Source organism: Lepisosteus oculatus, chromosome 20 (assembly GCF_040954835.1).
Source record: "Lepisosteus oculatus isolate fLepOcu1 chromosome 20, fLepOcu1.hap2, whole genome shotgun sequence".
In the NCBI taxonomy this organism is placed as follows: Eukaryota; Metazoa; Chordata; class Actinopteri; order Semionotiformes; family Lepisosteidae; genus Lepisosteus; species Lepisosteus oculatus.
In genome coordinates, this window is record NC_090715.1 from 14,061,443 (window position 1) to 14,204,277 (window position 142,835).

Genomic DNA, 142,835 nt, shown 5'->3' on the forward strand with positions numbered 1-142,835 from the left:
TTTTCACGACACTCACGTTCTAAGCAATGTAGCTATTTTACACATTTTGTTTGAAAATTAACATCACCGACGCTTCTCCTGTTAGTTTATTATGTGAACAAGTTATTTTGATTATGATTGCTGGCTGCCCTAATTTTGGCGATAACGTTAGTTAAGAATAAAAACTAAACAAAAGCCATTGTAATACTGGCAATCATATAAAGCATATCCAGATTTGATCTTCGGCGAATAACAAAGTACCGCCTGGCACCCTTAACGTCCTAGTCCTCTGCGCCGTCTGACGCCGTCTTGCCTTGATGACGTAACGGCAATGGCCGCTCTCACTGTGTAGAGCAGGGTTTATGAATCTCTCCGATAGAAGAAAAAGCAATCCGAATATTTATTACTGTGTACAGCTTTACACTTGGACGGGGAGAGACGGGGTAGTAGTTACGATCACACTCCTGTCTCAAAAGACGTACAGGTTGGCAACGGTAACAGTCAGATATCTGCTATTTTTTTGTGATTATTTTTTTGAAGGGGGGAGGTCTGTATTGTTGATGAACAGGGAAGCATGGCTGCTTAGCAGATTAGGAAGGGGGCTAAAACCAAGAAGGTATTTTAAGGGGGGAAAGTAGTTGTTGTCCCGGAAAGGTAAGTTAAATCTGTTTTATAGGGATTTTAGGCGCTCTCATGATGCATCTGCAGAGACGGTGTTCTGCCTGGTTCACTGAAGGCAGTCGTGGGGCCTGCTGTCTTCCAAGCCGCTATATTCTTCATTGATTCACTAATTTATTTGGTGGCATAATAGCCCAGCGAGTGAAGTTGTAGGCAGGGGGGTAAATTCATAGGAGTGCGATTTGATGGTTTTAAACGAGACAATGATACCTGATCCTGCACTGTATAGAAAGACAATTTAAGGAAAACGAAACCCTTGCTATCAGGTTATAGACTAGAGTATTTATCACCTAAACCTATTTATGCAGGCCAATTTGTTTTAGTTCTTTATCGAGGTGTTTTGTTTGGATTTATGTGCAAATTCTAAATTGTACATAAAATTGTACTTTTCGTTTTAGTCCTACTCAACGGACGATCGTATTTTTTACACAGGTCACGTAGTTTTCGCTTGCTAGATTACTTGTAGATCGTGGCTAGACACTAGAATGTCTCGTTCTTGTACTAATAAAATGAGCTATTAGCATTATTCTGCAAATCTCAACAAATGGGAATGCAGTAGGGTAGCAATTTTTTAGACAACATCCTATTCTCTTTTTATATGTGCGTTTTTTTAAGTTTTTCACAGTAATCTAAATGAAAAAATAATAGATTAACAATTTAGAAACTAAACAGCTATTCTCTATTGGTCATATATATATATAATAATTTACTTTTAAGCTTTGTTGTTAAGCTCACTTTCCTCAATGGGCAGGGCTACAGAGGAAGACATAATGTGATAAATAATAAGAAAAGTTGACACCTTCCTGAAAGTGTTTTTGAATCCCAAGTAAAGACTATTAAAAGAGCAAATAAATTCACTTCATTCTTTAAAAGAAATTAACCAACTCCCACCTCTTACCAGGCTCTATACTACTTGAGTCTGATCCTGGAGTAGTAAAATTAGATGCTGCATTAAATAGTATACTAGTGACAAATGTCAAAAATTTGGTAACCGGATTTAATTTTCTGATATATCTGACAGGGGGCTAGAAAGTATATCTGATCTGTGGAGAACTAATCCTCAGTCAAAGGCTAGGCTTTAAAATCAGTGTTCAAATTAATTTGCTTTCCTTCTGATCTGTGTGTTTACAGTGTGACTTATAGGGTCTTTATTCTGCTCGTGTCTTCTCTGTAGAGCAGCCTCCAATGGATGCAACTGAAAGCCCCAGTCATGACAGACAGTCCCTGGAAGAGAAAGAGACCTCGGACAGCGAGATGCTGAAAGAGGACAGTCAGGAGGGTGGGGCGGAGTCGGACCTGGAGGATCTAGAGGACGAGGGTGGGGAGAGAGTGTCGGACCAGGAGGAGGAGGAGGAGGATGGGTATGGAGGGGAGCTGTGCCACGAGGTCCCGTCAGGTGCAGCATTGACGAGGGGGCGAGGGGTGAATTGCTCGGACGATGAAGAGGAGGAGGATCGAGTCAGCCAAGAGGCGAAGTCCCCCGACTCGGAGCCTGATCTGGGCCGGGAGAAGCTTTTGTCTTCCCCGCTAGCGGAGGAGGAAGAGGAGGAGGACGACGAGGGGGTGAAGGCAGCAGCTGCGGACAGCCGGGTAAGCGACCTCAAGGACGAGTCCTCGTCAGTGACGCGGGAGCTGGACGAGCACGAGCTGGACTACGACGAGGAAGTGCCCGACGAGCCGAGCGGCGCCGCCCCCGAGGATGAGGACGGGGACAGGGTGCCTGGGGAAGAAGGAGAGGAGGAAGAGGCAGACCCTGAGGATGAGGAAAAGAAGGAAAAGAGGAAGGACTCCCAGCAGCCAGAAAAGGTCACTGAGCCCAAAAGGGCAGAGGAGCCCAAGGCTCCTGAGAGGGGTCGGAGAGATTCCTTACGAGATAAAAAGAAAGATGACGACGATGGAGAGATCGATGAGGGAGAAATAGATGTAAGTGGAGAATCTCTTTTGTTTTAAGATCATCTTTTGTTCTGAACGTTGACAGCTCAGTGTTCTAAAGAGCAGGTGTTCATTTTATTTCCTAAATGCATTATTTTTCACCAAGTTTTGCTTTAAACGTGAACCTTCGGAGCAGATGAAGCTTCTGTACCCAAACTACTCTTTACCATGCTCAAGTAAAGAGCTTGTTTTCACACTGCAGATCTGGAGCAGCAACATGTCAGCCAGACTGCACTCTCCGGTCATTTTTATCCCTCGGCGTTTCTGTGTGGTGTTCCAGGGACCCCCAGATGATGTTCCCCAAAGCGAACTGGAGTCTTCCAGTGTTCTCCTTCATTGAATCAGTTCACTTAGAATGAAATTAAAATTTATATTTCCTGTAGAACAGGGGTTGACAAGGAGTGTTTTAATGCAGTTATTTTTAAGGGTCACCCTAAATCACCTGTTATTTCAAGATTAGGCACAATTAAGCAATTGGTCAATGAAGCAAGTCATCGATGAATTCAACAGTGGTAGATGAGGGCAGGTGGATATTCTTTTCCAAATGATCTCTAAATTGCTTAATTGAGTACACCACCTATTTAAAATAATTAAGATGTTCCTGCCCTTCAGAAATGTATGGTTAAAGTCTGTTGGACTGTTGATTACCCCTGGTACAGAGTGATAACGTTTGCATTTATTTCCCATTTTCTTAATATGGTATTGAAGTGTTGGGTTGTTTCTTAGGTCTCAACCCCAGTTTTGTATAAGGATCCCTTTGTGTCTAAGGGTAGAATGCCCTAGACAGTGTGTATTTTATACGAACTCTTAACCCCTTGGAACCAGATTCTGTGTAGCATGGGAATATTTCATCTCAAGCCAGTGACACTCACAGTTTTTGGCAGCTCCAGTTGATTTGCACAGTGATGATTAGAACCTGTGATCTCCAGGCAGTTGAGTTTATATTCTGCTCATTAGGTATGTGAGTATGAGCAGCACTTGAGCTACTCTGTCTCAGCTGTTTCTTTCTACCTCATTTCATCTCCTGACACTGTATCCTAACTGTGCTTAAATTCACATGTGGATATATAGGTAGTGCTCGATTTACACACTCTTTATGTTTTTGATTTGAAGTGCCTCATGAAGATATCACTTCTTTAAGTAGTTTACTCTAACACTCTCTGGGGGCTACAGGCAAATTGATGGAGGGTTCCAGATAATATACACTGTTCCTATCCAGCCTGTAGTGGCGCAGTGTGGAGGTCAGTAGTTTAGTATATAGCTACATTGAAACCAGCACATTTTCCAACGTGATGGGATTTGAAGATTTTCCTTCGAGGGAAAGAAATGAGGGCGGCACAGTGACGCAGTGCTGGGCTCCTGAGTTCATTTTTTGCTATCCGTGTGGGGTTTCTATGTTTTTCCTGTGTGCGCATGGGTTTCCTCCAGGCGCTCGGGTTCCCTGCCACAGTCCAAAGGCAGAGAAACCAGGAGGTTGATTGGCTTCTGAGAAAACTAGCCCCGGTGTGCGCGTGTCTGTGTCTGCCCTGTGACGCACTGGTGTCCCCTTCGGGGTGTACTCCACCTTGCACCTGTCACCTGTGGGTTAGGCTCCAGCATCCCTGCGACCCTGAATAGAGTAGAGAAGAAGTTAGAAAATGGATGGGTGGAAAGAAATGGAAATATTAATTATTAACACAACTGCTTTATTACTGTGTGCCACAAACATTCATGTTTGCAATTGCTAAATAACTAAGAACCTATTAATCTCAGGGTTTACAGATCTGATACAGAGGCTAATTGAGATGTTTTATGGGGTTTTCTATGTTATTTTAATTAATACATGTGTTATTAATCAACAGTTTGTAAATAGTGACTTTAATTTGTATTTAATGAAATAATCTTTAAAATCCAACCCTGTTTTACGGTCTCGGTCACCAAAATGTTCACCCTGTATGTTCACATGTATGCTGCCTGTTCTCAGGTTTTCTGCTTTTTAATAAGTGATTGCTTAAATGCATTAATCAAAAAAGAGTTTAAGTAATCAGCACTCTAACAAGCTAATGATATTGTTGATTTTCTGTGATGAGCTTGGCTGAAATGTTTCACTTATTAAAGCACTAGCTAAGCTAAGCTAAATGTAGCATTTGTTTAAACATACTTTACATAACCCAGGAGCTGATGAGACGTATACAGCTGCACACCTGACTGTTTACAAGGCACTTGAGTTATTGACAGCTCAAAAAAGCTTCACACTTGAAACCTTTTTTTTAAAGCTTTTTTTAAAAGCTGGTTTCCTAGGAGCTCATACACTGACGCACCTGCACACTCATGTCTTTTCTGACTGTGACTAACGTGATGTTTAGTTGAGGATCTAAATTGGAATTGCTGTGATGGCATTATTGTGGCTGTTGAAATGGTGAAAGTAGTGAAGAAAGTTTTTTTTTTGTTGAAACTCTTCTCTGGATCCATCAAACAGTTCAGATGGCTGGTTTCATTCACAATGGAAAGGTTTGGGTTAGTTTTACAAACTCCGGCCGAGTTGTTTAATTTGAACTACTCATTCTCCCAGTACAAGAGAGAAGCACATCATTTCATTTCGGTCGGTTTTGCCAAACCTATGCCAGAATAAATGTCCATGCCATTGTTTTATGAATGCAACTTTCTTATTGAGGCTTTGTCTGCTTCACATTAATATAAAATCTAATGTCAATTTGACAGATCAAGTAATTTCAATGGGAATCATTGGAATTATGGCACGCTCTTAGTATCCTTTTAGAACTGCCTTCCATTCTGGGACTCAGCTTGGCTTGTTGTAGTTGGAACAGATCTGGGGAGTTTGCTTATTTCAATATGCAAAGATAAGATGAGATCACTTTATTGACCATATACAAATTCTTGCATTAGGAATTTGTCTTTTCACAGACCCCAGCTTGCTCCCCTTGAGACACACAGGAGAGAAGCTTGGGGTCAGAGCGCAGGGTCAGCCATTTATATGGCGCCCCTGGAGCAGTTGGGGTTAAGGGCCTTGCTCAGGGGCCCAATGGAGTAGGATTCCTCTGCCGGCTGCGGGATACGAACTGGCAACCTTCCAGCCACAGGCGCAGATCCTTAGCCACAGTGCCACCACACTGCCCAAGGCAGGGACAGTTTAACTGTTCCTTTCTGACAGTCTGGTACAGTTGAGCGTTTTCTGAAGAGCTGTCAAGTGTGGGAGACTGACAGTATTCCCCGTTCTTCCCAGGATGATGACTTGGAAGAAGGCGAGGTGAAGGACCCCATGGATCGGAAGATAAGGCCCCGTCCCATCTGCAGGTTTTTCATGAAAGGTATCTTGTTCCTCTGCATTTCTTAGGTCAGTGTCTTTCCAAGGGCACTGGATGGATGGATGTTTGTTATCTCGCAGTTACAACCCTTACGCCAGTGTTGTACATGCCTGAAGGCTTGCCAAGCCATGTATCCTCAGAAGAGTTCAGTCTTATCTTTCTTGCACACAAAGTCACAGCACAGGCGGCAAAGTGAGGTTTTCACTAATTCAGTAGCACTGCAGAATCTTGGGCACCTGGCTGACCACGAGGGTTGGTGATGTCCAGCAAGCTGGGTAAATCCTGGTCAATTTCAAACCCCAGTAGCCCCTCAGATAAGCGTATACTGGCGCATAGGAAATCTTGCTCAAAAGGGGCACTAGTGGTATAGCTTGGATTCAAACAAGCACTCTTTGGAAACAGAAAGGCCCAAGCTGTGCACTGAAGAAGACTTTTTGCAGGTACCCTCAAGCTTTGGTTAGATGTGCTCCACGACAGGATTGTCAATTTAGCCCTTTTCATACGTGTCAGGTCCATCATTTCCTTGATTATCATACGTGGAATACAAGCAGGGAAAGTTGAGATACTGTTTTATAAAATCACCCTTTTGTTTGGGATGTGCTTAGGACTAACTTTGGATTTTGTTTGTCCTCTAGGAGTTAATAAGGCAATTTCTTATATCCATCTCCAGAGTGATTGATTACGTTTTAACCCTTTCCAGGTAACTGCACATGGGGAATGAATTGCAGATTTATCCATCCGGGGGTGAACGACAAAGGAAATTATTCTCTCATAGTCAAGCCCGACCCCTTCTCACCCAACGGAGGGCCCCCAGTTGGACCTCATCCTCTCATGCCTTCAAATCCATGGGTATGCCTTGTTTCTACCTTCACAGCAATAACCGCTTCCATTGCAAAAAGTGCTGAATCTTTTCAACCGGCTAATGTAACCTAGATGAGTCTCTCAGTTGCCAGTCTGTAAAACCCTAATGAATGTAAACTGAGCAGAATTTCACAAAATCCCACTGATCATGCATAGTACACTTACTCTCTGGTCTGTTGGCACTGGAAAGTACATGTGAATTCAGAAATCCTCCTCTTTCTCTGTCAGACTGCAGACACAAAATGACCATGTTGTATTGTGTTAGTTTCATTTTTAACCTGTCAGATCTGAACTGGTCGCGCTGCAGATTCCCACATTTTGAGTTTTGGCGCTTGCATGCAACGACCTGTAAAGCGAGTCAATACACTGGCTACTTCTATTTGTCTTCCATATGTCAGTCAATTCTTGATAGTCTCTCAGGAATTGATAGCTCTGCCAGTAGAAAAAGTAGGCAAATAAACTCAGGCCATGAAGGGTTAAGGCAAAGTTAAAGATTGGTTAAAACTAGGATATTTCTTCACGGTCAGTTGTTTGCTTGGTAGTTTATGCTTAAACATTATCGCAGAATGGAATATACTGATTGCCTTCAGGATTTTATAATAATAATATAATATCACTTTATTAACCCTTTACAGTTTCTTGCATTAGGAATTATCTTTTCGCATACCCCAGCTTGTTCTCCATGAGAGACACAGATAGGGAGAGAGTCTGGGGTCAGAGCGCAGGGTCTGCCATTGTGTATCTGTAAAAGATTGGTTAAAATTGTGATATCGCTAGACTTATTTTATCTTGTGTGTTGATAGGAATGCTGTAATACTTAGATATTACTGTAAACTATACTACATGTTTACTACATACTACACAGTAAATCGGAGAAATAAGGGCTTTAAATGTCAGTATAAAAAGTGCAAAAGAAAACATCTTCCCTCGAATCAGGCTACCACTAGGTGGCAGCAGTGGAATTCAAGACCTTTTCATTTTACTGAGGTTCGATGTTAAAGCACCTGGTGGTGGCCTTTTAAGGTGACTTAACTGGAATTAAGTTCAAAAAGCAACATCAAGCATAAACAAGCTGATGATAGCTTACTGGTTTTGAAATGTTCCAGTGAAGGCACTGTCAGAAGTGGGAAAATACGTATGCACAGTAAAACAGAATTTCATTTCACTTTAAGATGCTTTTTTAATCCTCAGGGGGCAATTTAAACAGCAGTCGGTTTTCTGTCATAGAGCACTTTATGTACAGTTCTCCTGTACATAAATAAATAATTGTAGCATAAAAACAGACAACAAATAAAATTACATTACTAAGAAACATAATATATTTAAGTAAAAACAGCAAATGGACCATAGAAACGCTTGAAAGTAACTGTGTAATATTGAAGGAGGTACTAAAGTACATGCATATTTGTAGAGGGGGGGATTTACCATAGCAGCTTCTAGGAATTACAATATTGTGGGGCAGACTGTGCTCTATAATGGCAGTGTTCTAGGAAGAACACTAAAGGCATTGAAAATATGTTTAGCATTAGTAAGATTGCATCGTGCATTAACAATGTCACATTAGTTCCTTTGAATTTCTTAATAGGTTTGATTAGAAATCTGCGTCAGCGTCTGAAGACAGCTGAAACTGTTCTCCCTGCTATCTTCTTTTCAGCGTGATCTCGGCCTCCGTAATGCTAATTTTTTGGATGTACTTAATGTTCTTAATTACTTAAGTTATAAGTTCTTTTAGATAATACAGTTAATCCCAACCAAAATGTTTTCATATGAAAGATGAGGTTATTTGTGAAAGTGTTTTTTTTTCCAACTGAAAGCAGGCTATGTAAAATTCACAGGTACTGCAATATGTGAGAAGTAGTTGGACAGAGAATAGACAAGAATGTGCTATATGTAGTTAGCTACTGGTAAAAAAAATTATAAATGTGTTGTTTTTACATGTTTGCTGGCTCTTAATAATGGAGATTGTTTAATGTAAATCTTTTTTAGATGGTTGATTTTATATGGCTCTTCTAATTAATTTGAAAATCCTAGAAAGCATTTTGCCATTTTGTTGGAATTCTATCAATGTGGGAAAAAAAAATCTCTGCAACGATTCGAATGATTTTGAAAATGAAAGTCACTTGATCATTTGTCAACAAAAGTTTTTTTTTTTGCCAAAGCATTCTGGTCGAACCAAAGCCCTTTCCTCGTCAGGACACAGGGTGTGTGTGCACCCATGTTTTTATTTTATTTTTCCGCATGCCATGGCCACATTAACATCCCTGAATAGCATTTTTTATGCCAGAATTCATAAAAAAGGGAGCAGGGGCATACCTTCATCCCACAAACAAAGGCTGTAACTTCGGTGATAACTAGTTAAATCGCACACTCCCTGTTCTCCGCGTCGGGCTGGTTCAAAGACGTGCCTGCCGCCCATTGTGCTGGGCAGGATTCCCCCTACTGTGGTCCGTGACGTAGAAGGTACATGAGATGTTGGGGTGCTCTTGGCCCCCATGCCTTGTGTGCAGGAGCTGAAGCTGGTCTTTTCTGTCTTTCAGGGAGGGCCAGCAGTGGAAGAACTGCCACCTCCCCCGCCTGTGGAGCCCCCGGTGGAGAGCGCCTGGGAGAGAGGGCTCCGGCACGCCAAAGAGGTACTCTCGCCGTGCCCGCTAGTAATCCGCTCTGCGCGCGGGTGTGTGTGCGCACTAACTCACTGGCTCCTCATGCGCCGGTTTGTGTAGTGTTGAGTGAAACAAGAGGCCCCAGATAACATGCTGGTTCATTACAATGAAGCTTCCCATTTATACTGCTAGGCAGACTGGAGCACTGGTGATATAGCATCTTTCTTAACAGTACAGGAACAGAGACTGTACTGGGGGTTTGGAGCACATGACCATCACTCGGCCCTTCCCACTAACTCTTCCTTCCCTATTTCAGGTTGTCGCCTCCCACTAGCAGAGTTCCTTAATTAAAGGGTTCCGGTCAAGAGCTTTATTGGAAATGTCATGAGTTAGTGAGTTATACTCACCCCAAACACCAATAAAACAACACACAATTTGATAGAACAGAGCTCGAGTTTTCTGTCATAGAGCACTTCATGTACTGTTCCCCTGTACATCAATAACTATATAATCATAAATGAATCTCTCTTGCCAAGCCCCGCTTTACATTTCTTTCCACACGCCTCCCTCCACCTTCATCTTCAATCTTTCAGCAGCTCCCTGGCTCATTCCTTGCCATTCCCTCAGCCAGGCGAGTCATGCTAAATACACTTGAATACGTTTCAAACAGTCAGTACATTTCATTTCTCAAGTAGGAATTAACTACTGATGTTTGTGCAGAAACGTGAGTTTGCCATTTTATCCTGTTACCTTTTGGTAGTTTGCCGTGTGCCTACTAAGCACTTAGTCAGGAAGCATCACTCTAGCTGCAGTGTTGTGAAGAGATCTGGTGGCAATGGGTGATTGTAAATGTATTTGTTTAGGGTATGTACAAGGGAGAACTGCTTAGCTCACGTAAGAAAAAGTGGGAAGACAAGCTATCCTCATGCTGGGTTTCTTCCTTACGTTAAATTCATTGTCAACAGCGGGAAGTTCTCCGTGTCACTGCTTGTCTGTTAGTTTAAGTATACTTTTCTAGAGCCGGAAACTAAAATCTGCTGCTGGAATCTTGACCACTTGTGTGATCAGGTGCCAATATCTGCTTCTTTTCATGCATTGTGAGTAAAGGTCAAATTTAGTGCTTGTACAAGTTTATTTTTTTTGTTTGTAAATCCAGCAGATAAAATAGATTGGTTCCTGATAAGTTTTTTTTTTTTTGTAGGTAGTACATTTAGATAACATTCATTTGTGCTGAAAGCAAAGGTTTCAAAATTGTGTAGGATAAAATCCTTAATTTTTTAATGTTTTTTTCACCATTTGTGTAATCTGTAAAGAGACCAACAAATAAAGATTTATCTCATCTTGTTCCTTGTTTGTTCCACTTCCTCAATGGTCCTTCACATATGTAATCAGTTTTGCGCACCAGGTATTGCCCTCTCTGGCCACCTTATTTATTGACCTTTCTTAATCTGGAAAATCCCACAAAACTCCTATTCCAGTGCCTCCTGATGTGTCCTCAAGCCCTTTACGTACATGCTCTAGATGGTGATTTGACCTTGCAGTTTATGCCAGTGAAACCCTTTCACTTACCGCTTGCTGTGAGGGATTATTGTAAAAAGTCAGCTGGACATCTTTAGTTTACACATTCAGTATTTCTACAGCAGAAGAAAATACAGATGCCTTGCATGAAATTGTTCATTCATCTTCTAGACTTAGAAGCTTATATTCATTTTCATTTGATGATCCCTAGGTTCCGTCTGCCCTAATACAGAAATAGCACTTGAATTAAAAAGGTAGAAAATCGCGGTGGATCATACATATCTGAATAATTACTCTGTTTCACAGTGTAGTTTTAACTAGGGGGGATGTCTGACAGGTGGAGTCCCAGAGGTGCTGTTATTTATCTGAAATAAAAAGACTGAAGCCCCGATAAAGAAATTTTGGCAGGAATCTTTAGGCAAGGATGGGAAGGACAGTGCAATCTGGTAATAAGTTTTTAAAATGCTGGATTTGCATGTGCTGATTTGTCAAGGGAAATATCTCAAGTAGTGGCTGTTATGACATGCTGCCCTGAACAGGTTAAGAAGTGTGCATTAACTTCTCTGCATGTTGAATCTGGGCTCTGTAGGTCTTAAAGAAAGCTACAATACGGAAGGAGCAAGAGCCCGACTTCGAGGAGAAGAGATTCAATGTGACGATTGGAGAGGACGAGCGGGATTTCGATAAAGAGAATGACTTCTTCAGGGAGAGGACGTACCGTATCACGAGAGAGATCCGAGACCCTGGGTTAGTACAGACTGCTAGCAGAGAAATGCTGACCAGATCAAAAGTATTTCATTAAGTCATAGCTGGGCTAATGTTTTATAGGGAAAAAAACTAAAATGGCCCCCTAAAAGGTACATTTTTATCGCTTGGGTAATGACCATGTTAATATGATTATAACCATTTAACCCTTGTTATTGTGTATATAAACAGGCATTTTTTAGTTTTTTATTCATTATGTGCCATACACATGCCTGTGCAGACACATTTAAAGAGAAGGGTTTAGACACGCATATTCGAAATTTAAGAAGTAAATCTAAGGGATTTGAATAAACTTTGTGTGCAAGAGTAACTATTTGAATAGAACATGATTTACAGTATATGAATATGGTTCTGGACAAAAGAAAAGATCAAGCATGTGGTTCATGTGGGTCAGTAAAATTGAAGAAGCTAAATTTAATTTACACATTTTTAAAATGTGTAATACCACATTTTTTGGATGTATGCATTTTTTATCATTCTTGCTGAACACATTTGTAGTTACATTTGTTTTAATTCATGTTGCAGTCTTCTGCCTCTAGTCTTAATGGTCTGTCTGTTTCCTTTTCAATGCATCAGAGATATGGAGTACAGGGATACAAGCTATGGGTAAGAATGGCTGAGTCCTGCTCTTAAAATCAGTGGAGTAGAAGCCTGTGCTTTACTTAAAAGCACTTTTCTGTCTTGAACATTTTAACCCTTCATTTCTACTGTGTGCATGTTTTTTTTCTCAAGGTTTCAGGCTTATTATTGTACTCTGCCATAGAAGGTCAATCCAAAACTTTAAAAGTGTTGCATCCATATAAGAACTTTTGTTATAAAGAAAATTAAACACAAAAAGAAGACTTTTGTCTCAAGTTTGACATTTTGAGATTAAAAATGTGCTGTTCAGCGTATTCTCTTTATATTGCAAATTACACATTTGCTATTGGTGATTATAAAGCAGTACCTGAACATTACATACAGACAGAAACCTAAACTTCTAAGATTTTAGATGTTTCCCTAATGTTGGCCTTATGCTCTGTCTTATGGTCTGGTCTGGCATACAGATGCAGTAATCTAGCCTTAATTCCTTAATTTATTAATGTTTTCCTTTTCCTGTTAGGTTGTAGATTATTGATTTCACCACCAAGATCCGTGTTTTATGCCCACTTTAAATCCTGGCTTGATTGTCTGCTCTGTAGAACTATAGTTGCCTTATACGTTGGAGTCGCCTGCATGTTCTTGATTGATCATCTCTTAAGGTGGAGATCACCACCAGATGTGTTTTTGATCTTCTTGCAGGAATGACCCCTATGCAGACTCCTACTACGATTACGAAATGGAGTGCCTCTGGCGAGGGGGGCAGTACGAGAATTTCAGGGTTCAGTACACGGAAGCAGTGCCGTACCATTACAACGTAAGCTGTGCTGATGTCCGAAAGGTGGCAAGAGCTTGTGTCCTGCAGGATTCGGTTTAGCAGATGTTTGTTCTTTAAAGCCAAGAGTAATGTTTAATGTCACTACGGCAATTATTTGTATTATTATATAGCTGTTTCAAAGTGCTGGGAGGCACTGTGGCACAGTGGTTAGCATTGCTGCCTGGCAACACTGGGGTGTTGGGTTAATTTCGGGGTTACTAACTATGTGTAGTTTGTACATTCTTCTTGTGTGGATTTCCTCCCACAAAACCAACTAGTAGGTTAATTGGCTTCTGGAAAATTAGCCCTGTGTAAGCGTGTGCATGTTAGTTCTTTGTGTGCATGCGTCCTATCCAGAGCATTGTGCCCATTGCTTGCCGGGATAGGCTCTGGCTAAAAAATTATGGGTTATCAAGTCACAATTCAAATGAAAATATCTAGAATATACCCATGCCAATTTCTAGTTTTTACATGCGCTTTTTGTTTGCATTTTATGTATCCGGAATGCCTTGACCTTGTTTGTTGTTTGCTGTTCTATTCCTCCCGTACAGTAAAACAGAGTGGTGTTGTGCCAATATTCTGCTTTCTATCTTAAAAAAACACAAGAATGGTTGCAGACTAGGGAAGGAATTAGGCCCTATTTAACCAGTTTGGCTGCTAAAATAATTCCTTACTTTTACATAACACTTTCCATTCAAAATGCTTCTTCCACCACTGAAGTACAGAGCCCACCTGTGTAACAGGCACCCTCACTGCACAGGAGATAAGGTGCAGAACTGAGAAAATGATTAACCAAGTCGAATAAAGGGAGAACTTTAGACTTAGGCCTTCCTAGAGACCAATTCTAACTTGGTCTGTAACCTGCCGGCCTTTTTGTTTTCCCTGACTTCTGAAACCTAGTCTTACTGGCTGGTTCTGTGTGTCCAAAAATGTGTCTCAAATCAGCAATACTAGTGCCCCTGACACAGCACAAGTCCATTAATTTTAGATCCTTAACCTCGTTGCGTGTCTTCTTGCCAGGGGCCTGCGCTGGGCTAATCTGATACCAGAGCGGCCAGTGCTTGTCGAGTGTTAAAACGTTTTATAAAGGAGCCAAATTGCAGACAGCTGGAGTCGATTCCTTTAATAATCTTGCGCAAATGTGGAAACCCGCTCAGCCCTTTCTAAGTCGTGGGGGTTAGTGGCCAAGCCCAGCGTCGGCGCACCAGATCCCGCTGCTCCAGTACACCCCCAGCTCTTCAGAACAGCAGTGGGATCTTTAATGACCAAGTAGCGAGGACGTGAGTTTCATTTCTCTTGTGAGGGGGCAGCACCTTCCACGGCACCAAGTCCTTGGTCGCCACGCTGCTGCTGCATTCGTTGTTGGAAACTCTTCTCCAGGGGGAAGAGTGCCGCCTAATTACTCGCAAGTTTTTTGGAACGATCCGTTTCCTTAAGGGAGCGAGGCGCTGGCTTCAGCCGCAGGGCGTTCCCGTAGGACCCAGGTCCTTTCTGGATGAACGCGCAGCCAGGCGAAGCAGGCGGGGCCTGGCTCCCGCCGTGTCGCGCCCCGCCCCCCCCACGAACGAGCGTTTCGCCGCTGCGGTTTCCCCAGGAGCGGGAGCGCGACACCAGGGACCGCCAGCGGGACCGGGAGCGGGAGCGGGAGCGCGAGCGCGAGCGGGAGCGGGAGCGCCGGCAGCGGGAGAGGGAGCGGGAGCGCGAGCGGGAGCGGGAGAAGGAGAGGCAGCGCAGGAAGGAGGAGTGGGAGAGGGACCGGCTGAAGCGGGATGAGAAGGAGCGGCCCAGGGAGCGCACGCGGGAGCGCGAGAAGGAGAAGGAGAAGGAGAAGGAGAAGCCCAAGCCGAGGACGCCACCTCCGCCCCGGTGAGTGCTGCATGCTGGGATTGAGCCGGTGTTGGCGTGACTGTGCGTACGTCGTGATCGCGCCCTTATCTGGAGCTTATCGGGACAAGTATCAGGAGGCAGCGGCAGGCTCAGGCGCCGCGAAGGAGCTCGTTTAAATGTAAGGGCCTTCGGCATAAAGCAAAGGCTTCTGGATTTGAAGTGACATTGGCGGTTGGTGTCTCTGTGACGTCAGGTTAGGTCAAGCGTGCAGCTGAGGGTCCTGTTTCCCCTTGGCCTTGTGTAGCTCCCTCATTTGGCGCGCTTGTCACTGTGGCCAATTTATACTTTATCCCTTGTGTACTAGCCAGGGTGTACAGTTAAGTTTATATTCCTGACAGTCTGACAGATCGAGGTATTTTCAGTTCTCTTGCACTGCACAAAAGTGGGGACTGGTTTCGCTTATAGGCTTGTTTAAAAACCTGGATTCAAGACATTTCTCCTGGCCCACGACGACGTTAGAATCCCACCCATGTCTCTTCCGTGCTGATGTCAGTTTCACACTTACTCTTCACTTTCTGTTCATTTTTGCTGTGGTTATTAAGGCATTTTATTGACCATTCCTGAAAAGCGACCCTGTTTTTATTCTGCTTGTTCCTTGTCTTTACTGGTTTGTAATGTACTGTCTACATTGTGAGGTTTTATCTGTTGTACTGTGCATGTCCTGAGAGAACAGCGCAATTAGAACCCCATTGTACATATGACAAATCAACTCCTCTGTCACTATTTGCTTATATAAAACCTCAGATATTATGTCTTAAAGCATACATCAAGCATTCTTTGCGTTGAATATATTCATTAGTATAGATAAGAATTAAGAACAAAATATTGTTTTTTTGTGTGTGGTAGTACGTTTTAAGGGATTCTCTGATTACTTTTGCATTATGGGAGTAATAAAGGAAGCTTTTTTACACCTACAGGTTTAAAATCAAAGGCTGGTATTGTATGTAAGAATTACGTAACAAGAGACATACAAAATTCAGTCTACCAGACTTGACTACAATGCATTTTCGAAGTATCTGAGTAAAAATGGGACTGGCTGAATGACCCATGTTTTTTTGTATATATCATCTAAGCCATTTCTACTTGCATTACAGCTGTAATGTGAATTAAATGCCCTGCCTTGCCTTTAGGACATCGGAACACAAGGGAGAGTTCTTTTTGTGCTTATGACCTAGAAACCTAACAAAACCCAAAACCCTTCCTTACAGAAACCAGACAATGAATCCTTAATATTCCCCCCTTCATTTCATTCGCTGGAGACTTGTTTTGTGTTCTTTGCAGTAAAAGAGTAATATGGGTCATTGACAGAACTGGAAAGTCTTTTCTTGTGTAACATTGCTGTTTACTGAGATCTGAGGTTCAGGTGTGGCAGCACGAATAAAAGCCTCTGATTTAAATTGAATCAAAATAGAATACCAGTCCTGAGACATTTTGTGCGTTTCTGTCCGCTAGGATTTGGCAATTTATTTGGCAGAAACTCCAGTATTGTTTATATGTATAAAAGTAGTTCAGGTGGGTAGCTGCGTCAGCATGCGTAGGCTGCAAAGAGTAAAACTATTAATGTTCCCATGTATTAAAGTATACAAAATAGGATGCTTGTTTCCCATCTTTTTAATTAATACATGTTAAAGTGTGGTTTAGAATTGCATTGATTGATGGTGAAAGTTTAATAATCAGTGTTGTTTTACCTTTCCTCTTGTAAATGAGGTGGATATAGTCTTGTTTTACTTAATCTGTTTAAATTTGGCTTCATATTATTCATTATAAAAGTTTTGTTTGATTTTTAAAATTTGAATGTGAGTGTCCTTCGCATCAAGCTGTCTGTAGGTTAGGTTTGCACTTAAGCACATGTAAGCTTTTGATGTCCAAGGTTCATTGACTCTAAATATATGTTGCATCATCTTGCATAAGCAAACAAAATGAGCTTATGACGTAGAGAGGAAACTGTGCAAGAATGAAGAATAGCTTTGAAGAATGAGTTGGCTGATTTGGTCATTGCTGTGTGTTTTCCACCTTGAATGTCAATATGTTGTTGCTTGTCTAGTGTCACACATTTGTGAATCAGCAGGAAGAGTGCACTTTCTTTTGTTACTGGTGCTGACACAATTTATTTTCTTGATTATCCAGTTCACATGCTTTCTGTGTGCTGTCAAACTTTCCTTTGGCAACCTGAGGTCTTCTGTGCCGAGACATTTATTGTTGCGGTTGATTTTATTTTGAGCCTGAAAGTTATTTTGATATTTCAAAAGGAAAAAGAGCTGATCTAAGGCTCCAGCCCAACTTCAAGCACTTTAACACATATACCAATACCTGAAACATGACATGAAACATTCTTACTCGATTTACCCGAAGCAGTCATTTTTATCTGCATTACTAAGGCATGCTTTGAGACATAATATAGTGATACATCCCTCCTTCATTTGTACCATAAATACCAGACTAGCAGATTAAGTTCACAAACATTCGCAGAAGTGATATAATAATGAGCATCTATCTATACAGACACCTGAATCTTAAAGCTGCTTATGCTTCTTGCCATAGGAGAATCCTCACTACACATTGCCGACATAAAATGCTGTATAAAATTTCTGTTTGTGTGTGACCAGGACCAATAAATATAACTGGCAAAGGTATCTATGTGAAAAACTCTTCCGGTCATGTATCTGAATTATGTCATGTATTTTGGTAATTGACAATAATATATATATGTCGACATTGTGCTGTCGACAGATTGAACTGCCTTGTTTTTTTATTATTCATTAAAAAAGTTCTAAAGTGTAATACAGAAAGAAATGACCTCTGCATGTGAGGTGGATCCATGCTTTTTGGTTCCTCATCTAAATTCCAGGTCTGTTCTGGGGCACAGTCAGTTTTTAAGAGCCAGACAAGTCTTCCAGAGCATTGAAAAAACACTGAAAGGGTGGCCTTTCCTACTTCTGTGTTTGAAGGGGAACTGACAAACAAAAAACTCATACAGCTGGGCAATCTTCAGCCTTTGTTTGCATTTGCTCTGGAGGAGGGTTTATGATGCAGGAGAGGAGGATGGACTGGAATATCCTCAGGTCATCTGGGCCCTGGGAAGATTTCTAGTGGATATTCCTATGATGCTGTCCTGCCCCACGCTCTCCTTGTATACAAACATGGCTGACAGCTCTGGACATTAAAACAGTGGCCTCTTTTTTACAGATTTTGCAACAGCCAAATATCCAAGCTGACAGATTTTTGTGAGCAAACAGAACATCAAAGGTAGCTTGTAGCAGAACAAATTTGATTGCTGTCTTGTGCTAATTAATCAACAGTGTCTGTTTATCAAATTATTAATGCTTAACTTGCCTGTTATTGTGTTTCAGTTGAGTGACTGAAAGTGTCCACTTGATATTTGCCCCCTTGATTTTTCTGATTAGTTAACTTAGAGGATCTGATCTTTGAAACACATTTTTCAAACATGCTTTTTCTATAAAATGGTAAAACAAAACAAGTAAGAGGAACACAAATACTTGGAACTCAAAGAATACTTCTCTTGATTCTCCTTTGGCTTGTCCCCATCTTTCTTTATGTTACATATGCTTCTTCATTTAGGGTCAGGCTTGACCTTACCCTCATGAAGAGTGCACTGTGTCAGGTCTCAACTACGCACAATCAGGTCGTGTGCACCTCTGTCACAGTTTCCATCAAGTCAACTGCTTCTATAATGCTGTGAAAGACGAGAACTGATAAAATACCTTTCATTAACACATTTTAAGAAAACAATGTGGAGAGAGCACAGATGCAGCAGTATATGATCCCATTTTTTTTTTTGATTGTAATACATAGAGCGCATTATGACTTGAAATTCCAGAACCTATCCAGGGTGATTTTCAGTTTCAGTGTGTAAGTGTGCCTTACAGAATGGTTTTCTAACTCATTTCTTGGAGAAATTGGAAAATACAGCGCATTGTGATGTACTTCTCTTATATGTAGTACTTCCTGCGTTAATTTACTCTCACGTCAGATTTTTTTTTATCAGGTTCGTTGTTCTTGGTGGATTTCCATTTTTTCCTGCATTAAATAATTAGACTGGATTAAGTAGATTTTTATGTCATTTATTGCTCTTCACTTGTCCCTTCGCCACATCTTCACTTCAGTTACTAGAGAATTTGGTATGAGATTTCATTTAGTCTTCTGGTTTTATTTTAGCTTGCATTTCTGTGAAGTGCTTCAGTGTGTAGTCATTGTGCTCTACACATGCTGGTAAAATGTTCATTAGTATTGCTGACTAGGATTTGAAATCTTGGATAACTTGGATAAAAATAAACCCCAGTGTCTTCACTGAAGTCGTGGATTCTGTACTGAGAGGGCTCTGGGATTTAAGCTGTGGTTACACATTTACTCTTCACCCATTCTCTAGAGATTCAAACTCTCCCTGCCTGAACCTCTGTAGAACAACTAGTAATGTGCCTTGTCTGGGTTAGTGTCCTACAAGGGCAACGTGCCATTTATGCACAGTTGTTTGGAAAGATCATTCCTGAATTTAAAAAATAGGCTGTTTCAGTAGATGGCCCACTGTAGTAAGTACAGGAAAACACATACATTGTGTGTTTTGTAAGACTGCATTTTGTCAAAGAAAACCTGAAACTTAATTTCAGAAGAATTATATTTATCATATACCAGCAGTGAAATTGTCTGGAAGAAATTTTAGGCAGTGTTCAGAAAGTTCTGATACAATATAGAAAAAATGTATTTTAAAGAAATGTGGGAATTATGTGGTTAGTCTACATTAACAGTAATTATTGTGCAATCTGAGCTGCAGTTGAAGGATGTTATGATTTATTATAATTATATTCATATGGCATTTTCCTTTCCACTGAAATGAGAAATACTGTTTATTTGTTTTTTAGTGAATTGCAAATAAATGGTTTAAGTCCAGGTTTGGTTAGCTACACCAAAACTAAAAACTTATAGAAAACACTGTGCATTATAAAAAAATATTTTTTGGACTGATCTGTCCAAAAGGTGGTGGTTATTCTCCAAATTTAAGTGCTGTCACCTTTGATTATAATGCAGTTTACAAATGAGGATTTAGTAACCTACTGTAATGTTATCTGTAATTAGCGCTCTTGAAAGGCTTAGAACAAAGCAGTTTCCTGACAGAAATGGCAACCTCTTATAAATGAAAATTAAGATGAAAAGGTCAAAAGTGCAATTATGATGGTTTGGTCATGTAGTGGGAAGACAATACTAACCTTTTGTTTTGTCTGGTTGTCTGAGCTGGCTTTTCTAGGACTAGGTGAAAGAATGATTAGAAAAATGTTTGGATCTTGATATGTACAGTATTACATGTCGGATTATTTCAATTATACACTTATTTCAGTCTTACTGCAGTATTTTTAATTAGAAACAGTTAACATTTGGCCCAGCAAGTTACACCTGAAAAATGATCAGGATAGTTTCCTCAGACTCTTAACCTTTTTTAGAGCTGATGTAGTGCAAACCAGTTTCTCAGCATTTCTCCAAGGTGTTTGAGAGTGGAATTTTGAGCTTATCTGCTGAAGACGTCTCGACAAGCATTATTTCAAGATTAATAGTGATCCCAAAAGATGCAAAAAATACTGTTGGAGTACCGTGCTTATTGGACAATTGTTTGAATCGCTTTAGCAAATTACATGTTGCAAATAGAGCAGTTTGTTAAGGGTTAAGATTAATTCTGTGTGAGAAAAGAAATTCAGTTAAGAATTTACATTAAGAAAAATGTAGTTCAGCATGTCAGGAATGTATTTAATACTTTGGTTAGATTTCTGGATAGTAAAATGTTTCCAGGATGAGTACTGTAGTTGTAGACTAGGGAATTGAAGGTTTCAATTCTAGACAGAATAAACAAAGTTGTAGCTTTGTTACCCTCGGTTACCTTTTATTTGAGTGTAAGGCATTGAGTTAATAAATGCTCATGATTTGTTATTGATCAGCAAATCATATCTTTCTAAATAAGCAAATAATGTGCACTGCAAAATTGTTTTTAGTGATATATACAACTGAGAATTCACATTAATTAGCATGAATTCTACAGAAATTGGAACCATTTCCAGCATAATCCTCAACTCTTATTCCTCACGTTTTTCAGTGGATTAAAAATCAAATCTGACCACTGGTTTAGTGCTTCAGAATTTACTAAATGACCTAATTGTAGTTGTCTGGTTGGTTCAGCTCAGTAGTAAGCTCTAAATAAAGCAGACACAGTCATTCATACTTTTGCAGAGAGTAAAGGACAGACCTTTCTTGCATCACGACTCAGCTGGTAAGTCTAGATTCTGCCTTTATTGTGTTCATGTTTCATGTGTCAAAGCCAAAACTGAAACTATTGGTAGCGAAAGATACTTTGATACAGAATATTGTGCAATCACATTACGCTTTCCTGTCTCTGAATGGAAAATTTGAAGAATTTTGTTGATCATAAATGTTTCTTCTGTGTTTTTTTGGGGAGTAACTGCTCTATGCCCAGATCTCAGATTGTGACCGCAAAATTCTGCATACTTCTCAATTTCCATTATTGCTCAAATTATCCATTGTTATTTGCTTTTTTCGATCAACATTTTTATATTAAAAAGACGGGCTGTGATTCTGCAATATTGGATTGGACAGTGAGAAAAAGGGACATTTACATGAAACTGGATCCTTTACACCCATGCAGTTATGTGTAGGAGGTACAAAAAAAATGAGAGCAGAATGTTTTTACTTCTGCATTTCGAATACCGATGCAGCTCTTGAATTACTTATTTATCTTTGGGTAGTATGTGCAGATATGAGACACAGTTGTGGACCAAGTTCTTTTTTCCTTAACTATAGCTGTTGCATTAATTGAGCAATGGCTGCACTTTTACGTTGAAAAGCGGACTGTTATTCAACACCTTACTGGCTCACTGAGTTTTTTGAATGGCAGGAGAGCGCCTGTGAAAAAATCGACATCATGGCTAAACCATTACTGAGCCAGAAGGAGGTTGCAAACACGTAGGGATTGGCTGAATTTATCAAGTTTGTATCATTCAAGTTTCAGTTTTTAAGAATATATTCGGTTCCTGCCAGACATCACCACACCAACCAGAGAAGACAATCCTGAGTGCTTCAGGAGATGGTTTTGGCTTCAGAAGAACTGTCAGTAAACTTGTAGCAGTCCAGTTGAGTGTTGTACATACAGATCTGAAAAGGTTTTCATTAAGGATACTTGTACTGTAAAATCAGCAAGAAATCATGCCTGTATAACCTCCCATGATTCGATTTCCCAAACTTTGAATTGTTACACTTTTTATTTTGACATTCTTCTGAGAGTTTCAGCTGTATTAAAGGCATTCTGTCATGTTGCACATGGTTATATAAATTTAGTATTTCTTGGTTTCAATAGATGAAAGCACTACAGTGTTAAGTGTTATTTCCTTAATTGCTGAAAGTTACACAGAAGTGCTAATGTTATATGGGATGGAACCCAGTTTTGTTTACAACTATAATCATAAGAAATTATGGAGATTTTCCCTGTTTCCTCACCAGCTGTAATTACATAGCTATGTTTGCTTCCTTTTTGGCTTTGAAGGAAGTTCTGTTTTTTTTTTTCCCCAGTGGTTATGAAGAGGGATCATGTTACAGTGCTAAAAATAACTTTCACCTCAATCTGTCCACCTGTTGGTTGAAAGTCTGTTGTTTGATTTGCGTCATGCTTGTGGAATTTCACAGGGTTTGCTTTAGTTACATCACCATCTTGCTGTGTCAGGGACTGGGGTAGCTCTTAACGCTTTTACAAACTTAAGCCATTTCTATAACGGATGCTACTTTGCCCTGTTATCGGTCTGTACTTTTTACATTTTCTTTTCTTCATGAGTTCAAAATCCCCTAAGACATTTGCACACCCTTCACTCAGCCATATCTAAACTATTCCTTTAAAAATAAGGAAATATATTTTTGTTCTCAGAAGTGATACTAGTTGTGCAACTTTGGAGGAATGTAGTAAATGTCATTCAAATTTAAATACAATGAGCAACTGCAGTTCACCTGTGAGCTCCGGTGTCCTGACAAGACCACACACGACTCCGTTACTGTATTGTTTCACACGGAGTTTAACTTGTATGTGTTCTTGGGATATTCTGCATTTACTTTAGATTCTCCATTTTTCTTCCAGGGAGAAGGAATATTGACATCAGAGTTGAAGGGGAAGGAAGGAAGGAAGGTTAGGAAGGAGGCAGAGATCTGTTATTTTCAGGAAGTTCTGGTCCCACCAAACTGCAATGTGTTTTCCACAGACTAAAGGCCTTTCAGACTTTTAGAACATATCATTCTGAAACCGTGTTTCAAACTTTGTATAAAACTCTTCCTAGGGAGTAGAGCTGCATTTACACAAGGTTATTTTATCTCCACCTCTGCATCAGTTAGCTTTATCTTGATGCCATATTAGTAAATAGGGGTATATGCACTCCCTTGTGTGGGTATTGACAGGTTCCTTGTACCTTTGTGATGTAAGTGCATTGATGAATATTGAAAAGTGAAAAGTAGCAGCACACATCTTGCAATTTAATTGTGCTTTAAATGCACATTTTATTTATAATGCCCTTTACATAAATCAGTCTCAAATCACGACCTGTAGTTTCGTTGCGCTTTTTGCGGCCTGCTGGGGACTGATGGCCACGGCGGTGGTGTTTACGGTTGCGGCGCGTTCCGTATCTTCGCTGCGGATTCCTGGAAACGGAGCCGCTGTTTTAAAGGAGGGAGAAACAAATGCGCTAGCGGGGAAACCCTTTTCCCTGTTCCCCCGCAGGCCCATGGAGCCGCCTCCCAAGAAGGAAATGGGGCCTTTGATAAAACGGCCGGACGAGTGGAAAGATCCCTGGCGGCGGTCCAAATCCCCCAAGAAGCGGATGGGAATGTCGGGCTCCCCCACACGGGGGCGCCGGAGACACCGGCCCTCAGGATCTTCCATTTCCTTGTCCAATTCCTCCAGGTATGGCAACCAGCTCTCAGACTGCTATCGCACTCTCGGCTCCCTCCTGCTTTTGTGTGGCAGGCATTTAAGATGAGTGAGATGACTCCAATGGGTCTCGGTCTACAGTCCATTACAGTTGATGTACTGTTATTATCCCAGTAGTTTATGAATGATCGTGGGGGAGTCAGAGCACGTGTTGGCCGGCCATGCCCTCTAGAAGAACGTACAGAAATAAAGTAAAATGATCTGGTGGGAAAGCAGACCCCTGATGACATAATGAACAGTAAAGGCTCTGAACACCCCCCTCTCCTTCAGCCTTGAGCAGTCATACACCTACCCTGCAATCCTGTCATTTCAGCTTTGATTTCTGCACTGAATAAAGGTGTGCTCTGGTCTGCTCTTTCCAACCTCTCTCTTTTTTTTTTTTGCAGGTCATCGTCCCATTCTTCTTCGTACTCTGGTTCCGGTTCCTCTCGGTCCAGATCGTCCTCCTTCAGCTCCTACTCGAGCCAGTCCTCGCAGCACAGCTCTTTTTCTGGAAGTCGCTCAAGGTGAGCAGCAGCCCTGCAGTCCGGGGCCTCCCCGACCTGTCGGACCCGATCTGAGTTTGCATCTCTGTGGTCCCAGATGTGAAAATGCTATTTTCAAAGACCGGCACGGATAATTTACCCCTATTAGAGTGTGCGAAAACTTCACTGTATTCCTTTAGAGGATATTACCAGTTTGTTGGGTATGTAGTTATCGTTCCATCTTGGAGTAGCAAATCAGTGGTACAGTAAGTGCTTTAAGTGGATCTTCTCATTTGTGATATGTTTTGAGTGAGGGCAATAATGGCCATACTCCTCAAGTACATTGGAGTGAGCAGGTATTTGTCATTTTCAGGATTGTGCACAGATGCATTGCTAAGGACTCCAAAATTTAAAAAAAACAAGAAAGAGACACACAAACATTGCAGTGACAGGAATGTTTTCAACTTGTATGGGTTGACGTAATAGTATGAGTTTGTTTTTAAAACTTTTGTAATGAGTACATTTAGGCATTACTCCTTAGCTGTATTATAAAAATTCAAAGTGACGTATAATGCCTTCCTTGTGTTTTTGAACAGAATACAGCGCCGGGTCTTTTCTGAGCTAGTTGTCGCAGATGGCTGGGCTCTCGGAGTTGATATCACTTTTGATCAACGAGGGCTATGGTTACAGTGGTTCCCATTGTGCATCAGAACAGCCACGTATATAAATATGCACAGCAATTCCTGTGTTTTACCCAAACTTGCTTTTCTGCAGGTCGCGATCCTTCTCTTCCTCTCCTACTCCTTCTCCCACTCCTTCTGCTCAGAGGAATGCTGCAAAGACTAAAGCAGAGCCTCTGAGACCCCCGGCGAAAGGGTGAGCAAACTGCAGTTCTTCCCAAGGTTGATATTTAGCCTCTGCTATACAGTGACGTTCTTTTTCCTTTTATAAGATGTCTATGTATAAAAGTCATTTTTGTTGCTAAGGATGACTTCAAAGTCAGGCTCCATCAATACATTTATAGGGTTAGTACTATTTATTGGTTACTTTTGTGTATTTTTCTCTTTTTTGGAATTCTTGGTGGACCCAGGATTGTTCCGATACTACAGTTGGAACAGCAGAAAAGTTTAAGACGAATATCTGGTTTCTCATGCCCGTATTGCCTTTACTAGATAGATACTTAGAAATTTTGATAGTGTTAGAAAATGGGGTGCATGTGTTGGCACTGAGACAAACAGGCTTAGATAGATAGTGACGGGGAAAAAACTATTAAAAAGCATGCAAAGTAAGCAAAATGAAAGCCAATCTGTTCACCCAAACAGCAGCCTGCAAAGTGTGTTCCTCTCTTGTAGCATCCCTTTGAAGAATCCGCTGCCCCCTCGCAGGGAAAAGGTTGTGAAGAAGCCATCTATGACACCTCCCCCAGGGCCTCCTGGGAAGCCTGTGAAGCCACCCCCAGAGGGGGCCAAGATGGCCGACCCCAGAGATGGCTGCCGTAAGGATCGACAACCACACAACCCCCCCGGCAGGTAAGAGGAAGCCAATTCCAAATCCGTTTATCACAGCCTTAAGGTACAGAAATCACACCTGGCCTGCAAACGATCTTGCTCCTGGTAAAGACAGAAAGCCAAAAAAAAAAACAGGATTCAGGCTTCAGAAAAGGGTTATTTGTCAAAATCTTTTATTGGCTGTCTGTTATTGACCGGCCTGGGTTTGGGATTTTCTCCTTCACGACTTTGCCCTTGTTACATAGTATTAAGAGCTGTCTCTGTATCTTACACAAAAATAAGACGAAAATGTGTCTGCATGTTTGTTTTTTTGATCCCGTGTAATAAACTTTAATTGGGTTTTAATTGTTCAATACATTTGTTTCCTGGAGAGGAGGAGAATCTGTTCCTTGAATATATGTCAGTATTTTTAACGATTACCTTCCTTAACTTTGCTGCCGTATCAGAGTTTAGTTTCCATTGGTGTACCTTGTGGGTAAATTTGCACACCAAGCCTGATGAACATTTCCACCCCAAGAGACAGACACACCTGGGGAAATGATTAAGTGAGACAGTTTTTTTTCCTGCTTCCCCCATAATTTTCTAAAAAGCTTTTTGGTAGGAGACATGACATTTTGGATGGGAGAACCCTTGCAATCCAATAGAAAAGTCAGTGACTTGCTAGTTGAATTAATATAGGAGTCACATCTATAAAGTATTACCTTTCATGGAAAATCATCTTAAGGTGACTTTGTTATCGTAAATTATAATGAAAATAATGTTAAACTATCATTTATGAGTGTGAAAGACAGCTATGGTTCCTGTTAAGTTTTTTCCTTAAGAAAGATCTACCTGTTCAATAATAAATTAATTAGTATGTTTTCCCACACAGACAAACGGGTGCTTTTTTAAAATTCCAGCATCTTAAAAAATGTCATTTTTAATTAAGGTAGGATAACAGGTTTTAGACAGCTGCATTAATTATATTTTTTGTACATATTTGAATGGCACTGTCTTTATGTAGTTCTTTTTCCAGTAAGCAGTTTTTTACTGTAGAAAAAAATCAAGCTGCAAAATTCATTTTATTTTAAGCTGCATGATAAATAATATTTGAACAGTTTTGTTTTTGTAAATCTATCCAATAAGTATGGTTTATTCCAAAGCTGCCCTTGTTTTCTTGATGTTTTGTTTAAATTTAGATCTCCGTTTTCATATGTTTTTGTCTTCTTAGCCATTGCCATTTGTGAAAAAAACTGCTATAAAATAGCAGAAAATAAAACACAAAAGCTTCCAAACTCTGTGTGTGTATAAAGCAGGAACCCAGAACTGGCTTTGCCTCAAATAAAATGAAGCGGACATAATTATAATTAAAATGAGTGGTTTGGCACTCAAAGCATGATATATTTTTACAAACAGTAAAAATATATCATATATATATATATGCTGCGTATATATATTTATGCTGCAGCTCATCTGAACTTCACTGTCACTGCTGCATGAAGACTGCAGTAATGTCTGACATGAAACTAAGGGGACCTTCTTTGCATTTTTGCAAATACACTTTTCTTTTTTTTCCGGCTCTTACCTTTCCATTTGTTTCGCGATGTGGACTTTCACCTGCTATTCATTTTTTGGCATTTTAGACTTCTCTCACTGTGTGGTATTGTGTAAAAATTTCCATGTGCCATTTTAAAGGCTCCAGTGGAGATTCCATGTTTTTTGTTTATCGTGGGCCGTGTCACAGTGAAGCTTTGTCAAAGGAGCCTCAATGGCTGTTTTTGGTTTTCAGGAAAAGGTTTTTTGATGTAGCAGGTTTTCATAGGGAAAATCCGTTCTGCAAATTGTGGATTTGATATGATAAACATTGAATGGGAAAATCAGATGCAAGAGTTTGAGAATGTCTTCGCTTATTGTGTAAGTGGTTGTATGAAAATGAACTTACCCCTTTTTTAGTATTTAAAAATGTATCCTTAATGTAAAGGGGTACACTTTGAGTGCTAATTCTGATTATTATATCACCATTTTACTGTATTCTAACATGTTGCTAATATATGAAAAAATCAGAAGGTTCTTCCTTTGGGGTTGTGTTATAAATGTATTTTTGGTACATTTTAAGCCTGTGAATAGTTACAGCATTGCCATAGATGTATGACATTTGTTTAAATTTGTCTTACTCAAGTCAATGGGTAGGGATTAATCATAGTAGAGGTCCTAAAGTTCTTTAATCAAGTAATAAAACTTTGTTTTATTTGTGAGGGAATCTAAAAATACGTAACGTATTGCACAGATTTTTATTGTGTACTGATTCCAAGAAACACCTTGGACCTAAAAATCATTTGGGTAGCTGCGTCAGCATGCGTAGGCTGCAAAGGAACAAGTAATAGGTTATTTCATGCTGAAAAAAAGAAGAAAGAGAACACAACGTTTCGGCCGTGGAGCCTTCTTCAGGTGAAGCCACACCTGAAGAAGGCTCCACGGCCGAAACGTTGTGTTCTCTTTCTTCTTTTTTTCAGCATGAAATAACCTATTACTTGTTCCTAAAAATCATTTGCAAAGCAGACAAGTGTGTTTATGGCATCCAAAAGTTTAAAATATTTTCTTTAATGCTTCTGGGTCTTTCCCTGGATCGGTTCTTTCCCTGCGCTGTTTGGGTATTCCTAGCAGGTGCACATGATTTACTACAGCCATTGTTTTCTTGCTTGTTGTTACTCTTTTTTTTCCCTTGTGAATTTCTTTAAATTTTACAGTGCTCCATGTGAGGATCCCTCCCTGCTGCCGGACAAATCAAGTGTGTAAAAATGGAAAACTACCTAGATAGGGGACACATTCATAGAGCATGCCTCTTGCTCATAAGCAGGACCACTTGAGACAGTTTCGCCTACTGCAGATGCTGACTGACAGCATATTCAAGGCCTTGATCCTGGCAGACTGCATACTGATAGTATGAAGGAAATAGCACTGCGTGCGAAGTTTAGAAAAGCGTCTGCTGTTGGTTATCACAAGGAATAACCTAACAATCTGTTTTGCAAAGAAAAGAGAATGCTTGGATCACATAGTCTTGGGTCGGTCTTGAAGACTTCTTCAATATTAACACCTGGAATGTAAGTTGAGTGTGTGAGTTTTCAGGGCAGAGAACAGGTGACGCAGAGTCGAGGGAGTGTGGAACAAAATCCCTAACCATGTTGACGAAAGTCAGGTGATGGAATCCATTGGGAGAAAATACTGGGATCATTAATCTTATCAACAACTAAGCAAACAGCTTATCGTCTAGTTTTCCTGGAGCTCTTGCGTTTCATACTTGTAGGAACCCCTGTTAGCCTGCGGGTACGGGGTGTGTCTGAAAGGTGAAGGGTGGGCTTTGTTGTGTTCCAGGCATGCGGTGACCGGCAGTGTGAGTGGCAGTGCCAGCAGCTATTCCGGCTCCAGCTCCCATTCCAGGTCTCCCTCGCATTCCCTGTCCAGGTCACGATCCCGTTCCCGATCCTCCTCCGTCTCCCTCTCTCACTCTCCTTCCGGTTCCAGGAAATCCAGGTGAGCAGTCAGGTGCCGGGGTTTCCAAAAAAAAAAAAAGAATGTACGAGCAGGAATAGAAACTGGCAGGTCTCCTGTTGCAGAATATTCTGGACCATTTCAGGTTTCAACAGCTGCTCTCCTAGTGCAGTCTGTTCTGATGAAACCTAAAATCATGCAGCGATGTAACAGTCGTGCGATATCCTGAAATTCTCATGCAGCCCTAACAGTCTGAGAGCAGCTTCTCTCCAGCAACTTGTGCTTTCCTGAACATTCATTTCATTTGCTATGGCCTTTTGATTCTCTTATCAAGAATTCGGTCTGTACCGATGGTGGCTACAGATGTTCTAATGTATTTGCCTTAGGTTCGATACTAATTTTTGATGAGGGTCATTTATTTTTTTGATGAATTGAAAATGCTGCAAAGGGGATCCATTGCATTACGTATGCAGTCATTATAATACAATTGAATTTACGGTATTTGAAACAGTACTAATACTAGACTTCCTGTAGCTTTCTAGAAGAAATGACAATGCCTAGTGCAATTGTACAAATTGACCAAAATGATGGTCTAATGGAGAAGTGTATTACAGTGAAGCTATGTGTTAGGGGGGGCCCCCAGTGCTTTGGAAAAATCCTTAGTGGTCATAACATAAAGAGGTCATGACAATCGTGAAACAGAAGGTTGTTAGACAAGCATTGCACCATCTATTGACTAACCTTGCCACATCATTTTTAAATGTGCAGGACTGAAAATAGCCATTAACATTGTGCTGTGATCTGGTTTGATGATTGTAACAAAACTGGAATAGTGCTTAATATAACATTCGATCTTTAAGTAGCTTTGTCTCTTCACAATATTTCCCTGTTGATCTGGGGTTAAAGGTTTCATATCACCCAAAATTGAAGTTCTGCTTACACATGTAACTAACCAAGGCTGGATTTATTGATTTGTTCCCATATTTTTACTTTGTTTTCTGCCTTTGTAACCAAGGTGATTTTTTGTACTTTCCCGCAAGTATTTCTGTCATGTGCCACTTTATTTTGTCACATACCTGAACCTGGTTAAAACCTATTGGAACTTTTTTATTTTGTCAGGCTTCTATTAAACAATGCAGGGGAATACATAACTGTGCTGGAAGGCCCTTTCTTTTATTTCACGTGCACTTCAGCTCAGCACATGTGATTCCTGTCCAGCTGGAGAAATATTATCCTGTAGTTCTCAGAAAATCCAAATTACTTCACTGAATTAATTTTGTTGCATCCTTTAGCTGTGCTTTCCATCACGGCATTTTAACAAGGTTTGCACAGCAGCTTGCCAATAATCTTACAATCAAAAGCTCGTGAAAATGAAAAACACATTGAAATTCAGAAACTCCAATCCAATGAAGGGGACAGACAGAACTGTATTAATAATTAATAAATAATAAAGCATAGCATACCAATCTCTGTATGGTAATACCGAAGAGGGAAAACATTTCAAGCATTCATATATATCAAGGCTTTTTTTTTATTTTGGTAAATAATGTATTGTAGTGCATTGCTAACAATCTCTCTTTTTTCCCTTTCTTCCTGCTGCCTGTCGTCACAGAAAATCCAGGTATTGTACGAGATTATCACTTGCAACTTGTCTAGATCAGGGGCTTTTAACAAGGGCTCTGTAAAGACTGCCCAGGGATCCCCAGCAACACAGAGAACCGCATCTCCTAGTGGTGTGGTAAAATCGGCATGCTCTGGCTGTGCTTAGATTACATCTGCTAACCTGCAGTTCCATTGTTAATGTTATTTGTATTAATATGGTTTAGAATAATGGATGAGTGAAGTTTTGATTTGTTTTATTTAAATGTATCTTCAGAGGGGTCCCCCTCACAGACAAGGTTGAAAATCACTGGTCTATATCGCACTTTTTTTGTCCTGCATCAATAGAGCTCTTGCTTGCCAGCATGCCACCCCTTTTTATTATTTTAATTTTTTTCCTGTCCATTTCTCATCCATGAAACACTTTTGCATGATATGGTTTGAAGCACTTCAGTATTTACTGTTAACTTTCTGTTCTCTAATTCTAAGTAGGTAGACTGAAGACTGTGGTTTATGTGGCTTGTGTGTTTCTTGCTTTGTTAAAAGTGATGGGGTGTGTTGGTACCACAGGTCTCTCAGTGTAAGCAGTGTGTCTTCAGTGTCCAGCGCCTCCTCCAGCAGCAGTTCAGTGCGCAGTGCAGACTCTGAAGACATGTATGCTGACCTGGCCAGTCCTGTGTCCTCCGCCAGCTCCCGATCACCCACCCCAGCACAGCAGAAAAAAGAGAAAGGTATTGGGGTCTGAAAGATTTATGAATGTTCACACATAGAAGGGATTGGGTTTGCATCCACCCTCTTTATGTTTTTTTTTTCCTGCATATGAATGGTTACCTCCGTTCCTTAATGTTCTACTGTGAGTGCTGATCTGACATTTTAAGATTTTACCTGTGCAGAGTTGCAGTGTAGTTTACACACATCTGTTTCCAGCAAGTGTTCTTTCTGTTAGCATTTCATTCTTGTCTCATGTAGTATTCTGTGAGTAAAATGTTTGTGCTTGCTTGCTTCACGTATTCTGAAACAGCGCATCTTAATTCTGGAACCAAATACTTGGCTGTATTGCAGGAACTAGAAAATGTTCAATGGATAGTGTTTCAATATATATGTTTAGTAACATTGGGAGACTGACATAGTTGTAAATCTTTTTATAGTTCAGACATGAATCCATAGTTTGGTGTTTGCCTATTCATTTTAAATTTTAGGAGAACAACACTGGATTTCACTTGCCTGTGCCTACTACACATGATAGCACCTTATAACCTTTCTCACTCTACTGTACTGAAATGCCTCCACTCTTTCTCTGGGAGATCACACAACTAAGAGCAAACCTTTGTCACACATATTTTTGTCTAGTTCTGCAGGTGCTTCATCTCCACAATCCTGTCTGCAGCTTAGGGAGCATGTTCATGAAAGGTCTGAAAGAAACCACAGAACTTACATTTTTGACTTTCAGTAGGATATGGTCCTTAGTCTATAGAAGGCTAATGAATGAAAGCCACAGCTCTTGAAACTCTCTGTTGGCATTGTTTTTCTGCCCTTTTCACAATGGTTCCTGCTGAGAAATGTACACTCGATTAATCGAAACACTGACAGACACTCAATAGATCAGATGTTGCTGAATAATAAATATGTAGTTTACAATACCAAGCAATCACCTTAAATTAATCATCTTCTTTTTAATAATGGTTGGCATTGAGATGGCACAGAAAAATTGCTTAACCCTTTACAAGTTTACTTTCTCCAGTTTCAGGGGTGTTATGTGGGCATAGTGTTAGTTAGTTGTTAGTTGAAAACGTAAGAAAGATTATAAATGAGAGGAGGTCTTGTGGTCCATCTAGCCAGTTTGGTATTTAATGACCAAAGAAGGTCATCCACCCTTTTCTTGAAACAGACTCCCATAGCTTTTGGGTAGAGAAATGTTTTAATTTCCAGTACCCTGGCCTCTGGTTCATGTTTAACTGTTTTATCCTGAAAGGCTGTTGCAAGCAACAATTGAAAATACAGTATCAACATCACTTTTACGAGCTCTGCAATATTGCAAGTCGTAACAGTGCTATGAGCAGAGATTGAACCTGCACAGCAAAACCTAATTGGATTTCAAGACCAACACTTAAGCATTTTATCTAAGTATTGCCATCCTGGCCAATAATACAGTATAACAAAAATACAGTGACATAATACAAAACATCATTCGACTCGACAATATCGCTCAATTAGAACCAGTACCTTAAGATTAAAAAACAGACAATTGGTTTGTAAGGAATCTAAAAAATAATAATAATATCCCTACCTGCAGACAGGTTTTTTTATTGTTCAACAATTGAATGCTTTTAGCTGTAAAGCGTTCAATACTTGTAGGATTCAGTGTTGTGTAAGGTAGCTTTAGCAGTGAGTGGTTGTGAAAATGTTTTTGTTCTTGTAGGAAAACCTAAAAAGGATGAGCCGTTCAAAGAGGAGCGAAGAAAGCCGGAACCCCCTCCCCAGCCCCCCAAGCCCACCGCTCTGAAGTCGGGACAGAGTAGCAAACCCTCCCAGCAGCACCAGCCCCCCCCTGGACCGCAGTCCGGCTACGGGTCCCACAAGGACATCAAGCTTACGCTGCTCAACAAGGTACCCCTCCCCCTTTGGAGCAGATACAGCTGGCTGCTGCTGGGCGAAAAGTCTGTCACCTTCGGCTTTCGTTTGTGCAAGCACTGTGAGACAGAAAACATAAGCCCAATATCAACACTCCTTTATTGCCATAGGGATTCATGCTGAGGTATGTCTCCCGAAGTACAGGCAGAATTAGAGTCATAAGTATAAGTTGTAAGGACATCGTGTTGTCCTCTGTCATTGAGTTAAGGTTAAACACTCATTACTAACGCATGGCTCGCTAGTTGTATGCGATCTTTACAGTGTTGTCCGAAAGATGTTTGTTCCATCTGTTCATTGCAGTCTCTCTGTAGGTACAGTGTGGCTCATAGTTCAAGGATGAGCAGACACATGTTAGTGGGAAGAAAGTATACACAGTCCGTATCCTTCCCAGAAAGGTGTGAGGTTTGAGGCAGTGAGCCAAGTCGAATCACTGCCAACGATTCCAGTGTGCATGTGGAATGTGAAAACAAAATTAGATTGACTGTCGTCATGTCAGTTACATGCATCTGTTTTTCATTAAAACTTGTTTTTCAGCAAGCTGATAAAGGAAACAGGAAAAGATACTTACCATCAGACAAGGATAGGCCAACTTCTCCACTAAGCAAAAGAATAGCCATGTCACCGGAGAGAGGTAAGGAGATTCGGGCTTTCTTAGACTTTCGGGAATTTCTACCATATAACTCCTTATCATTAACACATCTAGAATTACCAGTTATGCAATGAATAATCGCAATACAGGGTGATTCCGTTACTTAATAAAGTGTACAGTACTTTAGGTTTCAATATCAAATTGCATTCTTCAACTTTAATTTTTACCATTTTGGCATTGTTACAGAGTGTATTTCACCGAGCAGGGGGTTTAAGTGTTAAACGTATTGTTGTCCAATGTGTGGTGAGAGCTGGAGTGTATTGCCTGCCAGTTAACAAATAAGTTAATAAGTGGAGCAGTTCCTGAAACCTCAGTTGTTTGAAGTCTAAGAGTGAAATGTCTGCCTGGCAGCCATCTTATTTAAGCAGAAGCCTCATTTTGACGTGGTAATGGTATTGTTGCAGGAATAAAACTTGCCAGGTTTGGGATTAATTGGCCAAACAGTTTTTGCCTTGGAGCAGTTTGCAATATCGAATCTATATCAATAAGAGTGTTGATGTTTCAAAATGGTGAACAGTTGGCCATCCTGGTTTAAACAGGAACCCTATTTCTCTGACACTAGAGTGATATCTACCACATTTGGAATTAACTGGCTGCTTTTTTTTTTTAAATGAGCAAATGGTATTACTGGACTCATTTCACCTAATGTGGTGATGCAGTGTGGGCATATCGCTGAAATATATAAGGTGCAAATTCTGAAGCAGTTTTGGAGGTTTTGAATCCTGCAAAGTTTCAAATGTTTTGGTGCTGCATTTCCCAATACAACTGTGGTTTAAATTGGAGCCCCTGCAAAACTTATGTTAACTGTATTGCCGTCAGAATTGTATCTACCAAATTTGACGTTATTGGGTCTAGCAATTCTCGAGCAGGATGGGTTTTACCGAGCCATTATTGACATGGTGTTGGTTGGGCAATTAGCATACCTTTTGCAAATCAGAAAGAGCTTTGGTGGTTTATGCAGTCTGTCAAGTTTCTATTCAGTGCATCACAGACATTGTTATGAATCACATAACAAAAAAGAAGTGGTAGTCTGGTGACCATCTTGGTTTTTGAAAGAATCCCATTTTTACATGTTTACATCCTGTTGTTACAAGAATTATACATTGCAAAGTTTGGAGTTAATTGTCCAAACAGTTGAACAGGCAGCTTATGATGTGTTGCTGGTGTAAAATTATCATTACAATTTTTCAGGTTCAGAATTTTGAAAGCTTATATTATTGAAATCTAATCTGCCATCAGTCAGCCCTTAAACAGATCTTGAAAGTGATTTTGAATGTGTGGGTCAGACCACCATCAAGGTTGACACAGGATTGCAATTTAATTTACAAGTTGTGTCCCAGGGCACTTTACTTGCATGAAGTTGCTGGGTTGTCTAGTCTTTGAACACTTAAAAGTGGAAAGAAAAAGAACCCTTACTATCACAAAAATCTAACCCTCTTGATGACAAAATATAAATGAATGTTATTCCAAAAAAAGTTTGAAACATTTTTTCTTTTACTATAGTCCTAAAACATTCCATTCAGTTCTTCTGGTGCGCACATTCTAAAGCAAGTCAGTGTCACTTACCAGAACATTTCACTTTGTAAATTTGTGTGCAAGAAAGTTTTTCTTCAATGAACAACTTCCTGGTATTGTCATGTGGTTTTTGTTTTGAGAAACAATAATAAATGTTATGTATACCCATTCTTCAGTCAACAAGACAATGCCAAACATAGATAATGGACCAAATGTGGCGATGCCTAATATTACATTTGTTCGGTTGATTAACCACAGAGGAATAACATTGATTTCCTGTTTATTACATTTAGGATGTCTTACCCTTCTATCTATATCATTTTCTGCTGCAGGCTGTTTGGGAAGTGTTCTTTTACAGTTTCAGTCATTTCCTCACTTGCTGTTTTGATGAGCAAATTGCCATACTAGGGTGTTGGTCTTGCTGTTTTGACAGGAAGTGATGCAATGTAACCTGCAGGGCAACAATATTTTTTACCACTTAGCATTGTTCATTTTGGACGTCACTAAAACATGCACTGGAAAGTTCTGATTCCTCACAAAACCTTTGTTATCTGACACTGAAGACTGTAAGGTTTAATTGTTCTGTTCAATGGTTATTGACAGCTCTAGGTGAGGCCTTTGCTCAATATTTTCTCTGGGATTTCCTCTTATTTATTAGAACACTGTATGACACATTGTCAAACAGACAACATCATTAACCCTGACGTAACTGGGAGTAGAGGACATTCCTAGATTGCATTCTGCTCTTAATTACTTAGCACTAATTAAACTTATCATATCCTGTTTTGATTGTAAAGTAGTTTTTCATGTTGGGTAGGTTTTTTACGTCAAAGTTACAACCTTGTCTTTGTTTTTGCGTATGAATAACTTATAAGCATTCCTGGCTTTTGGTGGCAAAATAGGATTAATCATTATGGAGAATTTATTGTATTTTTGCTGTATGTTATTTCTTGTGAAAGTGCCTTGCCCTTTCACTTTCAGTTTGCAGTTTTTAAAGATGAACCCATATCTCGTGAGGTACCCCCAAGGCCTGGAACTTTCACAGATCCAGGTCTTGTTTCTCCTCTTGTGATGCAAGTGTTGCCCCACAGGGGTCTATACATTGGTGCCGCTGCAAGCTTGTCGATGTGTTTAAACACCTAGATGACTGCCTTTCAGTTTGCCCGAGTGATTCGTTGTGTTATGATTCTGAAGTGGCCTTCTGGGAACCCTAACACTGTATTTTTGGAGTGACCTGTAATCCATTTGTTAGTACTTTATGAATGATCCTTAGGTTAGGTCCTTAGCCAGTGGATCAGTCCCTATGTGAATCCAACCCAGGTATTTTGTCCATTATCACTAGTAGACCACTAATACTATGCATATAAGCTATGTTTCCATAGTAAAGCTCTAATACACGGCTTACTAGATGCTGTTGGGCAGACTAGTTTTTGACCAAATGTCTTGGAGTAATATTTCAGTTATGGATACATGAAACTTGTTGTTCCTTCCCCCATGTTTCCCATGTTTTATCGGTCAAGTTAAAAAGTCAGAGAAGCTATTGTTTACTGGATGCTGTTTTATTGTGTTGTGTACAAGGAAACACTTTTGTTTTAAAGTCTGAGAGCAGTGTTTATTTTTAGGGTTTCCATTATGCAACACCTATCCACGGAAGTGCCTTGAGTAATGTTCAAAGCAGTGAAGCAATTTTTTAAAGATATCACTTACATAATTATTTTTGTAAATATTGTGTGAACTGTGGGTGTAACGTCTCTTTCACACTCCAGTAACTTGGCTAAATAACACCAAAGTATCGAGTAGTAGCCCATTCACTGCCCAGTAATCAAAATGAAGAGGAACAGAAGATTAGTAGAAACTTCAGAGGATGTGAATTAATCCTTCACTTTTCAGATGTGATGCCAAGTAATCTAAAAGAGAAAGGTGTAGCATGGAAATAATCGGGAAAACCGCCACTAAATTGTACAAAATTGTTACAAAAGTAAGCTGTCCATTCACATTTGGATTATGTCTTTATGCTGTAGGACTTCTGTAACTGTGAAACTGGAGCTGAGTGTTTTCCTTTGACACTTTTTGGTTTGTTGAGTGATTTGGTTTACTAAACACAAAACATGTTTTTCTTAATGCCGAGAAGCCCGATTTCAAAGTGACTGAGTAAACCGTGTGAAAAAGGTGTGTGAAGGAGAGCATTAGTCTAAGCTTAAAGGTTGAGATCTTCCGTTTCTCTGAATTAGAATATGGTAGACCAGGCAGACAATCTAGTTATCGGGACTATTTAAACTGCATACGGTTCTGAGAGGAAATGTCACTTCCAGCATTCTTGGGCAATGCATCTATGAGAGTCCATAGACACTCTTTGCTGTCCCTTTGCAGGTCGGGAAAGAAGAATTCCAGGACGGCCCGTCTCCCCCAAATTGGACCGTCCCAGAGGACAGGGCCAGCGACCACCACCAGCCCAAGCAGAGAGGTAACCTTATTATTCCACAAAAACATTTCATGAATTTAGCATTAGCATGAATTTTAAACCTGAACTAAATGATATTGTTTCTGAGTAGTTAAGAATGATAATCAATGCAGTGTTTTTTACTTGATATCCAGTTTGATTTTTAGAGACTAGGACTTAACATATATACCATGCACTTTTTTGCATGCACTTAGGTAATTTGCCTTATATATCCATCTTATTATAGTATATATCCACATAGTGCATATAGATTTTAAAAAATATGGTGTCAAGAAAAGTCTGTAACTGTAGAGAATGCGTTTCTCAACTGACGCAAAGGATGAAATTTGCTTAGGTGTAGTAGGTGTATATAGGTGTATATATCAAGGAAATGGCAGAATCGGAGCTTAAACCAGGAGCACTTTCTGGAAGTGAGCTCTTTTCCTCATTTATTGTTCTACGTGCTTTGTTTTCCAGTCTTGAGGCTTCAATTTCAGTGTTTTTTGGTATCAGAATTGGAATTAAAACCCAGGCAGCTTGTTTCTCCAACAGCCTAGTCAACCAATTTAAAATGTCAAGACTACTGTCCTCTCTTTCAGGTCTTTTAGTATGATTTTCAACACTTTGATCTAAAATCTAATAATTGTAGTAACGCAGCTACAGCTTTGCAGAATTTGATTTTACAAAAATGCTGTTGCAACATAATATTTTGCTCATGTTCGTGCATAAAATGTGGTTATAAAATACATTTAAGTTCCCTGAATTATGTTGTGCCCATGTGTTAGAATTATGAGAGCATCACATGTGCCATTTTTAGTTCTACTAGGTAAACTAGTTAGTTTAGTTTTGTTGTAATAACAGCTCCAGTCATTAGAAAAGATGCAGCAGTTAAAAACTCCTGTCCGTCTTATGCCTTTAGTAGGGAAAATGAGAAGAATTCTTCTGTTTCTTCATTTGACTTAAAATTAGAGGTATCCGCATTCATAATTTGAGTTGAACCCTAACATCCAGTTTCATCTCCCCCTCCTCCACTTGCCCCTGTGTTACTGTTGGGCTGCTTTTGCACTCCCTGGTTTTCCTTTCAGGAAGCGCCCACTGTCTCCTCCGCCCAAGTCCTCCGGCAAAGGCCCCAGCCTGGCGGGCAAACCTCCGGGGGGTGTTGGGTCGGCCCCCCCAGCGAAGTCCAGCAAAGCCAGCACGCTGTCCCGGCGCGAGGAGCTGCTGAAACAGCTGAAGGCTGTGGAGGACGCCATTGCACGCAAGCGGGCCAAGATCCCCGGGAAAGTATAGTTACCAAACCGTTTCAGCTCAGAGACAGAGGGAAGATTTTATATTTAAGACACAAATGAGAGGAAGCAGACACCGTCCTGCTGCTTCTTGAGAGGGGAAAAAAAGGCCTCAGTAAGTTTCTTATTAAAAATGGCAAAATCTTTGATATGTTTTTGTAAGATTCTTTGCTGTGGACTGTGAATGCTAAGACCCACCTCGTACTTCAGGCAGTTGGAGGAGACGTTGGCAGTAACATTCGGAGAAGCAAAGAACATCACATCCACAGGCCCTTGCCCATGGAGCCTTTCTTAACCAATGAACTGTATTCTACTAGATCTGTGCGTTTAGTGTTTTCAACATGATATTCTTCAATTTCTTACAATGTACGACTATAGAGATAACAAATGACTGTGATGTGAAGTATTTTGCCTTTCTTTTGTTTTTAATCTGGCACAGAATTTTTTTCCTAGCTCTTCCTAAATAAAAGATAATCATTCTTTATATTAATTGTTCCATATTTTAGTTCATACGGAGTGTACCTGGTTGTATTTGGGATGTTGGCTGAATAAAAGTAAGACTGCATCTTGGTTTCATGACAAGAAAAACAACAAAATAAACTATTTTGATAAAGAGATGCTTGAATTTTGGAGTGTTTCCTGAAGTGTGGTTTGATGTTTTCTTCTATGCTAGAAGGTCAGTGTGTCTGTGACTTGTCCAGGTCTTTAATGAGCTGAATAATGAGCTGATTCAGTTAGTTAAGGTTACAGCCGGACTGCAAACTACTGTTCTAGAGCATCATGCAAATGTTTTCTTCTTTTTGTGATTTATCATGGAAAGCACCAATAAAAAACAATGTGTAAATAGCAATCATGCTACAAAACATCAGCTGATAAAAAGATGGAAAGACTGTGCTGAAGACTTTATGAACAAGAGGTGGTTGAGTTGCATGGTATATATGCTTGATCATATATACTATATAACTGAAACAGAGTTTAAAAAACAGTTCTTCCCCCTCAAGTTTTTCTCCCTCATGTGTTCTTGTATCTATTTTCCACGCCTAGCTCTGACTAAAATAAATGATGGAATAACAGAATAGCCGGAGGCAAAAGCTAAAAATGTCTGAACTTCGGAAAACGGCGAAAGCCTTCAGATGTGATAAAAAAAGCCTTCTGGGTGATAAGACAAAAGAGTAGCTGAGCTCATTCCTTTGGCCCCATGAGGAACTAGGAAGATTCTATTGGTATTTACCTTTGCGCTCATTTAGGTGCATCAGCTGAGACTCCCAGGAAAAACAAAGGTCCAGGCTCAGCTGGCTCAGTGGCTGTAGCCTTTCAAAAACAAACATTCTCTGCCATTTTTCCCCAATGTAAACTTTTAACTGTTTGTTCTCGCTGAAAGCATTTTAGAGGTCAAAGCTCTTGAGTAGTAAAATGAAAGTGTAAACTGGGAGAACTCCACAAAAAGGCTTTGTCCAGAATGTTTTTATATTTTTCCTTCTGGTCCCAACTCCCACCTTGTAGATTTGATGCTAGAAAAACAGTATTTTGCATTATTATTGTCACCATAAACATGCTTTCTGACCTCTTGTATCTTTTTTTCTCCTGGTCTTGGCTGCTGTGCACATACACACAGCAGACTGGATGCATTCAAGGTGAAATTTACAAAGATCAGTTTGTCCTTGAGTTTTTTTATTGCAATTTAGCCGTTGTGAATTTGAATTCTTCAGATAGAATATAATTCAGTTGTAAATGCATCCAGTTGATCCTTGAATTTGCAAAAAGAAACCCTTCAAATTTTGTGAAAGCAATAGAAATAAATAAACCATCCAATTGTATGAAAATGTTCTCCTAAAATTGTCTAAAACAATTTTTTATGGCAGCAGGCAACACTTTTTTTTTCCTTTGCAAAGCAAAATCAAATCATCTAGCCCTGTTTTGTGATTGTGATTCTCAGGGTGAATGTCCAGATTTGAACCAATGTCCTTCAGGTTACAGTATAAGATCCAGAATCAGAGCAGGTGTTTGCGCAGCCCTGGGAATTTCTTTCCAGAATTTGTTTTTTCCAGAGGGTTTTTTGTCATTGTTGCTCCAGATGATGTGATGTGATGTGATGTGATGACAGGTGACATCATTAGACGCCTCAAGGCACAGTAACTTTCAGGTTGCTGTTAATTCTAAAGATTTTAAACATCCATCAGTGAACAATGAAAACATTGCACACCCTGTGCACTCATTGTATTCTATTCCTAAAACAAAGTTAACTTAAAACTGATTTTACCAGAACTGTATACTCTACGAGTTTTTGGAAATAATCCAAGTTCAGCCCGACCAGTTATTCAGATCAAATATTTGAGCCGTCATTGGTGTTTTTACTTTTAACCGGGAATAACATGAATACACAAGATGAAAAGTGTTCCATTTCAAACCAATGTAGTTGCAAAAAAGGTTACATTCTCATGACAATAAGTACACTGCTCAAGGGGGAGTTTCTTTAAGAAATGTCTTGTCCGAAAAACTGAGAATAGTATTACTGTTTCTAAAATACTTTCGCATTTCCCACATTATTGCCACAATTAAAATGGATATGGCTCCAGAGATTAATACATTATATTTGTATCAGTTATCATGGAAATTATCATCTAGTGCTCAATTTAATTACAATTTAATTGTATTTATTGGTTTGTTTAACTCGTTTTCTTATGTCTTAATTACACTTTCAGTTTAAGTGCTCTTTTATGTAAACGTTTTTGCTCTGGAATTTTTATACTCCCTTTAACCCTCCATGTTATTGAAATGAGCATTGTTCCAATGATGGAGAGAGAACCAACACAATAAATTACATTCCCTCCATTTTTGTTTTTATTCCCAAGAATCTGCTGCACATTGAAAGCCTGTTAAAATTTGACAAAAATGTTATTTTATTGATTTCGGTTACGTTTTTCTTTAACAAAACGCTACCAGTTTCCCACAACATCTAGGAAAATACCACATTCTTGATAACCTGGGAAATTTTCAAAGCCGGGCACAAACTCCAGTTTTAAGCAAACTCTTACTGGGAAAAATGTAGGTCAATGATTTATCGCATTGCATTCTAGTTAATAAGTGTTATGGGTTCTTTTGGTCTTGGTTTCATTACGAAAAAATATTCCCTGCCCTCATGGTCTTTTGGACAAGACCTTGAAAGAAAAAGCAGTTCAAGTTAATTCAGAGAAATGTTAGAAAGTCCTCTCCAATTTTTATTCAGTGAAAAAGACTTCCCCCACCCCCCCAAAAAATAAGAAAACACTAAATCATGCTAATAAAAGTCTACTTGGCCCTTGTGACTAGATACAGAGAGAACTTAAAGTTCCCCATTACATAATTAGACCTGTATTATTTGAACAATACTTCCTTTTTTAACAAGCATATTTTATTTTTATTGCAATTTATTGACAAAAGCAGAATAGGCTTGTATCCATTTCAAGTTGACCATTCTTTGAAAGGTAAAAAAAAAAGATCAGTCATATAACGAATTATATTCACAAAGTGAAATTAAGAATTTCAGGATTCTGTGATTCTTCGTTCTTCCCGGGACATAGTTAGCCTTATTTTATAGCTCTAATATTCTTAGAACAAAAATGTACAAAATAGTACAAAAACGACAGTTTGACCTTTACGCCTTTCTTCAACGGCTGATATTTCTGCCATTCTATCACAAGTAACAGGTCACTTGGTCTTCATCTCCTCTGAATGAGATGCTAACACTATAACTGTGCACCATGTAGATCATACCGCTCATTTCTCAGGGTGTCCAGCTACAAACAGCAAGTGATGAGTCGTTAACCAACCAGGGAGCTTCTGTTCGTCAACACTGCTTCAGATATTAAAGCAGATTCTAACTCTGTTTCCTTTGGGCTGTAATTTTTGGTTTTCAATATGTGCCAGGAGATTGTTTCTTATTGATACTATAGAGTACCAAATGATTTCAATTAGATAAAGTAATTTCACCATGAAATGGGCTTTTGAGCTGGGAGTTTTCCCTTTAGGAAGTGTAGACCTGAAGCTATGTGAGTAAACTGTTACTCTTATCATTTTAGTACAAAAGTGAAATCTGAAAACCTCTTTCCTGAGTATGAGTATGAGATTTGCCATTGAAGGATTGTTTTTATATATCTTTTTTATAACACCATGATAATCTCAAAATCACTGTACACTTTCTGTGTAACCCAGTGGTTACCTGAAGCACCAATAACTTCTCAACAGTAAAAAGTTGTGTTTAAAAAGCTTCTTTGGTAAACAATATGTCCTTGTGATTCTGACATAACATGTAGACTGCGAGTAGCTACAAATTATTCAAGAAAACGTAAGTTTTTAGAATGGCAAGAATGGAAAGTCAACCAGTCGCTGGAAGAGGGGGCGCTGTGAGAATTGTATCTTCTGTTATCTGGCTAAAATAAAGAGAGCTCAGCCACTCATCCTGGGAAAACTGACAGAGAAAGAGAGAAACTTTTTCTTCCTCTCATGCTATTGTGCCTTGGCTTCAGCTGAAATAAAGGCCTGGTGCTCATGCAACATTGCACCGGTTTTCCACCCACAATTACCAACCAATTCTGTGTAAACATCTGCACTAAATAGGCCTTAGGTTTAAAATCTTTATTTTCATAGCCTTAATTACAGAATAATGTTGTTTAAGAAAGAGTTGGTTTTAAGTTTTAAGAAAGCATTGAGCTTGAAACCAGGACTTTTTTTATTTGTTATTTCGAGCTCATTTAATTAAGTGACCTTGGTTCACTGATTTTCCGTCCTGCCAGCAACTTCTGATGAATTTCTAAATATTTCCACACTTTTCACTGTATATGCAAACCCCCTGTTTGCCTTTCTATTGTTTTACTTCATTGTTTAGAAAATGACTTTATGGAGGTAACATAAACACATCAATGTCTTGCACATATCTGTTCTTCAACATCGTTACCACTTGTCACTATAAAGAACATGCTTTTTATAATAAGAAATAATTCCTTACACTCGCTTTTCTGGACACTCCACTCAAAGACCTTTACTGGGGATCCCCTCCACCACCACCAGTGTGCAGCCCCACCTGGATGACGTGACGGCAGCCAGAGTGCACCAGTACACTCACCACACACCAGCTGTCTGTGGGGAGGAGAGCAGAGTAATAAAGCCAGTTCAGAGATGGGGATTATTAGGAGACCAGGATTGGTAAAGGCGATGAGGAAATTTGGCCAGGACCTCAGATTTATGTCTCCTCCAAAGGACTATAAAATTATCTCTGTTATAGTGGGAACTTGTCTATATTATGTTGCTTTCACCAGATGTCTATCCAGTCCTAGAGACTTTCTAAATCAGAAGCAATCACAGAAGAGTATTCAGTAAATTCACACTTACAATTCTCTGGCATCCAATTGTTTCTAAATCTATGTATGAGGAAACATAAAACTGAATGTCATGCTGTGATCTGTCAAGGGGAACTTGTCTATACTAACAACAGAGAATCAGAATGTTTACACACTGACCCAGTTATGCAATTAAGAAAGTGGTTGACAAAAATAAAAAAGACATTACTTCTACTTTAAGTGACTGATTACTGTGTTTTACTGTGTCAAGTGTTTACAGTTTGTGGTTGTACTGAATAGCCAAAGGCGATCATACTGATACTACAACACTGCCAACTAAAATCAATTTGCAATGATTTATTGTTTCTGTTACGTAATTTCAGGAAAAGGTCTGAAAGAAACTCCAAATGTAACTATTCTCTATAGAGTAGAATAGAAGGCTTTGTTGCCATATGTACATCTACAATCAAATTCCTATTTGCGCCAATCTCTCAGGATATGCACAATACAGCAGACTACACAGTACGACAGACAGCACCACACAATGTAGACAGTACATTACAAAATGGTACATGATAAATAGTGATAGTATGTACAGTCAATAAACAAACAAAACCACAAATACATGGTAGAGAACAATAAACATGTGGTAGTGAACAAAAATATATGGTAGTCCAAGTCAAAAGTGCACAGTGCAGAGCTGCAGTGAGTTCGGAGGCACTGCACAGATAGCAGTTTATGATGAACCCTGGGTAGAAGCTGTCCTTAATCCTAGTGGTCCATGCTTTAATGGCGTGCTACTGCCTGCCAGAGCAACTTCAACAGATGTTAATTAGAGCAGGGAAGGTAGTGGTTATTGGGGCTCCTCTGGAAAATTAAACCTTTCCTAACCACTTGTGTGCAGGAGATCAATCTGCCCCCAGGAATTCCCATCAAAGGGCGGACTCCTTATTTCTGAAACTCCTCTGGAATCAAAACAAGCTGGGGTGCTCTGAGGTCACATAATTCCGTTCAATTGAATTTGGATAAAAGTTTAAATGATCTATGTGGGTGCATATATGTTATATTGTTTGTACATATAGATTTGAACTTAATTTTAAGTGAACAAAAAAGTCTGAATGTGATCAAAATGCACGACATTTAAAAAGGGACAGTGAAGCCAATTGTGTGTCACTGATTTTCAACACAGGGAAGGCAGTGGTTGGAACCAGACAGGTCCATCAACAGGAAGAACCTTCGTCTTAAGCAATGAAACTACAAAGGGACAGTCCCAGAGGCAGAAGGCAAAGAACAACACACTGGTCAGAATGCCAGTCTGCTGTAGGGCTCACACACACATGGCATGGGGGCAACTCAGAGACGCCATTGAAATGTTCCAGACATTGTGTAAAGGTTAACTGGGAGGGGTGAGGTGGGGAGAAGGGACATATACATCCCACACAGAAGATAGCCCAGTAAGGAATCGAACCCACAACCCAGAAGCTATGAGGCACCAGAGTAAACCAAGCCACCCAATTCTATAGCACCTATTATATAGTCTTTCCTATAGCCTATTATATAGCTTTCTTCCACTACAAGGTTTCAGTCCCCCCACAAAACTGTAAGATTTTAATCTGTCTAATATTGTCTGTTTAGAGAGAATAATAAAAAATATTTGAGAAAGTTTTAGAGGGGGTTACCTCACCCACCTTTACACCCTGGTGGTCTAGTTTGAGGTTTCAGTGTGAAGTAAAAAATAAGAAAGCCTCATAACCTTTAAAGAAAAGGTTAAATAACACTCCGAATTTCTTTGCTGACATGGACGCAGTCCACACAGAATTCCCATCCACCTTCTGATTTCATTTGGTCTCAATTATATTTTTATCATTGTGTCAAACAGAAAATAAGAAATGAAATGACCCTGAAGTGGTAAGGTTAGGAATTGTTTCGAGAGCTTTTTTAGTTTAGTACTATTGTTGATGCCTGCATAAAACCTGTATCTGAGTGGTTTAACGTAATATATTTTCTTACTTTCGCATTTAGGATAACATAATTACACGGGCATGAAGGACAGACCGAGAAGTGATAGTTCACCTATTCTTCAAATGTCTTGATACAATTTTAAATTCATTTTAAGCTTATGTTGGCAATCCCAAAGTATTGTATACAACATTTTTCCATTGACGTTTTGCATGCAGATAGCCTGTAAAAATATTGTTTAAGTAATTAAGTAATCTGCAGTTAGGGCTTCTAAATGTCTTGATGTAATACGCAGAGCTCAGTTATACCTGTAATCCGTTACGCGCAACCGAAAAATATTTTTATGCGGGTACCTTCACCTGGAGAACCTTATTTGAACTGGCTTTCATTTTTTAGCCATTAGGTTTTCTGAAGAATATGATGTTACTGCATATCGAATATTAGTCTCTCGTTTTGATTTCAGCGTCTGACCTCATCTTCTAAAATAGGCGCCTCCCCCTTAATTCTACATCGTAGGTATGGAATCCAACTTGGGGAAAAAAAAGGAAGTCAAAATCATGTAAATTATTTCTTTGGATTTTCCCCAGGACAAAAGTGAGTTGGAGCTACAGTATAAATTTCGACGGGCAAATTATGGCAGGAACACAGAGCACACTCCTGAAAGCCAAAGAAACTAGCTGGCTGTCCTTGCTTAGGAGCTCAACCACTTGACTTTTTCCAGACATGCTGAAGGTACGTTCATAAGGAAAACCAGGGCGCTTTACACCATTATTCTCTGACATACGGACAATGTGGTCAAGCTTTCTTTTAAACTTTAACAAGAAGTGCGGCTTCTTGCGTTGGTTTCCTCTTATACAAGACTGTATATATTATTTTTTCTTTATTGCAGATCCTGGTTCTCTTGGCCGTGACACGATTGTGTTTGACGGAAGGGCATCGCTGCTACGCAAAAGGGGACCTGGAGAAACATTACAGGAGTTTCGTAGGACGGATGGAATTGGAACGGTACCCACCGTATTACATGGTCAGGGAGCTGGAAAGAAACCCAGGGAACACGCATGAGGATTGCCCGAACTACCGCGTTAAGCGTCCGATGGGGGATCATAGTCGCCGCTCCATCTCCCCCTGGCGGTACAGGTAAGGACACTGCCTTTCCTTATTCCTCAAGGTGCGCTATGCGTCTCCAGCAGAGAAGGGATAAGAGCCGATTCCACTTTGCAGACTTTGTTAGGTTGCAGCTGTGAGATTAGACTCGAATAATGTCATTAAGCACATGGGTGGAGATTAAACCATCTAAGCCTAGCGTCAACATTTTAAAATTCCCACCTATGTAAACAAGTTTAAAATAGGTGCTAAAACCAAGGCAGGAAATACGTACTGTACAGCAGTTCAGGGATGTGCGTGTGTTTTGGTTGATGTTAAGAAAAGCGTTGGTTGCTTGATGAAAATAAGGCAAGCGATTTATGCGGCGGTTTTTTCTCTAACGGCGTTTTCTCTTGTTCCCATTTTGCTGTCTGGTGAAGAATCCATGTGGATGAAAACAGATTCCCGAAAAAACTGGCCTATGCCGAGTGCTTGTGCTCGGGATGCATCGATCCTAAGGACGGGACGGAGAATCTATCCATGAACTCTGTCCCCGTGGAGCAAACCATGATGGTTTTGAAAAGGATAGATTGCCCGCATCGCAAGTTGAACGAGAGGAAGTATACCTACGTTGTGGAATATATAAAAGTCCCAGTGGCTTGCACATGTGTAATACCCAAGACCCATTCTTAGCCTCTTATAGAGGATAATTGTGTCTTTTAACTCTCATTGTAGTGACATGAGTCACATATATACGTGTTGTGTTTGTTTTAAAATGCACTCTTGTTATTGTAAGTGATAACATGAACCGAGTTGCTTATATTGATAAGCTCCGTAAGGCATGTTTTTACATGAATTCGAGATTTATATGGAGTCGTTATTTATTTTATTTATGTATTTATTTAGCTATTTATTTTTATTCATTCATAACTGTCCTCATTTGTGATTTAAGGCAGCAGAGGTTATTTATTGTACTTATCAGATTACGTAAACACATTTGTTAGCATTGAACTGACTTTATTTCTCATTATAGTATAAAACATTCAATATTTAAGAATGTAAAGAGCACTACTAGGCGTAATGTAAACTAGTACAACTATGAAACGACCGATGAAAATATGCGTTGGGAAACTAATCTGATTTTTGTATACATATCATTTTACAAGACGAACATAAAAAATGCATTTGTTGTTATTTGTAATACCTTTGTATGGCTGTTCAGGTTAAAATAAACTACTGGTGTAAATTCATTAACCTCGTTACATTTTTTCCTTGTCGGGTTTCAGTCTTGTTCTGCTTTAAGTGAAATACTGCTCTCACACGCTGAGTAACAAGTCAGTTTTAAAACCTTATTATATCAACAATACAAACAAGAACATATATAACATATCAATAGTAACGAGAGCTCCTTACAGCTCTTCGCCATACTCGTCATTAAGGTTGGACGAGGATGGGCTCATCATGGGAAGGTATCGTGACGTCTTTTCAGTGCGACGCGAAAGTGTTGTTGATTTGCATGGGACTCCTACCCACGTAACTTAACAGAGATGTTGGTGAAACTCCTGGAGGCTCTTGATATTCTTATTAAACCTGTTGCAGGTCAGTGACATGTTACGCGTGTTGAACAGTATTGTGAGTTTTTGTTGCCGCAAAAGTTGTCTTGTTTCATCCGTTGTCTCCCCGTTAGCTGTGCATACCCAAGTTCTGGACACTGGAAAGCGAAACTTTCTCCAGAATATAATAATAATAATAATAATAATTGCTTACACTTATATAGCGCTTTTCTAGACACTCCACTCAAAGCGCTTTCCAGGTAATGGGGATCCCCTCCACCACCACCAATGTGCAGCCCCACCTGGATGATGCGACGGCAGCCATAGTGCGCCAGAACGCTCCCCACACATCAGCTATCAGTGGGGAGGAGAGCAGAGTAATGTAACCAATTCATAGATGGATAATATGAACGATATTATTCGCTTTTTCGTGTTACTGTAGCACAGGTTCGTTTTCATATGTTTTAAAATCTTAGGTGGGGGCTTTGCTGCCCCTGCGTTTGAATAGTTTGGTCAGTAGAGCCGTCATATTAAGATAGTCACAGTAACCATGTGTTTTGTAGGGGTGCTCTAAGCGTCTTTGAGTAGGTTCAGTTTGAAGGTTTTAAAGTGTAGCTGTTAGTAATCCATCGAAACTCTGCCGCTAAAAATAAAAAAATAACAACGCATTTTGTACAATAATTAAATGGTAATAGAACATCACTATATAAAAATAATAGAACCATGTATATGAAATTACCTCCATCAGGTATACGCCTTTATGGCACAAGGTGCGAGGGACATAGGAACTCGTTTGTCACCTCAGATTTCAGAATTCAATAATGTAAATGAATTGTTGCTTCCTGAGGTATTGTTTTTGTTGTACTAGTGTGTCTTAAGCGTGCTGTTATTTCATACTTTTTGTCGGTTAAATCAAAACTTTTATCTCATGATTAAGACTATGTAGTTTATTTTAAGATCTAATGCATTTGGATTTCTCTGGAATTTTCATAATTAACTCGTTATAATGAATGAAATATAGCGATCGCGAAAACGAAAACAATTACTCTGCGACGTTTTTGAAGATGTGCAGGTTTTTGCATTATTTTCTTTTCTGATTTCGAAATCATTTTGTGCAATTAAGGTTTTTTTTAAATCACAGATAAAACACTGAATCTGAAGGCATCGCCTGACAGTAATGACGTTTTTTTTTGGAACTCTTTGTATGACTATTTTCAGCTAGATACGTTGCTGCTTAGTGTTGCACAACCTAGCCTTAGTTTTACAGAACAAACGTTGATTTCGTTTCTCTTCCTTAAATAGATACAATGCAGGGTTTCCCACAATTTTATACAGGCGGGCCGCCTGGCTTGACAAATGTGTGAACAGTGACAAATTATGCACAATATCGAAATTCTGTTTTCATGGGAATACCTCACAAGATCCTTTGGCGACCAGCAGTCACGATGGTATATAATCGCATAGCGTTTGTGCAATACTTGTATCACGCATAGGGAGCGAAACACACGGCCTCACACGTTGGACTAAAAATCTCACGCATTTATATCATGGTTAAAAATGTGTTTTTTTTTAATAAAAGTAAGGAACGTACAATTTTTAAATTGTTATAGAGTCTTGCGATCCCCTTAATAAAGCAATGTGTTTTTGTATGTGAATAAAATAAACCATTAATTCAAATAGTATGTAATCGCAATTTTCGACGTAGAATCCCATGCAATGAAAATCATAGCTATGTTTGTAAGATGTACAAGACAAAACAGGGTTTCCTCACAGCTCAGTCATAGAGTCACAAATACCATGTCGCCTGGTCGCTGGCCACTTAATTTTTTTAAAGTAAAAGATTTATTGGCTCGATGAGCTCAAACAGTAAACAGCGCATCAGTAGCAAAAACCACCAAATAATGGCCTTTTGCATCCAGAAATAAAATAAATAAAAATATATTTAATCTGTAAATCACATCATGACCTGAATGTAAAGGTCAAACCTTTGTGTTTATGTTGGTTTATTTACAGTATGTATGGAAGTGTTGCTAGCAAAGCAAAACTGACCTCCATCATCAAGCTGTTGGCATTTTAAATAGCAAGGTGATTCGGCACACAGCTCTTCCACAGACAGCTTCATGGGCAGCGTACATCTCTGATGATCCCTATGTAATCAAAGCTGTTGTTGTTGTGGTCAAACATCTTGTTCAGGATAATACTGTTTAGTTACAATAATATGATGGTTGGTAAGCTCGTGCAATATTCTAGGTGTTGGATATATACAGTATGAAGTGGGGGTGGAGGTTATCCCTATGCTTTTTCCTGTGGGCAGCCCTGCAGTTATGTCCTGTGGAAAAAAATACTCCAACCACCTGAAAAGACCTTTTATATTTGTTTGGTTTTTGTCATGGATCGGGTGTCTGTGTCTTTGTGGTAAGGTCACAAGACGTGATTGTTGGTCTCTGAAGAAGAGAAGGATGATCCTCGGTCTATATGACATTTTTAATTACCTCATTGTGTTACTTTCCGGACAGAGGCTGTGGGGCTGGGTATGACTGATCATGTGAAAAATCTGGAGAACAGTAGTGACCACCCAGTTCCCCAGGCGAGGCACAAACCAGAAGGTTTAATATGTCACTTCTAATTCTCTGTTTCTAAACCCGGAGTACCACTTCCATTTTGACCAGATAAGCAGGTGGTTTGTATGATGAAGTAGAGAGACAGTCTGAAATTAAAACAGAAGTCCTGCAGCTGTCAAGCATATGGCTAGTCATTTCATGTGTAAAAGAACAAAACGATCAAAACACACGGCCAGGGTGGACTACTGTAAGACTTCAAAGGAACAAGTAATAGGTTTATTCCATGCTGAAAAAAAGAAGAAAGAGAACACAACATTTCGGCCGTTGAGCCTTCTTCAGGTTCTCTTTCTTCTTTTTTTCAGCATGGAATAAACCTATTACTTGTTCCTTTGCAGCCTATGCATGCTGACGCAGCGCCCCACCTGAACTACTGTAAGATTTGTTTGTTGCACTCTAAAATGAGAGTTGACAGTTGTCGTTTCAGATTTTGTAGAATGATTTTCCATGTCATTGTTTTTGAGCAGATGATAAACTGCTACGTAAAACATTTAGAAAAAAAGTTTTTTTTGAATAACCAAGAGCTTTAAGGTCTCAAATGAAGTGCCTTTCCTGTAAAAACATTAGCACCTTTGTTTGCCATGTGAATGTATTTTATTGATTTCAATGTCAAAATTGTTTAGTTGCCCTAAATATAATTTGTGAAGCAGAAGATATGTGTCAGTGTTCTTTAATGGACCAGGGATATTTGAACAACTTTTTTTTTCTCTCCAGAGTCTGGCATCAGCGATGTGCATACAACAGAAAAGGAGGCCTTGCTGAGAACTCTGCAGGCCAACATTGTGCTTCTGGGTGAGAGGCTTCGCAGTGACCCTGCGTGCCAAGAGCTTGGCCGCCTCAGGTCTCAGGTGACAGAAGAGGCGAGCTGGTGTGAAAGCTCACAGGATGTCACCTGGAACTTCGTGCTGGAGTGCCTGGTCCTTCTGCAGAGCCTCAAGCGCTGCCTCACCAAACTCTTGGAGTCATTCAATCCCACAAAGCCTAACTCGAGGACCCCTGAGGCTGCCCCTCCTTTGCCTCCTGATGTCTTGAGCATTGCGCAGCAGAAGACGGTTTGCTGCGCCTTGCAGTTTGTGGTCACCCTGGGCATCTGCCCCTACCTTTTGCCCGGGGTTGGCGTCCCTCTAAGCCGGCGCTCTGCCTTCGGAGCGGCTGTGGAGAGCGCGCTGCAACGAGACGTCCCCCCCGACGGCACGCGCAGGCTGTTCGTGTCCTGCACCGCGCTGTTGGAGGTGGCTGAACTCTGCTCACTGGGCACCATGCTCTTCACCCGTCACTTGGGTGATATCCTGGCTGGGCTGTGCCAGCTGGGATATTGCCCCAGCAGGTCTAAGGCCGAGCTGGCTGTTGTCACTGAGCAAGGAAAGGTAATGTCGGTCAGTATTATATTTCATTTTTGACGTTCATGTATCGTGGAGTATTTCACACGCTGAATAAATTCTACACAAAACCCTTACTATTGGTGAATTTGCAATGGGCATTGCTGCACCTTGACCCACACGGTGTAAAGGCATTTTGTTGCTGCACTCTTGGGATACTTCTACTTTAAGCACTGTCTGACATTTCAGTATTAATCGCTACTTTTAATCCTGGCACCTTAAAAAAAGTGAGCAATAATGCAGCAAAAGTGATTGAGAGGCTGAAAGGGAAAAGAAGTGACAAAGAATGTTGAATTATTGGTTAAGAAATCTACAGCATTCATGAGATTACTGTACAGTATTTCAATAAAAATAAATAAAAAGGAAAGGATAGTTTTGCTGCACTTTTATCTAATGTGTCATGTGATTCACAATTCCCACAGCAGAGAATGAAATAATCCCAAAACAAATCCATTGAAGTATTTTAATTCCAGTAAAATTCCAACAATGCCGTTTAAGAGGCTTAACATGACTTTTACATAGTACACATGTAGATTTTATTATTACATAAATATAAATATTAATCACTCGTTTATTGACATTATTACATTGCAATAATGTCATTGTTAAAGTGTGGTTGATTTGTAAACCGTAGGTAAATTAGTTAAGGCTCATTTGTAAATAAAAATAGAAGGTAGGGAAGCAGAGCGCCAATTTAGATTCCAAAAAGACAGACACCTTTAGCTAGAAGAGAATTTAGTTGCTGTGAGACAGAAATTATCATGTAAACCGTTGATTTACAAGCTCATCATTAATTGTCATTATAATTATATCAGTTTATAAAGTTCAGAAATGAAAGTGCATCTTTAGATGATTTCCTTTCAGTTGGCATCATCTAAAAGATCTTAATGTTTTGAGATCTATACTGTAAGTTGCCTTTTATTGATTGTCTAAAATAGTTATCTGGAGCACTGATCTGCAGTGACCCTCTGGGTCAAATACTAGCTGTTCTCGGTTTGATCAGTCGTAGGAGCCATGAACAACTGATCACAGAAGGTGATATTAATTCAGGAGTGATGTAAAAATAATCAAAAGAGATAAGTTATTATTCATGCTGATAGTCATTGGAGACGTCTCTGTTCTGGCACCAGCTGATTTAAGATGGCTTTGGGGACCCAGGATTTTAACAAAGTGATAATACAAGACAGTTGACCACCCCTGTACTAGTTCATAAAAAGAAAATGGAAATCCACTAGATAAAATCCTAATTTGGTCAGGCTAAGTTCCTAACAGCTATCCTCTGTAATGACAGTTGTACTTTGTGAAGTTATGTTTCAGACAGTTCCACTAGAGGGTACTGTTATACACTAGTATAAAGATGTCAGTCATTTTGTATTAAGCAAATACGTATATAACCTAAGCAATCAATTAATGTTTACAGTTGAACTGTATTTGAAATGCATTTGCCATCGCACATAAATTATCATCTTTTTGTAGTGTTGAAAGTTAAGGTATCGCATTTGCATTTGCAAATTTATGATTTCAGTGGCGTGGAGTCATTTGCATTTGTATCTGAATGCATTTGGCCTCATGACTGATGCTAATAAAGTTTTCAGAGTTGATCAAAATGTGTTTCCCTAGAGACTGAGTGCAGTAATTTGCATTGGCCATTTATGATTCTTTCATAGAATTGCCAATATTGTGCCAGCATTAATAGAACATTTTTACTAATATTCAAAGGTTTTTAGTTAATAAATGCTCTTTTCTGTATTGTATTTTTAAATGCTTCCATTAATCTTAGAGATGAGGCAACATTTATCCTTTTCAAGGGTCGCATCTATTAATTATTTACAATGATTTTTGGTTCTCAGAGGTCTCTTAGGATAAAAATAAGCTTTTTACTCCAGGGTTTAGAAAATTATGCTAAAGAAACTGTATATTGCAGTAGATCTGGTGTAGTAATTCTCACAAGTATATTGTTTAGGATGCTGTTTCTTAACAGGTCCTCTATTCGAGGATGCGAAGGCACAGGATCTGCACTGATGTTAACAACTGCAATCCTTAATCTTACCACTAGAAGGCATGAGAGGAAAGGAAAGGTGAAGAATCAGAAAAGGACAGCACCAGCTAGATTGTACAGATTGTACAGTACATGTGCTAAAAACACGAACAAAGATGCAAACTCATGCAAAGATGCAAAAAAATAGGTGCCATGGTTCGAAACGTGTGTTTTCCTTGTAGTTCTGATTTTCTGTTAAAAAATGTTCTTGTGTTACAGGGAGTTAGTATGGAAGAACGCAGGAATTGTAAAAGAGCACTACAGGGGCTTCTGGGAAAAGTTTACCAGCCAATCATCATTAAGGAGCTCCTGATCCTGCAAGGTGGCCCAAAACAAGTAAGTGTTTGGATTTTGGCAGGATGAGCTGGAAAGATGAAACCCAAAAGTCTGTGAAACAAAAAAAGATGTCTATCCTGCTCTTTCTTAAAATATATCATTTGAAGTTTAATTTTGACAAATAGAAAACAATTATTGCTTCAAATGGAGAAGCTCCTGGACAGATTGCAACAGCAATCAGCAGGGTCTAATTGACTTTAGAACAAAAGTTAAGAAATATTCACCCATTCAAGTCATACTGTCACACAAAGATATATAAGTTATTGAACTTTGCTGCTAGTATCATATAGGCAACTGATGTACATAAACACACTAAACCTACAGTATTACTTATTTTTTTAAGTAATTAATGATGAATTAATTATTTAATAATAAGAAAAGATACTGAGGACGATTCTTTAAGGTCTCAGCCATGATGGTGTGGATTGTTGTACAGTTTTCATTACCTTCATATCTCAAATATTGTTAGCAAGACTTTTCCCACTAAACATTAGAACAAACTTCACTCACCCATGATTTCAGATGTTTCCATTTTACACTTTTTTTTTTAGATCACTTTTTGGCCATTTACAATTTCTTGTATTAGGAATTTGTCTTTTCGCATACCCCAACTTGCAACTCGCATACTCCATGAGACACACAGACAGGGAGAGAAGCTTGGCGTCAGAGCGCAGGGTCAGCCATTTAAACAGCGCCCCTGGAGCAGCTGGGGTTAAGGGCCTTGCTCAGGGGCCCAATGGAGTAGGTTTCCTCTGCCAGCCGTGGGTTACAAACCGGCAACCTTCCAGCCACAGGCGCAGATCCTTAGACACAGAAATATCTTCTCTCATTTAAAGTGGTAGACCTGAGAGTTGCCATGTCAATGTGAGTGCAGTGAATTTATTACCCTCCTTCTCAGAACAACTGGGTAAATCAGTGCTTATCTGAAGCTGATTTATATTATGCTCTTGAGTGCACATTCGTAGGGCCCATTCGTGAGAATGTCCTTTACCTTACACATTTTTTCTAATGAGGCTTTTACGCCAGTGGGACTCTTTGTGGGAGCGCTGTACATTTCTTAAGGATTTGTCATAGCTTAACAGTGTTCTGACTACTTGCAAAACCAAATCATCTCATCAACTAAAGTTATTTTAACTGATTACCGTTTATTTGTATATCTTTGCATATCAAAATGCTGTCGTTTAAAGGAAAACTAAAACTAAAGCCTTTAAAATAAAAATGTTTCACTGGAATTATTTTCATGCTAAATGCATTCGCCAAGGTTTCCCTTTCTTCTTCATTACTGTTCCCACCCCTTGTTGTGCTGAATTTGGGCCCATTCAACCATTTTCATCAGAGATACATGACTCATAAGTGCTGTTACTGTAAACATTAAGCCTTAGTTGGAAAGTATGTTAATAGTGTGAAGTTACATACGTGTGCTAACCGTATAGTGGGCGTGTAAACACATTTTTGTAATGAATGCCTTCCAGCATTGAAGGTGTGCCCATTTGGTTAATATGTTTATGGTAAACTGAAATGCACAGTACAATTACATTTAGTTTTCAGGCTAGTAGAAAGGTCATTATGGTTCATATTTTGTCTGGGGAGCAATTATTTTGACAAGTAATCTTAATATTGAATGAGTCAACCCGTTGGTTTAAAATGTCTGTGGTTTGAGGTGCTTTTGGAACTTGAGCAGACACCTTTGCTATATCAGATGACATTGAGTTATCTGATAGATCAGCACCTGCTGCTGAATCTTCAGCTATATGTATGTGTAAATTGTGCCTGCACTATATATATATATCCTGTACTGAGCTGAAGGAATGTTCTTGGAGAAAGAGGTTTGTTCTTGTTAGATTATGACTACAGCATGGCGAGACTATGCTGCAGCTTAGGGTGAATTTGAAATTTTGCATCTTCCATGCCTCCCGGGTGAAGCTGAGAGCTGTGTTGTGCTGTTTGTTAACGTTCTTTGAACACTGCCTTTCCGCAGGCGAAGCAGAGTCCCGGAGGTGTCTCCAAGCAGGCCTTGGCGCAGGCTCCCGCTTGGCTAAGGCGCCTCTGTGGGCAGCTGCTTTCTGAGAGGCTCATGCAGCCCAGTGGAGTTCAGGCCATAGTCCGAGGGATTCTAGAAGGAGCTGGAGGTAAGGTGGCCACAGGGTTATGGCAGCTAACGTTGACATATAGTTTGAATCAGGACATTTCGAGACGTTGAGGTAGCACTACTTTCAAACAGCTTTTGGGTCCAGGGTTTGAGTCCAGCCTAGGGTGGAGTTTGCATGTTCACCCTGTGGTTTCCTATTGAGAACACAAACAGTTATGTGCTCTCAGTCCTGCCTTGCAACGTATGCTTCTGGGATGCACTTCAGAGTTTTCTGGTTTCTACGTTTTGGATAAAATTGATGCCATGTGTAAGTTGTCTGAATGTGTCGTCTCAAACAGTCATGGTCTTGGGTCAAAAATCCCAATTGTACACCATAGGATCCAAACAAGTCACTTGCAAAGGTGCCTTTCTGTTTTTTTTCTAGACTGATGAAAACTTCCACTGAACTTGGAGTTTGAAATTTGTGAGTGATGTGAGGGGTTTGATTTTTTTATTTAATGCGGCCTCAAAATTATTTTGCTACTGGGAAAAGCACTGAGAGAAAATATTGCTCCAAATGTGTGCTTGTTTCGAGGACATGACTGAGTCACTTAATGTAACAGAACAGCTAACAGTGTCAGTTAACTTAACAGAACAGCAGCTGCACATGGCATCTTAATTTATTTTTTTAAGATTTTGAGATCTTGGTGAAACTTTTATATGTACAGTGTCAAAATGTATTCACTTATGTTGTTCAGAATTGGATTTCAGTCATTTCTTGTTTTAAACCACACAATTTGAAATGATCATTTTTCATTTATCAGTTCTGATTAGCTCAGCATGCAGAGGTGAGGACATTGGGTGTCTTCTTCAGAAATGTACACTTGTTGGATCCATCTTCCAATTATCATCCCGTGGGACTCGGACTACCTATTGGAGAGCTAACAGTGATTGCAGGAGGGAGGCAGTTCTCATTGACAACAGTGCAAGCCCACAGGGACCTAGCAGGATCCAGAATTGGTTGTTCAGAGGAAGGCCAAGGATACTCTGGCTGACTCAAGCTCATCCAGCTTTGGTGCTGTACTGAAATTTGTGTACCCCTTCTTGGGGAATGCAGGTCACGGTTTGATTATTACATTGCCCAGACTAGAGACAGAGATGCTGGGACCTCAGGCACTCTTCTCACTTTGCCACACAAGTGTCTTTGCTGGCTGATTCTTGTATGGAGTCAATAGAATGTGTCATACATTTTAATTGAATTTCACATTCAGCTGTTGTGAATGTCCTTAGGCTGTCTTCTGAGTCACACTAGCCTTTATTGTTCAATAACTGGGTTTTATAAAAGCCATGAAAAGTGAACATTTAATAAGGTAATATGTAGTTTTTAGTTTTATAATCACTAGTGATTGAAGTCTAAGTTTAGTCACTTTTCAGATAAAAGCAGTGTGGCTAATCTCTCAACAGTGCTGAAACAGAAATGTTATAAGCCTGTTGGACAGGGAGAATAATCTGCTGAATGCGTTTTTATGAAAGAATGGAAAAATGAAGATATCGGGTTGTGTTCCAGAATTACTGTTTTTCCCTTCAAAGGAGAAGACAGTTTCTACAAATCAAATGCATCTTGTTTTACAGGGATTACCTCTTCCCAGTGGTTCTGTTTTTTTTCATCTCCGCTTATTTGAAGCACACTTTTTTTGTAAGCTGTCTTGTAATGCATTTTTATCTATGAAGTCACTAAATGTATTTCGTTTTATAGTGCTAGATATCAAGGCAGAAAAGAATCAAGATCTGCAATAAAGTTAGAAAGATAAATGCAGTTGAGTGCCAGCACTGCACAGACATCTGATGATATACTGTAAGCCAGTAACAACAGTGACAGAGTAATGTATTACTTTGAAATTGTCTTTCAGAACTGTACCTATTTTCTTCCTCCACAGCGGGGTCAGATGGGGGAAGGGAAGCAGACTGGAGAAAGTGTGACACAGTGGCCAGGATCCTGTCCACCTGCCCCCAGCAGTCTCTGTCTGCAGATGAGTACTACAGACTGGTGTGCCCCCAGGTGCCAAAACAAACTGAAATAGGCCGTTCTGCGGCTCTTAGTTAAAAGACATAAATGAGAATGTTATAGCTGCACTGTATTGTGTTTAACCAGACTTAAAGATCCAAATGATTTGTAGAACAGAACTGATCTGAAAATTTGAACTCTGTGGGAGAGTTTAAGAGTCTAAATAAATTGCTGAAGAGCACACCCTTTAACAGAATAATGTATAGAGCCCTCCTTCACTGACTATGATCCTGAGGCCTTTAACAGCAGGATTTGAAAAGAGCAGATGATGAGATTTCTGGTTTATTGCAGCTGAATTGTTTTTCGGAGGCTGTTTAATAGGCTATAGCAGTTAGTCTTAGCATTCAGTTTACTGGTACAACCAATGAAGTAGTAGACTAGGCATCCATATTTTCTGTCTTGCTTTACGACTGAAGTTTATGAGAGAAGGTTTTGATAATATTAGTTGTATCTTAGTGTAGTGCAGTATAGGTTGTGATCATTTGCAAAAATTGGTCTTACGGAAAAAAGCACAACTTGGTTGTGTTTTGCCAATGCAAAAACTGTGACAGCTTGTTGAGATGCTTTTTATTTTTCTTTTTGTCTTTGAGCCAGCATTTTAGTATTAACTTGTAATTTTGGAATTACAAGCTTTCTCTCTTGGTGCTTGGCTGGCTAGGTCCTGGAGCTTCTTCACATGCAAGCTAAGCTGACAGCCTTGCAGTTCCAGCGTGTGGCGACCACCACAGTGCTCACCATGGTCCAGGAGCAGCCCCAGCTTGCAGAGAAGTACCTCCTTGCCCACCTCCTGAACCCCCTGGTCAGCTGCCTGAGCCTCACAGGTAAAAGCTAAGAACAGCACTTTGGAGTTCTTGGGATATTCATGCAGTTTCCTGGCAAAGATTATATCATAAAACTATCTAAAATAAGACATTCACAGCAAATAAAAAAAAAAAGTGACTTGGCACAAAAAAGATACTTTTGTGAGGGATCAGCTCTCCTCTTGAGCCAAGCAATAAAGACAGCAGATGCAGCAAATAAAAGTTCCCAAAATTAACCGAGGTAAATTATTTTTAGAGCTGTTTGTTGCTGACTTGACTCTACAGTTAGCTGACTTAATTATTCACAAGCAAGGGTTTTTATTTAAAAGCTGTGGTTTGCCTAATTATAAAGACTGTAAGCAAGGGCTTTTCCTGCCCTGTGTTTTAATGTGTATTGACTTTCTTTAAAAGCAAAGGTCCCTCTGGGGCTCTCTGGTTTCATAGAGAAATATATCACATTCCACAGAAGTACTGTTGAATGAGAGTTGTAAATGATCTAAGTGGTATTTATCGAAGAGTTAGAAGGATCAGATCATGATTTAAATTAATTGGAATTTAATTGTGGGGTCTGAGGAGAATTAAAAAGATAGTCAAACACCTCAACTGTTTGAAAGTGAATGTTTTTAAAGTACAAATTATTCCGACACCAGGTGAGTTCTCCCCTTCTTTTTTGACTATTAGACAATAATTGTGGCACACCAGTTGTGGAGGAGTCTGACCTGACCCGATGCATTGAAGATATTTATAAGGTAAACCCAAAGCAAACATTTCTAATAAAACATTGTAGTTTTTGCCCTAGTGCTGACATCGTGTACTCAAGTTGAGCCTGGAAAGTCTTGTGGTGCTCAGTGGTAGTGTCTTTTTGTCTTTTTAGCATGATGAAGGGAAGACCACAGAGATTAAATAATATCAAGGTGTAAAAAAATACTGCTGCTTTCTCAAAGTCGATTCCAGTTAATTTGCTTGACCACTTCAGCTTTCTCCAAAACAGTGCTCGTGGTGCTGCATTGTTGATAAATTCGGTACTCGTTTCTAAACCGTTGATTTGCAAAAACCTTTTTGCAACATCCCTGTTGCAACATGCAGCTTATATATTTGTTGTCCCTGTTCTTTTAAGCTACATATTTCCAAATGAGGTGTTAAAAAATTGACAAGAATTAACGTATTTTGGTGCTAATCTTCTGTGCTGCTTTGTACTGCATAGTCAGGTACAAAAAAGGTTAATTTGCTAGACTATTTGTTCTTTAAAAAAATACTCACCGTGCTTTTGGTGGTTAATAAAAGATTTCTCCAGCCCACAGATGACTTACTGAGTGCTATTTCTGTTACAGGAACATGAGCCAAAAGAATATCAATACGGCTTGTAGCACAAATTTACTGGCTTGAGTTCAAGCTCTCTGTATAAAGATGCTGAAATCTCTAATCCCTTTTTGTTGTTCCTATGCCATGTTTTCTGTTATACAAATTGTTTGAGGGGTCTTGGAACAGAATATCTCAGAGGAAACTTCTTTTCAGTTTGTGGTATGGAAATATCTTATGCTTAACCCAGGAAACGTACTGTATATTCAGAACCATCCATGTGAATGAATAACTACTATTTAGTTGTAACTGATGCGACAGAATGAAATTAAATTACTTGGCTATGCAACATGGCATGTTTAAAGGTGGCCTAACAGTGGAAGTTTAGTTTGAGCTTATTTCTTTACATGATAATGATATGAACATTTTTGTGTAATTGTGCCTTAATACTATTGAGGCAACATGATAGCTGGAAGTTTATAAACTCGTTATTTTGTATATATATTTTATATATATATATAGTATAAACAATAGTCATTTTAAAGTTGTGGTCTGAAAAATGTTTGGCATGCCCTTCCTTTTTTCCCTTCATTCAATTTTGAACTATTTTTTCACGTCTCTGCCCACGTGAACCGTTCTTGTACTGCCTTGTACTGCACAGCGAGACTGAGGAAGTGCAGACAAGCTCCTCTGCCCCACCCACCTATCAGTACAGTGTCTCTCACTAATGTGCCTGCAGGAACGTGAGAGATCACACGAGTCTCTCTAGTGATTAATCCCAGGCCTTCCCTGGTGGCAGTGTGGTTCTTCACCACTGCCTGTAGCCAAATAAGTAATTACCTTGTCTAATTGGCTACTTTTTAGACAACTTAAAAGTGATTTCCTTTATCAAACCATACAACTACACTGCAAAGGCACTCCTTCGTTAGTTAAATTCACATAAATATGCCTGATCCTGTTAATTATTTAGACAGGATTATCGGAGGTGAACTCGATTTATCATTTTTTACCCTAATGCAAGCACTTGGAGATTGAGCTGCATTTTATTAATCATGATGGCATGTCTGTTTAAGGTTAATTAAAATGAAAATGTGTATAATTCAGTGCTTCCTTCACCAGAGATGTAAGCCAGGGGCATTAATTATGGGGTGTCCGCTTTAGCTTAATTATACTGTGATCATGTATTATTCAGATGCTTGCACATTTGGATTTTTGATTTTGGTTCCATATCTCTTAGGTTTGTGTTGTTGGGAATAGACCCCTTCCGGCTCTGATGATGTCCCTTGGAAGTGTTATTCCTGTAATTTTTTCTCTGTATTGTTTTACCAAACAAAATGCATCTCATTTACGGTAAGCTGCATTCTCTTTTTTATTCTAAATAGAGTCTGTGAATCTGCAGTTCGGAAAAATACACATACTACTGTGTGCTGTTTTGGGAATTACAGTTTTTCTTGTCCAAAGCACATAATTGTTAGTCCAAAGCACTCTGTGTGACTACCACTGTAGTAGCGTTGTAAAGTTATTGAGTGTGGCATGACTAATTTATTTGCCCCAATCATCCCCAGTGTCCAATACCCCCTTGTTGACGGAAGGATTAAAAGTAAAATAATGAGGTGTAGTTGGTTAATAAATATTGGACTTTTTTTCTATATACCTTTTTTATAATTCTGTATCTTTTGGTACCAGGAAGCTGTAAGATAAGGCTTAATCCTTTTATTGATATGCACTCACTGTCCAGAATAGTAGGAACTCCCAGTTAAATGAATGGACTCTTTCTGTGGCGAGTGTGGTTCACCAAAGGAGCTTCCCTGGCCAGAACAAACCTCAGATCTAAATCCTTCTGACAACTGGTAACAACTGGGGCATTTTCAGTTCAGTCCCACACTCTGTTCCAGCCTTCAACATAGCTTCAGTTGTAGTGACACTGCTGAATAACACCAACTAGAATAAGATGCAACTGGGCTGTAAAAACATGTGAAAGAGATTTTGTTCTAGCTGTTCTTGCAGTGCGTTATTCAACGGGGGTTCCTAATATTGTTTTATGTTAACTGTAAACGGAGATGGGGTCCTTACATTGTGGTACAGCAGTGCTGTGAAAGAAAAGAGGTCATAAAGAATACTGACAATTGAAAAGAATAGTCCTTCTGTGTATGCGATTTCAGTCTTAGATGTGTTTGGCCAACGTCTGTTGAAACTCCTGTCCTCTAATGTTCTTGAAGCTCCCCTTGTCATGAGATCCTGCTGTGGTACTTCTCTAAAACGACGGACTCTGTCGTGGCAATTTCTTCACTGAAGCAGCTGAGCGGTTTGAACAGGCAGCCGGGAAACGAGCCTCCTCTGTACCAGTTCTCTCCCGGGAGTGAAGGAGGAGCTGTGGTCGGCCTGCGAGAGCCTATCTGGTAAACGACAGCATTGCGATACGTACTGCCCATGGTGTCTCCATGCCACTGCATTACCATACAAGTTTATTACTTTCACATGGCTCGCATAAACATGTTTTAGGGCTGTTGAATAGGGAAATTAGATTTCACTTGGCATTTGTTTATAGCTGCATATATACAATATACAATATATACAGTATATATAATGTCGCAAAGTTGTAGTCATATCAGCCATTTAAGTTCTGAGTCTGAATGTGAAGAAGTCCATTATGTAGAGTCTGAGGTTGGGAAATGAGACACCGGCCGATGTGGAGTTTGGTTGAAACTGGACTGTCGTTTTGCTCAGCGATGAAGACGAGGCCTTGTACGAGAAGGTGTCCTCTGAGCAGTGGCGAGTGGAGTGCTTCGTGGACCTGCTGGCCAGCCTACAGGACAGCAGTCTGCCTGGGGACTACTTCATCGAGCTGCTGAAGGTACCGTGCTGCTTGGGTGGAAATTCTCTGAAGTAGACATCTGCAGCTCTTGTCCTCTAAGGCCACAAAGTCCTCCATCTTGCAAGAGAATGTTATAACTCAGTTTGAACTAATTTGCTTAATTGGATCAGTTGCACAGTTTAAAGAAAGTCTTAAGACATTAATGCTTAAAAGAGACCTATTGCTTAAAGAATAGCTTGGCTCAGTCTCTCAATGCCAGGAAATAAGTACTTCTGCTCTAAAGTATGGGCTAATGATTTAGCTTACATTGTTTCTGTTCACTTCAAATTTTCATTAAAAACAAAAGAATAATGATTATTTCCCCTGCCCAACTTTTCCTTTCACCACATTGCTAGATATCAGTTGAAAGTTTGAAATCATCAGCATCTACAATGTAGTAAAATCTTTCACTTGTCTTATGGATGTACAGATAATTGCTTCATTTCTTTATTTCTATTGGTTGTTTCTTAGTTTTCCTGTGTTTGGACTTAGCAGTGTTTGTTTCAAGAGCAGTGTACTCTTGGGAATAAATTAATTCATGAATCGCATTTAAGATGTTCAGCTTTTTAGTCTGTTCTTAAAACTTCTAGGACAGTGGGGAACACAACTGTAGCTTTTTTGTCTTTTTTTACACATAATGCACTTTTAAAACAAGTTCAGAAAATGCGTGTTTTTGAAAGGAAGAGAAATAGGAAAATCAGGTAATTTCAAAAGAAGTCACTTTCTCCAAGAGTGTTTATGACACTTAATTCAAGCTGGCTTTACTCTAAATGTAAAGGCAGAAGTGAGGTGTCTTCTCAGCTGACATTACTTGGGAATATTAGTTGTGAAAACACATCTTTTCGCAGAGTAAATGATAATTATAAACAATACCTCATTCTCTCAGCACAAAGTCTTTCTGTATTTCTAATGACTGTAAGGTACTTAAAAATGATGAGCAAATAATGATAGCTTAGCAAACTGTTATCACCTTAATCACAGCACCAGCATGTTTCTCATGTACTTTAAATCATACCTTTTCCCTAGTTCCCTCTGTGGTCTTTTGCCACATTCAGAAATTCAGAAAGAGATGCAACCTCTTATTACCTGGGGTGACTAGGAGACAGTCGTATTGAGGGAAAAAGACATGGAATAAACAATGCTGGGTACAATCAGTAATTAAAACTCTACAAATTATATTTAAATAGTCGCAGGAGCCCAATCCCAACAGTCTTCTTGTTTACATTTAAAGCACAGTTATGTCTGGTGTTTTTCAAAGTGTCCTTTTCCCCTCTTTTCATTTACCTTTCTAGCAAACTCAGAAAAGTGTTGACAGAGAAATTTGTCAATCTAATTTGAGCAAACAATTTTTTTTTCTGTTTATGTGTCATAAACGTAGTCATTTAAGACAAATGAATTACTTAAGTAATACAGAGATTTCAGTATCTCAAATTTTCCTCATATCTGGACACAAGATAAGCTTGGAAAATTGACTCCATCACAAGTTATTTTCTATGAACTTCTTCATTTAAATCTTTAAAATTGGTGCATTCTACTTTGTCTTCCAGGAGCTACAATAATATTTTCAAATTGCATTTTTTGCTAATTCAAATCTGCCATTTCAATATGCATGCTTCCTTTGATAAAACAACAAATTGTGGTTTATGAAATAAATAAATTAAATGAATGAAACCAATCTGAAAGGAAAGTAGAGAATGTGGATCTGTCTTTCTTGTAGTCATAATTCAGGCTGTTCTGAAGAGTTTATTAATTTGTTTTTTAATGCAATCTCAGTCCATCGAATACACCAATGGACGTAACTTATAACACTCAGCAGCAGCATCAAATGGAGAAGATGGAAAAGAATGGTAGTGTAACAGATCACATTTGGGACTGGGTAGATATCATTAGTGGATCATTATATGCTGCATTCCAGTTAGTCCTTCTCCTTTTCGGCTGGTAAAGTTAGAGCATGTGAGCTGAGATGATAGTTACACCAGTCAACAGAGGCTTGGCAGTGATACTGTAAAAGCCAATTACATAAAATGCGTTGCTTAAGACCTGTTTCACTAATCACTAGGATTGAGATGACGGCTGCAGACTTGAGCAGCACTCTGATGTCATCGTATTTTAACCCTAATCCCTTTTTATTGTTGGATTTAGAAATGTACAATAAGCACTCCTCACAGAAAAATATTCCAGGTTACGGTTTCCTGAACATGCGATGTTGGCTCCACTCAGAATAAGAACTGCGAAGAATACACTGGCTGAAGACTCCTGTCTTTAGAATGGCAAAATTAAGTGAAGCAATCCTATTTCCCAATCGACGATTTATCTCATCTGGAGCCAGGACATTTGTCAGGACTGTGAGAAGAAGGGTTAATGTGTTCGTCAGGAAACAGACAGTTTCTGAATTGTTTTGTCTACTTATTCTACAATTGAGGTCAAGCTTCTTAAAAGTTTTGTAATGGTAAATGCTTTGTGTGTGAAAGATTGTCTTTGTAAAAGCAAGCTTCCTACAGTTCAGGATAGTGACAGTGATTACAAAATGCGTCATTTTAGTTTTGTCAGAATCGTAGTATTACTGCTTTTGTGTGCCTTGGTGTGCCTCACCAATTCTTTAAAAGATTTTGTTGACTTCACACTAATGGTCAGTGGAATTTTTTTCTAGATCATGAGCATCATAAATTATACTGACAGAATTTAAATAAAATTGTATTTTATTGGAATATGAATTGAATTAGGACACACATTACATCACATAGTATCTGAAAAACTATTTTTTCAAAATCTTTTTAAATTTCCTGGGCTGCTTCTGGGGCAGCAAGGTTAGCCTACCTTTTAACATGTAGCTAGATACACCTGCTGCAGTGTGATCCTAATCTGTAAGATGCTTATACTGATCTTCTGGCACTTGCCATGCTAGAGAATAAGAGTAACTGATGAAATACTTATAACCAGTTTGACAGTTTCACAGAAAAGAACACCTGTTAAAAACACTTTTTACCTGTAAAAGGAGATTAGATAAGAAAATGTTTTTTGATAACTCTTGATAATGTGATAACTCAAGGTGACATACATGGAAGGAACAAGAGTTGACAGACAGAAGTACATGCTTTCAATTAAATGAACAGAGAAAACAAACTACTTAGCTGAACTAGTCATCAGTGTTTAATACATGGAAACATAAAGACTAAGGTTTGTAACTGTTAAGACTTTTGTAAGACTGTTGGATGTCTGTCAACCACCATATCTGAAGAGATTTTAATTAATTGAAAAGGGAACGTTGGCAATGTATTCAGCGGTGACCAAGAGCATCTGTCACACGTACAGCTGCTTGCCTAATGGTCATATCTCAATCACATCTCAGTTGTTTAAATTCTAGTAATTAAATTTTAAATAAGAGAGAGAGAGATGGGTAAAACTCCTGGTGTCTCTTTTGCTCTGACCCGCATTATCATCGAGGGAGAGCCAGTTTGGAAACTCAGCAGTGCCACTTGTCTGACTATTTGCAGCATTTTCCAAAGTGTCCTAGAAATAATGATGTACTTGACTGCAGTCCTCGTGTGGAAAAAAAAAACATTTATAAATCGTAATTGCAAGCTGGAACACAACAGAAGTGACGTGGGATTAAAAAAAGCAGATGTTTGTGTTTTTTAAGGAGAAAATGTCTATTGAATTTACATGGACTGTGGGTTGTGGCAGTCCTTATGTTCCTATTAGTGGGTGGTTTGCCTTGCAGGAGTTGACAACCTGGGTGGAGGAGGAAGAGGAAGAGGCCGCATCCACATTAAACATGAGCCTCCTGGAGCTGGAGCAGTACCAAGAGCAACAAACAGCCAAACAAGAGCAGAAGCTCCTGATATTGCAGGTCCTGGCAGTTATGTGTGAGAGACTCTCCCACACACTGCTGCGCAACCCAATTCAGGTCAGTTGGAAGGGCATCTTAGAGCCGTGTGCATTTGTCATCTGTCTTACCAGTTGCCTCTTTGCGTTAAATTCTACGCAGTCCTTCAGCAGTCTAATTTTTGTTGTGATATGCCTTCAGGATCTAAAGCCTATGCTAAAATCCAGTATGATGGTAGTACAGCACTGTTTTTTCATTCCTCCACAAGAGCCCCAAGGTGGTCTGGTGGGTGGTCTTGGAAGAAAATCCAATAGGCTGGCCTTCCGTGTTTGGTGTTTAACGAAAGTGACAGGTAGCACTTCCACTGCGAATGTTTCTTTTTGTTAGCGCTCGTTGTTTGTGACTGTCCACAGGTGGTGGAGTTCATTGCCGCCATGCTGCAGAGGGTCTGTGCCTGCCTGGACAGAGAAATTGAGGGGACTGTGGAGACCCAGTCACTCAGCATGGCCATGGGGCTTGTGGCAACCATGCTGGCTGGAGCTGCTACGGTAAAGCTGCCGATCTGCATCCTCAGATCATCACATTTGTGTGTAGTTCTCTAGTCATTTCCAAACAGCTGGCTCCTAGAGAGCAGGATGCATGTACAGTACCAAGACAAAGTGTGTGAAGTGCAAATTTAAGTATGGAAATTTTAATTTTAGTTTTTATAGTCTTCTTAAATCAAAACTAGTCTTTATGTAAATATCCTACGGGATTTATAGTAAGCAGTTTCATGTCTCTTGGAACAAAATGATGTATGAATTAAGGTTCATGAAAAAAGAGCATGCAAACCTTTATTTTTATAAATTAGGTGTCGTATAATTACGTAGACCTTGGGGGCCGAGTATAAAAACTCTAAAATTTTAAATGTTGTGAGTTTGGTCTTCACAATACGGGTGTGCTGAAACACATCTTGCCACAATCTAAGGAAATCTTCGAGGACCTTAGAAAAAGAGATCTTGATACTCATTAGTCTGGAAAAAATTATAAAACCTTTCCAAGGTTGTTGGGCTCTACCAATCCACTGCCAGACAGTTTACAAATAGAAAAAATTCAAGATAAGTCACTCTAACCAGGAGCAGTCATTCTACCAGCATCTCGCCAGACACAAACCACAGACTCATCAGGGAAGTCACAGAGAACCCCAGGTTAATATCCCAGACACTACAGGGCACTCTCACCTTGTCTCATGCAAATGGTCATCATAATCATGACTCAACTATCAGAAGACTTTTTAAGATATAGGGCAATGACTCTTTATATTTTCAAAATGTTGTCTAGTCAACAATTCCAGGTCAAAGAGATCATTCATAATTTCTGACTATTTTTGTTCAGTATGGTAGTTTCACTTTTTTGAAAATTTTTGTTCTTGTCAGAGGAATTGGACGATTATATGTGTGAATGGATTAAAAGTGAAGGTACACAATGCTAACTAAACTGTCAGGTGATGATTATGGAATTCTATAATGATGGAAACAGTTTAGTAAAGACACTGTACTTTCTGATATTCACTTTAATGCGCCAGTAATTGCTGCCTAATTATAAGATTTAGTGGCATATTATTATTGTGTTGTTGACTTAATTGGATTTTGAAGTACATGTGCTGGTTTTTCTCCATTTAATGTTTTGGATGTGACCGGAGGGGTTACTGCGATAACAGGTATGCGAGGTTGATTTAGTATGTAGTGTATACATTTGTGCGGTGTCCTCTCTTAGGGATTTTGATTAGTTTTGGGTGGGTTAGGGTGTGGGGAATGCCCTAGAGATCAGGCGTAGATCAAGACACAAGGAGGGGTTATGTATGTATTTTAAGGAGAAATGGATGAGTCACAGCACTGAACACAAATCAGCTTACTACTGAAAAATCATTTTTTAAACAAATACCTAACATACGCAAGACATTTGAAAAGTTTGAAAAACTTTACAGCAGCTCTTCAAGATATTAAAGTAGAAATGTCTCTTCAATGAGTGATACTCTTACGCATTGACACAATTTTAGGATGCGTATACATTTTCAATTGAGATTTCATTCATTACCAAGTTGCTTCTTTGACAGCCGAGGATCGGGAAAGGGAAAGTCTGACTTTTAACAAGAAGTATCTGCTTCCAGCTGGAATCGGAAGATTACGCTGCAATGAAAGTCCTGCTACCACTGTTACACCACGTATCCCAGCAGCACCCTGAGCCGGTAGTCCAGGAGTTGGCTGCAGACCTGCGTGCCACCATCGCCACTCACGGCGCCTTTTCCACAGAGGCCGTGCTCAGGGCAGCTCAGAGCGCCTCAGGCTCCACCGCGGGCATCGCTGCCGACCGCGGCGGCCGCAGGGACAGACCCCCAGCGGGCGGGAGAGAGGCCGACACGGTGACGCGCTCAAGAGCACAGGGCTGCTCCGTGGTGACCACTGAGGTTGAGGAATCGCCTGCAGGTGAGAAAAGTCCAACAGATGGAGGCCGGATCACAGGGACAGAGGGTGGGACAGCACAACATGACCGACTCCCCTCGGATCCTGCGGGCCAGCGAGGGTCCAGAATCAGCCGCAGTGATACCGCTCCTTTACAGCCAAGCAAACCTTTCTCAGAGTGTCTTCTGGAAGCCTTCGATCCAGATGTTCCAACCAGAGCTCTTGCCTTAAGGACGTTGGCTCGCATGATTCAGGACAGAGATTCCCAGGCCCTGGGTTTTCAGGATAAAATTCTCACAGTAAGTATTATCCATTCAAACAGCAAGAAGTCTTTGCAACTGGTGGTCTTCAGATCACGTCATCATCACTTATATCACTTAGGTCTGTGGAAGACTCTGAGCCAAACCTGAATGTAAAATGTGTTTTTAAAATAATCTATGATACTGTATCTTTCTGGTTTTGAAAACTCAGAGAATTAGTGCTGTGGTTCTTTTCTTTAGATTGACAATATTGATGATGCAATGCAGAAACCCTTTTTTTACTAATCCCTTTTTTAAAATCTTTATTAGATGGTTAGAAGCTTTTTAAGGACTTTTTATACAGGCTTATAGATAACTCAATCCTAAAAGTCTTTTTTTTTTTTTCAAACAAAATGATGACAGTTTCATTATAAAATTTGTTAAGTAGGTTTTAAATAGCTGTCTGGCTTCAGATTCTTTTCATCTTGGATGAGGCCTGGCCCTCTGAATCATGGAATGCGAATGAATGTATTACGTTTGCTTTAATATAAGATCAGAGCAATCATTTCTTTTGTGCACTGCAGTTTCAGTATGTGGGTAAAAATGAAAAATGTCAGAACCGTGTTGGAATTCAAAGCAGAGTGAAAGCAGGGTGGCTCAATTCACTCTGGACTTTAATTGGGTATTGCCCAATTTTGGTGCTCATTAAATATTCTTTATATGATCTCAATTTCATGTCTTCTTAGCGGGGCTCCCCTCTGAGAGACGGCCTTGGGAATCAGCCTTGGCTAAACTTGCTTGAGCTCTGGGGGGAGGGGGGCGATGGGATTAAATTTAGGAAGTGGTTGAAAGGGTTGAGGACCGCACAGTTTTATCTTTCGAACTGAAATGGGTGCTTTACTGTTTATGAACTCAAATTTTAAAGTGAAGATGAAAATAAGATTCCATTTTGAAAACACATGGTTCTAGTTAATGATGAAAGGTGCTCTAGATCCTGGGCTTAAAATGCTTGCAATGTGTCCCAGGAGAGCTATCTTACATATAAAACATGGCACCTGGGAGGCATCCTTTCTTTTGAGCACTGCTGTGTTCCAGGAATTGTGATATTGCAGTTCTATGGAGAAACAAGGGTATCCTGCCTCAGTTTTGATACAGAAGCAGTATCAATCAGAAGTGATTGATACTGCTGTTCCAATTACTTTATGACTAAAAGACTCTGTGGGAAACTTATGTTGATGTCTTTTTTTTTTGCTCCAGGGCAACAATGTTCATCTTCTGTTTTGTGTAAAAGTATTCATCTGAAACGGCAAACCAAAGGCTTATTAAAGACTTTTTACTGCCTTAATGTTATCTTTGGAAAAATTAGATGGAGTTGATATGGAATCACAAGTTAGCAATTTAAAGACCATTTAACATTGAAGAGAATTTGTCAGCCTTACTGACCCAATTGGAGAATGGGCAGAAATTCGTGGGCTGGCCACTGTTGCTTCAAAACTTCCCCATTGTGATACTCTTGTTTGAGATTCAGTCATCTATTAAAAATAAGGTTAAATGTAATGGAGTACTCACTCTGACGTCAACAGTTGCAAACCAAAAGGCTTTTTAAACTTTTTTCCACATACAGTCTCTCAGATTTGAAATTCTGCCCTTGGATGAGAAAAATGTGTCAAATACTGTTTTTTAATGGTCTTCTATCTAAGGTTACTTACCTTCTGTGATACTAATGATCTTCATGTAATAATTCACATTTCAGGTGTTTTTGGAGAATTTGGAACACGAGGACTCCTTTTTGTATCTATCAGCAATTCAAGGTTTGTAAGGTTCATATGTATTACAAATAGTAAATATATTCTGTTTATATTAGAATATATAATATAAAAATGTATTTTTTACAGGCATTCTTGCATTCAGTTCACAGTTCGTTTTTATTGACTGATGTGTGTTGTGATTGACCGATTAGTAATATTTTACTGATGATCTGTATTTTGATTTCCGCAATATTACAATATTATAACTAGTATATTAATCTCTATGTGAGGTATTTCATCACACTGTACCAGGACGTGAAAATATAATAAGGGAAATACATTGTTGCCTTGTTTTATGAAAAGGATATGTCCAATGCACATTTAATTAATAGCTTTAGAAGTGAGATTAAAGATCAGTGCCAGTTGTTTCTTTTAGTCCGTTTTCACTTCGTAGTGGGTTTGGTTATACAAGATCAGACTTGTAAATATGTGGTTTACATGATGTTACGAAATAAAGAGTCAAAACAAAAAAAAAGTTGGAAATGCATCAAGGGAATATCTGAATGAAGTGCAGAGTAAGAGGAGGATAGGTTCAAGCCTGCTCCATTTGGGAAGTGTTTAATTTCACGTTGCTCTGAAGAGAGGTGTCCGGCCTGGCAGAAATACAAGATCCTATTAGAGTGACTTTGAATCTCTCACCTATACCTGAGTCAGTGAAAAAGAAATACAAGCTTTTTCTGATGCAGTACTAAGAGAAAATGTGTCATGCATTCTCATGCGTAATCGGAGCACTTAAGCAACATGGAAATGAGTTGTTGTGTGTAATCAACTCACTACATGCTGAATGATTTACTTTGCAGTTGGGAAGACAGCAAGACAACAAAAGAGTCAAAAGCCAATATGCACTCTTTCATTAAAAGTTTCATTTTCGATTAGTTTGAAAAGTTTCAGTTTAAGGTTTGGGAAAACCCCTAATCTCACCACTACCTATAGTATTGGAAGCCTATACCCCAGCTCCCACCCTTTAAATATGTCATGGTTGTTTAAACATACGCCAGTGCTCGGTTTGTATTTCCAAGACTTATTCAAGGGATCCCCAAAGCCATTGACCTGCTCCTTCTATTTAAGCACACAGGAAGCAACAGCACAGTAAAGCAACAGACCAGTAATGCTGTAATCATCTCATCTGGTAGCTGCTGTCAATCTGACTGATTTTAATAATGGAGCTCTGTCTATGACTAGACATTCCTTGTAAGAAAAATGTACACAGTCAAACACAAACATAACAAATAAAATATATAGATTTTCTTTAATTAACATAAAATATAAATATTGCATGTATAAGACCTGTTACTGATTTATTATTCGCACATTTATTATTTATGCGTGACATTAACCCACTGGGACTTGTGGCCTCGTTTGCAAAGGGCCTGAGGAAATATACGACATCAAATGTTAAACCTAAAGCTTAAGAGTTTGAAATAATGTTCAGAGTTGTCCCATCTTTTTAAAAGGAAAAAGGCTACATGATTAAAATGTTTTAATTTAATTTATTGTCTAATAAGATTGACATTTAGGCTGTTCTGCAGCTAGACCTACAAAACCAAATACATATCATCCATGTCTATTAAAGCATCCTGAATGGTGGATTTTGTTTGAGTAGTCAGTGCTACAACCTGGTTGGCCAGGACACTGAATACCCTTGTCAGACCTGTTCAATCGAACAGATTGATTTGATTTTATTCACTAGTTAGTTTTTGTAAGAGTAATCATAGTACCATATCTTAATAATCGACAGAATTACATTGAATCAGTGTTTTTACAATTTCACAACAAACATGGCGATGTATAGTGGTTTTAAGAACATCTTTGAAAACAGCTGAAAATATTTTGTAAATACAGTAACTGGGAGCCTAAACGGAATATTTGATGGCCTTTGTTGATGCAAAATAACATTCCCCAAAAATACATTTAGCATTATTTCAGTTAAACCCTGTTCTGTGTACATTACCATGCCTTACTGAATCTTAAATAATGAAAAGTGATGGAAAAAGACAACGATTATAATTCTATAGTATTTAGAACAGTATGCCATGTGATAGTAGCCATGTACTGTAAGCCTCTACGGTATTTGATTATTTGTCTTCCTGCTTTGCTGTAGTTGTTACTACAAAGTCTGTGGTTCGTAGTTTGAAACAAACAAAAAATTGGTTTAACGGGTCTGTGCTCAGGACCAAGGTTTATCCACTTTGTAAGGCATTAATTTAATCCAAAGATTGCATTTCCAAATCCCTATGCTTTAAAAAAACGAGATCTCAGGAAGCCTTCCTGTCATTCAGGTGTAGGTTTATCATCCAGATTACATCTTTATAATTAATTGGAGTAACCCTTGAGGTATTTAAGATTCTATTAAGATTATTTTATTATGAGCCTATTCTTACAGTTGTCTGCTCTCCATGTTATTATATTTTCTTAAATGCAGTTATACAAAATAACACTGTGGATGTAAGGGGGAGAAAATGTCTTTAGAATGACAGTCTTTATAATTGTCTTGCATGCAAGGGGTCAGTTAAGTTTAACAATTGTCACTTGGCCATGTTTTGCACTCTGTCTCTCCCCTTGAGTGGATTCAGAAATTCACTAAATATTCCCATGATTTGTATGACTGTGGTTTGTTTTCAGGTGCAATGCTTGCAAAACTTTAAATGGTGAAATTAAAGATTAATAACAGTGTAGAGCTCTCAAATTGGTGATTCATCCACTGTTTATAAAATAGTCTCCCATGTATGCCATCCCAGTAACAAACTTAATTCCTTTTAATTGTCAAAGGAACTGATAATTATGACAATTATGACAGCCTGTGTTTATGCATTTCAGCACTCCCCTGCAATGACTGCCCTTTTATTTAGTTAATTCTTTTCAAAATACATGTCCACTTTTCCACAGAATTTAATGATGCAAGTAAGATGAGTAATTATAAAACTAATACATTTCATAGCTTTAATCAAATGTGTCATTCCATCTTCCTTAGCTGTCTGCTCTTTTTCTCTTGGTGAGAACTATCACTTAAGTGTGTTAGCGAGTGAGTAAATTCCCTCAGTGAGCAATGGCGTTTTCTAGTGTGTCATTTTGCTTCATTACTCCAGCTTATACCGCTTGTGCTCAGAAAACCAATTTTAAGACCAGATTCCCAAGTGTGGCCCGTTTTCCAACTCAGCCCTGGGTGCTCCTTTGTCCATTTTGACCAAAAACTAGTTTAAACCTACACACTTCAATGGAAAGCGATTCCAAATATTAGCCCCATTACACAATTCTACCTATTTATATACTGATCTTTTAGGAAACTAAGACCCAATCATTAAAGACTGCCACTCTGAACACATGTTATCGAGAAACATACATGTGTTCTCCATTCAGTGCCTTAGCCCTGGTGTTTGGACTGATGTTCACAGCGTTGGCAAGAAGTCGGTGGCCATCATATTTTTTCTCTCAGCGAACTGCTGGTACTATGTCTGCTCTGCCCTGATAAACAAGGGTTACAATGAAAACAAGTGGTCAAAATGTCAAATTTCAATTAGACAACATGAAGATGTCTGATTTTGTGAAAGAATATGCAAAAAACACATTTGTAAATCTAATCTTGCATCACTTCTATGTCATATAGTTTAAAAATCAAAGTCATTTCTCAGGAAGACCAACCTATTGATCTATCTGTATTTCTTGACAGTCACTGTACATTGTAGTAATGGCTACCAAGTTTGAGGCCAAGCCCAGATTTGAGGCATGGAAGCAGCTGGTGATTGTGACGTGTGTTATCTGTGTATTTTACAATGATGACTTTGTGCACATAACATTTTTCAGTTTCGCCTTTTTAGACCATATGGCTTAGATGGACATTTGCAAAAAACAAAACTTATTGTCATTGATGCAATACTTTAAAAAGATAATGGTGATAGGCACACGCTGCTTGAAAAAGGGACAATCCTGAAACATTTGTAACTATTTCTGGCAAAAAATGGGAAATGCTTTGTTTGCAATGTTTTTTTCCCCCACTGTTCCTCCTAGGTCTAACGGTGCTGGCAGATGTGTTTCCAGACCAGATTTTACAGAGGCTGCTTGATGAGTATCGGGAAAGCCCTCCGGAGGTGAAGAAACATCGCTCTCTTGAGACCAGACTGAAGGTTGGGGAAGTTCTGATGAGGGCCAGCAGGGCGCTAGGTCAGTGAGCATGTGCTGTGCTTGAAGTCATCCTGGCTTGATCTGTTCTAAACATGGAAGAGCTTTTCGAGTGATGGATTAAATTGACTTCTGACAATAGTCTAATTTAAGAATGAAAAATCTTAAGTTTGAGCAGTAAAAACACCAATATTTTCAGTACTTTTGTATCAATACTTTGGTTTTAAGTGAAGTGGGCAATTGACAGAACAACAAAAGTGAATGAACAATTAATAAAATTATTGATCTAGCACTTTGGAATCATAATGATGGCAATAATCTCGTTAGCTAAGTAATACTGTAATGTTACAATGTTACATCCTTTTAAATGACAAATGATGATAAACATGAACGAAGTTTTCCTGTGGATGGAAAATAGCTAATCAGTGGTAACTGGCTTTGAAATCGGTATGCAAAGTTAAAACTGATGGAAGCAATGGAGGTCATGTCCTCACTTGCATGCTTGGTAATGATTAGTGGAGTGGGTCATGACAGAGACTTTCTGTGAAAGATGACTGAGGTCTTAACTGTAATGCACATTTCATCACTGAAGTAAACATGCAAAATTAAGACCCTTCTTCTGTTCTAATACTTTTTTTGTTTGGTCCTGTACAAAGAGGAAACGGATGTTGATCACTCGACAAGCAGTGACAAGCTCCTATTTTACAAGACAAATAGTCCGTTCTCAAAGTCGTTCACGCCTAGCAGTTGCTGTTTGCCTTTGTACTTGTTCCAAGAGTGGGTGACTTACTAGTGACGGAGACATTAGCCCAAAAAAATGTAGTGTTTGTTTTTTAGGTAATTCTATGTAATTCTGTTGGGAACGTTTTTTTTGGTAATAAAACCGGTTATGTAGGCAAATCTTGTTTCGGTGGTCATGTCCTGAACTAACAAGTGAGCATTCCGATTATGAGAATAGAAAATCCAGGGGTTAGAGTTCGAAGTTTGGGTGAAAAAGTACTCTATTTATATATACCATGTTCAGGTCAGGAGGAATAGGTGCCCTGGTTCACTGAAAATATTACAAGCACATGGGTACCTACAAAATCACAGGGGTTAGCTATCAAATCAGAGTGGTCCTTCTGATGTGAAAAAAGCCCTGGCAACGCTGGTCACCCTTGACCCTTGACCTTTGACCTAGACTTGAAGACTGATGTGGGAAGGTTCGAAAGGTTGGCCCTATTCAGCACTAGGAACCAAGACGTCTAAGGAAAAGCAAGCTGATCCTGGAAGAGGTGCTGATGGACCAGATGGAGCAGTCAGTAGTGCCCTTCCATCTCAGCCCGAGTTTCCAAAATAGTGCCCCAGGATGGGAACCAGGGGCTTTGTGCTGTATGAGCTGCCATCCATTGGATAAGATGTTAAACTAAGGTCCTGACTACTTAAGAGTAGGATTGTTACCCTGGCTTCCTGGACATTTTCCCACCAGTGAGTTGCACAATGTAGCCATCTGAGGTTCATCTTCAATTCAATTGCTGAAGCCAATTGCTGAAGCCACTCCTCACTCCTCTTCCTGATCTGCTGTGTAGTGAGGCTTTCCGCATTTAAATTCTACTTTGCATTCCTGGTGGAAGCTGAGCTCGTACAGTCCCTGCAGCATGGCGAACGCTGTGAGATCTACTGGGATGGAAATGCAATATATTGTACTGTAGAAGTGCAAGGATTTATTATTATTAGTTGTGTTGATTTTATAATAAATAGATCAGCCTATATTCAAATAGAGTCCCTTTTCTGGTTAAGTCATTATTGACGTGGTGTAGCAAATTAGTTGCGGAGTCTTCTCAGCCTTCAATTTTCTGACTGATCTTGAGAAACCTTAAAGTCAAACCACACCTTCAGACATGAGTTTTGAATGTTAAGATTTAAGTGCCCAAAGAATTAAAGCTGCTGCAGAGTTGCATTAAGTTTTCATATGCAAATGATGCCATTTCCCTTTCTTTCCTGTCTTCCTGGATGTCTCATAGAGTTATTGGCCTGGTGGGATTTTTAAACTGTGGAAGTGGGGACAAGTGCATTTTCCCTGCTGCTGTCACTGGCAAATGAATAAACTTTTTTCAGTGGTATTTCTTTCCAATCCTTTATAACTTAGTTCAGAAGTCTGTCCATAGCTATAATACACCAAGATTTCATTTGCATTCCATAAAAAGTTACGTTTTCTTGTTGGAGAGAATTTTAATTAAACAGCCTTGTCTGTTATTCAGTTCAGCCCAAGTTTTAAAGTTTTTTTTAAAATAAATATTGTAGTCTTTCACAGACTTTTAACGTAAAACACTTCAAATTTTCTGTGATACACAATGATGCTTGCATGCAGCTTGCACAATTTGTCAACAGCAATTAGCTAGTCAGCTTGTGAAAAGTTTCATTTGCGAAGTTGTGAAATTAAAATAGACAAGGGCGGTGTTGAAGAGCATGATGGTTGTATTTGTTGCTGTTCGTTACAGTATTGCAGCATCAGGAAATTAGGTAGCAATGGGCTTCGCTATAGGAATGTTGTAGTAACTGTAATCAAATGCTGCAGTTAATTTCAGCATAGTTCATAACTGGAAAGTACGTTTTCTACAACAGACAATGTATCTAAGGTCCAGTGCATTCTCCAAGTGTTGTAGAATATGAATTTGTGTATTCAGTCAATCATGCAATGTACAAAGAGAAGGAGGCTAGCCTAGTGAGAAGCCCAGGTACAAGTACCCTCTCAAACAACAAAACCGTGTCTGTCTTGCCCTGTCTAGGTGACCTGACGTGCCATTATGCAGGTCCCCTGATTCACGTTTTCCTGAGAGCGACGCGGGATGAAGACAGCTCCATCCGAGCCAGCAGTCTGTCGAACCTGGGTGAGCTGTCCCAGAGGCTCAACTTTGCTCTGGGGCCTTTGGTTCATGAGGTAAGGACTTTTTTGGGGTCCTCAATTATAATTAACACACAGTTGTGTTGAATGAATGTTATTCTTTTTTATTATTTTTTTTTAAAATAAAGCACAAAAAAAAAAACTTTCCCTGAATAGTTCATTCTCAAAGTCAGTGATTCATTGAATTGCTTCCTGGTGTAACCTGTAGTAGCAAGACTCTGTATGCTTGTTTCCAAATGAGTTGTTACTCAATGTTTAAGCCGACAGAGACTTTTAATTGTGCACAATAATTAATTGACAGATATTCAAATATTATCATATATATTTCTCTATGCAGCTGTGTATTACCGATGGAGTGATGGTAACAGAAAAGGCAATCAATGCCCAACCTTGACTATATTTCTTACTGAAAAGGTTCTACAATTTTGTGGGATTGCAAAATGCCACTGCACACCACTTCCCTTTCAAAGTTAATTTCCCATGCAGCACTGATTTTTATGGTAGGTTTTCATTAAAGGTTCAATATTTAACTCTGCAGGAGGGTATGAGAACATCTGAATGATTATTTAAAATAACCTGACCTTTAAGGCTTTTTGGATCCAGAAAAAGAATCCGGTGCCGTTTTGTCAGCATGGACTTGTAGGTATTATTGGCATTGCAGTGGTGGGTTCAATTTAACCTTTTCTACTCTTCAAACAAGTCATTCTTTTTTTAATTATGTACAGATATTGAACTATGCAGTGAGGCACTTGCAGATTTGTTAATGAAGAACTTAATATGGGCTTCAGCAGCAAAGTTAATACAACCTGTGCAATCCAACAAAGCATTGAGTATGTATCATACCATAGAAGGATAAAATTAGTATAGGAAATGTGCAACATTATTTTAATTACTAGTCTTTTCTTCTCTAGGGCAGACATTTTCTTGCAAACCTTTTTGGTAACACAACCAAAGAATCTCTTTTGACATTACATTCTTCATTAGCAAATTTAACAGCATTTCTTCCTGCAAATACTGTACTGCTGAAACCTTTCAATAACACACCTATGATTAAGCATGTCCCTAGAGGCACACTGAAATGTGTTCGTAGTCCATACCTATTTTAGGAATCTAAAACGAGTTCAGAATGTTGTATATTCTTATTTTTTAATTTGATATCGCTACACCTTTCTTTGAGCATTGTTTTGCCATTGTGAAGAAGGGTAGTTGCAACCTAAGTGCCTAGCTGAAGCTCTGTTAGCCGGTGTAATCACCATAATAACAGACTCCACCCCATGTTGTGTCTTGTATATACAGTCTGAAGTATATAATAGGATTTTGCCATCATCAGTGGTCAGTCACAAGCTTTGAGATTTAGATTTTGAATTATTTCAGAATCAAAGGCCTTTTAATCTCCAAAGGAGAGTGAAAATGTGTATGTTATTTTGGGATAATCAGTATATCTTGTAGATTGTTCTTGTAGAACATGTAGATTCCATGTAGATTGCCTGTGGAGAAGTTTTTTTTTTACATTTTACTTTCATGCTTTTTTATTCCTTGTCACATTTGCAAACTACTCTCAGCTAAGCTATTTTAAACAATTTCTAAAACAGTTTATACCTATGTCAACAACTATGGTCAAGTCTGTCTGCATTCAAGGACATCAGTGGAGCATTTTTCATGACATTTACTCTCTCTCACCTTCTCAGTGCACATCAACATCAGCATGCTGACAGTCTACACAGGTCTCTGAGCTGTCAGGCTGTATCGTATCTATATGACCTCCTAGCTGAAGTGAAATACTCACCTGTAATACAGTTCTTTAATTGAACCCCCAAGATCACTGGCTGTATTATTGGACAGTTAGAAAAATGCCATGACTTTTCATGTCATTTGTAATTTGTACCTACAAAGGGTACAGACACAGGTTTAATTTTAATTTTATCTGCCATGAAAGTTTTTTCAGAAGAGATTAATACAGAATACGCTAGAGGATGAGCAGCTATAACAATCCCTACTTCTTCACCTTCACACTTGGGCACATTTCTTGAACTCAGCAGTCCTGTGTGTTGCTGTGGTCCCTGGTGATAATGTTGAAATCAGCATCTCTGACTGGTCATAAACCCTGCTCAGTGCTGAACTCGAACTTCTCGTGGGTGAAAAGGGTCTGACTGTTTGTCAATAGCTGTGAAAGGCATGGTTATCTCAAAATAACAAGGTCTGTTCTGGAAAGTCCTATGTACAGATAATCTGCACTCTTTGTGTTATATTACCATGACTATGTGTAGTACATAAAGGTGGATCATCCAGGTGGATGCTGCACATTGGTGGTGGTGGAAGGGAGTCCCCATTACCTGTAAAGCGCTTTGAGTGGAGTGTCCAGAAAAGCACTATATAAGTGTAAGCAATTATTAATTATTATTATTATAAACATTACATAAAGACATCCAGCATTTCTTTGGAACAAAACGAGATTCATATGTTTATCAAAACCAATAAACCACTTATGGATTTTCTAGGGATTGCAGTGATGCTCATAACAGACAAGAGAGCACAAATGAAATTTATCTGAACTCATTCCTTTCTAGATTGTGGCTTAGTTGAGGGGTAACAGCAGAGAAAGGTGACTTATTTGTACTATTGCAAAACATCTCTTGTACTACATTACTGTTGATAAAAGTACTCATTCCCATCAGTGGAATTTAAAAAACAATAGAAGAGTGATACTGTCCAAACCCAACAAAGAAAAGAAGTGAACATTTCTATACCTAGACTCATGAGTAATTATTTCCAGCTTTATCCAGACAAAAGACTAGTCTGTGTCCATTGTTGGTCTTAGGCAAGATTTGGTCTGACTTGTAGTTTGTGTCACAGTGTGACTGCAGGGAAAAAATAAGTATTGTTGGATTATTCTGTGCAAGTCTGTGGCATCCTTATAAAACAAACTGAAAGCTGTCATTAGGTAGACTTTTGACTTGTTCATTTTTTACTATGATATGGTAAATGTTTTTACATTCTGAATTTGCTGTTGTAAAATGAAAGCAATTTAATATGTACAGTATGTTTGTATTTACCTTTGGGTTTTAATAAAACAGCTCTGCTAGCAATGTTATAAGCTTACCTCTCAAATTAAACATGTTTTGAAAACAGCATTTATTATCCTGAAGTGTAAAGTAATGACAGGAACAATGGACGTGATATAAAGAGTTGATTTATAGGAACGTCGGTATTTTCGTTCACTTTTTAAAATGAGTGACCAGTGGTGAGGGTTACACGTTATGCTGGTTAATTTACTTTCACAGATATACTTCCAGTGTTTTATCAACATGGGATGCACATATATCAAGACATCACTTTCAACATGGGATGCAATAAATATGAACGTGGTGCAATATTTGATGCAGTTATAATTCAACATTAATACACCTGCTGTGGCCTGGTTTCTCTTTTGGAAATTTTGTCCACTTCCTGTTATCTGCTTGAGGTTCTTCCTAATTATAATACTGAAGCTTCTGAGAGGAGGGACAGTTAGCTCAGAAATTAAATTTGCAGTCTTATAAAAACTGAAAGGAGTCAAGTGGTTTACTGAATGGGAATTAAGGTACTGAACAAGTGGCTCTTATTCACTGTAAAGCACACGGGCGGCCGTAGAAATCCAAACTGGCGTTGCCAGCAAAGCTGTCTCCAGTGATTAAATGGAGACACGGGCTTCTGTCAGCAGAAGTGGGATGGAGTAGAGAGTTTAATAAAGACAGGCTTCATTGATAGGGGGCTGCCCGATCATTGAATGAAGCGTTTCATGTGGCCTGATGCAGGGGGGCGGAGGAGTGTGAGAATTGAACAGGCTGCGCCTGCAGTGAATTGTGTGTATACTTAAGGATACCAACCTAGGAAGTGTTGGCCTTTCTTTCTGAAGTCAGAGGCCTGCGAAGGAATTTTGTGTCCCGGGAAGATTCTAAAAATAAAGCCACGTTGCTAGGGATACTAGAAAGCTCATGCAGATGGTCCTATAACATACAGACTAGCTCTCTGCAAATTATTGAGCTACATTGATAGGGCTGCTTATTTATGAGAAGGAGCTGAGTAACAGTCCTTACTGTTATTTCATTTGAAGAGTTCATTGATTTAATTTTCAAGCAAAGTGCAAGCTATTCAACTGCATCTCTGAATATAGATTGTGAATACCAACATACTTGTTTTTAAATACTATGTTATAATAAAGCCTGTAATAAAGAAAAATCAGTATATACAATATTAAAAGGGTTATTTTTGAATTTGTTACCTTAAAAAATGTATTGAACTCTCATTTTTGTTTGGATTTATATAAATATATATTTTTTTTATTATCTGTATTAAACCCACAAATCTTGAAAAATACTAAACTGTCCTCTATGATTCAAAATTGTAACTGTTGCCATCACTGTTTTGTGTTCTGCAGTTGTGTTCGTGTTTAACTGCAATCATTAGGACAGATGGGGAGGCCGAAGTGCGTAGAGCAGGTGTTCATGTCATTGCCCTTCTCCTGAGAGGACTGAGTAACAGGGCCACAGAGGTAAGGAGATTCCCAGCTGCCGCCTGCATTTCTTACTCATCAAAACATAAAACAAGCTCTTTTTAGTTTATGCTATATTGCAGTTTCAGATAAAGGGGCGCACAACTAATTCTTTTATTTTCAGAATAACCGGACAAAGTAAATTAAGAAATTACTGTATATTCAAAGAAGCAACATACCAGTATTTTAGAATGTGGCTCATAAGTCTGATAGGAAACACACACACACTTGCATTTCTGGGATGTGCAGACTTTCTTAGGAAAAAGACAGCATACCAAGCCTCACGAGGCTGTGTGAGGTGCCTTTTTCCTTGGTTCCTTTGATTTATCCTTTAGGGAGTTCAGGGAAGCCCTTTATTAGTGGTCAAAGTGAAAATGAGCAGAAGTGTCCCCAATCCAGTCCTTTCATGCACTTTATCTAGCTCCAGTTTGCTCCCAGTTTTGTGTGGTTAGCGTCACTTAAAACAGTTCACACATTTGACTCTATTCTAAGGAAGCATATTTTTGACACTCCTACTATTGAGTGTTGGAGGTGAATTTTCATGGTCCATGTTTTGAAAAATCTTTACTTGGCTTTAATGGCTTTAACTTATAATTTTGAGTTGAGCGTTTCCAAATCAGACTGTTTGTAAGTTTTTGTTTTCTTTGTGTACTGAAGTGTTTGTTCGAAATGAATAACGGGGTTCTGGGGCTTGCTATAGAAACCTACTTAAGTGCCACTGTTGTTCAGAACTCAGACATCATGACTTTATTAAACATTTGTCACCCGGGCTGTCAAATATATTCTGTACCTTTGTTTTAACTGAAACAGTTTTAGTCCCTTTATCAGCTTCAGGTCAATACCTGTCAAAACTGTTTGATCCCCATGGTAAAAGACAGGTACTTAATGTTTTTCACTCTTCATCTTGACAGTTGTGGCTGTATCAGGCTTATGATGGGGAGGGTAAGTTGAGGTTTTAGCTAAAATAAGCATTTGAAAGTTGACTTTCCTCTAGGTAACAGTGCCTGGGAATGGAAATATATTGGATGTCAATTCAGTTTTCAGATATTTCATTACATGCTGTACTTTTGAGATCCTCTCCTTCAGAGTCAATTTAAATGTGGACTTATACTAAACAGCAAAGGCAGACAATCAGTGCCTTAATCTACATTTAACCCAAGCCTTATAGTTAGTTTTAGAAAGAAAACTACACCCCTGAGAGAAATGTGTGTGATCTCAATGTAACTTAGTGTTTCACAAGATCAAGTTGTGAACTGTTCAGCCAGGAAGTGTCATCTATGGACCAGTCTTTGAAGTGGAGAATTTGGAAATCTGTGTGATGCAGTAGTTGGGATAGTTATTGGTGATCATTTCCTGCAAATGAAAGCTGTATCCCACTGAGATCTTTGTATTTATGCTGTGATGATTCGGAAGTGAGTCAGGAGACTGTGTGTTTGAAGGTCGGATGTAACACCACATTTAGCTCTTCCCCAGGCCTAAAAATTAAACTGTTAACCTTGCAAATAAGGTCTCTTGACCGAAATTTTGGCACCTGCTTAACCATACTCCCAGCAAGGTGCCCTGAAGGATAGAGGCATTGATATAACTTGTTTTCCCAGACTTTCAATTCCTGTATTGCCAAAAAATGGTTCCAACTCCCTCCTTGAACTTTAATGACTCACTTTCTGTTGGAAACCAGAAAGGTATCGCACATCCAAGACATTTTTTGAAGCAGACTAGTGTGCACCTTGACATCTGGGATGATGATTAATGAAGCACAGGAGGGAGAGGCATGAGAAACCAGGTCTCAGGTTTTAATTTTCCTGGGAAAGTGCCTTTTGTGGGGATGGGGGTTAGACAGGTTGGATTTAAAGGTCTATGGGAATTCCGGCAGTTTCCAATCTTCAAATTCATGATTCAGTTCTGTCAGTTGATCGTATTTTGAGCAAGCCAGAATCCATTATCCTAAAAAAGTACACAAATGAAATGGAGAGTAAACTTAAGCCAAGCCAGAATTGTTTTTTAAACCATTATTGTCTCATTTCCTTATTTGTGTTTTTCGTAAACACACTATAGCTTTCATCCTTCTCTATTTGTAGTTGACTTAGCTGTGCATCTGTCATGTGAGCCGCCTAGGGAAACCGAATAGCCACATGTGCTGTCACAGCCTAATGTATGCTTACCTTAATGTCCGATTGTTCGAAGAGGGCTGTGAGATATTGCTGACTGATTCAAACAAAAAGACGTAAAATTATGGAACAGTGTGAAAAGCAAGTCCGGATGTGTTGTATAGTGGGATTGACCAGAGAGGGTTGAGACCAGAGAGGGTTGAGACTGCCAGGGGGTACAGTGATCGAGTGGAAGAGTGCAGGAGAAGGGGCAGCGCCTGCAGATGCCAGCATGCTTGATTTGCCTGACTAGGGCGTTCTTTTGCAGGGCTGTTTACTTCTCAGGCTGCACAGGTTACAGGCTTTCGGTGATGCATTAATTGCCAGAAGCATTTGGGAACACCGGACCATTGTTATATGAGCTGTAGTGTGGATAAACCAGTGTTAACTCTGATCCAACTGAGGAGAAACATGGCTGTGTTTATAAACATACAATGCCAGTTTGAAATGAGTTAATATTCAAAGGTAATTGCACTGATACTGAGTACCCTTTTGCACGCAGCTGAAAGTCTTGAATTTGAGTGCATTGGGATTAATTTGGGCCTTTTTATTTTGATCGTTGTAGAATTCACCAAGTAAAAACGCAAGTCCACAGTCAGTATACATTTCAGTTTACATGTCTACAGGTACAATACATTCTCATGCCTCATAAGAGCTCATAAGCCTCATAAGAGCTTGCTCTTGGCTATTATTTTTTGTTTACATTTCACTACAGAGTTGAAATAATTGAAGTAATGTTTTGTTCACAAGTTAGTGCCTACTGGGATTTTGTCCGCTGCCGGGTATATCCGTGCTGGTTGAGGTTACATACACCATCACTCTTTGTTGGTGGCAATCAGCAGCATGTTCTCCTGTGGTATTTACAGCTGTTAGCCTTTGATTGGCTGTTGTCTTTCTGTACAAGGGAACCCATATCATTAACTCGTGCCAGACTGTCGAACCTGACCTTTTTCAAGGTGTGGCAAAAGCAAAATTGCCCTCACATCCACCCTCATTGAAATAGTAGGAATGTCAGAGGGTTTAACGGGGAGACGAATAGTAAATTTATATTTACTTACTGATATTTTCTTTACTGATATTTATTGAAAAAGTTTTGGTCACTGGATGATTGTATCTTACATTACGTGACCATCCTCTTTTTAGTCGTTTCAAATGTCCTTAACTTAAACGCACAAAACTTTGCTGAAAATAAGTGAACTGTCTCCGTAGTTTAGCAAAGTGCCGTAGGATGTGTTTCAGGGCAGCAGCGTTTGGGTTTGTTTTGCATTTTAATTTGTCACGTTGTAGTCTTATCATGTCTCTCATCGCATGTGCAGTACATGTAAAAGGTTGCGTAAAGTGGAATGAGCCAAGTGGAATTAGTACGTAGTGTGGCCCAAGGTCTTTGATGGGAGGACAATAAATAATCTCACAAAATAATTGCCATGTTATTAATGTCTTGTTTTCCTTGCAACCTTATTTCGGTCTTTTCTTGTGACATGTTAATGTTCCACCATAATTTCCTTTAATTACCTTCCTTCGTCTGGTCAATTGTAAAGTTTTGCGTGAGCGTAAAAAACTAATCAGGCATCTAAACATTGCTTTAATAACATTTTTTCTTACTCAAGGGCATGTAAATGTCTATACAGAGGTTATTGTATAGAGAGCTTTCAAACCAACAGTATTTTATTTATGCATGTATGTTTTTAGAAAGATGAATATCACATTTTTTTGTGAAAGAAACACTCAGAAGCTCCCTCCCCCGTTTACACTTTATTAACTTTTATATCCCGAAAATGATGTACTTGAAGAGGACGTGGGATCGTCAGAAAAACACGCTGAACAAGATGATTAAAAGTTTTTGGATATTCTCTGGAAATGAACCTTCCAGCAAAACTTTATCATCCTTTGCAAGCGGTTTCTTGTAGTGACAGACAAAAACGTCTGAAATGAGTGCAGAATCTGAGATCCTGTGGCTTTGTTATCTTTGGGAGAGGCGATAAAATACTTGAATAGGATCCATCCTATTGAGAAATTAGATCAAAGCTTTCCTTCGGAAGACTCATTTGCATCCTTCTTTGCCACCTCAGTTTTCTTACTTTTATTTCTGATCTAATTGACCACAAATCTGATCGGATGGCAAATAACATTCATGCAGTGACTTGTGTGCTTTGTTTAAAATATTCATCTTTTCACGCTAACGATACTGAGAGACTAAGTCAGCGCAGAATTTGGGGATTGTGACTGTCCTTCTAACAGGTCTTGCCCATCTAAAATCAATTTTTGAATTGCTTTTAACTGGGTTATAAAATAATAAAAAAGGCCAAATGCATTTTCAAGCTAGCTGCTGGGCTTGTCTCATTATGTTATTATATTTGCAACTGCTTGTTACTATATTGTCCACTAATATGTGGTGGTTAATTCCTTGATCATGTTTGAGATCCCAAATTTGTCCTCACATCCTCAGCACATAATGTCAGAAATCTGTGTCTACATGTGTGTTCAATGTGTGAGGATGCAAAGGTTTTGCAAACCTTAGATTTCTGATGTGTATTCCCAAAGGTTGCCTGTAAGGGAAGACTGAAACTAATTTAAGGGGTTTTCCAATTGTTCTCCCGATTCAGGGTGGATATATTATAATCCTGTCTTGCAAAATTAAGTTTTTTTTTTTGTATACTTTTTTTTATTGAATAAAGTCCAGTTTATAAGGTGGCAGGGTGTGTCTGGTTCTATATGAAAAGGGGTATTGTCACTTAGACCTAGTTAAAACAGAAAAATGGACACAAAAACTAAACTTGTCATAGTCCTGTAGACCTATTGTACTATAAGGAAAGAAAACTGTTGTTTGACAGCCTTTTCATTTAAACATGGTGATTCCTTTCTCAGTCTCACAGGCCATGTAATGGAAACTGTCTCCCTTTAATTTCTGTGACTACAGTTTCAAAGAGCTGTTTTGACATTATAATAATGCACTCTTCCCTTTCTTCTTTATAACAGACTGTTTAATGACAATAGGGCATTACCTTTTGTTTTCATGGGAAGGAAGTCTGATAGAATGGTAACATTAGGTACAAGTGTTTGGCAGATTACTATTTAAATGACAGAGCTGGTAGCTTGATTTTGGTCTAGGAAATGGAAGCTAACAGTTTTGACATTGTGTTGTAGATTTTGATTAAATCAATTTCAGTTGGCAAGATATTGTACTGAGGTGACACCTGTGCCGATCCTCCGTCTTAATGTATTCTCATACATTTTGATTGAATATTTTATTGGGATTTTCACTAAGATGTTTTTTTTTTTTAACCTAGCCTCATTTCTTTTTTTTTTCCTCTTTCTCTTTCAGGAAAGTTCACAGAGACAAATCATTTAATTACAGTGGAAAATAGAAAAGTGCAGCAGGAGGATTGTAAGGCTTTAGTCATGGTAAAAGATGGTGGAGTGCAGTAATATGGACACATGGTATTTGTGGAAATGTAGAGTAAAGACATGGCAGAGGCTCAGAATCACCACACATTCTTGAAGGCTAATTTTAATATGGGATTCCTTTACAGTTGTTATATTCATTATCTCCTCTTCCTATCCTGTTCCATAGCTGAGAACTGTGAGAAATGTGGGCACTGACTTTCCTGTGCTTTCCTGTGCTCCGCAGGTCCTGAAGGACGTGCTCCGGGATCTGTACCGCACTCTGAAGTTCGTAGTGCAGAATGACCGTGATGAGGTCGCTGTCCTCCACGCCCAGCTGGCCCTGGAAGAGCTGGATGATGTCATGCGGAGGTTCATCTTCCCAGAGCAGAAACTGGAGAAGAAAATTGTAGTTTTGCCGTAAATATCTGGACCACATGCCGTCCTTTCGGAGCTGTTCGGAGCGGTTCTTCTTCTTGTGGCGAAGACTGTTGGTTGCCTGTGTCATTTCCGGAGTTTCTTGGAATGTGTTAGGAAGTTGAAGAGTCTATGGTGTTTTTTTTTTCTTTTGCGGGGGTAAAAAAGGGATTTCCCTAAACCATTTTCCCCAGTGCTTGTGTGACTGCCAAGAGGCAAACTGACATCTCCGCTTCCCTCAATCTACCCCCAGACAAGCTACAGTACAGGGCTTTTCACAGTTTAGTCAGCAGGCTGAAACTATCTCTCCACTTGCTTGTGTACATATAGGGTTTCAGAAATTTTGGAAAACTGTGACAGGGTTGACATCAGAAAAAATGTTTTATTAATTTTAATAAAAAAATATTCAGGAGTTTAAGTACTTCACTGTCTTAATTCAATTCCAGTGTAAGATTTTTTTTTTCTGATTCATTTTTTATGTGTGATCACCAATTGTTTTTGTTATACCTACCTAATTTTCGAAAAGCTGATTGTGTTTTTCTCGCGGCTACTAGATGAGAAAATGCTGGCAGACTCTTCGAACCACCTGTCTTTCTATAGGTCCCTCCCTTGCGCAGGCGGTTCAGTGATAATTGTGTGTCCCACACCTACAAGCACCCAGGTGGCCACAGGAATCTTGGAGAGCCGAGAGAGTAACAGTGTAACTTTCCTAAGGAAGTAGCTTGGGAGTTTGACAAAGTCAACGGATTTCTTCCGAATAAACAGTGAAACATGAATGAGGGGGCACAAATGGAAAACACAAGGAAGTACGTTTAAAACCAAGACCGGGGAATGCTTCTTTACTCAAAGGGCTGTGGGAGTATGGAACAAGCTACACAGCCATGGTGGTGAAGCTGATCCCCTTGTTGAAAACCTTGGATATATCAACTGCCTGCTCTTGTTTGTTGCACATCTAACCTTTCAGCTTATTCCGCACCTTACCTTTCTTAGGTGTGTCTTGCAAGAGAGAACCCTGACTGATTAATCCCATCCAACCCTCAACCAATCGCTCACTTCCGTTTGGGAAATTCTGGTTGCATTTGGCTAGTAAAATAATGATGATGATAATAATAATAATAATTATTAATAATAATTGTATACACTCAAAGCGCTTTACAGGTAATAGGGATCCCCTCCACCACCACCAGTGTGCAGCCCCACCTGGATGATGTGACAGCAGCCAGAGTGCACCAGTACTCTCCCCACACACCAGCTTTCAGTGGGGAGAAGAACAGTGATTAAGCCAGTTCAGAGATGGGGTTTATTAGGAGGCCATGATTGATAAAGGAGAATGGGGTAACACCCCTACACTTTTCGAGAAATGCCCTGGGATTTTTAATGACCACAGAGAGTCAGGACATCAGATTTATGTCTCATCAGAAGGACGGTGCGTTTTTACAGTATAATGTCCCCATCACTATACTGGGGAATTAGGACCAACATAGACTGCAGGGTGAGCGCCCCCTGCTGGCCCCACTAACACCTCTTCCAGCAGCAACCTTAGTTTTTCCCAGGAGGTCTCCCATCCAGGTACTGACACCTGCTGAGCTCCAGTAGGCTGCCAGATGTGAATTGCAGGGTGACATGGCTGCTGGCCAATAATATGCTGTAGTACTCTGTAGTAACTATTTTATGGTATAGAAGTCCTGACTATTAGAAGAAGGAAACTATAGCAGTTTTTAGGCTACTAATGGGCAGCTGCAGTGTTTTCCCTTTGACTTTAAGTCATTTGTTTTAGGATTTTCATCTGTTCAAAGGTGAACACTCATGTTGATCACCTAAATTCATTGCAGGGCTGAAAAACAATAAGATGAGGCCTGTTTCCATGTACATAAGCATTAATTACAGCAGTGATGTAGGTTAGTTATATTATTAATGTGGTGGCTTTTCACACACATCTCTGGGGACGTTGCCTGTGAACAAAAGCCCTTTCCAGTCTGTTAAAAACTTTTCTTATTGACCAGTTGTTCTCTGTTTTAACCTTTTTTTGCATTTGTTCAGCTCCCTGTTAACTGTTCACCCAAGTGGACTTTAAAAATCTGAACCACTTTTCTTAAGCTTTTCACCTTTTAGATCTTAACTGATTAAGTTGAGGGTCTTGAATTTTGGTAGCAGATCCCCTTGTAATCTTCTCTGTTCACGACTCAGAAGGTGCAGTTGTTTCAGCCTGTCAGTGTGCCACCTTCTTTTAAGCCTGAGAATGTATCAGGGTGCTCTTTTTTTTTGGACTGATTCCAGAAAAGCAATATCTTTCTTGATTTTGTGACGCAGTTCCAAGGAGAGTCTGTTCCTATGAGTAACACCTAAATTATATAATGGAATTAATACTTAATCAAAATGTTGAAGAGCAGGTAGCAGTTCTGAGCAATATGCATAACAACGTAACACTGTGTATTGTCACACCGTCTAATGTTGCCACTCTTATCCTTTATAAAACTTAAAGGTGGACGTCCGCTGCAGTCATTTTCAACTTGCCCACTTCCATGCAGTTGCAGTTTGTGCACGGTCTTGAGGTTACTCGGTTGCTGAAGAAAAAAGGCTGTTGTGATATGGAAAGGTGAACATGATCTTTAAGATTATGCTCATTCTCCAATCACATTTTGTTTTCAAAGGCAATGTAAAAAACTGTGCAGATGTCATCCTATTAGTCATTGATCTGTTCTCTGAAAGAAGAAGTCATCATACCTTTTTATGTGGAACCCGTTAACATTCTTGAATTTGTCAGTGGTTTGGGCATATGGAAGTGTGTCGGCTGTGGTAAGTTTCTTATTAATGAGCCATGAAAAAGCACGGATTGTGAATGCTGATGTGCTAGGGAAGACCTGTCCTAGCCAATCCCCTGGGTTCCCATTAGGCTCTGTTCCAGCTTAAGGCAGCTATAGGACAGCGATGTACATTCCTGGTCCTGTGGATTTTTTTTGTTTTTTTTTCAGATGAGCTATTAATGATGTTGGCTTTTTTCTGCCTTAGTTGCATTAGTTTTTTAGCCTAATCTTTTAAATGTTTTTACACCTTGTCCTCAGTTTTAGATTCTATTTTGGACATATTGCTGCCAAAAAAATATGTTGTGGAATTAATAAATGTTTCTTACTTCTGTCTGAACAACTAGCAGCTAACTGGTTGCCAATTTAGGTTGAACAGGTAAGGGTGAGGATTTTAGCAGAGTTAAATCTCTTGCAACAACATTTTAATTCTTTAGAGGTTCAGATGCTTAAATTTCAGACACATGGTCAATGAAACAATTTGTTTTTAATCCTGTAAAAGGTCTAATCTGTGAAAGAACACAAAGGTCTCAGTTTTAGTAATTCAAATAAAATGAATACTCGAAGAACATGGTTTTATGGATTAAGATGTTGTGTACCAGAGAAGGTAACAGTTAATCTCCAGAAAACAACTTAATACTGGGGCCAAGAGCATGTCTGCCATCTTTTCCAAGAGTTCAACATTTTACTGTAAAATGAAGATCTTTTATAAATTCTACTTTGGATACAAATAGTCTGATTAGAAGTCTTGCAAAGGCTAAAGGACATTTTGATCAAAAACAATCTAGCTTACAGTTCAGGCACATGGGAGTCCACCTGCCATGCGGCACATGCACCCAGTTCAGTTGGCGTTCTTTCAGGTTGTACAAGCTTGAAGCTCTTGGTGGGCAGCAGGTGTTAGCTTGAAGAGCTGGGGAGCTTCACAGTAATGGTGGACGGCTTCTCCATTCGGGTGTCATGGGTATTAATGACCTTCGAAGTCGCATTCAAACCTCTCCTGTCTTTTGAGCCCCACATGTAAATTTTGATTAAGACCTTTTTGACATCATTGGCCACATTAGGTCATTTCTATATCACTTTAAGGGCTCCCTCCCTGACACTCTTCTCAGTAAGGTGCAGTATGTCCACTACTCTTTTTAAATCTCAATTTAAAACTCACTCTCTTACAGTGTGTCCTCCACATTCTTGTTTCATTTTATTGACTTATTTTTTTCTCTTTTTCTGCTTCATCACTATGTGAAATATCCCTGGGTTTGGGAATTCAAATCCCAAAATTATTATTGAAGAAAAATAATATTTTATTAGCCTTTTAATTCCATGTTTATACAGATTTATTCAAAATAAGGTAACATGCACGTACAGTGGAAATCTTGCTCTGACGGCTTGTGGTGATAAAGTATTTTTTTTTCTATTTGATTATTTTCAGTACATCTTTATTGTGCTGAATGAACATTCTGTTGTTCGCTTGCTCGTAGTGGCTAATGTCTGCTCTGCGTTCCATCCCAGAACCCTGTGAGGCAGAACAAGAGAGGCAACAGCAGGTAATGTCAAGAGCCTTTTATAGCTGCAGTGCCTGGCAATTTCCCTTTAAAGTTCAGAGCACTGGAGTTCCTACATCTCCCGCTGAATAAGTGGAGGTACAGGCAGACACTGAATAACCTTGGGGACTCCCATGTCCTTCTGATGTTAAAGGATGCTGCTCTTGGCAGGATTAATACGACGAATCACTGATCCCATCTTCCAAAGCTGGAGCTGTTACTTTAATTATCATCCTGCCATGTGCTGCAGTTTCTGTGTTGTAGCAGGAGAGCGGGCAGCTGCATCCTTCCATTTCTGCTGAAGAAAAAAAAAGAATAAAGATGACTTAGGCACTTTGTATGAACTGAATTATGGGGATTTATTGCTGTGATGTAGTGATGGAGCGAAGGGAACAATGAGGGAACTTTGGACAAAGGCTTCTGGACTGGATTTCAAATAATAATGAAAGAGTTGGCGGTCTTTTCTCTCTCTCTCTCTCCTTCATCCCTCACGGACAAACTAGTGCCTTCAGATCCTCAAGCCAGGATCCTATTTTACCTTTTATGTCTTTAGGAGGAGGACGCGCTGGGTAATTTGGTGAATTGATGTGAAAATCAGTGGCTTCGGTGCTCCAGCAAACTGGACTGTTTTTTCCCTTCTGGTGCTACAAAAGAGATGCAGTGTGTTGCTGCAGCAGCAGCCTAGGCTGCTGCTTGAAATAAAAGCTTTCTCATACAGTACCTCAGTCCCGTTTGCATCCTGCTGGGCTGGCTCAACCGGGATGTTTCAGAAGGATGGATCACTCGCAGGCATGCTGCAAGGCAATCCCGGTGCTGAATTTGTTTTTTCTCTTTTTGCTTAAAGATTGAGTCAATGCCCTGGGTCTGGTTTTGCTCTGTACCCCCCTCCACCTCCCCCTAGTGGTACTGGGGTGCACTTGGATGAGGGTTCTGAAAAAATCTCCAAAAGAAAGAAATGTAGCCTGAATGGCTAATGCTACTCCCTGTGAAACAAGGAGATTTCTGTAAGCCGAACAAGTGCAAATTGAAACAGCAACTGCATCCCTGGGAAGTCGAAGGGGAGCCTTCTGCAGGGGGGAACACCGGAGGTATTGTCGTGCATTTGGAAGGTAAGGACAGTTTCCGAAATGGGAATCCCTTGTAAATCTGCCATTGCAGTTTTTTGGCAGAGCACTGTAAGAGGTGCATGTGTAGCCATGTGTCTTAAGAGGCGTGTTAAGTAAAGTGATGAAGGAAATCACAAAAGAGCAGCCGTGTAGCTCAAGGAAGCAACGCATAACTTTGCTGCAAGTTGCAACAGCTTGCAATGAATGGCAATATGTCTTCATGTGACTCGCTGTTAAAACGAGTCACAATACAAACAGAACAGCTTCTAAGTGTTATGATTAATAGGATACTATGCTGAAGTAAAGCAAAAAGGCACAGGTTTGTTAAAGTGAAGCCCACAAAGCTTCAAGGATTTTTTTTCTTAGATTTGGTAATAGGTTTTAAGGAATATTTTGTTATTACTCTTGTACGCATTTTCTGGAATGTTTTATTACATTTAACATTTTGCATGTTAGTGTAATATCAATGTATGAATGTTTAACCTTCTTTAAGAAAGTGAATTTGTTTTCTTATTATTTTTAAGTAATGTCTGTTCTGTCAGTGCTCACATGTAAGTTCTTTTGTTTGCCTCAAGGGCTTCCTACCAGATAAGAGGTGTTTATTCTTTTTTTTTTCATTCACTACTCTATAAGAGATTTATTTGAATTTTAGAAACAGCTGCTGTTTTAAAACAGTTCAGATGCCACTCAAGCGGTGTAACGTGTACCTGGACGGCAGTTGTTCACTTGAGCCAATTCTTGTGAATGAAGCTGGGAAGAATACAATGTCTGCAGCTGCTGCAGGATAAATTGGTTATCTGGCTGTGCAAAAGCATTGCAGCCAGAGAGCCCTCTGCTGGACAAAAGTAATAACACCCAGCAACTGCAACAACTCTGTATCGGAGATATTGTATAAGGCTTTGTTCAAGATCTCCTTTTATATGTCCTTTTAAAAGTTTTTAACTTAACCAAGACCCTTGCATAAATTAAAAACATACCTTCCCCAACTGGTTGCTATCAGCGTAGCAGAATCCCAGGGTTACTTTATCAGTAGTGCTGAGGATTTTAAACTTGTGTTCAGTATTGAGTCTCCCTCAATGTCCCTGCTGCTCAAAACTACAAGTAACTGGGATCTTGCCTGGAATGAATGTCCCTGCAGTTCTTGAGAACCAAAACAGGAGACTTCTATACAGAGGTCTCATTACTACCAGGGCTCATAAAGCATTCTGACCTTTGAACTAATGATCTTAAACCTGAAGCACAGTGCTGAAATGCAACAGTCATTTGAGCCAGATCAGGGCTGGACAGCAAATTTGGGACAATTAAGCAGACGGGAAAGAAGATTTAACATCTTGTAATGTGTTTGGCTATGATACTGGGACCTTCTCCAATCTATTTTTGCTAAAGGTTACTTTTTGGTATTGCATATGGCATTAAGACATAAACTGAGCTCTGAACACACATGTACATGTTCCAATATGTATGCTAATGTAGCACATATGACCAAACACTAGATTTGGTCTTCTGTTTCATCTGTGGCTTGTATTGGATTAGCTGGGTTTTAAATACACTTCCAACTCATTTTCACTTGTGGAAATTTCCACTTGTGCCCTCTGGTTCATGTTTCACTATTCATTCTGAGGTAATCTGATGGGTTATTCAGACTTTAAATTCTTGCTAAAGGTCCACGTAGACTTCACTATTGAAGACTAAAAAGTTAAGTTCTTTCAGTCCGTCAGTGTTGGACTTTCCCTTATTGTAAGCTGTGGAATATACTGTATCTGGTTCCATTTCAGAGCAGCAATATTTTTCTATAAAGTGGTAAACAAAATTCTGCACAATATTCTAAATGAGACCTTACTACTGCATTATCCACTTTTAACATAACATTCCTTGATTTAAATTCTATGTTTTTAACTACATATCCTACCATTTTGCCTTTTTAATTGCTTCACCACATTGTCTAGAAGATTTAAATAATGTAATAAACACCTGAGTCATTTTTATAAGTAGTAAATACTGAAGGTCTGGCCTCTTATTACAGGAGAATTCACTGCTATTGGGATACTGTATGTCACCCTGGTGGTCTCAAGCTTCTGTAAGACCTGTTACATTGCATGTGTCTGAGACCTCGGACTCACATCTGTCACATCTGTCTCCGCAATACATGACCAGGTACACAGAAAAAAAAAAACATTTCCCAATGCAGACATTTTGAATTTTCCTGTAAAACACAACACACTGAGCGCTGTTACACATCATATAATTCTCCAGGACTTAAAAGGATAAGCTTAGTAATGAAATAATTGCTTTCAAAACAATATTGTCCATGGATTTATATTTTCTCCATATATAATTGAAATAATAGTCCATAAGAACAAACACTTAATTAAAAAAATGTTTCATCTTCATACTCATTGTAATTGATCCTGTAAGAAAGTCGGTCCTGCAGACTGTATAATTGAAACCCATTTTAGCCTTCTTTCACCTATACTCTTCCAGAATTGACTCAATCACACTCAAATGTTGTTAGTGATTATCACTTAAATGTTGTTTTCATACAGTTCATACAGTTATTTTGTTTGGGTTTTTTACTCTGGATTAAATCTGGAAAAACGCCACTCATTTCCAAGTTTAAAATTGTATCCACATCCTGGAATGCAAATGAGATTATATAAATTCTGCTGTAAATGAACGTGTTTGAAATCCTGTATTGGTGCTGATTTAAATTAATGTTTTAATTAAAAAAAATTGAATCCGTTATGAATAAATCATGCATAAATCATGCATTTATCCTTTCTGACTTGAAATCTGAAATTAAAACTGAGCAGCTTTTCAACCCTGTGCTGGTACAGTCTTGACTTTTTTCAGATGCTTTTTTAACTGTAAGGCAATGATCACACTTCACATTAAAATGAAATCTCTTCTGTGTTAAGCCATGATTGATGAGTGATTCCTTAGCATATACAGTAATTTATTTTAGATCCAATATAAGTTTTAAGTTGGCATGTGCAGTTGAGTAAATGCTTTACAGCTGTTAATCCAGAAATAGCATTTGAATGTGTTCCCAGAAAATGAATTGTGCCACTTAGGAACCTGAAGTTTCATCTTGAGAGTTTACCTTCTGATTGAACAATCTTTAGGGATCAAATATTGTGTGGTATATTTCGAGCTACAATTTTCACATACATGATAATATCAATAGCATGTAGTTTAAATACTGAACTCCCACATTGTAGAGAAAAGCTGTAAATGCAGGTTGATTATTAAAGCACCAACAGGCATTTTCACTTCTGAAAGTAGGAAATCCTGTCCACAGAGGAGGGAAAAGATCCCTGTGTAGAGACACTTTTTCTAAAGCTATTGGAAAATAAATCCTCTTTAGCCACTCAATCCTTTAATAGCTGCAATTAACTCAAACACTGCTTAAAACTAGCTTGACTTCATCCTCTGCATGTTATCTCTGCAGGCTATAGTTATAGTTATAGCCTATATATTGTTTTTTCTCTTTCTGTTTAAAAGAAGATCCTCTTCTATTCAAGTGGTTTTCTAAGGAGTAATGTTTAAGATATCTGTATGGAAGAAAAATAAATCTGATCTGTAGGATTGCCTGCTCGTCAGGTTGGGAGACGGTTATCTGTTGTCACCTTTCCTTTCTCTGTTATTACACTCCCAAGTCTCTGTCCGGTATTTGGCATGTGTTATCGTGGTAGTACAAAAGCCAGGGAGGGTCAGTAAAGAGGGAATTGGTCTGTTATCCATTTTGTAAAAGAAGAGGTGGAAAAGATCCAGAACAGACTCAGGTTACTAGAAGGTCTTCCATTAAATCAGCCAAAACTTTCCACCCATACAACTGGTCCAACAGGTACAGAACACTTTAATGTTTATTTAATTAACAGTTTACTATGGCTAGATGGTAAAGTCCTTTAAAGGAAAGATGAATAAAACGGAACCAGAAGCTCTTTCTCTCGTGGCCCTGGTCTTCTCCTCCTGCTGGAATGTCGGCACCTGGTTCCTCCCCCTCTCTCACCTTTTCCCATTCCTCCCCCTCTCTCATCAGCAGAGGAGGAGGTTTAAAACTAACTTTCCCAGAACTCAGAAGCTCATTCAGTCTCAACAGCCTCACATAACAGGAGCCTAATTACGCCTGAGATTAGAGGGCTATCGTTCTGCCAATGGACTGAAGCCTCCGGTCTGTGTCCCAGTCACAACAGTAAGTGCTTTGACCTTCATCGCTCTTATTTTAAGCTGTTATCATATTTTTTTACTATACATGGTGATATTTTCCTGAGGAGTCAAGTAGAAAAATCTAAATGCTGTGAAGGTCTTGTAATGTTAATATTTATGTGTCCCACAGATCAACTCTCTTCATATCTTTTTTCAAGTGAAGAGAGAGAAAATGTAATACCATTTAAATTAGATTTTATTTCAGGATTTCTCTCAATTACCCCCTTTCCAAGCTAGTAACAGCTAGGGACCTCTTTCAGGATAAAGGGAAGTCTGCTACTAATTTTAGGTTGTGAATTAGACTTGAATTAATAGATGCCATATTACAACTCAGAACTGCTCAAATTAAAAAATGCCATTAAAGTAATTTATATAAATGATCATTTCCAGTTGTACATGTTTCTACATACTAAAAACGTATTAAAATGGACTAGAAATACTTATAAATAATTAGTAATCTAATTTTCTAGGACACTTACAAATCAAAGTAATAATGGTGAAGGTTATGGTAGTCAGTATCCAGGGGCATATTGAAAAGGGGGCATTGAGGAACCAGAAGAGATTTTAAAGACATTACATCTACAGATACTCCTACAAACAGTTACTAGTACTTGCAAAAATAACATTAATAATAGTCATAAATTTCACCATCATCTAGTTTAGTGGCTTTCTACTCTACATCCATGCTCAATGGAAGTTCTGGATGCGAGGAGCCCAGAACTTATCAGCCTCTAGCTGGCCGTGTTAGCATGATTTCTTGTTTACATGACATGAATTGCCACATGAGACATTGCTGTGCATTGTGATTCAGTGAAATAAGACGCCGGTTATGCATGTTGATACCGTGTCTGGCCTACGAGCTTAACAAATGTCTCTGGATCTTACTGATCACACTGAGTTTGGAGAGACACACCAGTAGCACTTGTAAAATGACACACTAGCCTCCCAGGACAAGAGTTGGTTTGAGTTTGTATTCTGCTTGTTAACAATGCACACAACTTAACATATCTGTTTCTTTCAATCGTTGCACAGGGACTCCTCCATGACCAAATCAACATTATGATATTATTACTCTGAATGAAGCCCGTCTTTATTCTGCTACTCTGGGAGGTAATTTAATGAATGAATGACTGATATTGTTTCCAATCCCAGCTCCCCAGTTTGCTGACTTTGAGCCAAGCCACCCTGTGCCTTTAATTAAAATCATTAACCTGGCAAAACTGTTTCTCTTTCTATTAAAAAAGAGAATGGAAATAATTAAATTATTACTACTTTAATGGGACATTTTCTCACCTCCTCCTTCCACTGTTCTCTGCAATCGCTTCATTTGTCACTGTTGCAGATCTTTTGTGTAGACAAGTCAGGCCACACATGGGCAAAGTAATGAGAGATGAGAGTACAGCGCTCTTGTAGAGGTACTGTAGCAGAGGAGAATGTAAACAAGAGAAATGTGTAATTACAGTGCCTATTCTACAAGGGGATTTTAAATGTAGCTCTTCGAGAAATGAGGCCTTTTAAATCGGAAAATGGGTTACGTTACAAACCATGTTGCAACCTGCCAGCTTAAACCGTAAAAACATTAGTTTACGACGAGTGGCTGTGGACTCTTTGACGTAGTCATGATGAAGTGTCGTTTGGCAGGTGAATGCTAGGGAATCTGCCTATATTGAAATTAATAGATACAATTATTCATCTGGTGTCATCTGGTAGAATACGAGACAGAGATACTTTGGCTTTTTATTGGTAATAGAAAATGATCAATATCAGATATGTTAGCAAAATGTCATGATTAAGGTACAGCTGTCCATAGCCCAAAGAGTGTTACTTCTTCCCATCAGAGCAGATATGTAGAAAAGCTCTTGTGCGTAGTATGTCACTTTCTTTGCAGTACACACCCAGCATATGTTATGTTTTCATTAACTCAAGACTTTTCATACTCTATATTGAAAGAGTTAAATGCTAATGCCTATATACCAGTTTCACCATATACATTTATGTATTAAGCCTCACTTAAAAGGTATTGTATCCTACTTGGCAACTTCTAACAAATGGATTTTCATTTTCTACTCTAAATATATACTGCAAGTGCTACTATCTCAAGAGCTCATCTCAATCTATTTCAATGTTCTCATCTCGCAGTAGGGTCAACAGAGCACCATATCGCAAGAGGAAATCTCCCCAAAGAGTAAGAATAGGAGCATTTTGTGCTGCCTGAGTAAGAAAACCTAAATTCAGTCCTGGAGACAGACATAGCTTTACATGTTGAAAACAAAATAAAAGCAAATGTAGAAATATGCAAGTATTAATATTTAACTTGAGCTTTCTTGCCATATGTAACCGTTACATTTACTGGTACAATGGAATTCTTACTTACAGAAAGTCTTTCGATTGTTAAAACAAGTGTAAGAACACAAAGTGCAGACAGTGCATCAAGACAATATACAAACAAACAGTAGACAATGTACAAGTAAACATTTAGAATGTAAGCAATGCAGACATGTAAACCTGATTGCAGATGCACAATAAATAAATAAAATCACAGTGGGGTAGATGGTGTAGGTGTGGTCCGAGGGGCATGGCCCAGTGTGTTCGCCAATCGTACTGCTTGTGGGTAGAAGCTATTGAGGAATCTGGTGGTAAGTGTCTGTATGCTCTTAAAGTGTTTTCCTTATGACAGCTGATGTTTTGGTGGCTAGCCCGATCTTTGAGAGTGAAGCTTTGCTAAAGCTACTCCTGCTTGTTGTTTTTTTCCTCTTCAGATGTCATCCAAATGCTCCACAGTGCTGAGGGTCATTGGCACAACCCTCTTTGCCTTAATTGTGCTGCTGGGCATCCTGACAGCCTACATCACCGGCTACCAGTTCATCCACACTGAACAGCACTACCTCTCCTTCGGGCTGTACGGAGCCATTCTGGCTCTCCACCTGTTCTTCCAGAGCCTGTTCGCCTTCCTGGAGCACCGGCAGATGAGGAAGGAGGCCAAGCCAGAGAACCTGAACAAGACCGTGGCTTTGTGCATCGCCGCCTTCCAGGAGGACCCCGACTACCTGAAGAAGTGCCTGCGTTCCATCAAGAGGATCTCCTTCCCCAGCCTCAGGGTGGTCATGGTCGTCGACGGGAACAAGCCGGAGGATGCCTACATGATGGAGATCTTCAACGAGGTCATGGGCTCCGAGCAGACGGGCACCTACGTGTGGAAGGGGAACTACCACAGTGAGGAGATGAAGGGCACGAGGGAGGAAGGCGCCAGGCGGGTGACGGAGCTGGTGAGGAGCTCCTGCTACACCTGCATCATGCAGAAATGGGGAGGGAAAAGGGAAGTCATGTACACAGCCTTCAGAGCCCTGGGGGACAGCGTGGACTATATGCAGGTGAGCACGGACCACCCTTTGGGGGCAGGATTCAGGGGTGATCAATCAACATTTGAATGAAACCAATCTCATGGAGATTGTTTAAGATCAAGGTGCTTGATTCATAGTCTTGGAAAGCAGAGTATGCCCTCTACTGGTATTGCTCCTCAAGGCTCATTGTCACTAATTATCATGTGTACATGTTCTAAGACATTAGCATGCTTTTAAACAGACAGAGTCAAGAGAGACATTCTGGACGATTTTATTTTTATAAACGTCCCTTCAAGAAAAATATTGGACATCTTAGCTGGTTTATTCACACATCTGCGATTTATACAAATATTTTCATTTGAAACAATGTACAGTAGATGTATTCCAGAATATATACTAATGACCACTATTTCACCAGCACCCAAAGACTGGCGGGTATGTCTTTAGCTTGGTCCCAATCATCGATGTTCAGACAGTTCCCTCTGTGTTGAATACTGTATATCTACCATTAGAGCCTATTGAAAGCTTTTAAGTTTCTCAATTGTTAAGAACAGATGAGCTGCTGTAGCACATAATTGTACACCTAGGTCCTACGTACCAAATTGATGAAGAATCCTCTGAGGTTTTGGGTAAAGTTTGAATGAATTAATTGAATGAATGAGTGATTGCAACAGAAAATTACTGAACAGTGCTTTACACCAATGTATGAAGAGACTTTCACTAGAAAATGCCCTGTCTCTTATAAGTGTGACTATTGTATGCACTGTGAGGAATGCATCAAAAGTTTGAGTTTTCAACTCCTGTTTGAACATAATGAAGGGTGTATTGTGTACAGTATATTGTGATTCAATTCAATTCCTCTCCCTTTCTCACACTCTACTCTTCATACTGTTCTTTTCACCTGGAACCAGACCAGATTTGTATTCATGCTTTTTGTGTGCCACTAAACAGTATAGGCGTGATGAGTAAGCCCACAAGCCTTTCTTTTCCCCCTGAAAAGTTCCACTCAGAGGAACCTGCTGAATGAACTCCAATCCTGGCAGTAAGAGGGGAACATTGCTGTGTCATAGGTTATCAATGATGGTTTCCCAGGTGTGGACAAAAGAGTGGAAAACGCCGCAATAGTGACAATTGAGCTACATTTCCATTGATGAAGCCTGACTGTCTACACTTGGTGTTTTTATCAAACCCTCGCTAGGGTTGCCAATAGAGTTTCTTTTGCAAGGAAATTGCAATAAATTGTGAATATACATGACACATATTAATTAAATAGCCTACTGATTATTATTTATATGAGGATCACGAAGGGCAATTTGTTTTTGTCCAATGGCCAATAATTTAGATGATTGTTGAGTATCAGAATTCCTATAAATAGCTGTCCTTTCTCCATGTTCAGAAATGGGGACACAACCCACACCTGCACATATTAAAATACCAGTCTACTCTCAACACATGACTTTTCATCACAGCCTCATTGTGACTTGTTGAAAGCTTCCAAAACCCTAAATATTAGTAAGTCACTTCTAGTGCTGACAGGACTACTGGAAGTTGCAATACGGGGGGCTCTCAAATCTGATCACGTTGTATGCTTTTGTTTTCTAGTGCTTTGCAAATGTGTATATAGTGCAGGTAACAATGCAGAACTTTTACATGGAATTCAATATGCTCACAAGCTTAAAGACTAGGAACCTCTTATCAGATGAACAGACATAGTTGGTTGAAATGAGACACATAGGACTGACTGTGTTACTTTTATCACCTGGCCTGAACAATCCTCAGATCTCAGTCCTGTTGTAAATGGGTGGAATGTGTCGTTCAGTCTCACACAGCGCAATACTTATCAGAACCTCAGTTAGAGGGTACTTTGCTAGGAGAACATGATAGGACTGGGATGCTGTAGATATTTCCAGATCTTGTGTGCGCCAAGTCCTTTTCAGCATGTTCCTGGTACTTAGAGGCCAGATATTGTTCTTAAAATGCTTGAACTCTTAAAGAGCTCTTGAACTCATGCTGGTATCAGAGAATGAAGAACAGAAACACCACTGAGTTAACTCAGTGCTAACTCACTGTCAGTTCCAGACACAAGATAACACAAATATGGGAGCATATTTTCCAAGCAGGTGAAAAACATGAAAGGAGTATTGATATTAAGGTTAAGAGCTGTACATGTATAATATAATTAGGATGAGAGACAAGCCCGCATACACAGCTGTTCAGCACCTGTGAATAAGGGACCAATCTATGAAATAAAATTAAGATTAATATTTTATTTTCAGTAACACTACAATCTCTGATGAATAGTTTCCTTGTTTCAAATTCCTGTTGCAAAAAATAGACTATTTTTAAATAAAAACTCCTTATGAAATATAAATAAAAATATATATGGAAACCAGACATCCCTGGTTAAACTAATAATTGTTTATGTCTATATTTAGTGCAAATACTGCTTTAAAGATATCATCTGGTTACTCCCCAAGCTCTAAGGAAAAAGAAGGAGTAGATTTACAAGCTGCTCTGACTTGACTCAAGCATATTTAAATGTAAGGTTATGTTCGTTAGGTTCTAGTCTGGGGTTGGAATACTAGACTATACTGAAATGCATAAAAATATTGAAAAAGATCTCAAATATAATAAAGAAAAACATTAAAATAAAGTGACATCTGGTAGATATTCCACCAATTATAGAAGTTCAGGGAATGTGCATGACATACTTCATGGTATAAACTCTCTTTATTTTAGACTGAAAGGAATTTTAAAATCCTCTCTCATTCTGAGGACTCTATGGCATAAGATGGCGACAAGTATTTAAACTGAGAATCTGAAGACTCATAAAAATGGGGACTTAATTTACTCTTACATGTGTCTCCTTATTGTTACTTTTTCTGGTTAACACCACATATCTCTCCATTAAGACATTATGACATAGTAGTACTATATTCAAATAACAAGTAATGATGAACAGCATCACATTGCCGTTTAACAATGCAAATGATCAGCATTTATAAATAGTATCTTCTACAATTCAATTCAGCAGCAGATCTTTTTTCCCCTCCATCACTCCCTATGACATATGGCACACATTACTCTTGCCTTTAATGCTTTCTCCTGCTCACTTTTCGTATTCCTCTCTTCACTATTATATGTGTGGGTTAATATCTGCTTTAGTAACAGAGCAAGTGCTTGTTGAATATCATGTAATTCAACTAAATTAATTTGGCACAAGCCTTGCCACTTGTTAAGGCTATAAGGGTAAGTGAAGGATATTTATTGGGAGATGAGCATTGCCATCAGTTTTCTGTTTCTCTTTTCCTTCGCAAGAGATCTGGTTCATCTGAGCTCTGGTGGGGGCACATGCCCATCTCTTCCTATTAGAAAAACTGTGAGCAACTGAGGTTTCTTTGCCCATGTGGCAATTATGCTGTGTGTTTGCAAAATGTTTTGTAGACGCAAATGTTGTTCCCCTTGCTCTTTTTGTGAAGGTATGCGACTCAGACACAGTCCTGGACCCTGCCTGCACCATGGAAATGCTGAAGATTCTGGAGGAAGACCCAAAAGTAGGGGGAGTTGGAGGGGACGTGCAGGTAAAATACAAGCTAATACAAGGATTCAACTGAGATTGTTGCAGATAATTAAACAGTGCATTGAAATTGTAAGGTGACACACAAACCCTTAAGGTTACATTAAGGACTTAAGGATTATCCCCTTCCAGAAGAAGTACAGTAAGATTATCTTGGGGAATTATGTTGCATAAAGTGAATACTACTGACCATAAAAAAAAATATATTTTCTAACTGGTATTCTCCAAGTTCGTAGGTTTTACATAGCCATTGATAGTTACCAAATTGATAGTTTGGTGAACCATTGGTAAAGAAGGGAACCTTAAACTCAACTGGATTTCCCCTATTAGAGCTCCAGGTATGTCAGTGGTTCACTATGAGGCTTTCTAAGCACATTTCAGAACTTCCCTCTAAAATGTCTTTGAAGTTAGGCATAAAATCAAGGCTGAATTTCTATTTCAGGTCAAATAATTTTTACATTCAAGAACCTGCCCCTATTTGTTTACTGTTTCTCTAATTGAATTAAAACAGCTGAGAAACTGCATTAAATCCAGAACACAATACTTTAAGTGATGTAATGGATGTTTTAGAAAAAATGCTGCACAGAATGTTACAGAATTATTTAAGTCTCATTTTGGCTCAACACAAATTAATTCAGTTTCATTCGGAGTTCCTGGCACTTAAATGGTACAAGGCAGTTTTTTTTTATGAATATCTAGCAGACTTATAACTTTTATGCAGGAGTGTCACTCCTGCCCTTCATAAACAGATCTCTGGAAGTTGCTTCATTTGCGTGAATATATCCAAATGACCACCTAATACTGAAGAACGCCTCCCTTTTTCTAAACCTCAGATCCTGAACAAGTACGACTCTTGGATCTCCTTTCTGAGCAGTGTGCGCTACTGGATGGCCTTCAACGTGGAGCGCGCATGCCAGTCTTACTTTGGCTGTGTCCAGTGTATCAGTGGGCCCTTAGGCATGTACCGAAACACCCTGCTTCAGCAGTTCCTGGAGCAGTGGTACCACCAGACCTTCCTGGGGAGGAAGTGTAGCTTTGGGGATGACCGGCACCTCACCAACCGGGTCCTGAGCTTGGGCTACAAGACGAAATACACCGCCAGGTCCAAGTGCCAGACCGAGACGCCCACCAAGTACCTGCGGTGGCTGAACCAGCAGACACGCTGGAGCAAGTCCTACTTCCGAGAGTGGCTCTACAACGCCCTGTGGTTCCACAAGCACAACCTGTGGATGACATACGAGTCAGTGGTCACTGGCTTCTTCCCCTTCTTCCTGATCGCCACCGTAATCCACCTCTTCTACAGGGGCCGCGTCTGGAACATCCTGCTTTTCCTACTGACCGTGCAGCTGGTGGGCATGATCAAGGCTACCTACGCCTGCTTCCTGCGGGGCAATGTGGTCATGATCTTCATGTCCCTCTACTCCCTCCTCTATATGTCCAGTCTGCTGCCTGCCAAGATGTTTGCCATCGCCACCATTAACAAGGCAGGCTGGGGCACGTCTGGTCGGAGGAAGATCGTGGTCAACTTCATCGGCCTCATCCCCGTCACTGTATGGTTCGCCATCCTGCTGGGTGGGGTGGGCTACACCATCTACTGCGAGACTCAAGACCCTTTCAGTGAGACAGAGAAGGCTTTCCTTATTGCCGGGGCCATTCTTTACGGCTGCTACTGGATCATTCTCCTCGTCCTATACCTGGCCATTGTGGCCAAGCGCTGTAACAAGAGGGAGGAACAGTACAGCCTACCCTACGCTGAAGCATGAGCCCAACCGGTGCTATTTCCTTGGGGGGGCCTGCTGAGATCAGATGATGCGATGAACTCACTCTAAAGCACATATGGTTGAGGGGCAGTTCTTGTGGCCTTAATTCCTTTCACATCAGTTGTGCAGCAGTCCGTGTGTACACAAATGGTGCTATACACGAAAGTGGATTCCTTCTGGCAGTGACATTTTTTTTAAGCAAATGCCAGCACACCTTAGAAGGGTGCAATTTTTTGCAAGAATAAAAGCAAATGACTGGTGCACAGCAGCTATCTTTGCTCTTTTCACAGTGTATAGGGTCCAAGTGAATCCTTGGATTAGATTCTAACTTCAACTGTTACATTTATGAGATGAACTAGACATATTTTAATCTTCTGCCTAAATCAGGTTACCTCTCTCAAGGCGTATGACAGGTGCACTATGTAACATCAACATGAAGCAGACAATCCATTGTTACTGAAAAAGTGTAGTTTTCTTCTGGTTATAGGTGACGCTGTCAAGGCCCAGCAAGATTTTAAAGCTGGCAGAGAAAATCCTCTTTTGGGCAACTTTTTTTTTAAATTAGTGAATGTGCCGCTTTCTCCATGTTGCTGTAGAAAACATGTTGGTGTTTCCGATTGAGGCTGAACAATTGAGAATCTGTAAACAATATTGAATGTTTTTTTAGAGAAAAATACCACACGTACTGTAGTGTTGCAGACTAGTTTTAGACTTCAATTTCAACCTTATGCCTAAACACAAGCAAGTTCATGTTCCTTCTGTGTACCTGGTGCTTTGATGGTACAAGGGGATCATTAGGGCAGTAAATAGTGGTCATTCCTTTCTACTCAGGATTCTCAGCACTGTCCTTTGTAGAGACAATGTCCTGCAGTAACAAGACCTCACACATACACCAGCTACAGCTCCAACACAAAATGACTACCAAGGAAAATCTTTTCAGAGTCCAATTCAATTTCATGAGAAATTATTACTAAAGCACACCCAGTGCTTCATTTTTTATTTTTATTTGCATATCTTCCTATTTATTCCTTTGAACAAAACTCGTCTTTCAGTACCTCAGTAACTGAGCCTCTGTGAACAACTTGAAATGTGGCTGTAAAGCAGACTTTCTTTAATTTTATTCAAGTATTTTTCTTTTTTATTTATTTTTTTTCCTTTTTGTATTTATTGTTTTATTTAAATACACGTAATAACCAAAGAACATGATTATATTTTGAAGCGTTATTGACTTTAATTAAATGGGATATTTCAAACTCCATTTCGGACAGTATGAGGACTAATACTCTGTCCAGATTGACTGGGAGTGGGATTTGACATTATTTTTAATGTTGTTTGTTATATTGTTAATTTATGTGCCTCTGTATTATATATCTTTGGAGTTCAAACTGTTAAAGCCTGTAGGTTCCTACAGCATGAATGAAAAAACATAAACCCAGCTCTTAATTAATGACAGTCTAAGGATGGTAATTATTTGCTAGGTTGTGTACTTGTGTACAAAAGTCTCACACTGTGGTCAAGGCAAAACTAGATATTTAGAATGTTGAAGGTGCTTTATGCAACTATATAGTACATCAGACCAATGTAAGAAGAAACAAAAAACTGCTAGCAACCCACATGAGGTGCTAGTCATCCAATAAAACAGCCTCTCAACACAACTCAGAGTTGGATTAGTTGTGGCTCAGAGCACTGGTGACAGGATAGTTGTACCTGATATAATCTTACAGCTTTTGTAATGGAGTAGAGGTCTTAGGAGGGAGAGCTGGCAGTGGTAAACACAATGTGCAATACAGTAGATGTTACACTCCTCTGAACCTCACTGAGCACTGTGAGGTCTAAATCCGGGCTTCGCTACTTTTTACTCAATGCGCCAGGCCATTATTTGCATTTTAACTTGCAAAATGCAGGGTACTGTAGTTCTACAATTGCATCTGTTTGCGGGGCAATTCAGAAACCCTGTATATCTCAATCGCTTTTCATTTTTTAATAAACTAAACTTGATGGACATTTTTGTACATCCTCTTCTAGTGAGAGACTGGTAGCTGCCAGTATCAAATAATATCTATATCAATATACCAATATCCAATAATTACGACCTCTCTACGGTGCTTCTAAAGTTCAATGTCATGGGGCAGGAAACAATGGAATGAGCTACAGTATGATTACCAATAGGCCCAAAATGAGCCTGTAACTGGAAAATGCCGATACACACAGGAGGGCACTAGCATCCTCCGCGTCAACAGTTACACTGAAGATGCTAGCAATTCTTCACCTACATCCAGTGTAGTGCTCGTCCCGTATTGAGAATACTGCCCTCTGGCGTGCCTCGTTTTCACTGGTTGCGTTTGTATGTGCGCCTAATTTTAATGCGTAGCTTTCACTCCACAGTTCTCTTAGAGTTAGAGTTCTCTAAGTTTAGAAATAGCCTGCATGTATCTTCAAATGTCAGACATCATGAGCAAAACCCTTCCGTTTTATATACGTCCTCACCATAATTGTTCAATTCGCCTGCTTTGTTTCCGATGCGCAAACTCCACCTTACTGCTTTCTACAGTCTTTTTTTTGTAGCACGTTTCGCCATAGCAATGTTATTGTACCGTAATTTGAAACGGGAAATTAAACGTTTGCCCCCAAAGTGTTTAGTAAAAATGAAAGGGATGAGTTTACAATAAGTTAAAATATCTCCTTTCATGGAAACGTTGAAATGTTTGGCTTATGTAGAATTTTCAGCGTTTCGTTTTATTACATTTTATATTAAAGCTCTTTCTTTCTACTAGTTATTGGTGCTCTTTCATATTGGATATTATCCTGGGATTGCCAATTGCTTTATGAAGGGGGACGGGAAAAATTCAAAATATGTAATTAGTTTTAATTCTCAGAACCATTTTTTTATAAAAAGAAAATTCACTGCTACTCACAATAAAGCGTACATTCAAATGTCATTGCAGTGACATCCTGTAATATTGTCGGTGGTCTGTATATTTGTTTGAACTATTATGAATTTATTTTAAACAGTTTGAAAGAAGTGGATTTTTAAAATGTTTATTTCATCTTGTATACGTCGTCTTATTTGTACAGTGTTAATTTCCACATTGTATCTCAGTCGATCTCTATTGATCGACTCATGTTTAAATACAGTGTGTTTTTGTATATATCGATATGTAAAACTTATATTTTTTTCATTCTTTACATTTTTGATTTTTTAAATGAAAGAGCGGGCAGAGTTAATTTATCCTCGCCTTCATGAGAAAAAGGTGACGGCTGTTCTCCATCCTGAAGAATAACAACACCTGTCCAGGAGCAGGCGAAGGAGGCTTAAGCAGTAACAGTACAATTCAGTGATTAGTTTAGACATTATTTTTTACACGAAAGGGAAACGCTATCCCTCAATACTTCTGATTAAAACAGATATATTGAAATGGACCAAAATGGGAACAAAATGCATTTAAAAGTGTCTCCTTGGCAGTTTGACAAGGGAAAACAAGTTCATCTTCTCACACGCAGCCTGGTGCTGAATCGGAGCCCTTCAGGTGCTCTGTTTCCTGTGTGAACTCTGTACTCAATTTACTTGGATTTTACAGCTAAAGTTACCCATCTGCTGTGTTTCCAGCACTGGTTTAGTAACTCGGGACAAAGCGTGCTTTTGCCTTTCGTCGTTAAAGAGTGCATACTGCGCTTAATTCCTTTAGTTACTGTAGCTTATTTGAGCATTTTTTTGGCGTTGCTACTTCTCATGGAAGTTTACCACAGTATGTTGAACTTGCATGGTGATGTCCCTATTTTGCCATTGATTTCTCTACATTTACCTTGCTGCCCCTGTAGATTCCTAGTTTTGAGATACCTTTGCTACTTCTTGGTAGTGTGGCCCCCAGAACCTATTTCGTAATAAAAGGAAATTCGATTTCTTATTTTTATCTGCATCTTATTTTGATCCTTCAGAAATTCTAGCGTCGTTTTCGTGAGGATGGTTTGCCTTTGTCTTTAAGATTTGGATGATATGCAGAATGCTAAATCTTAGTGTCCTGCATTCAAATGTCAGGTTTACCTAGTGTGAAACTTGACTGTACTTGGTAAGGCATCTAGGACTGTAGTTTACCAATTAACTGTACTTCAGTAATTTTTAATTATATATATATATTCTAGCAAATTCACATGAAACAAGATGTAATCCAAAATGATGACTCTTGGTATGAGGCTGTATTTCCTCTTACATATTTTTGGACAGACTATAAGTGAGCATTTGAGTTTTGTGGATCGAGAGTTCCTTGATCAGAATAAAAGTCACTGTCATCGTTTCTTTTTTTAAAATCCAGTTTCTTTCAATGCTTTTTCAATATGATACACACAGTTTTGGGGACATTATTGATGAAGTATTTTCTATGAAAAATGTGTAGGAATTTTTCATTCTTATAGCCAAAAGAATACCTGGCCACAAAACAGAACATTTTAATATCGTGTACATTTTATTAGAACAACTCAACTATTAAAACTATTAAACAAGAGTTTTAATTTGCTGAGCTTTGTAAACCAATGAAAAATAATTCATTCACAGAGCATTGCAAACTTCCTTGTGGTCGTGTTCATCCTGATGGATAATTTGGTCTGTTTTGTGAAGATAAGAAGCATTAATTGCTGACATTTGAATTTTTAATCTTGCATGTGTGGTATATTAATATCAACCATCATCTTTGTTTTGGCCAATTTACGGGGATTTTCGGCTACAATGTTAGAAAGTGAAATTTAAAACTGATACTGGCGTTTTCTAATAAATTTGCAGTTTAACATTTAAAAAAGTATTTAGCAGGAAAACGCAATTTAGAAGAAAAGGCTTCTAAGAGAAATCCATTTGTAAATTGTTTGTATTGTGGCTGACAGTGATGTTATTAAAACTGAAGAGTGTATTTCTACACCTGCAGCTGAGACCACATATTCAGGACATCCACACATTTCTCTCACAGCTGTACAAGGGTCCGGGTGTATTTGTGATAAAATGAGGTGTTGGTTTCCTTGAGCTCTTTCTGCATGAGACAGGCTTTGTTTTCAGTGGTTTCATGGCCTTCCTTCACTTCACAGTGAAGCGGATGAAAATCCAGAAATTGACACCTGTTTGGCCCAATGGAAGAAACTCTCCAGCATGGTGATGTGTGTAGATGTACTAGGAAATGACTGTATATTGAAGAATCAATGTCTTCCTTACCAGTGAAGTGTATTCACAAATTCACATGAATTGTTTTCTCCTTGTTTAATGATTAAGAGTTGTGATCTTTGTGTACAGTTGAGCTCCTCCTAGCCTGAATCATTCATTCCAGTGCTTCTCTTACTGAAGACACAGACAGCCAATACAAACTCCCTTGTGGCCGGAGGTGGAACAGAATCTCCTTTTTCCTATTGTTTCCTGCCTTCCTGAGGCCCAAGTTAAAAACACTGAGATAAAACAAGTGAGATCAGCAAAAAGCAGCTTCATGCAGAACCACTGCATTGGTTGTGTTTTTGATCTACGTTATTGGCAGGTGAACATTAAGAACACAAAGTATGGCTCTTTATTTCAACAGTGATGGATGAGTATTCCTTCACGTTGAAGAGTCCTGCAAGTTTTACAAGCCATTCAATAGCAATTCAATTACTGTATGTTTAAATTCATGAGTAAGAGTCTGAGAGCCCTGTGTCCAGTCCATCTCCCACTGATCTGATGCACCTTCTTTTGTGCTCCATGTACTATCCATATGCTGTACATTTTTCATCACAATTTTATAAAGAATAACAAATAGCAGTGAAATGCTTCTCGAAACTTCAGGCATTGATGAAGGTAGCCTTTCTGAACTGTGATGCGTGACAGAATAAGAAAAATACTTCTGGCAAAGACATCTTAAGACGGTGGTCTCCAACCCTGATCCTGGGAGACCCAGTCCAGTGGCTTTTATAGGTCGCCTTTAAATCATCAGTTTCTAAAGGCCTGAAACAGTTCTACTCTGATTACTTCAACAAGTGATGTGTTAAAAAATCAGAATATCCTACAGCTCCCAAGAACCTATTGGACATTGGTCCATTACGTGCTTAATTGACAAATTACTAAAACAGGCACTTAAAATAACAGGTGACTTAGGGTGACTTACTGTATAATAACTAGATTGTGGCACTCAAGGATCAGGGTAGAGACCTCTGGTCCACCATAAGTCAAGCTAGAGGTTTACATAAGGACAATGTAAAAAAAGGTGTACATAAATATATTTTTCTATTAGATCATTTAAAAAAGTTTGTGTATTATTGACATGTATGACTACAATGAGGAAAAAAATTACTTCTTTGAGATTTGTAAATGTAGTGTATTGTATGTTAAAGATATATTTTTTTCTGTCTTGCGGGAGGCATTACAGTGTATGCATATACATATAAAGGGTTTTTTAAAGTTTTTACATTCATTTTATTTTGAAGTATGTATTTATTTTTTGACGCTTAAGAACGTTTTGGATTGAGATGCTTTTCAATAAAAGAGCTCTGAAATTATCTTAATGGTCTGTCGAGTGTTTCAAAGGTAAAATGGACAAGTCTGTTCACTATAAGGATGCATTTTTACCTATTGTAAACTATTTTAAGGTCTGATGTCCCTTTGACACTATCATGGGTTTGCCAACTCAGACTTATAGGGTGCCTTATTATCTGTAACCACCATTACTGTGAAACTATTAAAGAACAAAAAAATGTGGCCATATTTGTTATCTTGTTAAAATAGTCTGTTTACCAGAACACAATCAGCCCCTTCATCACTGTGAATGGAGCTGAATTCTCCAGTGGGAACGACCAGTGCTCTGCACTGCTGTGTAGTATACAGTACATATTCCTTTTGAGTTTCTCAATATAGTTAGCTACGTGTTGTGAACACCCGATTTCCACTGATATAAGGTTTGTTCCATTAATATATTATTAGGAGTAAGGTGTTTTTTTACATTTCAGATTTATTGTGGTTATAGAGATAAGGAAATATTTTCCTTTGCACTTTTGTTGTGTATTTACTAACCCATGTCAACAAAACATGCAAAGAAGAAACAGATTTTCTGAACACACCTGTGGGATGTTTTAATGAGGGGATCATTTTCACAACATCAATCAATATTTTTATGTGAACCTGTACTAATTTTGTAAAAATGCAGAATCACATTTTTTTTATATCCTGACTTGTGTGGAGGTTTGTATCACGCTTCTTTAAGGCTGAAATACATATAAACAGGATCATATGGCTGCCCTGAAAGAACAGTTTAAAACCTCACACATTCCTTTTAAATTTACTCAACAGAAAATGCTCAATCTTAAATAATGCGGGTTCTCCTTCATTAAAGTGCATGTTTTCAAAAGACTGAGGAGGTGCATGATCAGATCTGACCTCCTAAACAAGGGGAAGCAGAACATCTGAGGAAACAAATGCCAAGAGCCAGTGGTCTGTGAAAATGAATGCCAGTTTATGGGAGCTATACTTTCTTTGGCACGTTGGTGATAATTGGCTTGGGACGGGTTTTAAAGATCAGTTTCTTCTTGATGAGTGCAGAAACCTGGTACGTTGTAGGCCTCTCTTCGCTCGTTTCCATGGCATCCTCTTCTGGGCCTTCTGGGAGTCCGGAGTGTTTGACAAGAACAGCGAAGGGCTTCTCCAGTTTCACAATTTTCCCATACAATATGTGGTGTCCTATTATCAGCACAGGAACCCCCTGTACGAATAATGGTGAAAGGGATTAACAAACTGTGGAAGCAATGCAGCACAGGAGATGGTCCCTGTCCCAGTTCAGTAATGTTTAAGCAGCAGAAATAATTACAAGCAGTAATTATGAGGAACGCATTTAGAAGTAAAAAAGGCCCTGCTTTATATAAAGGGTTGTGTGAGCGATTCACAACACAACTGCACAACCGCAAATGGCGCACGCTGCCCAGCATTACCGAAACACACCTAGGTGTGCTTAGCTGGGATCTCTGGGTAATTTCTGCATTGGGTCACAAAATCTTTAAACTACAAGGAACCCAATGAGCAGAGCAAAGACAACAGCCTCCTCTTGTTTGTACCTCTTAATTACAGTCTTAAATTCACAGTTTTAAAGTTCCAAGCAGAACCAATAAAATGCTGATATTCCATTATAGCATTTAGTTTTACTAAATTCCTTAGCTATATGACAGTAAATCAAGCCTATTTATTATTTATATAAATGTTTAGTAAACACGGTAAGCTCTGTATGTGTCTTTTATTCATACCTCTTTAGTATAATGCAGGTCTCCCATTAGGTTCCCAGTCAGCCCAGTGTTCTGACGAGATACTATCTCTCCCTGCAGTTCCAGCAGCATCCACTCCCTGGGTGTACCTCCCTCAGGACTGCAAGACACAAACACTTTAATCATAAGAGCTTTCACGTGCCATTTGTGTAAAAATTAATCATTCTTTCTCTGCTTATATTGCCGAAAAAAAATCCCGAACTCAATCTGTTAAATGGCAGCGTGGCGAAAAAAAAAAGACAATTTAATTGTAGTGTAGGGATGATTATTACAAACATAATGTGATCATCACCCCGGATGCCTGCATTCATCAACAAACAAATCCACAACAGATTTGTATGTGTGCCTTTACTATTGATCAGTTTGGGGGGTTTGAAAAGAGAGCTAATAGAGGAACTGTACCTACTTAGATTGCAAGACATGAAGCTAAGGCCTTTGCAGGAAATGGAACCAAGTGATATGGCAATTCTGAATAATGCCTTTTAAGCTATATTATATTATTTTAGACCAGTAACATACTTAGGCTTAGTATTTCCAGAATTCATGCTCAGTATTTTAGCAGATAAACCCAGTAAGTAAGGCTTTAGTAGTATAAACCTGGTTAATTAAATGCATCAATTTTTTTTCAGAATCAGGCTGAGCCAAGGCCTTAACAGAGCAGTATTACAAAGAAGGGAAAAAGACACCCTAGTTCCTAATGAGCTTCAAATGATACCACCATTCCCAAAGTATCTGCAAGGTTTCTAACTCCCATCAGAGATTTCATTTCGGCCCTGAAGTTACGAACTTTGTGAAGGGACTTGTTGGGAGCCTGTGTGCTTAACCTCAATCTTGCCACAGTCTGGTTTAAAAAAGTTCTGTTGCATCCATACTATGATTTTAGACAGTGAAAGCTAAGAGACGTATGAATACTAAAAATGCAGGATCCTAGGATACAGAGCAAGTACAGGGTGCAAGATAAGACTTTTCCATTTATACCTTGAAATGAGGATCTGAACCATTTTCACAGGTGTCACGGAGGCTTAGAAGAATGTGTTCTAAAAATATAAAAAGAAAACGGCCATTAATTTAACTCATTAATGATTTACCTTTCAGTGAAACGCAGCAGGCATGAAGAGCATCCATCCATTTTCTAACCACTTTATCCAGTTCAGAGCCTCAAGGGAGCAAAGCCTACCCCAGCAAGCAACGGGCACAACAGAGGACACACCCTGGATGGGACACCAGTCCATCACAGGGCAGACACACACAAGCAGACACCCACTCAAACCAGGGCACCAATAAATTGATACTATAAGGGCCACCTCACAAATGTGCAAATAATACAAGATACATTAAAGAAACAGAATTGAATACCAGTGATTATGAAATAATCAAAAATGTTGTTTTCCAGATCAGTGAAGCTCAAGAGAACAACAGCAGTGACACATACTGTAAAGGATATGAACCCACAACCTTCCAGTTATACAGTAAGGCCAGGGCTCTGAACATTGTGCACACAGGAGCCAGTATTGATCACTGGTGACACCAGGGGAGTTCACATTACAAAACAATAGCATGATTTAGGTGCTTTTAATAAGATAAATTTCATAAGTAACGAAACCAAACGAAAGGAATTAATTTTATTCTCTGAGGCTTGTTTTAAACACAGACAAAAAATGCAGAAAGGAAATAATAAATATTATATTTGTTCTAGAAATACACCTCGTACACGGAGCAAGAGATTGCTTTGCATCTTTCAAACACGGGTTAATATCATCGTATCGAGCTCGGTCAGTTTTTCACTGTCACTTCACTCAATTCACCTCACTGGTGCCACTGATAAAAACAGGACCCAGCTCAAATCTTAAGACGGCTGGATTCGCTCCCCGAAAACACGTTTAATAAATTCGTATGCAATTTCACAAACTATTTTTATTTTTTTAAAAAGTATTTGCCACTCATGGGATTTAGAGTACCTGGCGTACAATACAAGATAGAATATTAATCTATACACATTACCACTAACAACTGGAGCCCATATCTGTTTCTGTGCGACCGCTCGCCTTTTCTTCTGACACATGGAACGGTCTACTGTCACATTCCTAAATTCCCGCCAGCTCGCTATAACCACGTTGCCGGAAGGGGAGGGGTGCTGGTTGTTTCCAGTTCCGGGTTGAAGGTCTCAAATGTGGTGCTGTGGTGTGGAGAGGACCGGCGTGTTCGTCTGGTGTGGGGCTGGGAAAGTCAGCAAACTTGTAAAAAATAGGTGGATGGGCCAGGAAAGAACAAGTCAAAGTAAGAGAATGCCTTTATCGAAGTCTTTAAGGCGACCATTTCGACATTTACCTCCTAAAAATAAAACATTTGTATTGAAAAAAATAGGCGTGTGTTTCCATGCTCAACACTTTGAAAATAACCCTTTTCCATTTTATAGTTACAGTCAGTTTACTTTTTCGCTGTTATGTTTTTTTTCTGATATGCCATTACAACGCAGTCTTGTCTGCTTTGTAGTCGAGTTGTTGTATCACAGCTGGCATTAAGCTATACCACAGCACACGCATGGGTTCAGTTTGGTGTTTGTCGTATAGGTGAATGGTGTGGGGGTATAGAAACTCTTCTCTAGCTACCCGTAACACGCTTTAATTGACATGAGTATCTTTTTTTTTCTGTTCGCAGTTTAACCATGGGCGAGTTTAAAGTGCATCGAGTGAGGTTTTTTGATTACATGCCGACGGGGATTCGCTGCATGGGTTTTAACAGAAAGACGAACAGACTGGCGCTCGCTCGGCTGGATGGCTCCGTAGAGATATTCAATTTTTCCGATAGATACTTTCAAGAAAAGGTAAATTCAGGATCTGCTCTAATTCTGTTTTGATGGCGCCCAGTGACGGTCTAATGGCTTGGACCAAATGGCTTCATCAGAGCGTACTTCGGTTCACATCAAATTAAAGCCTGCTAAACTTCCTGTTGTCTATTTCTTTTGAGTGGTAACCATTCTTATGCTCGCTGTGGGTTGAGCAGTTTCGGCAACGACACTCTGCTTCGTTGATCTCATCTGTAAACCCTGGTTTTGAATGTATTGATGTCTATTAACATGAATCCCTGCTCTGTAAATCCTTGATTCATTAATTACATGAAAATTGCACAAGGTACGTGAATTCTCGTGGTTGTCAGTACCTTATTCATGACCTCATCTCATTCATATTTTCATTGAATGATGACAAGGACTCTTAAAAATCAGAGTTCGGTTTTTCAGACTTGTTTCCAAGTCAGAATGCGTCTTATGAGCTATGATGTAGAACGACACCCCCCCTGTCCTTGGAGATCAGAAATGAGTGTAGGTATGATGAAGTGGCTTCTTGCAGTTCTGCTGTAATGTTCTGTGGAAGCTGAGGTTTAATTGGCGTGTATTTGTCATTGCAAAAGAAAACATTCGTGAAAGTTTTCTAGTCTTTAGATGTGTACAGCAGTGTGTTTAGATTGGGGGTGTCGAACTCACTGTCTGGAGTTTCTACTGCCTGCTGGGTTCCTTACAACCTGAGCTTCAATTAATCTCATTTTTGAATGGATACAGATGTTACTTAAGGTCTTTTGCAGTTGATGAATCAAAGCACTTAATAAAACGTACAATTATTTATAAACCACAGAGCACCTCGGAGACAACAAGCATTAGACTAATTAAATTGATTAAATCCAAGGTGTAATTGAGAGCTCGGGTTGGAACATGAAAAAGAGGACACTAGACTTTCGAAGAACCGTCTCACACCCCTGGTTTAAATGAAGCAGCTTGTTCCTGATTCTCTCTCGGATGGCAGTGTTGGCATCTTGTAGCTTGATCTCGAAGTTAAACAACACTGGATGTTGTCAGTAATGGTGTGTAAAGTAGATAAGGATGCTGCTGGAAAAGGTAGCATTCTTCTCTGTGACCCAGTATTTCCAATATCCCAGTATGGCTGCTGTTCTTCTGATCAAACTGAACAGTAAACAGCGCATTAAACTGAGCTCTTGATGACTTGGTTGTTTTTCATGGCACTCTTGGAAAGAGCAGGGGGTGTTAATGCAGCGTCCTGGATAAATGCTACTTGAGCTTGAGCTGCCTGGCCATCAAACAAGTGAAATAAGTTCTCACTTCTTCAACTGGGGAACTGTTGGCGCACTGAGGTATCTGTACGTCATCCAGAGAAGTGGTGCACTTTACTGGGGGATCAAGTGGGCTTCCTCCTGTATGTGAAACAATGAAAAGCGCTATACTAATTTAAGTCATTATTACTTGCATTTCTTTCACTCTATACAATAATGCACAAAAAATCTTCCCTTAGGGTTGTGGAATAGTTATTTTGTAATTGAGCAAGCAGAGGAGCTCAGTTAAACCATTAGCAGTATACCTGGTGTGAACCTCTGTAAACTTTCTTTGTGTTTCTTAGGTGATTCCTGGGAATGATTCCAGGTCTATTCAGGCAATCTGCTGGGTTGGAAGCCGTCTCTTCACCGTTGGCTTGAATGGAGAAATCGTAGAGTATGACCTGGAGAACCTGTGTGCAAAGTACTCCTTGGATCCATCCGGGGGACCTCTGTGGGCTGTGGCTTGCAATTCTGAAGGAACGCATTTGGTGGTGAGTAAAGCTCATTTATGAAGGCACGTTTCAATTGGGATTCAGTCTTTATTCCGGTCATGTTCAATAGGAGTGCACTACATTGGGGAAAACAAAGGTAACCCTAGCTGTAGGTGAAAAGATAAAGTGTAGGCAGTTAGCAGTTTAGGCACAATAATGTTCTTGCTGCTTGGCTTGAGTATATGAGATTGAAGTTCATTGTTGCTTGAAATGAAATTGAAACTTGGTCACTTTGTGCTGATAACTTCTTGCTTTTATAAGGCTTTCATGTTCCTTAGTAGTATTCCTTTCTTTCCAATAATGCTGTCTATAAGAAGGCCTTATGGGCAGGAATTTCTGTTCTAAATGAGTGAAGTTGGCTAGCGTGGGAAAAGTGTTCAGGCCACCTGGTTGTTGAGTTAAATGGAGTTTGCAATAGTGTGCTTTGTGTTAATTTACTGTATCTCTTGATTGTTAGGTGGGATGTGAGAATGGGACCGCAAAGCTGTTTGAAGTGCTGCCTGAAAGAATCCAGTTTCTGAGGAACTTAAGCCGTCAGAAAGGTGGGGATAGTGAGTCTGGATTGTTTGGTTTTTAAAAAGACTGTAGTCTCAGTGAATTCACTTAATCTAAGTTTGATCTTTTTCCTAAGGCCGTATTCTTTCCCTCTCCTGGCACGCATCTGGAGAGCAAGTGGCGGCAGGTTTGACGGACATGATCCATGTTTTTGATGTGAAAACGGGTAAGCTCACTTGTTAATGCAGTTCAGTTCAAACCTTTATTATCCCCCCATGGGCAAACCTGTGGCAGAGTCCAAGACTACAGTAAAAACAGTAATCACCAACAAAGAGGTCGGGGCCAAAATAATTTTTAAAAATAAAATTATTTTATAATATAAGAATGCAGGTGCCGAGGGATTAAATGATTTCTGAAGTGTATCCCCTTTACGTTTTGAGGTACTAAGGCATTTCCCAAATGGGAATAGTGTAAATTCGCAGTGGAGAGGGTGTGCTACAGACCCCTTAATTCTTCTTTACTACTTTTCTTCAGTATTTTTTCCAGTCTATTTCAATTAGCAGATTTACTGATGCTTAACAAACCAACATGTAAGACATTAAATTAAGACACTTTATCTAAAAGATTTATAGAACTGTTAAAATAGTTCTGTCCGTGTTATACTAACCTTCCTTAGAAAAACAAAATTGTTGATCCCTCAGTTTCAAAACTGCTATTTGGCAAAAGGGGGCAGTGCAGGACACAAATGACTGTCCCCCGTTTGGTGTGTTTCATTTCCAGGTCACTCAGTTCGGAGGCTGCTGGTGGACCGAGGTCCATCGGGTGTACGTCACAGGGACTGCGTGGTGTGGAGCCTGATCTTCCTCTCTGACTACACCATTGTCAGCGCAGACTCCTCTGGCAAGGTCCAGGTCTGGGATGCGAAAATGGGAACATTGATTAAAAACCACCCGATCTCTAAATGGGACGTCCTGTCATTGTCTGTGTCGGAGGTAAGTGGTGCATGTGGCGATTCCTGGTTTTAAAACCTTTCTTCAAGATGGCTCGGAGGCTGCTTTGAGCCATACATCCAGATGCTGAGACATGACCATCAGTGAATTTGTTTCCTCTTCAGGATGAGGACAGCATTGTGGCTGGGACTTCAGAAGGCACCGTAGTGCAGTTCCAGTTCCTGTCTCCGAAGCTCGGGGCTGAAGAGAAAGAGTGGGTCAGGACCAGGGTCTTCAAGCATCACACTCATGACGTCAGGGCCGTGGCTGAAATCAAGACTGCGTTTGTGTCTGGGGGTCAGTTTTCTTGCTTTGCCTGTTTTGATGGTGATCAAAGTGCAGTCAGGCCCCTAACACTACTTCATAGTGTTATTGGCACCATTTGTAGTATTGAGCTTTGCCATTCACATTTTATTGAAATGTTTTTTTTTTTCCCTGAGATGTGAAGTTACACTAGAAACATAAAGAAAAATTTAACTGGATGTTTCTTATAATGTTGTCAATAAAATCTTCTAAATTATTTCTGTCATGATGGTGATCTACATAATGCTTTTTTTAGTATTATGAAGGCATTTTTAGTTGCATAAAATGCACTACTGATCCCAAAGAATATTAATGATGAAGTGTAAATTTGTAGGTGTAAAAACTAATTGCTAGTTATGAAGTGCGAATAACAGACAGCATGATCTTATGATGTTCTAAATGGAACAGTGGGGGGAAAAGTGTGAGCTACATATTAATGCTAAGAATGTTACATTAAAAAACAGCTTTCAAAGTGCCACTCATGCTCCGACCTACATTCTTAGAGCACAGTCTTATTATTATAAATTATATATTGCTAGTTTAGGATGCTGTGATCTAACTGTAAGAGACAAGCTTATATTCTCTGTTCTCTTCAGGTATGGACACACACCTTGTGATTCGTCCATTTCTAGACAAAGTGGAAGTCAAGTCCTATGAGTCTGCCCTCTGCAAAATCACTTTCCCTCATGTAAGTATGATTGGGAACTGGGTCTTTTGTCTGCTTCCTGTCAAATAGCTGCAAGAGAAAATGCTTGTTATTGTATAATATACAGAGGGCTTGTAGTAATTGGTTTGTATTTTCTAGCGGAGCCTAGTGTCTTGTGCACAGAAAGCAGGCCTGCTGCTCTTCCAGTATCCTGACCAGCTAGAGCTGTGGAGGCTGGGGGACTCTGATGTCAAGGGTGAGTTCTGCATCGAGGACATTATTCTGCCAGCAACAGGAGGCTATGCTTGCTCTACCCTGCTAACATGGACACCTAGTTAAGATATCGGGTGACACCACACATTGTAATTTCAGGCATAATATAGAGTTTATTCTCTGTAAACATATCTTTTTTGTTACTTAGACCTTGAAATGACAAAGGTGACATGGTGTTAAGTTGCTAAGGTAACACATCTTAAAAGTAATCCTGTAAAAAGTTAAATAGTGAAGAAGCCTTCATAGACATTTGTGCTCTTTTATGATGGTAACAGTGTCCACAGGTTTTGCAGTAGGTTAATCTGGGTTATTAGTAAAGGAAGGGTGGCATAGTGGGCATGCCAGTTAGAATTACTGGCTCACGGCCTGTTGGGTTCTGGGTTAGATTCTGATCTGGGCTTCTTTGTAAAGATTGCTTGTTCTGCTTTTGCGGGGTGCAGCTTTTCCCTCCCGAGCTTCAGAATCTAGTTGTCTCTTACCAGTTGGTTAATTGGCTGCTCTTAATTGATCTCTTTATGCAGATGTAAATCTCATTATTGGACTTACATGGGTCCCGTGATGGAGTGGTATTCCACCCAAAGTGTGTCCTGCCTTGAGCCCACAGTTGGGCCCAATTTGCGCTTGCAGGATTAGGCTCTGGTTTGCACAACCCTCGTCTTTCTCCCGCATTTATTAGGATCTAACTGAACTCCCAAATATATCTGTTTTTTTTGTCTTTAGGACAGCCAGGGGACCTCTTGCCTGTTACAAGAAAACCAGAGAAACTGCTTCAGCTGAAGAGAAAGGTGCTTTGAAAATATTTCTTTCAGGCAATACCACAAAATGTTCTGAAGTAAACTTTTAAGTTACTGCTGCAGAATTGCGAATGTGCCATTTCTTAGTACTTGGTATGCCAAGGTTTCTAGGTTGATAGATTAGTGGAAAACAGTGGAGCAGTTGAAAATCTGTTAAGATGACTGTACTTTCATGCTTTTAGGGTGAGGATCACATCTGCTGTAGCGCCATTTCACCTTGTGGTAATTGGATTGCCTATTCCACAGTTTCCAGTATCAGAGTGTTTTGCCTGCAGAGTGAAGGCAACAGCATCGGCATCACGAGGGTAAGTTACAACATGTCATGGGTGGCCAGACACCCAAAGAATCTGCAAAAAATTTGTGTGACCTTGTGATACAGGGTCATGTGTCTTTTAGATTCAACAAATTTATCAGGTATGTTTTAAGGCTACAGTAAATACTCTATTTAGGTTTCCGCATCCTGGATTAAAGTGGAGTGTAATGAAAAAGGGGATTGCGTTGGGTTATCAAAAGTTTGTCAAGCATCAGGAGAATTGTACAAGAGAAGTTCTGAGTGAGAGGAGATGATTTGGTCCATGTGGTTGTTAATAGCAGATTGATCCAAGAGTCTCATCCAGCCGTGCTTTGTAATAAACCAAAGTATTGGTTTCAACAACATGACTGGGCATCTTGTTCCGCACACTCACAACCTTTCGGGCAAAATGTTGGAACCTTGTTTGCACACGGTTTGGGATTTCGGTTAAGGCTGATGTAGTACGACTCATTCCAACAGTATGAGGTGGATTTGAGAGCAGTGAAAGGGTATTTATAAGTAAGCTGCTGTTTTTAAAACTATCGTGACCAAGTTTAACTGATGTTTGCCATTGGCTTTCATGTCTTAAGGTTTAACTGTAGAGATTTGATTTATTTTGCACTGTTCTCTTACAGGTGTCAAAGCTGCCAAAGGTACTACGATCTGCGCACAAGCTCCACTTTTCAGCCGACTCGACCAAACTCTTTGTGGCCTCTCGGAAATCGAGTGTCCATGTGATCGCTCTCTCTCAGTCGGAGTGCAGTTACGTTCACACTTTCAAGCCAAAGTCAGGTGAGTCTCGGAGCAGGTCCTTTTGTTTTAGCACTGTTCAACGCTAGTGGGGAAACAGCACCATTAAGCAGTATGTTTTTGTTTTGGATCTATAAGCTGTGGGATGATCAATACAGTAAATAATTTTCAAATGTCTGTTTGGATGTCTGTGCTCCTCGTAAAGTAGCAGCTGACATACTAAGCAACACAGTGGCTGCAACTTGTGAATCCTTAAACAATCATGCTATTACGTAGTGAGAGGCTCATTAATCTCCCAAGTTTGCATTGTGTCAAACCTGTCCTTCCAAAGTTGCTGTTGTGCTTTCGACTTTGTAGCAATTTCAGATTCATTTTTGAGGTTTTCTTTTCATATTCCAAAAGTGAATTTTGCTTTTTTCGGTAAATTGAGTGCTTCTTAAGTGTTTTGTAGGAGTTCTTTATATTTATGAAAACATTGGTGTAAGGAATTGGGTTTGTTTCTAACTAACGTATCTCATCCAGCTGTTTCATGAAAGAAGCTCTGATCCCACTACCCCTTTCATAAAGAAATACACGCCATTTCATTTCTAATTGCACTTCCGTCTAGATCCTACATACAAAATGTGGTTGCATGCTTCAGGATTTCTAAGGAAATCTGAGTTGTCTTTGTCATTGCATTTGAGAATGTTTTCATACTTGAACTAAGACATTAAGCACAAGTGGCTCTGAAATGACTTCGTTTGAGATATAAGCTCAGGTAATCAGGAAAGAAAATATTTTTCAGAGTGATGTAGTCTACGCCTGTAGCAGATAAGCATTTAAAATAGTGGCAGCTTGTAAAGCAAGATTTTTCCCTTTTCCCTTCCTGTCTGCTCAGCTTAGTGCCAGTGATAGGTGAGGGAAAAGAGTTATAACAGTCTGACTCGGACAGCGCATTATACAGTTTGCTCTTTGAACTGTTTCCTTGTAATTTTATTCGCCATACACTTTCTGAATTTTTGTTGAAAAAGTAGAAATGTGGTTCTTGCATAACAAAATATCTGTGCAAATCGGTGCTGTCATCAGTCAAAGGGGATCAGAGTCGTAGCACAGGCCTTCCTTGAGATGAGTAAAGTCTCGACACCTTTCTCCCATTAGTGGCTGCTTCTGAAAGTGTCATAAAAGACTACAAATGAGTGCAGAATCAAGAATCTTACTCTTACGCAGGGTCATCAATTTAAGTGATGATACATAGGTTTAATCAAGTTTAAAATGGGAATATTCAAAACTTGTCTGTCTGGCTTTATGGGAAGCCTCTGATTTAAATTACCTAGATAATTAGGATGTATGTGGTTTAGAAAATATTTCTGTAATATACATTCTTTTCTTATCATGGAAAAGCTTTCAGTTTTTTTTGTTAATGATTACTTCAGTTATTTTTTACTAATTATTTAATTACTTCAGGCTTCTTTCATTATGCTGTCAATGGAAAGTTTATATTATTACCTGCTTAATTCACTAACATTAGTATATTTCAGAAATCTTGTTTTTATGTATTCCATTTTGCACATCTTAGTTGATTTTACATACTGTACATATAACTATACAATATCCTAGTCAATGTCCTAGAATTATTCTGGAGTGTTTTTCTAATTGACTTGTTGGGGTTAAGCTTTTAATTTTGTGTTTAATTTTCAGTCCAGAATCATGAGGTGAAACTCCCAGGGCTTGTTGTTGTGAACTGTTCCCGATTTCTTTCTCGTAGGATGCGCAGAGGCCATTCACCTGCTAGCAGCCAGTGCGGATGGGAAGTGGCTGGCAGCAGCCAGCAAAAGCTGTGAAATCCACATCTACAATGTCCAGAAGTTGAAGGTGAGCAGGAGACTTGAGCACTTGCTTCCTTTACGTGGTATTTCACCAATCTTATGTAGTATATTTTCATTTTGAGGAAGGCGAAAGTAATATGCTTGCCACACACCAGTAAAGAATACTGTTTTTACACCTGTATTTGCATGACTTTAACATGCCAGTTGACATTTTTGTGTACATCTTGGCGCTTAGGGCATTTTTTTCAGAATAATAATAATCAGATCGGATAATCAGCAGTAATTCAGAGGCTTCCAATTCAACTTTTTTACATAATCTTGTCTTAAATTGTTAATAAAATAGCCTGAATCCAGTTATTGTTTTTTAAATCTGGTTTTAACCTTGAAACTAGGTCACTCTGTAACCTTCAGTGTACGTGAGAAAACTTACAAATTGAAATATGGACTGGTCCCCTGGAATCATAAATAACCTGGCTTGGGGGGTTATAATGGGCATCCTGTTGTTTTCAGCATCACTGTACGGTCCCTGTATACAGCTCCCTCCCTAGCGCCATGGCGATACACCCCAAAACAAACAACCTCGTCGTGGTCCACGCAGATCAACAGGTATCGTATGCTTATAAATTGAGAAAATTAATTTCTAGGCAATGTAAAAATGTGTTTTTCTTCTCTGTGCTCAGAATGTCTTCTATTCCTGGTTTGACTTAAAATGTACTGTTATGTATCTTAATGGTAGCGGTACGTTTTCTTGGTTTTTGTACACATCTGATATGCAACTAAACACAAATTAAGCTCTTGGGTTTACTTGTTTTAGTATTAAACTAAAAGGCTAAAGTCTTTTGTGCAATGTGCAATTATTTGTTTTTTTGTAAGGGGTCTATCGATTATTTGATTGTCTTCATATTCCTGGAACTGGTGCTTCTTCTCCCTCACTCCCCACCACCACCACCCCACAAAACTTTTGTTCATAAATCGTTTTTTTTGAATTTCTAGATTTTTGAGTACAATATGAAAGAGAAACAGTACACGGACTGGAGCAGGAAGCTGCAGAAAGAGGGGCTGCACCAGGTGTGGCTGGAGAGAGATACACCTGTAACACACGTGACCTTTAACCCAAAGAAACTCTCTCAGTTTGTCCTCCATGACAATTATATGTTCTGTATGATTGATCAAAGCCTGGTAAGTACTTTTTCGCTGGCCTTTAAATAATTTCCATTTCCAGCTGCTTTTAATTGAGGAATTTCACGTTCAAAATGACTTTTTATCCTTAATTGATGTGTGTGGGGATATGTTGTGGTCTAGCTGTAAGTTCATGATGGTTATTTTCTTTGTGGTTGAGTTCATTTTCTGTCTCTAAAGCCACTGCCAGACAGCAAGACGAGGTTTGTCGACCAGATAACTCTGGGGAGCTTGTCAGAGGAGAAGAGGCAGAGCAAGACCCATGCTTTCAAGATCTGCAAGAAATTCCAAGTACGTACTTATGAGACAATATGGGCATCAACTTTTTTCATTGACATTATTTTAGTGTGCAGACAAAACATGACAGCAGAGTAAGGTTTAAGCAAAAGGTCTTGTATCCTTCCCAACTGCATTAAAAGATTGAAGTGATCCTTTTGGGTGGAGGTTTTTTCCTGCCACCTTCAAAAGACTTGTATGCTGACTAGGTTAATTGGCATCTTACTTTTTTTTTCTGAAGTTGTTGAAACCCTTAAAAGGAATAAGCAAATTTCTTAAATATGTCTGTCTTTAAGAAGAGTTCACATTTATGGGGATGAACTTGCATCTCTTGTGTATGGCATGAAATTATTTTATGAACTCTCCTACAAGGGACCTGCTTAAAATATGATGCAGCTTTTTAAATTCAGACCTGCTGGATCTAAAACAGCCCATCACTCAGTTACTTCTGTGTGCTTTAGCTTTTCTGCAGGGAGTCAGGACAGTCTTTCAGAGAAAGGAAATCCTTTCTCCAGTGAACTCCAGTGATGCCTGTGCATTGCAACTTTGATTTCTTCAACTGTTTTAATATTTGTTCTGTTTAAATTAATTAACATCTGAAAGACGGCAGCTTTATCAAAGGGCCCCAGATTCTTGAGGAACTTAGGGTCTGTTAGATTCGTGTCCCTTTTGTGATTCTGTTGCTGTTGTCCCCTTGCAGCCTCTCCTTCATGCACAAATGCTCGAAGATGACTGGCTGCTGGTGGTTGAGCGTCCCCTGCTGGACATTAGCTCAAAGCTTCCTGCCCCGGTCATGCAGAAGAAGTTCGGAACATAAGGACAGGAACATTTCGGAATGTGCATTTTCTGCTTTCCCCTTTCCACAGCTTTGTAAACCCACATGTGACGAAAGAAATAAATCCATTATTTACTTAAATGTATGCAGTTGTCATTTTTTAAAAAAAGAATTGCTTCAAAGCTGACAGGTGATCTGATCTGTGGAAGCTTCATTTTAATATCGTCTGTCCTAATGGTGGTGGCTTATTTGGGTGTATGTGAGCATTTGCATTTTTCCTCCTTCTGTTTTTTAAGGCTTTGTAATTACATATATTTGGTTGAAGAACAGCAAGCTTGTTAGTGTTCTGTTGGTGATTTATTTAAAAACTGATATAGATTGGGAATGATTGTCAAATGTGGTTGATAAATGCCAAGTCTTTTTTAAATACTTTGTTTTACAGTTCATTATTCCGTTCAGAGAATGCAATGGTTTGATTAACTGATTATAAGGACTCTTATGGCTATTTTTGGTTTCAATATTCCCATCATGACAGGTGGTAGATACAGTACAGTAGCTACATAACTAAACATTTTAAAATTTATTTATTCTATTCATTAACTGATAAATCAGTGTTCTGTTCTAGTGAATTTATCCCTGCTCACTTATTTGGGTCACCAGTGTATGATATGATTTGGATGGAAAGGACGTTATTTTCTCAGAGGGCATGCAATCACAGACTGAGGCATGCAACCTATTGTGTGCTGTCAAATGCCCCCTACTGGCAGCAAGAAGAATTTCATATTGAGTATAGTCTGGTTCAGCTTCTTGTGCTAAATTGTATTTCTCTTCCCATTAAAAAGAGAGTTAATGATATTTCTGCAGTATCATTAAACGGATGTAAAATCAGACATCTGGTTTAAAAGCAGTTGGAATGAAATATGCTTTAACCAACCACTTGTTGAAAAGCATAAATGAAAGTTTTTTTTAACTTAAAAAAAGATTGGAAATTTTCATGTGTGAATCTGAAAGGAAGGTGGCTTTCTTGAGATTTTGGTATACAATGCTCTTGAAATTACCAACTACCACTGCAATGTTCTTAATGTAGTAGTACAAAAAACATCTAAAAACGTTTAGTACTAAACTAGTTCTGGAGGGGAAAACCTTCCTTCCAAGAATAAGTCTAGGAAATTAATCTGCAAGTGTTGTTCCAATGGACAGAATACTTGTATTCAGATATAGGACTTCAAACAAAGGCCATTTAGTTCCTAGTGATTCAAGGTGTGTAAACAATAACAAATCAAGGTTGACTAACAGCTTTTCCAAACATTTTTATTTTAAAATTATACTGTGTACGCATCTACACAATGATTTCATGAGTTAAAAGAATTTACTAGTATTACTGACAGTATTTGAAACGTTTTAAAGGGCAGACAAAAATTTCTAAACCTCCTGGGTTCAGAAGAAAAGCTTCACTGGGTTGCTCCTTCCTTTAAAGAGATTAGTTTGCACAGAGTTAGGTTATGTTCCCATTTTCTGAGTGTGATTTTATGTTCATGATGATTTTTTAAAATGATTGTACCTGGTGATTTTGCAATGACTCCCAGGTAGATGTTTGAGTCTCTTGGAAGGTACTTCTAAATTGATTATTTCTGTGCTGCAGTTTTAAGATATAAAGAAACTATCATAGCACCATAAAATGTATAATAAAGCCACAGCTTATTATTGTGCAATTAATGTTCTTAGTCCCCTTGCCAACCCTTTTTACAGTATTTTACCCTTGTTACACTTGTTGACTTTCTTGCATTTTGTTCGGTAGCCTCCCAGAGATTGAAATCAAATGGTTATATATGCATTTTTTCTCTAGAAATGGGAAACTCCGTTATTTTCAGATGAAAAAGATTAATGTCTTTTGCTTAATGTCTAAATAGCTCTCAGTAGCTGGATTTAATAGGTACCACAAATTACTTCCAGACTTTCTGAACACAACAGCACGGTTTCCTAAAGAGAATTGTAAATATAAATAAGGGTAATGGCATGTTATTCCATAAACTTAATGGACTTAAGTGTTGCTGAGTATTTAAAAAAAAACGCTTTAGTAGATGTCTCTGAATCAAAACTACAAAGGATCTTTGTCAAGGTCAAGGGTACAAAAAGCATGTGGTTGGTATTTCCTGTTAGTTTAACTTAAACCTTCCTTCCCTGAGCTTTTACAAAGTCTGCAAAACAGTCTTCTGAGGCTGGGAGGAGGCAGCTGCTGTGTTCCTATGGCGGATCAAAGCAGATCTTACTCATTAATTTCCCTGCCGCCCAATTCCTTTCACACCATTTTGCAAGACGATGTTTGGAAATGCAAAAAAGGGTCTCATTTAATTAGCTTTCGACATAAGCTTTTTTTTTAACTTGCTGCTTACATTCTGTAGTTTTCTTGAGGGAATCTGAATCTCCTTTTGTTTTTGCTTCATTGTTCGGTGTATACTGTATTCTCCTGAAGCCAAACTCTTTCAAGTAATTTCTACAGTTATTAAAAATTTCATGGATTTTAGAATTTGCTTTCAATATAATGAAACCTTCTCTGTTTACACTTGAAAACTAGGTTCCTACCCTTTACTTGATTCAGATGAGATCCATTAATTAACATGGCTAATCATATAACAGTCACACCATCAGGATATTAGAGATGTCCAGCAAGCAGATCAGGGGACTGAATTGCTACAGAATGCAAGCTTCAATTTTACATATGATGAGGCTGTGCAGGTAGCATGGTGGTGCAGTGATTAGCAGTGCTGCCTCATGGCTCTGGAGCCCCGGGTTCAATTTTTGGGGGGGCCACCTGTGTGGAGTTGGTATGTTCTCTGCTCCAGTTTCCTCCCACAGTACAAAGACATACTGGTATGTAATTTGTTTTTTTTTGACAAATTGGCTCTGGTGTAAGTGAGCGCATGTCTGTGTGCCCTGCGATGGACTGGTGTCCCATCCAGGGTGTAACCTGCCTTGCACTGGTTGCTTGCTGGGATTGGTTCTGGCTCTTCTGCCTCTATTGGATAAAGTGGTTAGAAAATATATGGATTAGGATGTGCATGTTATATAAATCTTGACTTACTCTGTTTTGTTCTTTTATAAACAATCGCCAGAACAGGGCCGCGATAATATATTTCCTTTGTTTCATATTGTTTTGATGACAGGTGATAAGTTTAAATTGTAAATGAGTACCAGTTGTGAAGTTTTTCGTTCTTTTAGAATAGTTATTTTTATATCTTTACACAAGTCGTGCCCTATATCTTATTACAAAATTTTAAAACTACAAAAAAGTTCTTATCTACCATTGCTTGCTTACACAAAATGCATTGCTTAGCTTTTTCTGCTCAGCATGCAATTTAGTGTTCAAGAAAAGACAAATGAACACAAAGTGCTTGTTTTGGTCCTGTTCTTTCAAATTACTTATTGTGCACTGGTGTTAATAAACATTGAGTAAATGTTTACAGGAATCTCAGCTCCTCTGCAGTCAACAGACAAATGAACAGAACTGCCTTGCCAGTTTCTTACTTAGTCTTCACTAAAGACCACAACCTTCCTCTTTTATCTGGGCTTGATACTGGCACAGATTGGAGAACAATTACAGAATGAACAATGGCAGGCTGATGTACTGGCAGAGAGTGGATGGATGATGTGGAAGGATCTACACAGTCTTAACCCACTGGTGCTGGACAGAAAAACAGTGTGACCAAACAGGCAATTGCCACCAACAGCCGGTCCTTCAATGGAGTCTGATGGTGATGGTGACTGTTCTACAAGAATGAACGTAGACCTCGAAGGAATCGTGCAATCATGGCTGTCTTAGGAACAGAACAGCTGTAATAGGGAATAGCTGTAATGTTTTATCGAATATGGAAGCCTTCAACCCCACAAAGCACCAAGTAGCTGGTTTTTGTTCTATCCAAGCTCTAAATAATTTCACTGTACGATTTTTTACTTAATTATTCAAGATGTATTCAAGACTTTGTTCTTTAGCTTCTGTTCAAAAAGACAACTATGAAATCTGAGGCATTTGGTCTCTCTGGAATGAAGTTTGGGGATAACTGATCGAATTTCTGCATCAGCATGTGTTGTGAAAATCAGACTTCACAGTTAAGACTTCAGAAATCACAGTTATAACTCACAGTTATATATCAAGTAGCATACAGTATGTGGTAGATTTCCTTGACAGAGGTATATACTGTACAGTATGTAAACCCCCATGAACAGGCTCCTAAACTGTACAATACTGTAGTTTCCTTGAAATTATAAGTCAATAGCAAGGCAGCTTGAATAAGCTTGAAATAGCTTATTGAGTTTATGTATTCAGAAACAAGTAAACTACATTCAGACACAAAAATGTTAAGATGTCTGAAATGTGAAGGGAAAATAAGGATGACCACACAGGTGTGGCACTGCTAAATCTAATAGTAGTTCCCTGGAAGTTTAAGTAGAAAAATATACGTGTTTCTGAAGCATATGTCATCGTCATTATGCCAACTTAAAATGAGACGTTTGAGTCAAACCTGGACAAACACTTTTGCCATTGAACATGAGAACCTGAATGTTCAGCCTTTTCTTCAGCAGACCTGTGTAAAGAGTCAAGAGATAAACCAGTTAATATCTCATGATGTTATTTAACAGATGTACAGGAGGTGGTCAAACTGTAACCCCACACTTACAGTCTCCTACTGTATGTATAAATTCTCTCTGGCTGCCCTCAACTCTTCTAACTCACCCCCTTCCGCCCAGCTTCACCCTTGCAGCTGCTCCTCTGATTCACTGCTCATAAATGAGGGGGTTGTGAGACCACTGGACAAAGTTTAGGTGAGAAGTATGCTATCTCTTTATATACATCGTCTCGTTTTGTCATTACAAGAATTTGACTACACTGCTGACTTGTTTGATAGCTGGGATCTAACTGACGTGTTAATGGTGAATTATTGTAAAATGCTTTTCTTTTGGAATTAAGATAGGATTTCTTGTGAGGTTTTTGAATGAAAAAATAGCATCACTTACCCCATGCCTGCCAAACCTCAGGTTAGCTAAGGGTCCAATTGAATAGGAGATAAATAAATGTGGAAACTACGAACAGCCCCATTTGCTCACCCGAAAGATGATGATAATTGATTCAAAGCCTTGATTTATAATGGACTGATTCTATTTTAATCTATTTTCTTCTTGTTTGCAGAAATATTTGTTCCTGAATCGTATTTAGTTTGGCAACCACGAGGTGAGTAATATATTGCCCCCCCCCCAAAAAAAAAGGAGCCTTGATTGGTAGATTTTGCAGAAGCAAAAGCAAAAAGTCTAGGAAGGTAGAACAAGATTCTAGCTACATTTTTGTGTAACTTTTAATGTTTCGAGGATACGATTTTCAAAGCTAGTCTACCAGGTTTATCTCAGGTTTGCAGGCTTTAGATTTATTATTCATGTTAGATTTATCATTCTTTTTAGGCATGCTGACTGATATTTTCTGTCACGTATTCAGTAGTTTGGCCTAATCCTAATTAATGCAATGCAGAGAAGAGAGTAAAAAGTACCAAAATAAAAGGGAATGGCAGGGAGAGAATGAGTCAGGGAGCTGCTGGAAAGGTGAAGATAGGGTGCTGGAAAGGAGACTCGGGAGGTGAGATACTTATGTGTTGGAGAGTGGAGGTGGGTAAGTTTAGAATTTTCCCTCTCCCTAAACATGTTTAAAAACACTGTTTTTTTGAGTTGTCTGAGGTGTTGCTTGTGATTAAGCTCAATTTAAAAATCCTTGTTTTTTTCATCAGCAAGGCGATACTGTTTTGAGGTTTTCATGCAGAGGACATCTGGACCTTGTAGATCCTTGTCCTTGTGTAGGACATTCCCTTAAACCCCAGAAAGTCTCAAAATTATACAGAATATTCTAAGCGAGGCTTTACTGGTGCAATATGCAATTTTTACACTCTTTGATTTGACTAATTTGGTAAGAAAAAGGAAGATGTTCTGATATCTAGAAATAAGATTATATCGATGAAGATGTACCTTGAAGAAAGGCTCTGGGTGGTTTTTCCATCTTCTATCCCAGATGTTTGTGGTGCTGCTTCTCATAACCTACAGCATTGTTGGAATTGCTTCCTGTGGAAATCCAAAAACAGGTTCTTAAACTGGCAGTTACGGGAAACAGCAAAAAAATAATCAAGTACTTGAAACTTGTAGTTCTCAAGGAACCTAAAAGTGATTATTATAATAAACATGCTTTTAAAAATGAGAAAATTAGAATTAATTGTGCATTGGGCAGTAGCCAGAGATTAGTATAATCATAATTTTATTAATTATAGTAGTTTTAGCATTTTTAGTTTTATTATATTAGATTTTAAATTGATCATCTAGCATTGTAAGTAAGTATTATGCTGTTCTCTCTGCTAAAAATGCTAAGCATTTCAAAATATTTATTACAGTATGTGTCTTTTCATTTTCCTTCAAATTCCAGTAAGAAAAAACACATTCCATATTATTAGATCCATACAGTACTTTGTTTGATGACATATTGTTGTAAGAGGGAATATTTTCTGAACCATTTTAGATGCCTGATGTAGACAGATGATGCAGTGTGGGAATGGCCAAGACAGACAGTACCAGACTGTGAGGTGGCTTTTTAGTTCCTTACCTAAATAATCCTTGTAGTCTTTGAAATACTTGTGCCTTAAACTGCGCCCATCTGTAACAAAATAAATAAAAATAGCACTGACAAATCAACTGTGCATTTTCAAGTCTCAGATAGAAACCCTGTAGCCACACAGGGAAGAATGCAGAAGTATATGCAAACTCCTCCAACCCCCCCATCTTTGAGCCACTCTTCTTGAAACATGTTACAGTTAAATCCAGAAGTTCAATTCCTATGGGAGGAAGAGCAGCCCTTGCTGACAGCTCCACATGACTGCAACTGTCTATCCATCCATTTTCTAACCCATACAGGGCTGCGGGGGAGCTGGAGCCTGTCCCAGCAAGCAATGGGCACAAGGCATGATACACCCTGGATTGGATACCAGACCATCGCAGGGCACACACTGACACAAACACACAGACTTCAATACCAGTAACCCAAGTAAACCCAAGTAAACATCTGGAGAACATACAAACTCCATGCAGACAGCACCCCAGGAATTGAACCCAGGGCCCCAGCACTGCTAGGCAGCAATGATAAACCACTGCGCCACCAGAATAATCATTAAGCATGCAAATCATTTCAGACAGGGAGAGACCATGTAGCTACAGGTGGCAGAGTGCAATTGGCATTTTAGTTTCAGATCTGTTGAAATGACTGATGGAAGTCAGTGTACTAACAGTTTTACTGTAAGGACAGAGGGTGGTAAAAGGTTCTTCAAAAAACCCTCCCATGTAAAAAAGGTCCTGCCACACAAGCACAGTGACTTTCCCCTTTGTGAAAACCATGAGATGAGAACATCTATTAGCACCATAGCCATGCTGACCAAACAAGTCTTAGTCCCACTGTGCCACAGGACTGCTCCCTGAACATGGAGGACTCAAATGCTTTTAAGGGAGGAAGTTACTCTAACAAGCTTATGTAACATGCGTCCTGTTCCAATGCATTGAGTCCTGTACTGTGGCTGAACTGAGTGTCAGTCTTGTGAGTCTCGGCTGCTGACCTGAGTTCCCGCGCTGTTTGATGCACTGACCCCTGTTGGGGATGCCACCAGCAGGGTTGCCAGGGTTGATGATGTGGCACTCGTACCCCGTGGGGCAGTGCAGGGGCTCATCTCCATCCTCTGTGGTGCTGCAAGCTTCCGCTGAAAAAAAGCCCAACGACAGGGTGTTTTTTTTTTCTAAAACTAAGTTCATGAGGGGGTCCAACCCTCATCTCTCCCGGTTCAGCCTCCTATGAAATATCGCACTTCATGCACACTTTCCAGTTTTTGCATCTCTCCCTTGCCTCATCTTTGCCCTTGCAGCAGCTTCCTGGTTCATCACTCATTCAAGGGGGGGTTCTGACAGTCCCGTCCTTACAACTAGTTTTCCCCAGCCAGGGGAGTCACCCCCATCAAAGCTGACTATTGTAATCCTGCCTTTCTCTTCTCTAGGGTTTTCACCCCAAAAATCTAAAGAGGCTCCTGCTGTGACCGGATCATAAAATAAAATAAATATTTGCATAAATTATAACAGGACTCCTGGGAAATTGAATGTAAAGTGTAAATTTGCAGTTTGATTGCATTGTCTTATAGCCTAGTTTAGTTTGCCAAGGATCTGTACTCAACTACGCAGAAGCAGTTTAATTATGTTTTTTTTCCTTCGGTAAAACTATGGAAATTTTCTATTTCTGTGGCAACACATTTATTAAAACAGCAAAGCAAGGCTTTTCAGCTAAAAATGGAAATTACACAACAAGAAAACTGCTCAAACCAGGGTGGTCCAATTGCACTCCTATTAGGCTGGTCTGACTGCTGGTTTTCATTACAGCTCAGCTCTTAATGATCCAAATAAGCTACTGTTACCGGCTTAATAGGACCAATTTACCATCTTTTCCCAGCTTTTCAAGTGCTGCTGCTTGAAGAGACACAGAAAACCTGTAGATAAAACTGCCCCTTCCTGGATTGCAGTTGGACCACCCTGAATTTAACATTCAGTTTTGTCTTTTTCAGATCATGCTTTTGAAAGGAACACATGAAAAGATGGGAAGAATGTGAACATTTCTAAGCCAGTATAAACAAACTATTCAAAACCCACACTCACACACTAGAACGAGCTGACTGAGCAGGCCTCTTGTTGTTTTCAGCATTTCAATAATAACGCCAACCCCTGATATCTTAAAATGAAGACTGCTGATGATTGGATTTACCTTCCAGTGTGTAAAAATGTTTAATTGAAGTATACAAGAATCTCTCATGAAACTGTTCACAATTATTTCAAGTATTCAAAAGCATTCATTTAGTAACACTTTAGTTTACTAACATTTTAGTGAGAAGTACTGTAAAGCAGCTTGCACATTTGAGTCTTGTGTTTCTAGATATACTCTTGTTATTGTCGTCATTAAGTCCCTGTCAATGACAGAACAGGTGACGCTGTTTTCATGACCACTTCCTCACCTTGAAGGACTTCCTCTGGGCCGTCCAGAAGCCATCCATTTCCTCCCAGCCATCTCGGTTTCGGCTGCACCAGCCAGTCAAGAACTGGTAAAAATCACAAAATATTTAAAAACACTTATGAAGCCGATTGCACAGCATCACAAACGGATGTGTCAATGTTGAAAAATGGGATCCAACTGTTATGTTTTTTGGAGACACATACAATTAGAATTAGAACATTTGTCATGTTGTAACATTTGTATCAAGTTGTGTAGTGCAAACATGATGATTTCGAACAAGCACAAAGTAAAAGTTGTTTCCAGTCTTGCCTAAACCCATTTGTGATAAGGAAATTGATTCTAGTTGGTGAGTCCAACTAGAATCACAGAACAGTGATAGAGAGCTTTGCATTTGCCTTTAACACTCAAGAATCCTAAAGGCCCTCTCAAGAAAAATAAAGAAAATGTTAGAGGTGGGCTACAAAGCTTGGGTTAGAAAGAATCAACATTGGTGAGTGTCAAATTACAATAAAAGTAAAATGTACAAGGTAACTTATAAAACCTCTAATTAAGATTGCAAATAAGACAACATTTCCAAGTATGTGCAGTGCCATATTCCACGATTCAGAAGGAGGCAACATAATTTCCTGTGAGGTGAGGCTGGTGAAGATCGTAAAACAAGCAGGCTTGTGAATGTCTCTTTTAATCCAACAGAACTATTGCTCTTGACTTCAAGACAGTTTTGCAGATAAATTGAACATACTGTACTTGTTAATTCTGCGTGCAGATCACATTGGAATCTTTCTGCACTGAAATGTCTTCTGCACAACCTGTACTTATCTGTTCCTACACCGCTTTACTTTAGTCATTACAGTGACTAGGGAGCAGGAAGGGTCGATTTTACGTCACAATTCTCGCGAATTCTCCCTCTCGCCCGTGGTCAGACCAGCAATTTGCGAAAACATGGCGAATTAAAGTACTTTCACAAGTTCAAGACTTGACGCTTAATTGGAAATTTGTCAAATGTTTCCATACCGTTAATTTTATTTTGTTATCGAGATATAATAAGCGGTCTAGGAAACTAGAACTGCAGTTCGCCCTTAAACGCTGAATTGAGACATGGAGCCTTTCTAAGCACGCATGGCAGATGACCGACAGGCTAATGGCCGAGTGTAGAGGTAGACTGGCGAATGGACACGGTACTTTGTTTTAGTTTTTGCAGTGTAACGCATTAACTGCCAAGCACGAGTGACTGCATATGAAGCAAGCAAGCAAATCATGAAGAGACACATATTTTCAAACTGAAAGGTTTTAGGAAGTTCCCCCGTCAGGACGTGTGGGAGGTAAGCTGGCGTTTCCCTCTGCCTTCACCCCGTGCTCTCAAAACGCTTCCTCAAGCGCCGCCAGCCTTGCACCGTGTTTCCCCTTTCACGCCCAGGAGGGTGTGTGCGCTGGTGGAGCGGAGCAAGCTCTGACCTTTCTGTTAGCCAGGGACGCACCCGTGTCTCTGTCAGCGCCGGGGGAATCTTAAATCCCTGTGTGCACGCCTGCAGCATTGCCTAGGCTCCCGGTTTGCTCTTTCCACATCTTGTAGGCAACGCTGCAGGTGTTTCTGGATTCATTATACTTATCAAGTCGGGAAAAGAGAGTTTTTTTTTTCTCCCTCCCAAAGCTGTCACGCCGTCCCCCGGCAGCGGCCGTGTGCACTGACCTGGTGGGGGCTGCACCGACTCCAGGCAGGCGTAAATGCAGCCGTTGTAGCAGCAGCGCTTGTGCCGCTCGCACTCCGAGTCCGAGCGGCAGCTGGGCACCTCGCAGGCCCGCTCGGGCAGCGTCTGCGGGGGCGGCGGGCAGCGGTCGTTCTTCTGGTACTGCGCCGCCTGGGACTGGCTGGGGTACTCGTAATCCTGGCGGCGGCCGGACAGGGAGACACGCTGGTTAGCAGCCCAACACGGTCACACGCCACTTTGAAAAGAGCCGAGGGAGGCAAGATCACATGCCCTGGCCTTCATTTCTCCCTTTCACTGAGCTCCCTTACCCCCAAGGCGCCTGTGATATGTTTTTGTTTTTCATTCTCCTCTCTAGACAAACGTACCCCGTTTTGGTCTCCTTTCAGTTTACACCCATTCAGAAATGCGGTGTAAACTTGTTAAAAGGCCGGAGGTCAGATGTTAAGGCAGCTACAGTAGTTGACTTCTGTAGCAGATGTCCTAACAGGCAAGCATCAGCACAGGTAGAGACATGTATAAACATTGCATATCTTTTTGAAAGAGGAATAAATTATCCCTCTTTAAGATAACATTGCTTTTCTCTTTGCTTTGTGGCCTTATGCTTTGTGTTCCCTACTGGTGGCAATATCTTGCAAAGTTAATGACTAAAAAAGCCCTAAATCTCCAAGCATTCAAATCAGTGGTTTAGTGGATTGTTTTGGGTGAACAAGAGAAATAATGGAAAAGGGTGTGTCCAAAACCTTTTGGCTAATTCATCTTCTCTGTGCAGAAAACCTGGACATTATTCACAAAATCAAATACTTTAAAACTATTTCCTTGAATATACTGTACATTGTCTTAATCTGAAATTTTGCAGACTCCTCATGCACCCTCCCAGATCAGACACTGATGCTACATCTCCCCCATGTTTGGTCCTAGATTTCTGGATACTCAGTCAAAAACATTAAAAGTTCAAAAACACACATTCTACATGCTAAACTCTCTATTTTTTGCCTTTAAACAGTTGCTACAGCTACTTTCAATGTTTCTGATTTATGTGGAGTAATCTGGGTAACTGTTGGAGCACACTGATTAAGGCACAGTTTTTGTAACATGTTCTTGAAGTACCCGAGCTAGGGTTAGGGGTGGAGTTTGAACAACACCTAGACATTTTGTGATGCATTTGCTGTGCTTTAGGATGCATTTGAAATGGAGGAAAACAGTTGTTGTGGTGTTTCCCTAAAGATGAAATTTGGCCCAATTTAACAGTTTTTGGTTAGCTTGCACACCTGCCAATCAAAATATGGTTCACAATCAGACGTGATCTTGTCCATACCAACTTCAGATTGAATAAAATACAGTATCAAATTCTTTTACTGAACATGATTGTGTTTCAGAGTTGTTGTGTTGTCTTTTAGTACCCAGCAGAAATGCAGGAAGGGACGATCTGCACAGTCCTCTTCAAATTCCTCAGCTTATGTGTTGATCTGAGGGTTATCATTGTGTATGAAGTAAACAAAGACATTAGATAAGTATTTTATTGGTTCTTTTAATCTCAGTAAGGGTTCCATCTGATCATTTTGTGTGCCCCTAGAATGCTGTTTAATGTAGCTGAACTGTCTTCCAGCTTCTGAGCAAATTCATTTAAAGAACAAATTGATTCACCTTTTGTGCATGAAGATCAGAAGAGTGACGTTCCTGCAGATCTATT

At 39.3% G+C, this 142,835-nt stretch overlaps 7 protein-coding genes and 1 long non-coding RNA gene across 15 annotated transcripts in view; 6 read left to right on the top strand and 2 right to left on the bottom strand.

Annotated features, from left to right (window-relative positions):
• Positions 1–282: 282 nt before the first annotated feature.
• zc3h18 (zinc finger CCCH-type containing 18) lies at positions 283–40,079 on the top strand. Of its 2 annotated transcripts, XM_069181136.1 has the most exons (20): positions 283–473; positions 1,832–2,580; positions 5,813–5,897; positions 6,595–6,743; positions 9,293–9,385; positions 11,463–11,620; positions 12,215–12,244; positions 12,920–13,034; positions 14,629–14,900; positions 23,695–23,877; positions 24,291–24,410; positions 25,143–25,244; positions 25,721–25,897; positions 29,228–29,386; positions 30,957–30,965; positions 31,514–31,674; positions 33,363–33,550; positions 34,109–34,205; positions 38,109–38,202; positions 39,264–40,079. In XM_069181136.1, exons 2-20 carry the CDS (start codon positions 1,843–1,845, stop codon positions 39,466–39,468), a joined length of 3,135 nt encoding a protein of 1,044 aa, XP_069037237.1. In that variant the 5' UTR covers positions 283–473; positions 1,832–1,842; the 3' UTR covers positions 39,469–40,079. The 2 variants fall into 2 exon arrangements, with proteins under 2 accessions (XP_069037237.1, XP_069037236.1); XM_069181135.1 differs by lacking the exon at positions 12,215–12,244 and having other exon boundaries at positions 1,837–2,580.
• A 7,238-nt stretch (positions 40,080–47,317) lies between these two features.
• Positions 47,318–49,057, top strand: il17c (interleukin 17c). The gene is made up of 3 exons (XM_006641274.3): positions 47,318–47,470; positions 47,628–47,875; positions 48,262–49,057. Exons 1-3 carry the CDS (start codon positions 47,462–47,464, stop codon positions 48,512–48,514), a joined length of 510 nt encoding a protein of 169 aa, XP_006641337.1. The 5' UTR covers positions 47,318–47,461; the 3' UTR covers positions 48,515–49,057.
• Positions 49,058–49,308: 251 nt separating this feature from the next.
• On the top strand, positions 49,309–91,061 carry tango6 (transport and golgi organization 6 homolog (Drosophila)). 4 transcript variants are annotated; one of them, XM_069181250.1, is made up of 18 exons: positions 49,309–49,420; positions 52,707–53,368; positions 55,629–55,745; positions 57,724–57,874; positions 59,724–59,872; positions 60,537–60,699; positions 61,360–61,427; positions 63,215–63,327; positions 64,197–64,376; positions 64,705–64,831; positions 68,553–68,738; positions 69,071–69,205; positions 70,807–71,397; positions 73,091–73,148; positions 77,151–77,303; positions 80,030–80,181; positions 84,563–84,676; positions 90,452–91,061. In XM_069181250.1, exons 1-18 carry the CDS (start codon positions 49,369–49,371, stop codon positions 90,626–90,628), a joined length of 3,348 nt encoding a protein of 1,115 aa, XP_069037351.1. In that variant the 5' UTR covers positions 49,309–49,368; the 3' UTR covers positions 90,629–91,061. The 4 variants fall into 4 exon arrangements, with proteins under 4 accessions (XP_069037351.1, XP_015223775.2, XP_069037352.1 ...); XM_015368289.2 differs by having other exon boundaries at positions 59,751–59,872; XM_069181251.1 differs by having other exon boundaries at positions 52,707–53,359.
• A 9,109-nt stretch (positions 91,062–100,170) lies between these two features.
• has3 (hyaluronan synthase 3) lies at positions 100,171–113,421 on the top strand. The gene is made up of 4 exons (XM_006641166.3): positions 100,171–100,258; positions 103,032–103,643; positions 107,093–107,194; positions 108,024–113,421. The coding sequence occupies exons 2-4, from the start codon at positions 103,032–103,034 to the stop codon at positions 108,951–108,953; spliced, it is 1,644 nt and encodes a 547-aa protein (XP_006641229.1). The 5' UTR covers positions 100,171–100,258; the 3' UTR covers positions 108,954–113,421.
• Positions 113,422–115,995: 2,574 nt separating this feature from the next.
• chtf8 (CTF8, chromosome transmission fidelity factor 8 homolog (S. cerevisiae)) lies at positions 115,996–119,286 on the bottom strand. Of its 3 annotated transcripts, none has more exons than XM_006641165.3 (4): positions 119,202–119,286; positions 118,179–118,237; positions 117,183–117,300; positions 115,996–116,647 (listed from the first exon to the last, which is right to left on the bottom strand). In XM_006641165.3, exons 2-4 carry the CDS (start codon positions 118,199–118,201, stop codon positions 116,411–116,413), a joined length of 378 nt encoding a protein of 125 aa, XP_006641228.1. In that variant the 5' UTR covers positions 118,202–118,237; positions 119,202–119,286; the 3' UTR covers positions 115,996–116,410. The 3 variants fall into 3 exon arrangements, with proteins under 3 accessions (XP_006641228.1, XP_015223416.1, XP_006641227.1); XM_015367930.2 differs by lacking the exon at positions 119,202–119,286 and adding an exon at positions 119,159–119,187; XM_006641164.3 differs by lacking the exons at positions 118,179–118,237; positions 119,202–119,286 and having other exon boundaries at positions 117,183–117,326.
• Positions 119,287–119,356: 70 nt separating this feature from the next.
• utp4 (UTP4 small subunit processome component) lies at positions 119,357–130,513 on the top strand. Its single transcript, XM_006641163.3, has 17 exons — positions 119,357–119,477; positions 119,859–120,024; positions 121,607–121,795; positions 122,253–122,337; positions 122,427–122,516; positions 123,071–123,282; positions 123,405–123,576; positions 124,179–124,270; positions 124,388–124,484; positions 125,222–125,286; positions 125,478–125,600; positions 126,223–126,379; positions 128,082–128,188; positions 128,653–128,748; positions 129,136–129,321; positions 129,502–129,612; positions 130,298–130,513. The coding sequence occupies exons 2-17, from the start codon at positions 119,866–119,868 to the stop codon at positions 130,412–130,414; spliced, it is 2,058 nt and encodes a 685-aa protein (XP_006641226.2). The 5' UTR covers positions 119,357–119,477; positions 119,859–119,865; the 3' UTR covers positions 130,415–130,513.
• Positions 130,514–131,669: 1,156 nt separating this feature from the next.
• wfdc1 (WAP four-disulfide core domain 1) overlaps positions 131,670–142,835 on the bottom strand; it is a 15,135-nt gene continuing 3,969 nt past the window's right edge. For both annotated transcript variants that reach the window (XM_006641272.3, XM_015368284.2), the window contains exons 2-7: positions 141,127–141,322; positions 139,438–139,521; positions 138,004–138,144; positions 137,004–137,054; positions 136,379–136,471; positions 131,670–134,955 (exon numbers count right to left, since the gene is read on the bottom strand). In XM_006641272.3, coding sequence (XP_006641335.1) covers positions 136,413–136,471; positions 137,004–137,054; positions 138,004–138,144; positions 139,438–139,521; positions 141,127–141,322 — 531 coding nt within the window. In that variant the 3' untranslated portion in view covers positions 131,670–134,955; positions 136,379–136,412. The remainder of the gene's footprint in view (positions 134,956–136,378; positions 136,472–137,003; positions 137,055–138,003; positions 138,145–139,437; positions 139,522–141,126; positions 141,323–142,835) is intronic.
• The window catches only part of LOC138224348 (uncharacterized), a 20,885-nt gene continuing 18,417 nt past the window's right edge, over positions 140,368–142,835 (top strand). The window contains exon 1 of the long non-coding RNA XR_011182809.1: positions 140,368–140,758. This is a non-coding gene — a long non-coding RNA (uncharacterized lncRNA). The remainder of the gene's footprint in view (positions 140,759–142,835) is intronic.

Excerpts from the sequence above, each read along its gene's own strand:
- zc3h18 (XM_069181135.1), top strand. The coding sequence starts at position 342 with ATGAATCTCTCCGATAGAAGAAAAAGCAATCCGAATATTTATTACTGT. Across the intron at positions 474-1,836 it reads AGACGTACAGGTTGGCAACG|CCTCCAATGGATGCAACTGA; the intron begins GTAACAGTCAGA and ends TCTGTAGAGCAG. Across the intron at positions 6,744-9,292 it reads TCATGCCTTCAAATCCATGG|GGAGGGCCAGCAGTGGAAGA; the intron begins GTATGCCTTGTT and ends TCTGTCTTTCAG.
- il17c (XM_006641274.3), top strand. Across the intron at positions 47,876-48,261 it reads ATCTCCCCCTGGCGGTACAG|AATCCATGTGGATGAAAACA; the intron begins GTAAGGACACTG and ends TGTCTGGTGAAG.
- tango6 (XM_069181250.1), top strand. The coding sequence starts at position 49,369 with ATGTTGGTGAAACTCCTGGAGGCTCTTGATATTCTTATTAAACCTGTT. Across the intron at positions 55,746-57,723 it reads TGCAAGGTGGCCCAAAACAA|GCGAAGCAGAGTCCCGGAGG; the intron begins GTAAGTGTTTGG and ends GCCTTTCCGCAG. Across the intron at positions 57,875-59,723 it reads GATTCTAGAAGGAGCTGGAG|AACTGTACCTATTTTCTTCC; the intron begins GTAAGGTGGCCA and ends ATTGTCTTTCAG.
- has3 (XM_006641166.3), top strand. The coding sequence starts at position 103,032 with ATGTCATCCAAATGCTCCACAGTGCTGAGGGTCATTGGCACAACCCTC. Across the intron at positions 103,644-107,092 it reads ACAGCGTGGACTATATGCAG|GTATGCGACTCAGACACAGT; the intron begins GTGAGCACGGAC and ends CTTTTTGTGAAG. Across the intron at positions 107,195-108,023 it reads GAGTTGGAGGGGACGTGCAG|ATCCTGAACAAGTACGACTC; the intron begins GTAAAATACAAG and ends TCTAAACCTCAG.
- chtf8 (XM_006641164.3), bottom strand. The coding sequence starts at position 117,326 with ATGATTAAAGTGTTTGTGTCTTGCAGTCCTGAGGGAGGTACACCCAGG. Across the intron at positions 116,648-117,182 it reads ACCTGCATTATACTAAAGAG|GGGGTTCCTGTGCTGATAAT; the intron begins GTATGAATAAAA and ends TTATTCGTACAG.
- utp4 (XM_006641163.3), top strand. The coding sequence starts at position 119,866 with ATGGGCGAGTTTAAAGTGCATCGAGTGAGGTTTTTTGATTACATGCCG. Across the intron at positions 124,271-124,387 it reads GCAAAATCACTTTCCCTCAT|CGGAGCCTAGTGTCTTGTGC; the intron begins GTAAGTATGATT and ends TGTATTTTCTAG. Across the intron at positions 129,613-130,297 it reads AGATCTGCAAGAAATTCCAA|CCTCTCCTTCATGCACAAAT; the intron begins GTACGTACTTAT and ends GTCCCCTTGCAG.